The 144,179-nt window shown below is 39.7% G+C and overlaps 1 protein-coding gene across 1 annotated transcript; it reads left to right on the top strand.

Moving 5' to 3' along the window:
- The first annotated feature begins 86,819 nt into the window (after positions 1-86,819).
- On the top strand, positions 86,820-143,547 carry LOC126230430 (antho-RFamide neuropeptides-like). The gene is made up of 2 exons (XM_049942405.1): positions 86,820-87,425; positions 143,524-143,547. Exons 1-2 carry the CDS (start codon positions 86,820-86,822, stop codon positions 143,545-143,547), a joined length of 630 nt encoding a protein of 209 aa, XP_049798362.1.
- The last annotated feature ends 632 nt before the right edge of the window (positions 143,548-144,179 follow it).

Raw genomic sequence — 144,179 nt, 5'->3', positions numbered from 1 at the left:
GCGTTGATCTGGTGTCCAGAAACAGAAGAGAAAACTTTGAAGAACGTCATGAAAACCGGTGCCAACGGCCTGCTGCAGTGGTAACACCGGTTCCCGTCAGATCGCCGAAGTTAAGCACTGTCGGACTGGGCTAGCACTTGGATAGGTGACCATCCGGTCTGCCGAGCGCTGTTGGCAAGGGGGGTGCAGTCAGCCCTTGTGAGGCAAACTGAGTAGCTACTTGATTGAGAAATAGCTGCTCCGGTCTCGGAAACCGACATACGGCAGGGAGAGCGATGTGCTGACCACATGCTCTTACATGTCCGCCACCAGTGACGCATGTGGGCTGAGGATGACACGGCGGCCGGTCGGTACCGTTGGGCCTTCCAAGGCCTGGTCGGACGGATTTGATGAATACCAGCAAGAGCTGCCGATAAAATGTCTTTTTTTAACATCTAGTTTCGGTCCACAGACCAGTAGTTTCATAAAAGCATTAAAAGATCATATTAGGCGTTATAAAATCATTAGCGTCGGATAATGAAAGTCATGAAGTCGTCAAATAAAACACATCATCCCACTAGTGTGGAAACCACATTGTCAGTCTGGTTGTCTTGTGGTTCCAGCACTGGTGGGATTCAGCAACAGTATGTGTTCTGACAACTTTAAGGATTTCGTTGGATGTGAGGTCCGCCAGTTGTGCAAAACACCGTTTTTTCTCAGTACCCAAACATATTTCGGCACCACTGTGCCATCATCAGTGGGTTTTCGTTTTTATTTACTCTGTAATGTGAACATTTTTGTTAAATTATTATAAAATTGTGTGCACCTTTCTTTCAAACAATAGATCGTTTCTTTTTGTAAATACCTTTATATTTGGTATGCATGAATTTTCTGGATCACTTGTGTGCTAATTACTAGAGGTAGCTTGTCATCTGCAACCAAACGACGCTGATGAGAAAGTTTTTTGCTGGGAGTTAACCTATCTTCTAGAATGTAATTTAGTTTTTCGCAATTTTTTCGCGCCTATAATCGTTTTTACTTACGTTTTCGTGTGGCAAGCACTTCCATTCTCCGCTTCATGCTGAAGTGTTGTGATGCACACGTAACTATAACAAGTACAAGTATTTTCCACAAATAACGTAGTAAAACACTTTTCACTTCACCAAAAGACAGTGTGATTGTGGTTCGTTGTGTGCCCCAGCCCAGTCAGTTTTCATTTGTTCACCAGAGAGTTCGGCGCCAAATTTGAATTTTTTTTCCATTTTATCTTTGTGTGTGTGTGTGTGTGTGTGTGTGTGTGTGTGTGTGTGGTGTATGCAAACACGCCAACACAAGGATCTGCAAATCAAAATAATGAATATTTCACGGATTTCATTATCTGGAGCCAAATTTTTTATAAGCCTAATATGATGTAAATGCTTTTAAGACCCTGGCCTCGGTCTGTGATCCGGAACTAGTCGTTCAATGAAGAAATTCTATCAGTAGCTCCTGGTAGTAATCATGACATTCTTCAACTATATAAGAGCTATGGGTGTGAAAATACAGGGTGATTCAAAAAGAATACCACAACTTTAGGAATTTAAAACTTTGCAACGACAAAAGGCAGAGCTAAGCACTATCTGTCGGCGAATTAAGGGAGCTATAAAGTTTCATTTAGTTGTACATTTGTTCGCTTGAGGCGCTGTTGACTAGGCGTCAGCGTCAGTTGATGCTAAGATGGCGACCGCTCAACAGAAAGCTTTTTGTGTTATTGAGTACGGCAGAAGTGAATCGACGACAGTTGTTCAGCGTGCATTTCGAACGAAGTATGGTGTTAAACCTCCTGATAGGTGGTGTATTAAACGTTGATATAAACAGTTTACAGAGAATGGGTGTTTGTGCAAAGGGAAAAGTTCTGGACGGCCGAGAACGAGTGATGAAAATGTAGCACGCATCCAGCAAGCATTTGTTCGCAGCCCAGGAAAATCGACTCGCAGAGCTAGCAGAGAGCTGCAAATTCCACAATCAACTGTATGGAGAGTCCTACGAAAAAGGTTAGTTATGAAACCTTATCGTCTGAAATTGGTTCAAGCACTGTCTGCAGCTGATAAGATTAAAAGAATCGATTTCTGTGATTTTATCCTACTCAAATGGAAACAGATGAATCTTTCGTTTCAAAGATTGTGTTTAGTGATGAAGCAACTTTCCACACTAACGGCAAAGTCAACCGTCACAATGTCTGTATGTGGGGCACTGAGAATCCGCGGGAAACAACTCAGTATGAACGTGACTCGCCTAAGGTGAACGTTTTCTGTGCCACTTCAGCCAAGAAAGTTTTTGGTCCCTTTTTCTTCGAAGGTGCTACTGTAACTGGACTACAGTATCTGGAGATGTTAGAGAATTGGCTGTTCCCTCAGCTCGAACAAGAAGCACAACAATTCATATTTCAGCAGGATGGAGCGCCACCACATTGGCACTTATCTGTCCGTAACGAACGTCAACTACCCGAGGCGATGGATCGGCCGCCAGGCAGCCCGTGACAGAGCACTTCATCACTGGCCTCCAAGAAGCCCTGATCTTACCCCCTGCGATTTTTTCTTATGGGGGTATGTTAAGGATATGGTGTTTCGGCCACCTCTCCCAGCCACCATTGATGATTTGAAACGAGAAATAACAGCAGCTATCCAAACTGTTACGCCTGATATGCTACGGAGAGTGTGGAACGAGTTGGAGTATCGGATTGATATTGCTCGAGTGTCTGGAGGGGGCCATATTGAACATCTCTTAACTTGTTTTTGAGTGAAAAAAAAAACCTTTTTAAATACTCTTTGTAATGATGTATAACAGAAGGTTATATAGTATGTTTCTTTCATTAAATACACATTTTTAAAGTTGTGGTATTCTTTTTGAATCACCCTGTATATTGGGAGAGAAGCTCTTCACTGAACTTCATTGAATGCCACTCAACATTTCCCTTGACTCTGGCCCTACGCTATGTTAGTTGTACTACGGTGTCAGCGGTAAACGATGAATATCAACTCGAGACCTCAACTCAGCTGCCAGTAATCTGTTACCGCCGGTTCGTCATTACACACTACCTGTAAACTCTGCCCGGACTTCAACTATTGTCATCTGCCTATTCATCACAGATATTTGAACGACCGTCTGATCTAGTCGTGGTGTTGACTTTGTGCAGGGACCCGTGCCTGTTCTCCTTGCCACCCAATCACCAGTCGCGCCGCAGCCCCTCCACAACTGCCCGTGCGATGTGTCGACATGATTTTCCCGTGTCCCTGTTGTCAAATATTTTGCGATAAGTGCAAGTATACGTCCTCTGGGCAATCCGTGTTGCGGTCTCCACCTCCAAACGATCCACAAACGATAGACACACCCAGTACACAACATGTACTCGCGCTATTCTTTATGTTTAGGAATAGGTTTTCTCTTTACTGAAAATGAACCCGCATAAGGATAAACGTTTAATGAAAACATCCTAAAGGCATGGAAGTACTGGAGTATAAGTTTGGTAGCATTCGCCAAGGTGATCACATTCCATTTCCGTTAGTGTATTTCTATTTGTATTTGTGGAAACTTGAAGAAACGAGAGTATCATTCCACGTATCGGAATATCACCAGTGACTGTCGGTGACTTCCGGTGGCCGAGCAGCTCTACACGCTTCAGTTCGGAACTGCGCGACTGCTACGGTCGCAGGTTCGAATCCTGCCTTGGGCATGGATGTGTGTGATGTCCTCGGGTTTGTTAAGTTTAAGTAGTTCTAAGTTCTAGGGGACTGATGACCTCAGATTTTAAGTCCCATAGTGCTCAGAGCCATGTGAACCATGTGTGTGTCGGTGAATTCCTCAATGGTCTGCAGAATTTAAGGACGAAAGTAATTATCGCATGATGTTTCTGTAGTGTCGGCAGACTTGCCAACACTACGCACACTAATTGAAAGAGGCGGCCAAGATGCACGCGCTAACTCACGAAGGATGGAGTGAGGTCTGAAACAGGATAAGTAATGAATGCTAAAAAGAAAAGTACGTAGCTCCTTGAATACTTAACTTTTAATCCATCCTTGTATACATCGTTCTTGATGAGACATCTGGAGATTGTGGCGATACAAGTGAGACTCTTTAAATACAAGCTATCTAAGGCTAATGGCGCCTTGCTAGGTCGTAGACATGGGCTTAGCTGAAGGCTATTCTAACTGTCTCTCGGCAAATGAGAGAAAGGCTTCGTCAGTGTAGTCGCTAGCAAAGTCGTCGTACAACTGGGGCGAGTGCTAGTCCGTCTCTCGAGACCTGCCGTGTGGTGGCGCTCGGTCTGCGATCCTGACAGTGGCGACACGCGGGTCCGACATGTACTAATGGACCGCGGCCGATTTAAGCTACCACCTAGCAAGTGTGGTGTCTGGCGGTGACACCACAGTTTCACTGTCAAGTAACGTATCTCCCTGGAACTTGGAACACACGGAGAAAAAACTGCTGAAGTACAGTAAAGAAGGTAACTGAAATGACACTTTCCTTCAAACCCAATAATCACACTGAAGTCAGCGCGATTCATGATAGTCTCCTGGACATTACGAAAGGCGCGACATGGTTTTTAATAGGGTGTGTGATCACTACGGACGATAATAGATGCTCTGCAACGTGCAGCCATGTTGCCCACAAGGTTGGCTAGGAGTTCTCGTGGTAGCGCGTTATATTCCTCCACCAGCGCGGTTCACAACTTACTGGTGGATGGTCGTTGGTACATGTGGACGTGCCGCAGTACGTCTCCCTACGCATTCTGCACGTGATGAAAGGGATTTAAGTCGGGGGAACGGGCAGGCAGTTTATTCATTGAATATTCTCTCTTTCCAACAGCTCCTCCACTTGAGGAGTTCGATGAGGTCGGACACTGGCGTCCATAAAAATGAAGTCAGGGCCGGACTGTCCCCTGAAAAGACGGATATGGGGAAGGAGAACAGTATAACGTTGTCCGATGAGTGTACTCTGTTCAAATTTTCAGAGGTGAGACGCCGTCGCAACGTTATGCTTCCCCACACCATAATACATAGATCACGTTCATGGATGCATTACGTGTTCCCACCTCTAGGCATATGAGAGTCATCATCATTGTCGAACATGATCGTTTTGGTGGTCCTGGTGTCATGTTGTGTGCAGGCACAATACTGCAAAGGCGTACAGTCCTCCATATATCTGAAAACGGAACACTCACTAGTCAACGTCATTGTGACACTGTACCCGTTTCCCACGTGCGTCTTTTCAGGGGTATATTCTACTTCATTTTTATGGGTGCCAATGCGCGACTGCATCGAAACTCGCAAGTAGAGGAGCTCCCGGAACGAGAGTATATTTGACGAATGGACTGCTCTGCCCGTTCCCCGAGCACGCATTGCAACACATCCACATGCATCAAAGGCCATTCAACAGTTTTCAACTGCCTTGCTGGAGGAATGGAGAGCCCTACCATAAGAACTCCTTACCAACCTTGTGGCCAACATGGGAGTACGTTACAGAGCATCCACTGCCGTCCATGCTGGTCACACACCATATTAAGAACAAACAGCTGGAGACAGCGTCTGCCGAAAAATATCTAGGCGTAACTATCCAGAGCGACCTTAAGTGGAATGACCAGATAAAACAGATAGTGGGAAAAGCAGACAAAATCTCAAATTTATCGGAAGAATCTTAAGGTAATGTAACTCATCCACGAAAGAAGTGGCTTATTAGGGGCTTGTTCGTCCGATTCTTGAGTACTGGTCAACTATCTGGGATCCTTATACGGAAGGCCTGATGGAGGAGGTAGAGAAGATCCAAAGAAGAGCGGCGCGTTCCGTCACGGGATCGTTTAGCTGGCGAGACAGCGTCACCGAGACGCTACACAAACTCCACTGGCAGATGTTACAAGAGAGGCGTTCTGCATCAAGGAGGTATTTACACTACTGGCCATTAAAATTACTACCCGAAAAAAAAATGCAGATGATAAAGGGGTACTCATTGGACAAATATATTATACTAGAACTGACATGTGATTACATTTTCACTCAATTTGAGTGCATAGATCCTGAGAAATCAGTACCTAGAACAACCACCTCTGGCCGTAATAACGGCCTTGATACGCCTGGGCATTGAATGAAACAGAGCTTGGATGGAGTGCACAGGTATAGCTGCCCATGCAGCTTCAACTCGATACCACAGTTCATCAAGAGTAGTAACTGGCGTACTGTGACCACCCAGTTGCACGGCCGCCATTGACCAGACGTTTTCAATTGGTGAGAGATCTGGAGAATGTGCTGGTCAGGGTAGCAGTTCAGAAAGGCACGTACAGGCCCTGCAACATGTGGTCGTGCATTATCCTGCTGAAATGTAGGGTTTCGCAGGGATCGAATGAAGGGTAGAGCCACGGGTCGTAACACATCTGAAATGTAACGTCCACTGTTCAAAGTGCCGTCGGTGCGAACAAGAGGTGACCCAGACGTGTAACCAATGGCACCCCATACCATCACGCCGGGTGATACGCCAGTATGGCGATGACGAATACACGCTTCCAATGTGCGTTCACCGCGATGTCGCCAAACACGGATGCGACCATCACGATGCTGTAAGCAGAACCTGGATTCATCCGAAAAAATGACGTTTTGCCATTCGTGCACCCAGGTTCGTCGTTGAGTACACCATCGCAGGCGCTCCTATCTGTTTTGCAGCGTCAAGGGTAACCGCAGCCATGGTCTCAGAGCTGATAGTCCATGCTGCTGCAAACGTCGTCAAACTGTTCGTGAAGATGGTTGTCGTCTTACAAATGTCCCCATCTGTTGACTCAGCGATCGGGACGTGGCTGCACGATCCCTTACAGCCATGCGGATAAAGATGCCTGTCATTCGACTGCTAGTGATACGAGGCCGTTGGGATCCAGCACTGCGTTCCGTATTACCCTCCTGAACCCACCGATTTCATATTCTGCTAACAGTCAGTGGATCTCGACCAACGCGAGCAGCAATGTTGCGATACGATAAACCGCAATCGCGATAGGCTAGAATCCGACCTTTATTAAAGTCGGAAACGTGATGGTACGCATTTCTCCTCCTTACACGAGACATCACAACAACGTTTCACCAGGCAACGCCGGTCAACTGCTGTTTGTGAATGAGGAATCGGTTGGAAACTTTCCTCATGCCAGCACGTTGTAGGTGTCGCCACCGGCGCCATCCTTGTGTGAATGCTCTGAAAAGCTAATCATTTGCATGTCACAGCACCATGTTCCCGTTCCTTAAATTTCCCGTCTGTAGCACGTCATCTTCGTGGTGTAGTAATTTTAATGGCCAGTAGTGTACTATTGAAATTTCGGGATAACATTTTTCAAGAGGAGTCGGACAACATATTACTTCCTTCCACATACATCTCGCGTATTGACCACGAGGAGAAAATGCGAGAATTAAGAGCCAATACAGAGGCTTAACGACAATCATTCTTTCCACGCGCTATTCGCGAGTGGAACGGGGTTGGAGGGATCAGATAGTGGTACCTAAAGTATCTGCCGCTACACACCATTAGGTGGCTTGCGGAGTATGACGTAGATGTAGATATCCCATTTGAAATGGACTGGGGACCATCATAAATAGCGATGACCTTGGTGAATTTGTTGTCTTTGGGTTAAAGTGTCATTTCTGTTTGTGTCATTGCGTTTTTCTTTCAGTTGCCTTTGGTGCTATACTGTAGCAGATCTCAGAACGTTTGGTCTAAGTTTCATCGTGCTATGGTACTTGGCACTGACAGATCATGCGAACGTTACGTTCGTCCTTAAGGTTTACACACCAATGTGTATTGTATCTTATTGTCCTAATACGACTCAATGACTGACCAGCAAGAGAAGTAACCAAGCGAAAATTACTCGATTCTTAGTCTCGCTTCGCTTTACTTGTAAATGAATTAAAATTTTCAGCATTCATTTCAGTGTGTTTCTGAGAGTCATAAGTAATTTAAATTACCACGCAATTTACAAAATAAGATAAAAGATAACGATATAAATCATAATTGTCTTTATTTTATGTGAAAAAGGTACCTCCTAAAACATTTCTAATAAAGAACATCCATTGTCGGGATACTTGTCGTAGGGTGAAAACAGTTTTCTGCATACTCGCAACAGAAATTTGCTGTCCATTTTGATACTGCAGAAGAATGTCCCCGAAAGTTATCCAATTTGCAGCCTTGCAAGATCTAGAGACAGTTGTGTTCGGTAACAGACATCCAAAGTCTATTTAGATTTTACAAAATCAATCACTTGATTGTGATACATATAGTAATAAAAGTTCTCGACATGGCCCCTGTGGATTCACCTTCAGACCTGTAATGTTGTTACTTTAATTTTCTATGTAAGCAGTGGTGATAGACAATAAAAACGGGTTAAAAGCTGTGAGCTGTCTGGGGAAGTTAACCTTGCATTATTGAGCAACTGTTTCACCAGGTATCCAGTCTAGCTTACGAAATTCCCAACCAGACTAACATTAATTATAATCTTTTAATAGTCATACGACAACCGGTGATATATATATATATATATATATATATATATATATATATATATATATATATATATAAAAGAATTTAAATAAAAAGAAATAAATCAGTTTATATTTGGAAATTTATTTTAACATTGATCATTGAAATTTCAGCATATTAAACTTGATTCCTAACTAAACTGGTGGCTTATTTAGGATTGTGAAAATGTGAGATTGTAATCTTACGGAACACATCAAATATGGAGCCAAGATTGGGAGACTGCATACAACACAGCATTCATAAAACAACACACAAAGAACGTTGAAACATATGCAACAGAAAATTAACCACTACCAACCGATTCAATTTTCACCCAAAGAAGTTACGTTCGTAGCACAATCATGTCCGTCATATAATTACCACACACTGGTATACTAAATTCATACTAACTCTCTGTGAAATCTTCCCAAAAAGAATAGCTGAGGGCTACTTTGATGATTACACCACATGCTTCACGTGGTCAACTTGGTTTACACAAAGCGTGTAACTCCACAATAATTTTGATAATTAAAATAAATTAGATAGAAAAGCAATTTACAAAAGAAAAACCTCGAACTGGTTACTAACGTCTTACTATTAACCTGATGGGTCAAACAATTATATAAGCATGTGGTAGTGGTCTCACAAAGTACACCCCACATGGGTAGAACATAAAGAAAAGTTGCTATATTGAAAAATACTGTCAAGACGAGACGTTATAATCTCACGCACATTCGCATTTAAGATTGATGATCTTAGTTAGAGTTACTGATCAACACGTGGTTCCACTTTATTCACAAAGTAGTGACAAAGCAACTACCGGAATATATTCTGAACTTCACACGAGAATTACACTGAGCTGCAATTTAAGATAACATTAGATATTTTAGAGCTAAACCTGAAATAAAGGTGATTAAATTTTCAGTTAGGCTGAACTTAAGAAATCCATTGTCCTACGGACTTAGCAGACACGCGCTTAGCCGGAGATTTTACCACTTCAGACGCTCGCCACGGACAGACTGACCTGCGCTCCTACCGACCGTGCTTCCTGAGGGTGGCTCACAAATACAAACGGAAGTGGCCAGAGGGGCAGCTTCCTATACCAACATGACAAGGGACGGCCAGGACCATACTAAGAATAGAAACCTCTCTGCTTTTAGAAAGCGTAGCTACCTGTTCCGACGTTGGTCCTACTGTTCTCTAGCAGACAGGCTTGTCTGCTACCCTCAAGCATACAACTACAAATACATTTGCTCATTCATCCTCTCACACAGAAGGGAAGGGGGATGACAGTATCTTATCATACACCGTATATAAAAGAAAGCGGATGTAGGTTCCGTATGAGACTGTGTGACATGAATTACATATAAACTGTGTTTTAAAGTGTAGTAGTGTGACAAATCGTTCTTGTTTATGTGTGAAAGTAACACGTTTCACTGCTCAGTCTCCTCCCAGATAGAAATACCACAGTAAATTTAGAAGAGGAATTTATGCCGTAAATGACAACAGATTTAAGAAATTAACATGAAAGGAATCCAACAGAGACCTTTCAGACCGTAATCCTGTCAATGGTGAGTCACGAAGAGCAGCTCTGCAAGCAAACACGAAAGAACACAAACTGGAAACGATTTCCTCGTTGTACAGGATGAATATTAAATGACGGAAAAAAAACGAATGAGTTCATATCATCATGTGGCCAAAAATGGCGGGTGACTCTGCAACGAAGAAATGGGAATGAGAATTTGGCGTCATTGGCCGGGAGGCCCTTTGCGGGGCAAGTCCGACCGCCTTTGTGAACGTGCTATTACATTCGACGCCACACTGGGCGACCTGCGCGCCGGATGGGTTTGAAATTATGATGGAGACAGCACAACACCCAGTCTCTGTGCGGAGAAAATTCCCAACCCAGCGAAATTCGAACCCGGACCCGTAGGACGGCAATCCGTCAGGCTGACCACTCAGCTATCGGGGCGCACAACGAAGAAATGCTGATACACGATGGTAGCTTATTATTTGATACGTTTATTTATTTATCAGGTTACGTTGGACCATGTGAGCCAAAGCTACTCGGGCATGTAACGAGTCAGGTCGTACTTTACAGAATGTTGATGAGAAGCTTGATGAAGAAACAACTAAAGGATTAATAAAGCAGGAAAAAACCATCTTACCCTATACGGCTAAATAACACATTACAAAATAAATTTCTCAAATACTGCAAAGAACTCTTGTACAGAATAGTAAGTGTGAGCCACAAGAAAACCTTTCACCTTAGATTTTAAGAATTGGGGTTTTCAATATACATTTCTTTCTGCTGTGCTACGGGCTCATTGAAAGTGGAGGCTGCTGAATATTTGCCTCCGTAGATGGCGTTGATGAACAACAATATCCTCCTTGTTGCAGATAGTGTGATATCAGTCATGTAAGCAGAAGCACAGTGATGAGTTATTCATTCCAGGAGCAAACTGCAATGATTTTTGTACACGGTCAAGCACGAGGAAACAGTACAAGGTCTGATCACTTACCGTGATATTCAGCTCTAACCAACGCACAAAACCTTTGCGTATGTTTTGCAGTATCTGTGTGAGAGAGATGAAGAATCTAGGCGATCACGGGATGTTCGCATACCAGGCAGAGAGCAATAGGTTCTACACGATACTGGACCCAACCACAGTGATTGCTCCAAACACGTGGTTGTCCAGCATGGAATAAAGACGACTTTGCGTATGCTACATGCAAGTCGGTTCTGTTCCTACCACCTGCAACGTGTGCAAGAACTATATGCAGGACAGTTTGCTTCACGAGAAACGTTCTGATGCCAGTCACTGCAACTGACTAGCAGTATTATTGGACTATTGTCATCGGCACTCTTCACTGATGAAGGGACCTTTTGTAGAGGTGGCATCATAAAACCACATAATCGACATATGTGACCTAAGAAAATCCTCACGCAATGGTCGCATCGCCACATCAGCAGCAGTGTAGTATCAATGTTTGCGCAGCAATTATTGGCAATCACCGAGATGGATAATTTGTAACGTCACAAAGCCTTAATGGAGAAAAGTTTGTTGAATTATTGCAGCTGCTTGTGAATGTTCCTTTAGCAGTACGACAGGCAATGCGGCTAGCGCATATTTGGGGCACCAGCTCACTTGCGAATCAGCATCTTCTCCAGGAGAAAAATAGCACGAGGAAGTCCATGTGCCTGGCCACCTCGATCACCAGACTAAAGCCGCTTTGATTTTTTTTATTTGCTGAGGACCTCTGAAAAGCGTTGTACGTGCCACTGACACGTACACTCATGAACGGCATGTCCAGAAGGCCTATGACGCTATTGCGCTGCAGTCTGGAGGATTAGAATTCATCTGTGAATCTCATGTCTGTCACTATGATCATCTTTGGTAATATGGAAGTAATTAATACTGTGTTATCTACGCTTAATAACACCATTCATGGGCAGAGGAAAGCTATTTCTGAAGACTATCCACGAGTTTTCACCGCTGAGAAACAATTATTGACAGTCAAGTTTCTCGGCGTGCGTAATACATCATCCAACTCCAATTGATACCCGTATAACATTCTCAGATTTGTACCGTGTAACATATTTACGTAGTATGATATTTATTTCCTACCCTAAGCTGTAAATACAGCACCCACGGTTCTGCCTTCAGGAGATTGCTACGTCAACATACGTCTTAGCGATCTAATCTCCCACCAACAACAATTAATTATGGTTCGCTTAATAATATGTGATTAATCATTTCAGAAGCCAAACAAGCGGACGGCTAAGGTTTCGGAAGGCCGAGTTCGCCGTGGTGGTGAACACAAAAATGTCCTCAGAAACATCCATCTCAGAAATTATTTATTATGCGGGGCCATTAGTTACTGCTGGCGCTCGCAGTGCCCCAGTCGGCGTTCATCGTGTGTGTGCAGATTGTGGCTGCGGAGTAGGGGGCAAGTTCTCCTCGCGTTGCTACAGGGGCGGAGGCACTATGTTTTCTTCCGCTTATCTCATTCATAAGCAAGAATTTTATACTAATTTTCAGCCAGGCTTGGTTTATACATGTTGACGTAGCACCAGTATGGGAACAGATAATGTAAGTCAAAGGCCGGCCGGGGTGACCGAGCGGTTCTAGTCTGGAACCGCGCGACCGCTACGGTCGCAGGTTCGAATCCTTCCTCGGGCATGGATGTGTGTGATGTCCTTAGGTTAGTTAGGTTTAAGTAGTTCTAAGTTCTAGGGGACTGATGACCTCCGAAGTTAAGTCCCATAGTGCTCAGAGCCATTTGAACCATTTGAAGGTCAAAATTACCGCCCACACCTCTATGGCAATTGCGTGTGTTAAATTCTAGCTCGTGATGGAGCCTTATACCTGCCATGTGTCAAGGTAACCGCTTCGTTCCGCTGCTATAGGCCAATTGTACAACATAAAAGTGGCGGAGAATGAAGATCACCCATCCACTGTGGGCTTACAGGAATCAAAATCAAGTTCACCCTCCGCCCGTTGATCTAGGCCAATAGGATGACTTAAAACTGGCGGTAAAATCCCTTTCTCTCCTCCTTCTCTCTCTATTGCAGATGTGCGAGTCTTATTTGAGCTTTGTGCACTGTAGTGAGAGGATCATCATGAAGCATCTTCAGAGATTTGCCATCGCCCCCAGGCAGAAAAAAAAAAAAATTACAGTCAGAGACGATGACAAAAAAAATGGCTCTGAGCACTATGGGACTTAACATCTATGGTCATCAGTCAAATGGCTCAAGCACTATGGGACTTAACTTCTGTGGTCATCAGTCCCCTAGAACTTAGAACTACTTAAACCTAACGAACCTAAGGACATCACACAACACCCAGTCATCACGAGGAAGGGCCACGATGACACGTGGGACTCAGTGAAAGCAGGAAAAGGTGTGGATGGGGCCTAATCAGTTACCGTTGGTTGCACAGTAAACACATACACTTTATTGAAGGAAATAACTTTTTTAAAACAATCATTTAAAAAAAACTGACTGCAACACGAGCTACACTGACGGCTGAAGGCCACGAGCAATACTTCAGAACAATTAATGGCTGAAGGCCTGAATTGCAAGTGAGGAAGACAATTACAAGTTAAAAACACCAAAATAATTTTTAAAACAATCATTTAAAAAAATTAACTGTAACACAAGCTACACTGGCAGCTGAAAACTTTATTAAGAGAGAATTCAAATTATTTGTCAGCTGAAGGCCACAAGCAATAGGAAAAATTGAAACAAATATTATTTTTAAACAATTGACACAATCAGACCAAACAAAAAAGGGGAGTGATCCACAGACAGTGCTCCAAGGATCGACCTGAGAAAAGTCCCTACAGCTGCATAAGCAGTGAGACAGGCAGCCAAGAGTTACGCTCAACTAACAGGACGGCAACTCGAACTAGGTACAGTTTAAACGCCGATCAATCCTCTTACCAGATCCACCTAACGTGTGATAACCAATACAAGATGGAATAATTCAAGTGAGGGTGAAGTGACAGACAGAACTCCGTCTTCAGGATCCGGTGTTTAAAACATTGAAATGCGGAAGGAACCACGACAACCAAGGTAGACAAAAAAACCACAATCCACACTGCAGTCAAGCAGTCTGTCGAACTACATGTCATGCCTGACAGCATCGGCAAGACGAGGAAAAGTACAATGCCGCAAAAATACGCTAAACTCCAGGGCAGGTAACGGGGGCGTTAGCGCCCACTAGGCAGTAAAATACCGTTCGGTTACACTTCACGAATAATAACACAAAATTCAAAAACTAATAACAGTCAGTAGGAGCGGCTAATAGATTCTGCCAACTCAACACGCTCCTCTTGCTGCTGTTCGTCTCACAGTGATCCTCGAGCAGCAACGCACGCACAAACGGCGTGATCACAAAAATGGAGTTTCACTACTGGATTAATGTTCACTCAACTCAACGTGCTCGGTCCGGTGGACAACGAGGTTGTGGCCCTCACAACTACAGCCCCTCGATCTGGCAGTGCCTGCGTGCCGCCAGCGGTCCTGGCATGTCTACGCACTACTGGATCTCTCTGCTGCTCCGTCTCAACCGAACTACCGACACACCCGACCCGGAAAACACTTCACATCCTTTCAAAGATAGTACAGGTACTAGATATCGATAAACGCTGCTGCTGCCACTCGCGGACAGACAACGCTAGCAAATGTAGTGGCGCCAGTAAACAGACGAAGAAAACGAGACGCCACTATCCCTATTACACGATGCCAACCTACCAACGGCGCCAACGCGAGCCGCACACAGCTCACACGAATGTAAGTATTAGTCCATCCATCTTCTCAGTATTATCCATTTATTAATATTCTGTTGCGACATAGGATTTTAACAGCACGTAAAGCAGCCTGAAACCACCACCAGGCCACACTCGCAGCCTGCCCTCCAGACATCAGCCTCCGCTGATGCTACAGTTCTGCATCCACATGCCAATTACCTGGGAGTGAATGGCCCTCAGGAAGTTTCTGCAGCTTGACCGACTGCTGCATAACAACTGGAGCCCAGTTATTGTCTTCTGTTCCAGAAATTTCCAAGCAACACAGAAAACTTTGGAACAGGATACACAGGTGTTCAACACAAGAGCAGCACATACCTGTATTATGGGATCAGAAAATGCAATTGGTGTACCGTATACACCCCAGCAGCAGCAGCACAGCAATGAGCTACTAGAGCAGTGTCGGAGTTTCTTCAACCCAGCGAACTGCAGTTAATGGCTCCAGAATACTGCTCATTGCCAATACTAAACACGTGACTGGGGGAACAACGCAAATATGGGAGAAATGCAAATATGGAAGAAATGCAAATATGGGAGAAATGCAAATATGGGAGAAACGCAAATACGGCAAAAACGCAAATACGGCAAAAACGCAAATACGGAGAAAACGCAAATACGGAGAAAACGCAAATACGGCAAAAACGCAAATACGGCAAAAACGCAAATACGGCAAAAACGCAAATAAGGCAAAAACGCAAATAAGGCAAAAACGCAAATACGGCAAAACCGCAAATTTGGCAAAACCGCAAATTTGGCAAAACCGCAAATATGGGAAACCCGCAAATATGGGAAACCCGCAAATATGGCAAAAACGCAATATGGCAAAAACGCAAATATGGGAAAAACGCAAATATGGGAAAAACGCAAATGTGGGAAAAATGCAAATGTGGGAAAAACGCAAATGTGGGAAAAACGCATATGTCGGAAAAACGCAAATATGGGAAAAACGCAAATATGTGAAAAACGCAAATATGGGAAAAAAGCAAATATGGGAAAAACGCAAATATGGGAAAAACGCAAATATGGGAAAAACGCAAATATGGGAAAAACGCAAACATGAGAAAAACGCAAATATGGGAAAAACGCAAACATGGGAAAAACGCAAACATGGGAAAAACGCAAACATGGGAAAAAGGCAAACATGGGAAAAAAGCAAACATGGGAAAAACGCAAACATGGGAAAAACGCAAACATGGGAAAAACGCAATTATGGAGCTAAAGGAAATATGGGACAATCGCAAATATGCAGAAGACAATTTTGAGGCACAACTTAACTAGAAGAAGGAATCGGATGGAAGGATGGGTTCGAGAGTAATGGGAAAAACGCAACTATGGGAAAAGCACAAATATGGGAAAAGCACAAATATGGGAAAAGCACAAATATAGGAAAAACGCACATGTGGGAAATTCTCGAATATGCAGAAGAGAATTTTGTGCCACAACTTGACTAGAAGAAGGAAACGGTTGGAAGGATGGGTTCGTGAGTAATGGGATAAACGCAAATATGGGAAAAACGCAAATATGGGAAAAACGCTAATATGGGAAAAACGCCAATATGGGAAAAACGCAAATACGGGAAAAACGCAAATAGGGGAAAAACGCAAATACGGGAAAAACGCAAATATGGGAAAATCGCAAATACGGGAAAAACGCAAATACGGGAAAAACGCAAATACGGGAAAAAAGCAAATATGGGATAAACGCATACATTGGAAAAACGTAAATATGGGAAAAAGGCAAATATGGGAAAATCGCAAATATGGGAAAATCGCAAATATGGGAAAATCGCAAATATGGGAAAATAGTCAATATGCAGAAGAGAATTTTGTGGCACAACTTGACTAGAAGGAGGAATCGGTTGGAAGGATGGGTTCGTGAGTAATGGGAAAAACGCAAATATGGGTAAAACGCAAATATGGGTAAAACGCAAATATGGGTAAAACGCAAATATGGGTAAAACGCAAATATGGGTAAAACGCAAATATGGGTAAAACGCAAACATGGGTAAAACGCAAACATGGGTAAAACGCAAACATGGGGAAAACGCAAACATGGGGAAAACGCAAACATGGCAAAAACGCAAACATGGCGAAAACGCGAACATGGCGAAAAAGCAAACAAGGCGAAAACGCAAACATGGCGAAAACGCAAACATGGCGAAAACGCAAACATGGCGAAAATGCAAACATGGCGAAAATGCAAACATGGCAAAAACGCAAACATGGCAAAAATGCAAACATGGCAAAAACGCAAACATGGCAAAAACGCAAACATGGCAAAAACGCAAACATGGCAAAAACGCAAATATGGCAAAAACGCAAACATGGCAAAAACGCAAACATGGCAAAACGCAAACATGGCAAAAACGCAAACAAGGAAAACGCAAACAAGGCAAATACGCAAATATGGGAAATACGCAAATAAGGGAAAAACGCAAATATGGGAAAAACGCAAATATGGGAAAAACGTAAATATGGGAAAAACGCAAATATGGGAAAAACGCAAATATGGGAAAAACGCAAATATGGGAAAAACGGAAATATGGGAAAAACGCAAAAATGGGAAAAACGCAAATATGGGAAAACGCAAATATGGGAAAAACGCTAATATGGGAAAAACGCTAATATGGGAAAAACGCAAATATGGGAAAAACGCAAATATGGGAAAAATGTAAATATGGGAAAAACGCAAATATGGGAAAAACGCAATTATGGAAAAAACGCAATTATGGGAAAAACGCAAATATGGGAAAAACGCAATTATTGGAAAAACGCAATTATGGGAAAAACGCAATTATGGGAAAAACGCAATTATGGGAAAAACGCAATTATGGGAAAAACGCAATTATGAGAAAAACGAAATTATGGGAAAAACGCAATTACGGGAAAAACGCAATTACGGGAAAAACGCAATTACGGGAAAAACGCAATTACGGGAAAAACGCAATTACGGGAAAAACGCAACTATGGAAAAAACGCAATTAAGGGAAAAACGCAATTACGGGAAAAACGCAATTACGGGAAAAACGCAATTACGGGAAAAAAGCAAATATGGGGAAAACGCAAATATGGGAAAAACGCAAATATGGGAAAAACGCAAATATGGGAAAAACGCAAATATGGGAAAAACGCAAATATGGGAAAAACGCAAATATGGGAAAAACGAAATATGAAGAAGAGATTGTGGTGGCACAACTTGACTAGAAGAAGGAATCGGTTGGAAGGATGGGTTAGTGAGTAGAGGGAAAAATCCAAATATGGGAAAAATCCAAATATGGGAAAAACGCTTAACGCAAATATGGGAAAAACGCAAATATGGGAAAAGCACAAATAATGGAAAACGCAAATATGGGAAAAACGCAAATATGGGAAAAATGCAAATATGGGAAAAACGCAAATATGGGAAAAACGCAAATATGGGAAAAACGCAAATATGGGAAAAACGCAAATATGGGAAAAACGCAAATATGGGAAATTTGCGAATACGCAGAAGAGATTTTTGTGGCACAACTTGACTAGAAGGAGGAATCGGTTGGAAGGATGGGTTCGTGAGAAATGGGAAAAACGCAAATATGGGAAAACCGCAAATATGGGAAAACTGCAAATATGGGAAAACCGCAAATATGGGAAAAACGCAAATATGGGAAAAACGCAAATATGGGGAAAATGCAATCATGGGAAAATCGGGGATATGGGAAAATCGGAGATATGGGAAAAAAGGAGATATGGGAAAATCGGAAATATGGGAAAATCGGAAATATGGGTAAAAAGGAGATATGGGAAAAAAGGAAATATGAGAAAAAAGGAAATATGGGAAAATCGCAAATATGCAGAAGAGATTGTTGTGGCACAACTTGACTAGAAGAAGTTATCGGTTGGAAGGATGGGTTCGTGAGATATGGGATAAACGCGAATATGGGAAAAATGCGAATATGGGAAAATGCGCAAATATGGGAAAATGCGCAAATATGGGAAAATGCGCAAATATGTGAAAATGCGCAAATATGGGAAAATGCGCAAATATGGGAAAATGCGCAAATATGGGAAAAACGCAAATATGGGAAAAACGCAAATATGGGAAAAACGCAAATATGGGAAAAACGCAAATATGGGAAAAACGCAAATATGGGAAAAAAGCAAGTATGGGAAAAACGCAAATATGGGAAAAACGCAATTATGGGAAAAACGCAATTATGGGAAAAACGCAATTATGGGAAAAACGCAATTATGGGAAAAACGCAATTATGGAAAAAACGCAATTATGGGAAAAACGCAAATATGGGAAAAACGCAAATATGGGAAAAACGCAAATATGGGAAAACGCAAATATGGGAAAAACGCAAATATGGGGAAAACGCAATTATGGGAAAAACGTAATATGGGGAAAACGCAATGGGAAAAACGCAATTAAGGGAAAAACGCAATTATGGGAAAAACGCAATTATGGGAAAAACGCAATTATGGGAAAAACGCAGTTATGGGAAAAACTCAAATATGGGAAAAACGCAAATATGGAAAAAACGCAAATATGGGAAAAACGCAAATATGGGAAAAACGCAAATATGGGAAAAACGCAAATATGGGAAAAACGCAAATATGGGAAAAACGCAAATACTGGAAAAACGCAAATACTGGAAAAACGCAAATATGGGAAAAACGCAAATATGGGAAAAACGCAAAAATGGGAAAAACGCAAAAATGGGGAAAACGCAAATATGGGAAAAACGCAAACATGGGAAAAACGCAAATATGGGAAAAACGCAAATATGCAGAAGAGAATTTTGTGGCACAACTTAACTAGAAGAAGGATTCGGTTGGAAGAATGGGTTCGTGAGTAATGGGGAAAACGCAACTATGGGAAAAACGTAAATATGGGAAAAGCACAAATATGGGAAAAGCACAAATATCGGAAAAGCACAAATATGGGAAAAGCACAAATATAGGAAAAGCACAAATATAGGAAAAACGCACATATGGGAAATTCGTGAATATGCAGAAGAGAATTTTGTGCCACAACTTGACTAGAAGAAGGAAACGGTTGGAAGGATGGGTTCGTGAGTAATGGGAAAAACTCAAATATGGGAAAAACGCAAATATGGGAAAAACGAAAATATGGAGAAAAAGGTAACATGGGAAAATCGCAAATATGCAGAAGAGAATTTTTTGGCACAACTTGACTAGAAGAAGGAATCGGAAGGATGGGTTCGTGAGTAAGGGGAAAAACGCAAATATGGGAAAAACGCACATATGGGAAAAACGCACATATGGGAAAAACGCACATATGGGAAAAACGCACATATGGGAAAAACGCACATATGGGCAAAACGCAAATATGGGAAAAACGCAAATATGGGAAAAACGCAAATATGGGAAATTCGCGAATATGCAGAAGAGATTTTTGTGGCACAACTTGACTAGAAGGAGGAATCGGTTGGAAGGATGGGTTCGTGAGAAATGGGAAAAACGCAAATATGGGAAAACCGCAAAAATGGGAAAAACGCAAATATGGGGAAAATGCAAACATGGGAAAATCGGAGATATGGGAAAATCGGAGGTATGGGAAGAAAGGAGATATGGGAAAATCGGAAATATGGGAAAATCGGAAATATGGGAAAATCGGAAATATGGGAGAAAAGCAAATATGGGAAAAAAGGAAATATGGGAAAAAAGGAAATATGGGAAAATCGCAAATATGCAGAACAGATTGTTGTGGCACAACTTGACTAGAAGAAGTTATCGGTTGCAAGGATGGGTTCGTGAGATATGGGATAAACGCGAATATGGGAAAAACGCGAATTTGGGAAAAACGCAAATTTGGGAAAAACGCAAATTTGGGAAAAACGCAAATTAGGGAAAAACGCAAATATGCGAAAAACGCAAATATGGGAAAAACGCAAATATGGGAAAAACGCAAATATGGGAAAAACGCAAATATGGGAAAAACGCAAATATGGGAAAAACGCAAATATGGGAAAAACGCAAATATGGGAAAAACGCAAATATGGGAAAAACGCAAATATGGGAAAAACGCAAATATGGGAAAAACGCAAATATGGGAAAAACCCAATTATTGGAAAAACGCAATTATGGGAAAAACGCAATTATGGGAAAAACGCAATAATGTGAAAAACGCAATTATGGGAAAAACGCAGTAATGGGAAAAACGCAATTATGGGAAAAACGCAATTATGGGAAAAACGCAAATATGGGAAAAACGCAAATACGGGAAAAACGCAAATATGGGAAAAACGCAATTATAGGAAAAACGCAATTATGGGAAAAACGCACTTATGGGAAAATCGCACTTATGGGAAAAACGCAAATATGGGAAAAACGCAAATATGGGAAAAACGCAAATATGGGAAAAACGCAATTATGGGAAAAACGCAAATACGGGAAAAACGCAAATACGGGAAAAACGCAAATACGGGAAAAACGCAAACACGGGAAAAACGCAAACACGGGAAAAACGCAAATACGGGAAAAACGCAAACTCGGGAAAAACGCAAATACGGGAAAAACGCAAATATGGGAAAAACGCAAATATGGGAAAAACGCAAATATGGGAAAAACGCAAATATGGGAAAAACGCAATTATGGGAAAAACGCAATTATGGGAAAAACGCAATGATGGGAAAATCGCAAATATGGGAAAAACGCAAATATGGGAAAAACGCAAATATGGGAAAAACGCAAATATGGGAAAAACGCAATTATGGGAAAAACGCAATTATGGGATAAACGCAATTATGGGATAAACGCAATTATGGGAAAAACGCAATTATGGGAAAAACGCAATTATGGGAAAAACGCAATTATGGGAAAAACGCAATTATGGGAAAAACGCAAATATGGGAAAAACGCAAATATGGGAAAAACGCAAATATGGGAAAAACGCAAATATGGGAAAAACCCAAAAATGGGAGAAACGCAAATATGGAGAAAAAGGAAATATGGGACAATCGCAAATATGCAGAAGGCAATTTTGTAGCACAACTTGAGTAGAAGAAAGAATCGGTTGGAAGGATGGGTTTGAGAGTAATTGGAAAAACGCAAATATGGGAAAAACGCAAATATGGGAAAAACGCAAATATGGGAAAAACCCAATTATTGGAAAAACGCAATTATGGGAAAAACGCAATAATGGGAAAAACGCAATTATGGGAAAAACGCAATTATGGGAAAAACGCAATTATGGAAAAAACGCAAATATGGGAAAAACGCAAATATGGGAAAAACGCAATTATGGGGAAAACGCAATTATGGGAAAAACGCAATTATGGGAAAAACGCAATTATGGGAAAAACGCAATTATGGGAAAAACGCACTTATGGGAAAAACGCAAATATGGGAAAAACGCAAATATGGGAAAAACGCAAATATGGGAAAAACGCAAATATGGGAAAAACGCAAATATGGGAAAAACGCAATTATGGGAAAAACGCAATTATGGGAAAAACGCAATTATGGAAAAAACGCAATTATGGGAAAATCGCAAATATGGGAAAATCGCAAATATGGGAAAAACGCAAATATGGGAAAAACGCAAATATGGGAAAAACGCAAATATGGGAAAAACGCAATTATGGGAAAAACGCAATTATGGGGATAAACGCAATTATGGGAAAAACGAAATTATGGGAAAAACGCAATGATGGGAAAAACGCAATTATGGGAAAAACGCAATTATGGGAAAAACGCAATTATGGGAAAAACGCAAATATGGGAAAAACGCAAATATGGGAAAAACGCAAATATGGGAAAAACGCAAATATGGGAAAAACGCAAATATGGGAAAAACGCAAATACGGGAAAAACGCAAATACGGGAAAAACGCAAACACGGGAAAAACGCAAACATGGGAAAAACGCAAATATGGAGAAAAAGGAAACATGGGAAAATCGCAAATATGCAGAAGAGAATTTTGTGGCACAACTTGACTAGAAGAAGGAATCGGTTGGAAGGATGGGTTCGTGAGTAAGGGGAAAAACGCAAATATGGGAAAAACGCAAATATGGGAAAAACGCAAATATGGGAAAAACGCAAATATGGGAAAAATGCAAATGTAATGAAAAACGCAAATATAGGGAAAAAAGCAAATATGGAAAAACGCAAATATGGAAAAAACGCAAATATGGGAAAAACGCAAGTATGGGAAAAACGCAAATATGGGTAAAACGTAAATATGGGAAAAAGGTAAATATGGGAAAAACGCAAATATGGATAAACCGCAAATATGCAGAAGAGATTGTTGTGGCACAACTTGACTTGAAGAAGGAATCGGTTGGAAGGATGGGTTTGTGAGTAAAGGGAAAAACCCAAATATGGGAAATATCCAAATATTGGAAAAACCCAAATATGGGAAAAACGCAAACATGGGAAAAACGCAAACATGGGAAAAACGCAAACATGGGAAAAACGCAAACATGGGAAAAACGCAAACATGGGAAAAACGCAAACATGGGAAAAACGCAAACATGGGAAAAACGCAAACATGGAGAAAAAGGAAATATGGGAAAAACGCAAATATGGGAAAACCGCAAATATGGGAAAAACGCAAAAATGGGAGAAACGCAAATATGGAGAAAAAGGAAATATGGGACAATCGCAAATATGCAGAAGACAATTTTGTGGCACAACTTGAGTAGAAGAAAGAATCGGTTGGAAGGATGGGTTTGAGAGTAATGGGAAAAACGCAAAAATGGGAAAAACGCAAATATGGAGAAAAAGGAAATATGGGAAAATCGCAAATATGCAGAAGACAATTTTGTGGCACAACTTGACTAGAAGAAGGAATCGGTTGGAAGGATGGGTTCGTGAGTAAGGGGAAAAACGCAAATATGGGAAAAACGCAAATATGGGAAAAACGCAAATATGGGAAAAATGCAAATGTAATGAAAAACGCAAATATAGGGAAAAAAGCAAATATGGAAAAACGCAAATATGGAAAAAACGCAAATATGGGAAAAACGCAAGTATGGGAAAAACGCAAATATGGGTAAAACGTAAATATGGGAAAAAGGTAAATATGGGAAAAACGCAAATATGGATAAACCGCAAATATGCAGAAGAGAATGTTGTGGCACAACTTGACTTGAAGAAGGAATCGGTTGGAAGGATGGGTTTGTGAGTAAAGGGAAAAACCCAAATATGGGAAATATCCAAATATTGGAAAAACGCAAATATGGGAAAAACGCAAACATGGGAAAAACGCAAACATGGGAAAAACGCAAACATGGGAAAAACGCAAACATGGGAAAAACGCAAACATGGGAAAAACGCAAACATGGGAAAAACGCAAACATGGGAAAAACGCAAACATGGGAAAAACGCAAACATGGGAAAAACGCAAACATGGAGAAAAAGGAAATATGGGAAAAACGCAAATATGGGAAAACCGCAAATATGGGAAAAACGCAAAAATGGGAGAAACGCAAATATGGAGAAAAAGGAAATATGGGACAATCGCAAATATGCAGAAGACAATTTTGTGGCACAACTTGAGTAGAAGAAAGAATCGGTTGGAAGGATGGGTTTGAGAGTAATGGGAAAAACGCAAAAATGGGAAAAACGCAAATATGGAGAAAAAGGAAATATGGGAAAATCGCAAATATGCAGAAGACAATTTTGTGGCACAACTTGACTAGAAGAAGGAATCGGTTGGAAGGATGGGTCCGAGAGTAATGGGAAAAACGCAAATATGGGAAAAACGCAAATATGGGAAAAACGCAAATATGGGAAAAACGCAAATATGCAGAAGAGAATTTTGTGGCACAACTTAACTAGAAGAGGGAATCGGTTGCAAGAATGGGTTCGTGAGTAATGGGGAAAACGCAACTATCGGAAAAACGCAAATATGGGAAAAGCACAAATATGGGAAAAGCACAAATATGGGAAAAGCACAAATATAGGAAAAGCACAAATATAGGAAAAACGCACATATGGAAAATTCGCGAATATGCAGAAGAGTATTTTGTGCCACAACTTGACTAGAAGAAGGAAACGGTTGGAAGGATGGGTTCGTGAGTAATGGGAAAAACGCAAATATGGGAAAAACGCAAATATGGGAAAAACGCAAATATGGAGAAAAAGGAAACATGGGAAAATCGCAAATATGCAGAAGAGAATTTTGTGGCACAACTTGACTAGAAGAAGGAATCGGTTGGAAGGATGGGTTCGTGAGTAAGGGGAAAAACGCAAATATGGGAAAAACGCAAATATGGGAAAAACGCAAATATGGGAAAAACGCAAATGTAATGAGAAACGCAAATATAGGGTAAAAAGCAAATATGGGAAAAACGCAAGTATGGGAAAAACGCAAATATGGGAAAAACGCAAATATGGGAAAAACGTAAATATGGGAAAAACGCAAATATGGGAAAAACGCAAATGTAATGAGAAACGCAAATATAGGGAAAAACGCAAACATGGGAAAAACGCAAACATGGGAAAAACGCAAACATGGGAAAAACGCAAACATGGGAAAAACGCAAACATGGGAAAAACGCAAACATGGGAAAAACGCAAATATGGGAAAAACTCAAATATGGGAAAAACGCAAATATGGGAAAAACGCAAACATGGGAAAAACGCAAATATGGGAAAAACGCAAATACTGGAAAAACGCAAATATGGGAAAAAAGGAAATATGGGAAAAAAGGAAATATGGGAAAATCGCAAATATGCAGAAGACAATTTTGTGGCACAACTTGACTGGAAGAAGGAATCGGTTGGAAGAATGGGTTCGAGAGTAATGGGAAAAACGCAAATATGGGAAAAACGCGAATATCCGAAAAACCAAAATATGCGAAAAACCTAAATAAGCGAAACGCAAATATGGGAAAATCGCAAATATGCAGAAGAGACTTTTGTGGCACAACTTGACTAGAAGAACGAATCGGTTGGAAGGATGGGTTCGTGAGTAATGGGAAAAACCCAAATATGGGAAAAATGCAAATATGAGAATAACGCAAATAAATATGGGAAGAACGCAAATATGGGAAAAACGCAAATATGGGGAAAACGCAAATATGGGAAAAACGCAAATATGGGAAAAACGCAAATATGGGAAAAACGCAAATATGCGAAAAACGCAAATGTGCGAAAAACGCAAATGTGCGAAAAACGCAAATGTGCGAAAAACGCAAATGTGCGAAAAACGCAAATATGCGAAAAACGGAAATATGCGAAAAACGGAAATATGCGAAAAACGCAAATATGCGAAAAACGCAAATATGCGAAAAACGAAATATGCAGAAGAGATTGTTAGGGCACAACTTGACTAGAAGAAGGAATCGGTTGGAAGGATGGGTTTGTGATTAAAGGGAAAAATCCAAATATGGGAAAAATCCAAATATGGGAAAAACGCTTACCGCAAATATGGGAAAAACGCAAATATGGGAAAAGCACAAATAATGGAAAACGCAAATATGGGAAAAACTCAAATATGCGGAAAAACGCAAATGTGGGAAAAACGCAAATATGGGAAAAACGCAAATATGGGAAAAACGCAAATATGGGAAAAACGCAAATATGGGAAAAACGCAAATATGGGAAAAACGCAAATATGGGAAAAACGCAAATATGGGAAAAACGCAAATATGGGAAAAACGCAAATATGGGAAATTCGCGAATATGCAGAAGAGATTTTTGTGGCACAACTTGACTAGAAGGAGGAATCGGTTGGAAGGATGGGTTCATGAGAAATGGGAAAAACGCAACTATCGGAAAAACGCAAATATGGGAAAAGCACAAATATGGGAAAAGCACAAATATGGGAAAAGCACAAATATAGGAAAAGCACAAATATAGGAAAAACGCACATATGGAAAATTCGCGAATATGCAGAAGAGAATTTTGTGCCACAACTTGACTAGAAGAAGGAAACGGTTGGAAGGATGGGTTCGTGAGTAATGGGGAAAACGCAACTATCGGAAAAACGCAAATATGGGAAAAGCACAAATATGGGAAAAGCACAAATATAGGAAAAGCACAAATATAGGAAAAACGCACATATGGAAAATTCGCGTATATGCAGAAGAGTATTTTGTGCCACAACTTGACTAGAAGAAGGAAACGGTTGGAAGGATGGGTTCGTGAGTAATGGGAAAAACGCAAATATGGGAAAAACGCAAATATGGGAAAAACGCAAATATGGAGAAAAAGGAAACATGGGAAAATCGCAAATATGCAGAAGAGATTTTTGTGCCACAACTTGACTAGAAGAAGGAAACGGTTGGAAGGATGGGTTCGTGAGTAATGGGAAAAACGCAAATATGGGAAAAACGCAAATATGGGAAAAACGCAAATGTAATGAGAAACGCAAATATAGGGAAAAAAGCAAATATGGGAAAAACGCAAATATGGGAAAAACGCAAGTATGGGAAAAACGCAAACATGGGAAAAACGCAAACATGGGAAAAACGCAAACATGGGAAAAACGCAAACATGGGAAAAACGCAAACATGGGAAAAACGCAAATATGGGAAAAACTCAAATATGGGAAAAACGCAAATATGGGAAAAACGCAAACATGGGAAAAACGCAAATATGGGAAAAACGCAAATACTGGAAAAACGCAAATATGGGAAAAAAGGAAGTATGGGAAAAAAGGAAATATGGGAAAATCGCAAATATGCAGAAGAGATTGTTAGGGCACAACTTGACTAGAAGAAGGAATCGGTTGGAAGGATGGGTTTGTGATTAAAGGGAAAAATCCAAATATGGGAAAAATCCAAATATGGGAAAAACGCTTACCGCAAATATGGGAAAAACGCAAATATGGGAAAAGCACAAATAATGGAAAACGCAAATATGGGAAAAACTCAAATATGCGGAAAAACGCAAATGTGGGAAAAACGCAAATATGGGAAAAACGCAAATATGGGAAAAACGCAAATATGGGAAAAACGCAAATATGGGAAAAACGCAAATATGGGAAAAACGCAAATATGGGAAAAACGCAAATATGGGAAAAACGCAAATATGGGAAATTCGCGAATATGCAGAAGAGATTTTTGTGGCACAACTTGACTAGAAGGAGGAATCGGTTGGAAGGATGGGTTCATGAGAATTGGGAAAAACGCAACTATCGGAAAAACGCAAATATGGGAAAAGCACAAATATGGGAAAAGCACAAATATGGGAAAAGCACAAATATAGGAAAAGCACAAATATAGGAAAAACGCACATATGGAAAATTCGCGAATATGCAGAAGAGAATTTTGTGCCACAACTTGACTAGAAGAAGGAAACGGTTGGAAGGATGGGTTCGTGAGTAATGGGAAAAACGCAAATATGGGAAAAACGCAAATATGGGAAAAACGCAAATATGGAGAAAAAGGAAACATGGGAAAATCGCAAATATGCAGAAGAGAATTTTGTGGCACAACTTGACTAGAAGAAGGAATCGGTTGGAAGGATGGGTTTGTGATTAAAGGGAAAAATCCAAATATGGGAAAAATCCAAATATGGGAAAAACGCTTACCGCAAATATGGGAAAAACGCAAATATGGGAAAAGCACAAATAATGGAAAACGCAAATATGGGAAAAACTCAAATATGCGGAAAAACGCAAATGTGGGAAAAACGCAAATATGGGAAAAACGCAAATATGGGAAAAACGCAAATATGGGAAAAAAGGAAATATGGGAAAAAAGGAAATATGGGAAAATCGCAAATATGCAGAAGAGATTGTTAGGGCACAACTTGACTAGAAGAAGGAATCGGTTGGAAGGATGGGTTTGTGATTAAAGGGAAAAATCCAAATATGGGAAAAATCCAAATATGGGAAAAACGCTTACCGCAAATATGGGAAAAACGCAAATATGGGAAAAGCACAAATAATGGAAAACGCAAATATGGGAAAAACTCAAATATGCGGAAAAACGCAAATGTGGGAAAAACGCAAATATGGGAAAAACGCAAATATGGGAAAAACGCAAATATGGGAAAAACGCAAATATGGGAAAAACGCAAATATGGGAAAAACGCAAATATGGGAAAAACGCAAATATGGGAAAAACGCAAATATGGGAAAAACGCAAATATGGGAAATTCGCGAATATGCAGAAGAGATTTTTGTGGCACAACTTGACTAGAAGGAGGAATCGGTTGGAAGGATGGGTTCATGAGAAATGGGAAAAACGCAAATATGGAAAACCGCAAATATGGGAAAATCGCAAATACGGGAAAAATGCTATCATGGGAAAATCGCAAAACGGGAAAAATGCTATCATGGGAAAAACGCAAATATGGAAAAATCGGAGATATGGGAAAATCGGATATATGGGAAAAAAGGAGATATGTGAAAATCGGAAATATGGGAAAAAAGGAAATATGGGAAAAAAGGAAATATGGGAAAATCGCAAATATGCAGAAGAGATTGTTGTGGCACAACTTGACTAGAAGAAGTTATCGGTTGGAAGGATGGGTTCGTGAGAAACGCAAACATGGGTAAAACGCAAACATGGGAAAAACGCAAATATTGTGTAAGTAGGCTGTTTAGGTTTTTTTATTGTTAACGCCACCTCTGTTTGAAAATCACTGGCTGTGCTGTGCTTTGCATTGTTGTAATACTCGCCATTGTAGTGTTAGGCAGCTGGCTGTGAACAGCGCATAGCGTTGCGCAGTTGGAGGTGAGCCGCCAGCAGTGGTGGATGTGGGGAGAGAGATGGCGGAGTTTTGTAATTTGTCATGAACTGCTATATATATGATGACATCAAGGTAAATACATTCTTTGTTCTCTATTAATATCTTTCATTTGCTAACTATCCCTATCAGTAGTTAGTGCCTTCCATAGTTTGAATCTCAAATGTTTCAAATGGCTCTGAGCACTATGGGACTCAACTGCTGAGGTCATTAGTCCCCTAGAACTTAGAACTAGTTAAACCTAACTAACCTAAGGACATCACAAACATCCATGCCCAAGGCAGGATTCGAACCTGCGACCGGAGCGGTCTTGCGGTTCCAGACTGCAGCGCCTTTAACCGCATGGCCACTTCGGCCGGCAGTTTGAATCTTTTATTTAGCTGGCAGTAGTGGCGCTCGCTGTATTGCAGTAGCTTGAGCAGCGAAGTTTTTTGTGAGGTAAGTGATTTGTGAAAGGTATAGTTTAATGTTAGTCAGGGCCATTCTTTTGTAGGGAATTTTGGAAGTCAGATTGCGTTGCGCTAAAAATATTGTGTGTCAGGTTAAGCACAGTCGTGTACCATTATTGAAAGGGGACGTTTCATATGTCGACCCTTAGCCGAGGATACCTCACTGGAATCTTCTGATTTTTTTTCTTGTAGTTTGTGTAATTAGTGTAGTTTTTGTTTATTGACAGCGCGTAATTATAGAGAGAATTTCCATTGTAGTTGTAGTTTTTCATTGTTGTACAGTAAAACAGTTGTGGCATGCATGTAGATTTGCACCAAGTATTTCGCAGCTGCAATTAACTAGATATTATTTTCAGTGCTATGTTATTGTGTTCCCCTATTTTTGCTCTTCAAATTGTGTTTTTCTGTGTTGTCGTGTGAAATATTGTGACAATAATGGCGTGTGAAAAACGTAACACTAGGCTCCAAAGTAAATTGAGAAATGACAGCGAAGACGAAAGCAGTGTGTTAGCGCCACCGTGTAATGAATTAACTAATATTCAAAGTAGTAATTTGGTAACTGTGCATAGGGAAATGGAGCGGGCGGCAAACAATGGCGTGGACAGTGAAACAATTAGTGAAGAGGGAAGCATTATCGATCGATCGGTCGGCAACAGCTCGCCTCAGGAATTCGAAATGACAGGACACAATTTTGCAAATACTGTAGATTCAGGTTTTGGGTCCTCACCGTTTTCTCAAATAAGTCAAGACACATTTTCTGCTTGTCAAAATGTGAATGTTGCCGGTGCAACTTCACTGCCGAAAAGCACTGAGGAACATGTTTCAGACACCAGTGCACTGTTATTACAATTAATGCAACAAATGGGACAAAAGCTTCAAAAGTTAGACACAGTGGAACAAAATCTTAAAAAGTTAGACACAACGCTTGAACAAAATCAGAAACAAATGGAACAAAATCAGAGTCAAACACAGCAACAGTTAGACGCAATGGAACAAAAGCTTCAAAAGTTAGACTCAGTGGAAAATAAGCTTGAACAAACACGTGAAGATTTAACTACCGAGTTACATAATATTGAATCGAAATGTCAAAAAGTCTGTAATGATGTAAAAACACAAAATTGTGAGCATTTTCAACCTATTTTTTCGCGGCATGAAAATGCATTACAGAATCACGAAGCAGCCATAAAAGAACTGCAAACCATTGTTCATGAAAATCATGAGACCTTGTCGGCTAAAATTGACTCAGTTGCAGCTACCGATTTGGTTACGCAACTTGCAAAAACTCAAGAAAACTTAAAGGACACAGTAGATACTCTGCAACTTGGTTCAGAAAAATACACTGAGGAAATAAGTACACTATCGGAGAAAGTAGCCGAACTTTCGGATCAGTTCACTAATTTAGGTAGATGATAATCTGAACGACACAAAACCGGTAGTCTTTAATGACACAGAAGAGTGCGAACAAATTAGGAAACTGAAACAAAATCTGAATCAACACCAAAGAGAAATCCGGGAAGTACAAGATCAGCTGACACAGGTAATACAAGAATTACGTATTTCAGAGGACACTCGCGCTCCAACACGGGAAGAGGGAAATAGAAATACGGAACAACCACAAAATAATAACACAGGGCACTTCGGAAATTATGAAAGAAATTGGCAATGTGCACCGAATTTTGAGATGGAACCGCCGACACGACGTAACAATGACCGATATGCTACTCGCCGACACGATGATTTTGACTATAAGCTGTTCATTACTACACGTAAATTCAAAACGTTTAAGAATTCTGCCAACGACATTCATCCACACGCGTGGCTCCATCAATTCTCTCATTGTTTTCCTCCCAACTGGTCATTAGAACACAGATTCGAATTTATGTGTGGCTACTTAGAGAATGAACCAGCTGTAAGAATGCGATCGGTCATTGACGACTGCCACAGTGAAGGAGAATTTTACCATGCCTTCCTCTCAGCATATTGGTCTCAAGCCACACAAGACCGAGTAAAACATGGCATCACAATGATGAAACATTTCGAACAATCTGAATTCTCCAGTCTTGTGAAATATTTTGAAGACATGTTGCACAAGAATCAGTACCTGTCAAACCCATACAGCCCCTCAGAACTCATCCGCATTTGCTTAATGAAATTGCCTGAACATTTAAGAAATATTATTTTGGCAGGACGTTGCAAAGACGACATTGAGACTTTCCAGGGACTCCTACAAGAACTGGAAATTGACACTGACAATCGCGGAACGCACGAGCACAACAATTACAGATCACATCCGTCGCAATTCCGCGATGAAAGAAATAATAACTGGACGCGACAAGGCTATTCTCACAACACAAATCGTGACCGAAACAGACACCACCCGTATGACAACCATTGGCAGAGTAGTAATAATTACAGGGAAAGATCACCTCTCCGCGGTAATGACTATCACAGAGACAATCAGAGAAACAGACAATATGGGAACCAAAACAATTATTATTACGGGAGACAGAATAACTTTAGACGCAACGGTCCACCGTGCAGTGATAATTCAGGGAGAAATTCTCCACCACTTAACCGAGAAGAAAGAAACTACAGGAACTACCGACATGACGACAGACGATATGATCGTAACGACAGACCTGAATTGCATCAGAACTGGCGGGATTCAAATAGAGCTGGGCCCTCTCGGCAAGGCGAATTTGTAGAAGTTAGGTCTCCTAATCCCAATAACGGCGCGCGCCAACAAAGAGACAGATAATGACTCGCACAGCAGGCAGCTGCGTGCGCCCGCTGGCTCCGAGAAAAATAACATAACACGCTAGCCTTGAGAAAACTTTTAGCATTCTTTACCGATGTATAAAACATGACAATTGCTTTTCAGTTGAAAGTCTGAGTACTATGAAGAGTAAAGGTTTACACCACATTTCACATGTAAAACCGTTTATTGAAAAATAATCTGCTTTTTAACTTTGTCTTTGCCATATAACTTTTCACTTTACATTACTAGTATGCTTTGTAAGACTTAAGAAACTGTTAACATGCAACAATGTTTGAAGTTAAATATCCAGTCAAGAACCAAGAGAACTTATTTAAACAGAAATTACGAATGCATTGTTATTGTGAACAGACGACACAGTGTTATTGTGTGTGTGCATTCTTGCTTGTTTGTTGCACGATTACGTAACGACTATAAGGCTCACATACTTAGAACATTTACCAGTACTGTTAATGAGATTTTAATGCAACATTTTGGTTTATTTGAAAATACATTCTGAAATTAAAGTGTTTTCTGAGAGATACCAGATGACACAGAGGTTAGTTTATGTGACAGCTACACGATTTTATCACGACGCTACTAATGAGTGACAATTTACAATGTTGCTTTTGTGGTGTATCTGTTTTATATCTGTACAGTTTTTCTGAATTCTTCTGGACAGTAAAACAGGTTTTAGTAGTAACTTAGGTTCTAGTAGTAACTTTTGTGGTATAGCTACAAGGAGACAGCTTTTCTGTAGCACAACAATACGTTACAGCACAGTACTTTCCTCATCACAACAATAAGCGTAGCAACTACGATATCTATACGCAAAGCATTTCACTTTTGTGTATCATGAGGTAAGTACATTGACTTCTGCAGAACTTAGCTTTCGGAGGACGATAACTACGACACTTCCACAGAATTATCTTACAGCAAGACGCACATTTAGCGCTACAGGACACGCATTTGAGTGATCAATTTTGTACTTAAACCATTTATTTTTCAAGATTTTTGAATTACAAAGAAAGTTTTCCGTGATACATTTCATTCCATTGCTGTAATCTGTAGCACCTGAGGGTATAATTACATTAATCCTCAGGGGGGTACACGCTTACTTTGTGTACCATGTGTGTGGCAACCACAAGGAACCCTAGCTAATATGGTATTTGCTTATACAACTTTACACATCGGTACAATATTTCTCCAACACATAAATTACACAGCTATCTGATTATTTGACAGAGAAATAAACATTCTTTTTACTACGTCAGTGACAGATGTTTACGCAATTACACAGTTGGATAACTTCACACTTACGAAATTGTATGTTTGTACTTTGTGAACTGTTCATATTTTTTCAGAACCATTGTGATACTATGAGAGCTTTGAATGATATATTTGGTAAGGGAGCATGATTTTAAAGTACGTTTGAGGTAGATGACACTTTTGACATGAGCAGAGAATTTTTTTTAAGTTTTGATATTATTGGAGGAAGCTACGACGATTTTGAGAGTTGACTGAGGTGTTATGATGTTATTTTTACGACGACTATGTGTATTATGTTGTTGCGGTATGTTTATGATCAATAAGCTGATGCTATATAAGGAATGTGATTACATGTTTATATGTATATGAATAATGAATAGAAGTTAGGGACTATGGTTTGTGAAAAAGGTTGTTGGAAACTAAAAATCGTACTTTAAGAGTTATGAAATGTGTGTATATGCATGAATGTATCACAATGCTGGCGAAAATTTTTTGGACGCTGTTATATTTATAGGATTTTGTTTCTACAGATTTGTAACCCAGATTCTTGACCTGTGAAATATTTTTATATGAGACTGTCACTGTAGCGGAAACTGGTGTCGTAAATATTTCCATACGAAAGTTAATTGACCACCTGCACGTAATGCGTCGTGGGCACCCAGGTGAGCGGCCAGGTGTGTCAGACGCCTGGAGAAAAAGCCATTATTGCGAGCAGCGGCACAGGCAGAAAAAAAAGGGAGGCCATTATCCTCGCTATTGACGTTCCTTTGTAGAAAGCATCAAGCATCGTAAATACGACACGCTAATAATAACTTGGAAACATTTTTACATCTGCACACCTGATTCTGACAAGCGTCTTTCTACGAGAGTTGTAAGAATTTCTACTAACTTATGAAATGTCACATGACTATTGAATGATATTTTATGCTTTGCCTTTCATAGTTGCTTATTTCATTTGATATCTAGTTTCCAGCTGTGTTGCAGCATGGGTTTTATAAAAAAAAAAAAATCATTTGCTAATGTGAACACTTTCTGTCAACAGATCTATTAAATAATTATTTTATGACCCACATTCTTCGAAAAAGGAGCTCTTGGAATGGAAAGAACAATAAGAAGGGACTAATAACAGGAACTGCATACATAATTTTCTTTTCAACTACTTGGTAATTTTTTTTCGTAGAATAAGTTTTTGTGATGCATCACTCTAGTGTTAAGATGTGACGTAAGTTTTAAACATGGCCATTTTTACTGTAATATTTTTTCTGCTTGAGCTATGTCATGTTTAGGTATAAGTTGCTGCTGTTTGCCAGGCATAGTGTTATTGAATTGGACTTTGTATTATTCTGTTAAGCCAGTTTTACTAATGATTTATTTTTATTGTTTGCTGCACATTGCCTTAGATTAGTTGTAGTATTACAATTGCTTTGCTAATTTCTTAATGCTGCTTGCTTCGCAAATCTGCGTTTTTTTTCATTGCTGTTTATATTAATTGTTTTATGTGATGCTGCATTGCCTCGTCCCTTGGTACATATATCTGAGCTCAGTAGATTTAAGTTAGCTTAAGAGGGGGTAGACTATATAAGAAACTAACTATGATGAATTGGAAGAAATGCATTGAGAAGATATAAGAAACAGATATGGCAAAAATGAGTATTGTACAATAAGCCATATTTATTTTTGAAGGAAATATGGTTAGAATACAGAAAAGAGGTACAGATAGGACTTTTTGGGAATAATGATGAACGAAGGGAGATCTCCAAGAACAAAAAAGGTTTTGTTCGCAAAATACTGCAGTACCAAAAGTTACACTGAAAACGAACCCTGTCCTTTCCATTGTGTTATCCCCCTATGTGTTTGTGTACCCTTGTGTATTTGTTTTCTTCCTGTCTCTGTGTAGTTTCATAGAATTTTTTTTCTAATACTATTCACTATGATGAGGAATACTGTTATCCTCAAATATAATTGGTATTAATAATATCTTATTTAACTTGTAAATATGCTTAGATATTATTTATTCCGTTTTGTTTTAATGCTCATGTGTGAAGTTGATGTTTCGAAAGTTCTTCTGAACTTTTATGTATCTACTTATCTCATAATTCCTGTAACACTGATGTATATGTTTATTTCTATTCTTTTGTAAAGCCCCTATTACTACAAATGTTATCTGTATTGTTATGTTCTTGAATGATGTGTTTTGTACCTTTGTTATTGTGTTCTTATGTTATAAAATTGTACTTGTCACCAGTTCATCATATTATTAACTTGTAAGTTATATTTCACTGCACACGTTTCTGTTGGTCATAGTATATGGACAATATGTGAGAAGTAGGGACTGTTAGTGTTTGCACGTGTGTTAATAATTCAGCAGGGGACTGGATAACAGCATTGCTGGTTCTGAGGACAATTCCAAAAACTTTGTGAGTGCACAAGTGGTGGTTATGGACTTGCTATATTTTCCGCAAGACTCTTCGATGGTGATTGTGCACCTGCACAGTCACAACAGATGGCTGCTGGCCGTCTCTACAAGGACTACAGTGGGTCTGCATCTTTGCTGACTCACTAGTACCATTATTTCTACAAGGACTGCAGTGGGTCTGCACCTCTGGTGGCCCACCAATACCGTAATCTCTACCAGGACTACAGTGGGTCTGCTCTGTGATGACCTAACTACCAATATTCTTCAACACGTCGACTGACTCTGCTGTGGGTTTACTCTGTTGTGGCCCATTACCTGTCTGCATGTCGAGTCAGCACTGTCTTTCCGTTGGAAGGACAACACTACTTCTTCAAGACTGCATGGAAATCCACTACGTCTGTGTGCATTGTCTTTTACTGCTCAGACTTTGAGAAAAACACGGCAATTTTACTGTGATGATCAGGACTATCTTTACAAACTGTGAGAAAATTTTAGCTTTTGACCAACATTGTATCAATAAGTGTGGGCATTTGATTTCTTTGCTATTGTAATTATGAAAATTTTTTTTCAAATCTGTATTGGGCACTGCCCAAACCAATTTGTAAAATTTTTTGTGGGTAGCAAGGGGGCTATGTAAGTAGGCTGTTTAGGTTTTTTTATTGTTAACGCCACCTCTGTTTGAAAATCACTGGCTGTGCTGTGCTTTGCATTGTTGTAATACTCGCCATTGTAGTGTTAGGCAGCTGGCTGTGAACAGCGCAAAGCGTTGCACAGTTGGAGGTGAGCCGCCAGCAGTGGTGGATGTGGGGAGAGAGATGGCGGAGTTTTGTAATTTGTCATGAACTGCTATATATATGATGATATCAAGGTAAATACATTCTTTGTTCTCTATTAATATCTTTCATTTGCTAACTATCCCTATCAGTAGTTAGTGCCTTCCATAATTTGAATCTTTTATTTAGCTGGCAGTAGTGGCGCTCGCTGTATTGCAGTAGCTTGAGCAGCGAAGATTTTTGTGAGGTAAGTGATTTGTGAAAGGTATAGTTTAATGTGAGTCAGGGCCATTCTTTTGTAGGGAATTTTGGAAGTCAGATTGCGTTGCGCTAAAAAATAGTGTGTGTCAGGTTAAGCACAGTCGTGTACTATTATTAAAAGGGGACGTTTCAATGGGAAAAACGCAAATATGGGAAAAACACAAATATGGGAAAAACACAAATATGGGAAAAACGCAAATATGGGAAAAACAAAAATATGGGAAAAACGCAAATATGGGAAAAACGCAAATATGGGAAAAACGCAAATATGGGAAAAACGCAAATATGGGGAAAAAGGAAATATGGGGAAAAAGGAAATATGGGACAGTCGCAAATATGCAGAAGACAATTTTGTGGCACAACTTGACTAGAAGAAGGAATCGGTTGGAAGGATGGGTTTGAGAGTAATGGGAAAAACGCAAATATGGGAAAAACGCAAATATGGGAAAAATGCAAATATGGGAAAAATGCAAATATGGGAAAAATGCAAATATGGGAAAAATGCAAATATGGGAAAAATGCAAATATGGGAAAAATGCAAATATGGGAAAAATGCAAATATGGGAAAAACGCAAATATGGGAAAAACGCAAATATGGGAAAAACGCAAATATGGGAAAAGCACAAATATGGGAAAAGCACAAATATGGGAAAAGCACAAATATGGGAAAAGCACAAATATGGGAAAAGCACAAATATGGGAAAAGCACAAATATGGGAAAAGCACAAATATGGGAAAAGCACAAATATGGGAAAAGCACAAATATGGGAAAAGCACAAATATGGGAAAAGCACAAATATGGGAAAAGCACAAATATGGGAAAAGCACAAATATGGGAAAAGCACAAATATGGGAAAAGCGCAAATATGGGAAAAGCGCAAATATGGGAAAAGCGCAAATATGGGAAAAGCGCAAATATGGGAAAAGCGCAAATATGGGAAAAACGCAAATATGGGAAAAACGCAAATATGGGAAAAACGCAAATATGGGAAAAACGCAAATATGGGAAAAACGCAAATATGGCAAAAACGCAAATATGGCAAAAACGCAAATATGGCAAAAACGCAAATATGGCAAAAACGCAAATATGGCAAAAACGCAAATATGGCAAAAACGCAAATATGGCAAAAACGCAAATATGGCAAAAACGCAAATATGGCAAAAACGCAAATATGGCAAAAACGCAAATATGGCAAAAACGCAAATATGGCAAAAACGCAAATATGGCAAAAACGCAAATATGGCAAAAACGCAAATATGGCAAAACCGCAAATATGGCAAAAACGCAAATATGGCAAAAACGCAAATATGGGAAAAACGCAAATATGGGAAAAACGCAAGTATGGGAAAAACGCAAGTATGGGAAAAACGCAAGTATGGGAAAAACGCAAGTATGGGAAAAACGCAAATATGGGAAAAACGCAAATATGGGAAAAACGCAAATATGGGAAAAACGCAAATATGGGAAAAACGCAAATATGGGAAAAACGCAAATATGGGAAAAACGCAAATATGGGAAAATCGCAATTATGGGAAAATCGCAAATATGGGAAAATCGCAAATATGGGAAAATCGCAAATATGGGAAAAACGCAAATATGGGAAAAACGCAAATATGGGAAAATCGCAAATATGGGAAAATCGCAAATATGGGAAAATCGCAAATATGGGAAAATCGCAAATATGGGAAAATCGCAAATATGGGAAAAACGCAAATATGGGAAAAACGCAAACATGGGAAAAACGCAAACATGGGAAAAACGGAAACATGGGAAAAACGCAAACATGGGAAAAACGCAAACATGGGAAAAACGCAAACATGGGAAAAACGCAAACATGGGAAAAACGCAAACATGGGAAAAACGCAAACATGGGAAAAACGCAAATATGGGAAAAACGCAAACATGGGAAAAACGCAAACATGGGAAAAACGCAAACATGGGAAAAACGCAAACATGGGAAAAACGCAAACATGGGAAAAACGCAAACATGGGAAAAACGCAAATACAGGAAAAACGCAAACACTGGAAAAACGCAAATACTGGATAAACGCAAATACTGGAAAAACGCAAATATGGGAAAAACGCAAATATGGAGAAAAAGGAAATATGGGAAAAACGCAAATATGGAGAAAAAGGAAATATGGGAAAAACGCAAATATGGAGAAAAAGGAAATATGGGAAAATTGCAAATATGCAGAAGACAATTTTGTGGCACAACTTGACTAGAAGAAGGAATCGGTTGGAAGGATGGGTTCGAGAGTAATGGGAAAAACGCCAATATGTGAAAAACGCAAATATGTGAAAAACGCAAATATGTGAAAAACGCAAATATGTGAAAAACGCAAATATGTGAAAAACGCAAATATGTGAAAAACGCAAATATGTGAAAAACGCAAATATGTGAAAAACGCAAATTTGGGAAAAACGCAAATTTGGGAAAAACGCAAACATGGGAAAAACGCAAACATGGGAAAAACGCAAATATGGGAAAAACGCAAATATGGAAAAAACGCAAATATACAGAAGAGAATTTTGTGGCACAACTTGACTAGAAGAACGAATTGGTTGGAAGGATGGGTTCGTGAGTAATGGGAAAAACCCAAAAATGAGAAAAATCCAAATATGGGAAAAACGCAAATATAGGGTAAAACGCAAATATAGGGAAAAACGCAAATATAGGGAAAAACGCAAATATAGGGAAAAACGCAAATATAGGGAAAAACGCAAATATAGGGAAAAACGCAAATATAGGGAAAAACGCAAATATAGGGTAAAACGCAAATATAGGGAAAAACGCAAATATAGGGAAAAACGCAAATATAGGGAAAAACCCAAAATTGAGAAAAATCCAAATATGAGAAAAATCCAAATATGGGAAAAACGCAAATATGGAAAAAACGCAAATATGGCAAAAACGCAAATATGGCAAAAACGCAAATATGGCAAAAACGCAAATATGGCAAAAACGCAAATATGGGAAAAACGCAAATATGGGAAAAACGCAAATATAGCAAAAACGCAAATACGGAAAAACGCAAATACGGGAAAAACGCAAATATGGCAAAAACGCAAATATGGGAAAAACGCAAATATGGGAAAAACGAAAATATTCGAAAAACGCAAATATAGGGAAAAACACAAATATAGGAAAAAACGCAAATTTAGGGAAAAACGCAAATATAGGGAAAAACGAAAATATAGGGAAAAACGCAAATATAGGGAAAAACGCAAATATAGGGAAAAACGCAAATATAGGGAAAAACGCAAATATAGGGAAAAACGCAAATATAGGGAAAAACGCAAATATAGGGAAAAACGCAAATATGGGAAAAACGCAAATATGGGAAAAACGCAAATATAGGGAAAAACGCAAATATAGGGAAAAACGCAAATATAGGGAAAAAAGGAAATATGGGAAAAACGCAAATATGCAGAAGAGATTGTTGTGGCACAACTTGACTTGAAGGAATCAGTTGGAAGGATGGGTTTGTGAGTAAAGGGAAAAACGCAAATATGGGAAAAACGCAAATATGGGAAAAACGCAAATATGGCAAAAACGCAAATATGGCAAAAACGCAAATATGGCAAAAACGCAAATATGGCAAAAACGCAAATATGGCAAAAACGCAAATATGGCAAAAACGCAAATATGGCAAAAACGCAAATATGGCAAAAACGCAAATATGGCAAAAACGCAAATATGGCAAAAACGCAAATATGGCAAAAACGCAAATATGGCAAAAACGCAAATATGGCAAAAACGCAAATATGGCAAAAACGCAAATATGGCAAAAACGCAAATATGGCAAAAACGCAAATATGGCAAAAACGCAAATATGGCAAAAACGCAAATATGGCAAAAACGCAAATATGGCAAAAACGCAAATATGGCAAAACCGCAAATATGGCAAAAACGCAAATATGGCAAAAACGCAAATATGGGAAAAACGCAAATATGGGAAAAACGCAAGTATGGGAAAAACGCAAGTATGGGAAAAACGCAAGTATGGGAAAAACGCAAATATGGGAAAAACGCAAATATGGGAAAAACGCAAATATGGGAAAAACGCAAATATGGGAAAAACGCAAATATGGGAAAAACGCAAATATGGGAAAATCGCAATTATGGGAAAATCGCAAATATGGGAAAATCGCAAATATGGGAAAATCGCAAATATGGGAAAAACGCAAATATGGGAAAAACGCAAATATGGGAAAATCGCAAATATGGGAAAATCGCAAATATGGGAAAATCGCAAATATGGGAAAATCGCAAATATGGGAAAATCGCAAATATGGGAAAATCGCAAATATGGGAAAAACGCAAATATGGGAAAAACGCAAACATGGGAAAAACGCAAACATGGGAAAAACGGAAACATGGGAAAAACGCAAACATGGGAAAAACGCAAACATGGGAAAAACGCAAACATGGGAAAAACGCAAACATGGGAAAAACGCAAACATGGGAAAAACGCAAACATGGGAAAAACGCAAATATGGGAAAAACGCAAACATGGGAAAAACGCAAACATGGGAAAAACGCAAACATGGGAAAAACGCAAACATGGGAAAAACGCAAACATGGGAAAAACGCAAATACAGGAAAAACGCAAACACTGGAAAAACGCAAATACTGGATAAACGCAAATACTGGAAAAACGCAAATATGGGAAAAACGCAAATATGGAGAAAAAGGAAATATGGGAAAAACGCAAATATGGAGAAAAAGGAAATATGGGAAAAACGCAAATATGGAGAAAAAGGAAATATGGGAAAATTGCAAATATGCAGAAGACAATTTTGTGGCACAACTTGACTAGAAGAAGGAATCGGTTGGAAGGATGGGTTCGAGAGTAATGGGAAAAACGCCAATATGTGAAAAACGCAAATATGTGAAAAACGCAAATATGTGAAAAACGCAAATATGTGAAAAACGCAAATATGTGAAAAACGCAAATATGTGAAAAACGCAAATATGTGAAAAACGCAAATTTGGGAAAAACGCAAATTTGGGAAAAACGCAAACATGGGAAAAACGCAAACATGGGAAAAACGCAAATATGGGAAAAACGCAAATATGGAAAAAACGCAAATATACAGAAGAGAATTTTGTGGCACAACTTGACTAGAAGAACGAATTGGTTGGAAGGATGGGTTCGTGAGTAATGGGAAAAACCCAAAAATGAGAAAAATCCAAATATGGGAAAAACGCAAATATAGGGTAAAACGCAAATATAGGGAAAAACGCAAATATAGGGAAAAACGCAAATATAGGGAAAAACGCAAATATAGGGAAAAACGCAAATATAGGGAAAAACGCAAATATAGGGTAAAACGCAAATATAGGGAAAAACGCAAATATAGGGAAAAACGCAAATATAGGGAAAAACCCAAAATTGAGAAAAATCCAAATATGAGAAAAATCCAAATATGGGAAAAACGCAAATATGGAAAAAACGCAAATATGGCAAAAACGCAAATATGGCAAAAACGCAAATATGGCAAAAACGCAAATATGGGAAAAACGCAAATATAGCAAAAACGCAAATACGGAAAAACGCAAATACGGGAAAAACGCAAATATGGCAAAAACGCAAATATGGGAAAAATGCAAATATGGGAAAAACGAAAATATTCGAAAAACGCAAATATAGGGAAAAACACAAATATAGGAAAAAACGCAAATTTAGGGAAAAACGCAAATATAGGGAAAAACGAAAATATAGGGAAAAACGCAAATATAGGGAAAAACGCAAATATAGGGAAAAACGCAAATATAGGGAAAAACGCAAATATAGGGAAAAACGCAAATATAGGGAAAAACGCAAATATAGGGAAAAACGCAAATATGGGAAAAACGCAAATATGGGAAAAACGCAAATATAGGGAAAAACGCAAATATAGGGAAAAACGCAAATATAGGGAAAAAAGGAAATATGGGAAAAACGCAAATATGCAGAAGACATTGTTGTGGCACAACTTGACTTGAAGGAATCAGTTGGAAGGATGGGTTTGTGAGTAAAGGGAAAAACGCAAATATGGGAAAAACGCAAATATGGGAAAAACGCAAATATGGGAAAAACGCAAATATGGGAAAAACGCAAATGTGGGAAAAACGCAAATGTGGGAAAAACGCAAATGTGGGAAAAACGCAAATGTGGGAAAAACGCAAATGTGGGAAAAACGCAAATGTGGGAAAAACGCAAATGTGGGAAAAACGCAAATGTGGGAAAAACGCAAATGTGAGTATAACGCAAATGTGGGAAAAACGCAAATGTGGGAAAAACGCAAATGTGGGAAAAACGCAAATGTGCGAAAAACGCAAATGTGCGAAAAACGCAAATGTGCGAAAAACGCAAATGTGCGAAAAACGCAAATGTGCGTAAAACGCAAATGTGCGAAAAACGCAAATGTGCGAAAAACGCAAATATGCGAAAAACGAAATATGCAGTAGCGATTGTTGTGGCACAACTTGACTAGAAGAAGGAATCAGTTGGAAGGATGGGTTTTTTGAGTAAAGGGAAAAACTCAAATATGGGAAAAATCCAAATATTGGAAAACGCTTAATGCAAATATGGGAAAATCGCAAATATTGGAAAAGCACAAATAATGGAAAAACGCAAACATGGGAAAAACGCAAACATGGGAAAAACGCAAACATGGGAAAAACGCAAACATGGGAAAAACGCAAACATGGGAAAAACGCAAACATGGGAAAAACGCAAACATGGGAAAAACGCAAACATGGGAAAAACGCAAACATGGGAAAGACGCAAACATGGGAAAGACGCAAACATGGGAAAAACGCAAATACTGGAAAAACGCAAATACTGGAAAAACGCAAATATGGGAAAAACGCAAATATGGGAAAAACGGAAATATGGAGAAAAAGGAAATATGGGAAAATCGCAAATATGCAGAAGACAATTTTGTGGCACAACTTGACTAGAAGAAGGAATCGGTTGGAAGGATGGGTTCGAGAGTAATGGGAAAAACGCAAATATGTGAAAAACGCAAATATGGGAAAAACGCAAATATGGGAAAAACGCAAATATGGGAAAAACGCAAATATGGGAAAAACGCAAATATGGGAAAAACGCAAATATGGGAAAAACGCAAATATGGGAAAAACGCAAATATACAGAAGAGAATTTTGTGGCTCAACTTGACTAGAAGAACGAATTGGTTGGAAGGATGGGTTCGTGAGTAATGGGAAAAACCCAAATATGGGAAAAATCCAAATATGGGAAAAACGCAAATATGAGAATAACACAAATATGGGAAAAACACAAATATGGGAAAAACGCAAATATGGGAAAAACGCAAATATGGGAAAAACGCAAATATGGGAAAAACGCAAATATGGGAAAAACGCAAATATGGGAAAAACGCAAATATGGGAAAAACGCAAATATGGGATAAACGCAAATATGGGATAAACGCAAATATGGGAGAAACGCAAATATGGGATAAACGCAAATATGGGATAAACGCAAATATGGGAGAAACGCAAATATGGGAGAAACGCAAATATGGGAGAAACGCAAATATGGGAGAAACGCAAATATGGGAGAAACGCAAATATGGGAAAAACGCAAATATGGGAAAAACGCAAATATGGGAAAAACGCAAATATGGGAAAAACGCAAATATGGGAAAAACGCAAATATGGGAAAAACGCAAATATGGGAAAAACGCAAATATGGGAAAAACGCAAATATGGGAAAAACGCAAATATGGGAAAAACGCAAATATGGGAAAAACGCAAATATGGGAAAAACGCAAATATGGGAAAAACGCAAATATGGGAAAAACGCAAATATGGGAAAAACGCAAATATACAGAAGAGAATTTTGTGGCTCAACTTCACTAGAAGAACGAATTGGTTGGAAGGATGGGTTCGTGAGTAATGGGAAAAACGCAAATATGGGAAAAACGCAAATATGGGAAAAACGCAAATATGGGAAAAACGCAAATATGGGAAAAACGCAAATATGGGAAAAACGCAAATATGGGAAAAACGCAAATATGGGAAAAACGCAAATATGGGAAAAACGCAAATATGGGAAAAACGCAAATATAGGAAAAACGCAAATATGCAGAAGAGAATTTTGTGGCACATCCTAACTAGAAGAAGGAAACGGTTGGAAGGATGGGTTCGTGAGTAATGGGAAAAAAGCAAATATGGGAAAAGGGCAAATATGGGAAAATGGCCAATATGGGAAAAACGCAAATATGCGATAAAGGCAAATATGGGAAAAACGAAAATATGCGAAAAACCTAAATAAGCGAAAAACGCAAATAAGCGAAAAACGCAAATATGCAGAAGAGACTTTTGTGGCACAACTTGACTAGAAGAATGAATCGGTTGGAAGGATGGGTTCGTGAGTAATGGGAAAAACCCAAATATGGGAAAAATCCAAAAATGGGAAAAACGCAAATATGGGAAAAACGCAAATATGGGAAAAACGCAAATATGGGAAAAACGCAAATATGGGAAAAACGCAAATATGGGAAAAACGCAAATATGGGAAAAACGCAAATATGGGAAAAACGCAAATATGGGAAAAACGCAAATATGGGAAAAACGCAAATATGGGAAAAACGCAAATATGGGAAAAACGCAAATATGGGAAAAACGCAAATATACAGAAGAGAATTTTGTGGCACAACTTGACTAGAACAACGAATTGGTTGGAAGGATCGGTTCGTGAGTAATGGGAAAAATCATAATATGGGAAAAACGCAAATATGGGAAAAACGCAAATATGGCAAAAACGCAAATATGGCAAAAACGCAAATATGGCAAAAACGCAAATATGGCAAAAACGCAAATATGGCAAAAACGCAAATATGGCAAAAACGCAAATATGGCAAAAACGCAAATATGGCAAATATGGCAAAAACGCAAATATGGCAAAAACGCAAATATGGCAAAAACGCAAATACGGCAAAAACGCAAATACGGCAAAAACGCAAATACGGCAAAAACGCAAATACGGCAAAAACGCAAATACGGCAAAAACGCAAATACGCCAAAAACGCAAATACGGCAAAAACGCAAATACGGCAAAAACGCAAATATGGCAAAAACGCAAATATGGCAAAAACGCAAATATGGAAAAACGCAAATATGGCAAAAACGCTAATATGGCAAAAACGCAAATAGGGCAAAAACGCAAATACGGCAAAAACGCAAATACGGCAAAAACGCAAATACGGCAAAAACGCAAATACGGAAAAAAAGCAAATACGGCAAAAACGCAAATACGGCAAAAACGCAAATACGGCAAAAACGCAAATACGGCAAAAACGCAAATACGGCAAAAACGCAAATACGGCAAAAACGCAAATACGGGAAAAACGCAAATACGGGAAAAACGCAAATACGGGAAAAACGCAAATACGGGAAAAACGCAAACATGGGAAAAACGCAAACATGGGAAAAACGCAAACATGGGAAAAACGCAAACATGGGAAAAACGCAAACATGGGAAAAACGCAAACATGGGAAAAACGCAAACATGGGAAAAAACGCAAATAATGGAAAAAACGCAAATAATGGGAAAAACGCAAATATGGGAAAAACGCAAATATGGGAAAAATGCAAATATGCGATAAGGGCAAATATGGGAAAAACCAAAATATGCGAAAAACCAAAATATGCGAAAAACCAAAATATGCGAAAAACCTATATAAGCGAAAAACGCAAATATGGGAAAATCGCAAATATGGGAAAATCGCAAATATGCAGAAGAGACTTTTGTGGCACAACTTGACTAGAAGAACGAATCGGTTGGAAGGATGGGTTCGTGAGTAATGGGAAAAACCCAAATATGGCAAAAACGCAAATATGGCAAAAACGCAAATATGGCAAAAACGCAAATATGGCAAAAACGCAAATATGGCAAAAACGCAAATATGGCAAAAACGCAAATATGGCAAAAACGCAAATATGGCAAAAACGCAAATATGGCAAAAACGCAAATATGGCAAAAACGCAAATATGGCAAAAACGCAAATATGGCAAAAACGCAAATATGGCAAAAACGCAAATATGGCAAAAACGCAAATATGGCAAAAACGCAAATATGGCAAAAACGCAAATATGGCAAAAACGCAAATATGGCAAAAACGCAAATATGGCAAAAACGCAAATATGGCAAAAACGCAAATATGGCAAAAACGCAAATATGGCAAAAACGCAAATATGGCAAAAACGCAAATATGGCAAAAACGCAAATATGGCAAAAACGCAAATATGGCAAAAACGCAAATATGGCAAAAACGCAAATAGGGCAAAAACGCAAATAGGGCAAAAACGCAAATAGGGCAAAAACGCAAATAGGGCAAAAACGCAAATAGGGCAAAAACGCAAATAGGGCAAGAACGCAAATAGGGCAAGAACGCAAATACGGCAAAAACGCAAATACGGCAAAAACGCAAATACGGCAAAAACGCAAATACGGCAAAAACGCAAATACGGCAAAAACGCAAATACGGCAAAAACGCACATACGGCAAAAACGCAAATACGGGAAAAACGCAAATACGGGAAAAACGCAAATACGGGAAAAACGCAAATACGGCAAAAACGCAAATACGGGAAAAACGCAAATACGGGAAAAACGCAAATACGGGAAAAACGCAAATACGGGAAAAACGCAAATACGGGAAAAACGCAAATACGGGAAAAACGCAAATACGGGAAAAACGCAAATACGGGAAAAACGCAAATATGGGAAAAACGCAAACATGGGAAAAACGCAAACATGGGAAAAACGCAAACATGGGAAAAACGCAAACATGGGAAAAACGCAAACATGGGAAAAAACGCAAATAATGGAAAAACGCAAATAATGGGAAAAACGCAAATATGGGAAAAACGCAAATATGGGAAAAACGCAAATATGGGAAAAACGCAAATATGGGAAAAACGCAAATATGGGAAAAACGCAAACATGGGAAAAACGCAAACATGGGAAAAACGCAAACATGGGAAAAACGCAAACATGGGAAAAACGCAAACATGGGAAAAACGCAAATACTGGAAAAACGCAAATATGGGAAAAACGCAAATAATGGAAAAAACGCAAATATGGGAAAAACGCAAATATGGGAAAAACGCAAATATGGGAAAAACGCAAATATGGGAAAAACGCAAACATGGGAAAAACGCAAACATGGGAAAAACGCAAACATGGGAAAAACGCAAACATGGGAAAAACGCAAACATGGGAAAAACGCAAACATGGGAAAAACGCAAACATGGGAAAAACGCAAACATGGGAAAAACGCAAACATGGGAAAAACGCAAACATGGGAAAGACGCAAACATGGGAAAAACGCAAATACTGGAAAAACGCAAATACTGGAAAAACGCAAATATGGGAAAAACGCAAATATGGGAAAAACGGAAATATGGAGAAAAAGGAAATATGGGAAAATCGCAAATATGCAGAAGACAATTTTGTGGCACAACTTGACTAGAAGAAGGAATCGGTTGGAAGGATGGGTTCGAGAGTAATGGGAAAAACGCAAATATGTGAAAAACGCAATTTTTGTGAAAAACGCAAATATGTGAAAAACGCAAATATGTGAAAAACGCAAATATGTGAAAAACGCAAATATGGGAAAAACGCAAATATGGGAAAAACGCAAATATGGGAAAAACGCAAATATGGGAAAAACGCAAATATGGGAAAAACGCAAATATGGGAAAAACGCAAATATGGGAAAAACGCAAATATACAGAAGAGAATTTTGTGGCTCAACTTGACTAGAAGAACGAATTGGTTGGAAGGATGGGTTCGTGAGTAATGGGAAAAACCCAAATATGGGAAAAATCCAAATATGGGAAAAACGCAAATATGAGAATAACGCAAATATGAGAATAACGCAAATATGGGAAAAACACAAATATGGGAAAAACGCAAATATGGGAAAAACGCAAATATGGGAAAAACGCAAACATGGGAAAAACGCAAACATGGGAAAAACGCAAACATGGGAAAAACGCAAACATGGGAAAAACGCAAACATGGGAAAAACGCAAACATGGGAAAAACGCAAACATGGGAAAAACGCAAACATGGGAAAAACGCAAACATGGGAAAAACGCAAACATGGGAAAGACGCAAACATGGGAAAAACGCAAATACTGGAAAAACGCAAATACTGGAAAAACGCAAATATGGGAAAAACGCAAATATGGGAAAAACGGAAATATGGAGAAAAAGGAAATATGGGAAAATCGCAAATATGCAGAAGACAATTTTGTGGCACAACTTGACTAGAAGAAGGAATCGGTTGGAAGGATGGGTTCGAGAGTAATGGGAAAAACGCAAATATGTGAAAAACGCAAATATGTGAAAAACGCAAATATGTGAAAAACGCAAATATGTGAAAAACGCAAATATGGGAAAAACGCAAATATGGGAAAAACGCAAATATGGGAAAAACGCAAATATGGGAAAAACGCAAATATGGGAAAAACGCAAATATGGGAAAAACGCAAATATGGGAAAAACGCAAATATGGGAAAAACGCAAATTTGGGAAAAACGCAAATATGGGAAAAACGCAAATATGGGAAAAACGCAAATATGGGAAAAACGCAAATATGGGAAAAACGCAAATATGGGAAAAACGCAAATATGGGAAAAACGCAAATATGGGAAAAACGCAAATATGGGAAAAACGCAAATATGGGAAAAACGCAAATATGGGAAAAACGCAAATATGGGAAAAACGCAAATATGGGAAAAACGCAAATATGGGAAAAACGCAAATATACAGAAGAGAATTTTGTGGCTCAACTTCACTAGAAGAACGAATTGGTTGGAAGGATGGGTTCGTGAGTAATGGGAAAAACGCAAATATGGGAAAAACGCAAATATGGGAAAAACGCAAATATGGGAAAAACGCAAATATGGGAAAAACGCAAATATGGGAAAAACGCAAATATGGGAAAAACGCAAATATGGGAAAAACGCAAATATGGGAAAAACGTAAATATGGGAAAAACGTAAATATGGGAAAAACGCAAATATGGGAAAAACGCAAATATGGGAAAAACGCAAATATGGGAAAAACGCAAATATGGGAAAAACGCAAATATGGGAAAAACGCAAATATGCAGAAGAGAATTTTGTGGCACATCCTAACTAGAAGAAGGAATCGGTTGGAAGGATGGGTTCGTGAGTAATGGGAAAAAAGCAAATATGGGAAAAGGGCAAATATGGGAAAATGGCCAATATGGGAAAAACGCAAATATGCGATAAAGGCAAATATGGGAAAAACGAAAATATGCGAAAAACCTAAATAAGCGAAAAACGCAAATAAGCGAAAAACGCAAATAAGCGAAAAACGCAAATATGCAGAAGAGACTTTTGTGGCACAACTTGACTAGAAGAATGAATCGGTTGGAAGGATGGGTTCGTGAGTAATGGGAAAAACCCAAATATGGGAAAAATCCAAATATGGGAAAAACGCAAATATGGGAAAAACGCAAATATGGGAAAAACGCAAATATGGGAAAAACGCAAATATGGGAAAAACGCAAATATGGGAAAAACGCAAATATGGGAAAAACGCAAATATGGGAAAAACGCAAATATACAGAAGAGAATTTTGTGGCACAACTTTACTAGAAGAACGAATTGGTTGGAAGGATCGGTTCGTGAGTAATGGGAAAAATCATAATATGGGAAAAACGCAAATATGGGAAAAACGCAAATATGGCAAAAACGCAAATATGGCAAAAACGCAAATATGGCAAAAACGCAAATATGGCAAAAACGCAAATATGGCAAAAACGCAAATATGGCAAAAACGCAAATATGGCAAAAACGCAAATATGGCAAAAACGCAAATATGGCAAAAACGCAAATATGGCAAAAACGCAAATATGGCAAAAACGCAAATATGGCAAAAACGCAAATATGGCAAAAACGCAAATATGGCAAAAACGCAAATATGGCAAAAACGCAAATACGGCAAAAACGCAAATACGGCAAAAACGCAAATACGGCAAAAACGCAAATACGGCAAAAACGCAAATACGGCAAAAACGCAAATACGGCAAAAACGCAAATACGGCAAAAACGCAAATAGGGCAAAAACGCAAATAGGGCAAAAACGCAAATACGGCAAAAACGCAAATACGGCAAAAACGCAAATACGGCAAAAAGGCAAATACGGAAAAACGCAAATACGGCAAAAACGCAAATACGGCAAAAACGCAAATACGGCAAAAACGCAAATACGGGAAAAACGCAAATACGGGAAAAACGCAAATACGGGAAAAACGCAAATACGGGAAAAACGCAAATACGGGAAAAACGCAAATACGGGAAAAACGCAAATACGGGAAAAACGCAAACATGGGAAAAACGCAAATATGGGAAAAATGCAAATATGCGATAAGGGCAAATATGGGAAAAACCAAAATATGCGAAAAACCAAAATATGCGAAAAACCAAAATATGCGAAAAACCTATATAAGCGAAAAACGCAAATATGGGAAAATCGCAAATATGCAGAAGAGACTTTTGTGGCACAACTTGACTAGAAGAACGAATCGGTTGGAAGGATGGGTTCGTGAGTAATGGGAAAAACCCAAATATGGGAAAAACGCAAATGTGGCAAAAACGCAATTATGGCAAAAACGCAATTATGGCAAAAACGCAATTATGGCAAAAACGCAATTATGGCAAAAACGCAATTATGGCAAAAACGCAATTATGGCAAAAACGCAATTATGGCAAAAACGCAATTATGGCAAAAACGCAATTATGGCAAAAACGCAAATATGGCAAAAACGCAAATATGGCAAAAACGCAAATATGGCAAAAACGCAAATATGGCAAAAACGCAAATATGGCATATGGCAAAAACGCAAATATGGCATATGGCAAAAACGCAAATATGGCATATGGCAAAAACGCAAATATGGCAAAAACGCAAATATGGCAAAAACGCAAATATGGCAAAAACGCAAATATGGCAAAAACGCAAATATGGCAAAAACGCAAATATGGCAAAAACGCAAATATGGCAAAAACGCAAATATGGCAAAAACGCAAATATGGCAAAAACGCAAATATGGCAAAAACGCAAATATGGCAAAAACGCAAATAGGGCAAAAACGCAAATACGGCAAAAACGCAAATACGGCAAAAACGCAAATACGGCAAAAACGCAAATACGGCAAAAACGCAAATACGGCAAAAACGCAAATACGGCAAAAACGCAAATACGGGAAAAACGCAAATACGGGAAAAACGCAAATACGGGAAAAACGCAAATACGGCAAAAACGCAAATACGGGAAAAACGCAAATACGGGAAAAACGCAAATACGGGAAAAACGCAAATACGGCAAAAACGCAAATACGGGAAAAACGCAAACATGGGAAAAACGCAAACATGGGAAAAACGCAAACATGGGAAAACGCAAACATGGGAAAACGCAAACATGGGAAAAACGCAAACATGGGAAAAACGCAAACATGGGAAAAACGCAAACATGGGAAAAACGCAAACATGGGAAAAACGCAAACATGGGAAAAACGCAAACATGGGAAAAACGCAAACATGGGAAAAACGCAAACATGGGAAAAACGCAAACATGGGAAAAACGCAAACATGGGAAAAAACGCAAATAATGGAAAAACGCAAATAATGGGAAAAACGCAAATATGGGAAAAACGCAAATATGGGAAAAACGCAAATATGGGAAAAACGCAAATATGGGAAAAACGCAAATATGGGAAAAACGCAAATATGGGAAAAACGCAAACATGGGAAAAACGCAAACATGGGAAAAACGCAAACAGGGGAAAAACGCAAACATGGGAGAAACGCAAACATGGGAAAAACGCAAACATGGGAAAAACGCAAACATGGGAAAAACGCAAATACTGGAAAAACACAAATATGGGAAAAACGGAAATATGGAGAAAAAGGAAATATGGAGAAAAAGGAAGTATGCAGAAGACAATTTTGTGGCACAACTTGACTAGAAGAAGGAATCGGTTGGAAGGATGGGTTCGAGAGTAATGGGAAAAACGCAAATATGGGAAAAACGCAAATATGGGAAAAACGCAAATATGGGAAAAACGCAAATATGGGAAAAACGCAAATATGGGAAAAACGCAAATATGGGAAAAACGCAAATATGGGAAAAACGCAAATATGGGAAAAACGCAAATATGAGAAAAACGCAAATATGGGAAAAACGCAAATATGCGAAAAACGCAAATATGGGAAAAACGCAAATATGGGAAAAACGCAAATATGGGAAAAACGCAAATATACAGAAGAGAATTTTGTGGCTCAACTTGACTAGAAGAACGAATTGGTTGGAAGGATGGGTTCGTGAGTAATGGGAAAAATCCAAATATGGGAAAAACGCAAATATGGGAAAAACGCAAATATGGGAAAAACGCAAATATGGGAAAAACGCAAATATGGGAAAAACGCAAATATGGGAAAAACGCAAATATGGGAAAAACGCAAATATGGGAAAAACGCAAATATGGGAAAAACGCAAATATGGGAAAAACGCAAATATGGGAAAAACGCAAATATGGGAAAAACGCAAATATGGGAAAAACGCAAATATGGGAAAAACGCAAATATGGGAAAAACGCAAATATGGGAAAAACGCAAATATGGAAAAACGCAAATATGGGAAAAACGCAAATATGGGAAAAACGCAAATATGGGAAAAACGCAAATATGGGAAAAACGCAAATATGGGAAAAACGCAAATATGGGAAAAACGCAAATATGGGAAAAACGCAATTATGGGAAAAACGCAATTATGGGAAAAACGCAAATACGGGAAAAACGCAAATACGGGAAAAACGCAAATACGGGAAAAACGCAAATACGGGAAAAACGCAAATATGGGAAAAACGCAAATATGCGATAAAGGCAAATATGGGAAAAACCAAAATATGCGAAAAACCTAAATAAGCGAAAAACGCAAATAAGCGAAAAACGCAAATATGGGAAAATCGCAAATATGCAGAAGAGACTTTTGTGGCACAACTTGACTAGAGGAACGAATCGGTTGGAAGGATGGGTTCGTGAGTAATGGGAAAAACCCAAATATGGGAAAAATCCAAATATGAGAATAACGCAAATAAATATGGGAAAATCTCAAATATGGGAAAAACGCAAATATGGCAAAAACGCAAATATGACAAAAACGCAAATATGGCAAAAACGCAAATATGGCAAAAACGCAAATATGGCAAAAACGCAGATATGGCAAAAACGCAAATACGGCAAAAACGCAAATACGGCAAAAACGCAAATACGGCAAAAACGCAAATACGGCAAAAACGCAAATACGGCAAAAACGCAAATACGGCAAAAACGCAAATACGGCAAAAACGCAAATACGGCAAAAACGCAAATACGGCAAAAACGCAAATACGGCAAAAACGCAGATACGGCAAAAACGCAGATACGGCAAAAACGCAAATACGGCAAAAACGCAGATACGGCAAGAACGCAGATACGGCAAAAACGCAGATACGGCAAAAACGCAGATACGGCAAAAACGCAGATACGGCAAAAACGCAGATACGGCAAAAACGCAGATACGGCAAAAACGCAGATACGGCAAAAACGCAGATACGGGAATAACGCAGATACGGGAAAAACGCAGATACGGGAAAAACGACGATAGGGGAAAAACGCAGATACGGCAAAAACTCAGATACGGCAAAAACGCAAATACGGCAAAAACGCAAATACGGCAAAAACGCAAATACGGCAAAAACGCAAATACGGCAAAAACGCAAATACGGCAAAAACGCAAATACGGCATAAACGCAAATACGGCAAAAACGCAAATACGGCAAAAACGCAAATACGGCAAAAACGCAAATACGGCAAAAACGCAAATACGGCAAAAACGCAAATACGGGAAAAACGCAAATACGGGAAAAACGCAAATACGGGAAAAACGCAAATACGGGAAAAACGCAAATACGGGAAAAACGCAAATACGGGAAAAACGCAAATACGGGAAAAACGCAAATATGGGAAAAACGCAAATATGGGAAAAACGCAAATATGGAAAAAACGCAAATATGGGAATAACGCAAATATGGGAAAAACGCAAATAATGGAAAAAACGCAAATATGGGAAAAACGCAAATATGGGAAAAACGCAAATATGGGAAAAACGCAAATATGGGAAAAACGCAAACATGGGAAAAACGCAAACATGGGAAAAACGCAAACATGGGAAAAACGCAAACATGGGAAAGACGCAAGCATGGGAAAGACGCAAACATGGGAAAAACGCAAACATGGGAAAGACGCAAACATGGGAAAAACGCAAATACTGGAAAAACGCAAATACTGGAAAAACGCAAATATGGGAAAAACGCAAATATGGGAAAAACGCAAATATGGGAAAAACGGAAATATGGAGAAAAAGGAAATATGGGAAAATCGCAAATATGCAGAAGACAATTTTGTGGCACAACTTGACTAGAAGAAGGAATCGGTTGGAAGGATGGGTTCGAGAGTAATGGGAAAAACGCAAATATGTGAAAAACGCAAATATGGGAAAAACGCAAATATGGGAAAAACGCAAATATGGGAAAAACGCAAATATGGGAAAAACGCAAATATGGGAAAAACGCAAATATGGGAAAAACGCAAATATGGGAAAAACGCAAATATGGGAAAAACGCAAATATACAGAAGAGAATTTTGTGGCTCAACTTGACTAGAAGAACGAATTGGTTGGAAGGATGGGTTCGTGAGTAATGGGAAAAACCCAAATATGGGAAAAATCCAAATATGGGAAAAACGCAAATATGAGAATAACGCAAATATGGGAAAAACGCAAATATGGGAAAAACGCAAATATGGGAAAAACGCAAATATGGGAAAAACGCAAATATGGGAAAAACGCAAATATGGGAAAAACGCAAATATGGGAAAAACGCAAATATGGGAAAAACGCAAATATGGGAAAAACGCAAATATGGGAAAAACGCAAATATGGGAAAAACGCAAATATGGGAAAAACGCAAATATGGGAAAAACGCAAATATGGGAAAAACGCAAATATGGGAAAAACGCAAATATGGGAAAAACGCAAATATGGGAAAAACGCAAATATGGGAAAAACGGAAATATGGGAAAAACGGAAATATGGGAAAAACGCAAATATGGGAAAAACGCAAATATGGGAAAAACGCAAATATGGGAAAAACGCAAATATGGGAAAAACGCAAATATGGGAAAAACGCAAATATGGGAAAAACGCAAATATGGGAAAAACGCAAATATGGGAAAAACGCAAATATGGGAAAAACGCAAATATGGGAAAAACGCAAATATGGCAAAAACGCAAATATGGCAAAAACGCAAATATGGCAAAAACGCAAATACGGCAAAAACGCAAATACGGCAAAAACGCAAATACGGCAAAAACGCAAATACGGCAAAAACGCAAATACGGCAAAAACGCAAATACGGCAAAAACGCAAATACGGCAAAAACGCAAATAGGGCAAAAACGCAAATAGGGCAAAAACGCAAATACGGCAAAAACGCAAATACGGCAAAAACGCAAATACGGCAAAAAGGCAAATACGGAAAAACGCAAATACGGCAAAAACGCAAATACGGCAAAAACGCAAATACGGCAAAAACGCAAATACGGGAAAAACGCAAATACGGGAAAAACGCAAATACGGGAAAAACGCAAATACGGGAAAAACGCAAATACGGGAAAAACGCAAATACGGGAAAAACGCAAATACGGGAAAAACGCAAACATGGGAAAAACGCAAATATGGGAAAAATGCAAATATGCGATAAGGGCAAATATGGGAAAAACCAAAATATGCGAAAAACCAAAATATGCGAAAAACCAAAATATGCGAAAAACCTATATAAGCGAAAAACGCAAATATGGGAAAATCGCAAATATGCAGAAGAGACTTTTGTGGCACAACTTGACTAGAAGAACGAATCGGTTGGAAGGATGGGTTCGTGAGTAATGGGAAAAACCCAAATATGGGAAAAACGCAAATGTGGCAAAAACGCAATTATGGCAAAAACGCAATTATGGCAAAAACGCAATTATGGCAAAAACGCAATTATGGCAAAAACGCAATTATGGCAAAAACGCAATTATGGCAAAAACGCAATTATGGCAAAAACGCAATTATGGCAAAAACGCAATTATGGCAAAAACGCAAATATGGCAAAAACGCAAATATGGCAAAAACGCAAATATGGCAAAAACGCAAATATGGCAAAAACGCAAATATGGCATATGGCAAAAACGCAAATATGGCATATGGCAAAAACGCAAATATGGCATATGGCAAAAACGCAAATATGGCAAAAACGCAAATATGGCAAAAACGCAAATATGGCAAAAACGCAAATATGGCAAAAACGCAAATATGGCAAAAACGCAAATATGGCAAAAACGCAAATATGGCAAAAACGCAAATATGGCAAAAACGCAAATATGGCAAAAACGCAAATATGGCAAAAACGCAAATATGGCAAAAACGCAAATAGGGCAAAAACGCAAATACGGCAAAAACGCAAATACGGCAAAAACGCAAATACGGCAAAAACGCAAATACGGCAAAAACGCAAATACGGCAAAAACGCAAATACGGCAAAAACGCAAATACGGGAAAAACGCAAATACGGGAAAAACGCAAATACGGGAAAAACGCAAATACGGCAAAAACGCAAATACGGGAAAAACGCAAATACGGGAAAAACGCAAATACGGGAAAAACGCAAATACGGCAAAAACGCAAATACGGGAAAAACGCAAACATGGGAAAAACGCAAACATGGGAAAAACGCAAACATGGGAAAACGCAAACATGGGAAAACGCAAACATGGGAAAAACGCAAACATGGGAAAAACGCAAACATGGGAAAAACGCAAACATGGGAAAAACGCAAACATGGGAAAAACGCAAACATGGGAAAAACGCAAACATGGGAAAAACGCAAACATGGGAAAAACGCAAACATGGGAAAAACGCAAACATGGGAAAAACGCAAACATGGGAAAAAACGCAAATAATGGAAAAACGCAAATAATGGGAAAAACGCAAATATGGGAAAAACGCAAATATGGGAAAAACGCAAATATGGGAAAAACGCAAATATGGGAAAAACGCAAATATGGGAAAAACGCAAATATGGGAAAAACGCAAACATGGGAAAAACGCAAACATGGGAAAAACGCAAACAGGGGAAAAACGCAAACATGGGAGAAACGCAAACATGGGAAAAACGCAAACATGGGAAAAACGCAAACATGGGAAAAACGCAAATACTGGAAAAACACAAATATGGGAAAAACGGAAATATGGAGAAAAAGGAAATATGGAGAAAAAGGAAGTATGCAGAAGACAATTTTGTGGCACAACTTGACTAGAAGAAGGAATCGGTTGGAAGGATGGGTTCGAGAGTAATGGGAAAAACGCAAATATGGGAAAAACGCAAATATGGGAAAAACGCAAATATGGGAAAAACGCAAATATGGGAAAAACGCAAATATGGGAAAAACGCAAATATGGGAAAAACGCAAATATGGGAAAAACGCAAATATGGGAAAAACGCAAATATGAGAAAAACGCAAATATGGGAAAAACGCAAATATGCGAAAAACGCAAATATGGGAAAAACGCAAATATGGGAAAAACGCAAATATGGGAAAAACGCAAATATACAGAAGAGAATTTTGTGGCTCAACTTGACTAGAAGAACGAATTGGTTGGAAGGATGGGTTCGTGAGTAATGGGAAAAATCCAAATATGGGAAAAACGCAAATATGGGAAAAACGCAAATATGGGAAAAACGCAAATATGGGAAAAACGCAAATATGGGAAAAACGCAAATATGGGAAAAACGCAAATATGGGAAAAACGCAAATATGGGAAAAACGCAAATATGGGAAAAACGCAAATATGGGAAAAACGCAAATATGGGAAAAACGCAAATATGGGAAAAACGCAAATATGGGAAAAACGCAAATATGGGAAAAACGCAAATATGGGAAAAACGCAAATATGGGAAAAACGCAAATATGGAAAAACGCAAATATGGGAAAAACGCAAATATGGGAAAAACGCAAATATGGGAAAAACGCAAATATGGGAAAAACGCAAATATGGGAAAAACGCAAATATGGGAAAAACGCAAATATGGGAAAAACGCAATTATGGGAAAAACGCAATTATGGGAAAAACGCAAATACGGGAAAAACGCAAATACGGGAAAAACGCAAATACGGGAAAAACGCAAATACGGGAAAAACGCAAATATGGGAAAAACGCAAATATGCGATAAAGGCAAATATGGGAAAAACCAAAATATGCGAAAAACCTAAATAAGCGAAAAACGCAAATAAGCGAAAAACGCAAATATGGGAAAATCGCAAATATGCAGAAGAGACTTTTGTGGCACAACTTGACTAGAGGAACGAATCGGTTGGAAGGATGGGTTCGTGAGTAATGGGAAAAACCCAAATATGGGAAAAATCCAAATATGAGAATAACGCAAATAAATATGGGAAAATCTCAAATATGGGAAAAACGCAAATATGGCAAAAACGCAAATATGACAAAAACGCAAATATGGCAAAAACGCAAATATGGCAAAAACGCAAATATGGCAAAAACGCAGATATGGCAAAAACGCAAATACGGCAAAAACGCAAATACGGCAAAAACGCAAATACGGCAAAAACGCAAATACGGCAAAAACGCAAATACGGCAAAAACGCAAATACGGCAAAAACGCAAATACGGCAAAAACGCAAATACGGCAAAAACGCAAATACGGCAAAAACGCAAATACGGCAAAAACGCAGATACGGCAAAAACGCAGATACGGCAAAAACGCAAATACGGCAAAAACGCAGATACGGCAAGAACGCAGATACGGCAAAAACGCAGATACGGCAAAAACGCAGATACGGCAAAAACGCAGATACGGCAAAAACGCAGATACGGCAAAAACGCAGATACGGCAAAAACGCAGATACGGCAAAAACGCAGATACGGGAATAACGCAGATACGGGAAAAACGCAGATACGGGAAAAACGACGATAGGGGAAAAACGCAGATACGGCAAAAACTCAGATACGGCAAAAACGCAAATACGGCAAAAACGCAAATACGGCAAAAACGCAAATACGGCAAAAACGCAAATACGGCAAAAACGCAAATACGGCAAAAACGCAAATACGGCATAAACGCAAATACGGCAAAAACGCAAATACGGCAAAAACGCAAATACGGCAAAAACGCAAATACGGCAAAAACGCAAATACGGCAAAAACGCAAATACGGGAAAAACGCAAATACGGGAAAAACGCAAATACGGGAAAAACGCAAATACGGGAAAAACGCAAATACGGGAAAAACGCAAATACGGGAAAAACGCAAATACGGGAAAAACGCAAATATGGGAAAAACGCAAATATGGGAAAAACGCAAATATGGAAAAAACGCAAATATGGGAATAACGCAAATATGGGAAAAACGCAAATAATGGAAAAAACGCAAATATGGGAAAAACGCAAATATGGGAAAAACGCAAATATGGGAAAAACGCAAATATGGGAAAAACGCAAACATGGGAAAAACGCAAACATGGGAAAAACGCAAACATGGGAAAAACGCAAACATGGGAAAGACGCAAGCATGGGAAAGACGCAAACATGGGAAAAACGCAAACATGGGAAAGACGCAAACATGGGAAAAACGCAAATACTGGAAAAACGCAAATACTGGAAAAACGCAAATATGGGAAAAACGCAAATATGGGAAAAACGCAAATATGGGAAAAACGGAAATATGGAGAAAAAGGAAATATGGGAAAATCGCAAATATGCAGAAGACAATTTTGTGGCACAACTTGACTAGAAGAAGGAATCGGTTGGAAGGATGGGTTCGAGAGTAATGGGAAAAACGCAAATATGTGAAAAACGCAAATATGGGAAAAACGCAAATATGGGAAAAACGCAAATATGGGAAAAACGCAAATATGGGAAAAACGCAAATATGGGAAAAACGCAAATATGGGAAAAACGCAAATATGGGAAAAACGCAAATATGGGAAAAACGCAAATATACAGAAGAGAATTTTGTGGCTCAACTTGACTAGAAGAACGAATTGGTTGGAAGGATGGGTTCGTGAGTAATGGGAAAAACCCAAATATGGGAAAAATCCAAATATGGGAAAAACGCAAATATGAGAATAACGCAAATATGGGAAAAACGCAAATATGGGAAAAACGCAAATATGGGAAAAACGCAAATATGGGAAAAACGCAAATATGGGAAAAACGCAAATATGGGAAAAACGCAAATATGGGAAAAACGCAAATATGGGAAAAACGCAAATATGGGAAAAACGCAAATATGGGAAAAACGCAAATATGGGAAAAACGCAAATATGGGAAAAACGCAAATATGGGAAAAACGCAAATATGGGAAAAACGCAAATATGGGAAAAACGCAAATATGGGAAAAACGCAAATATGGGAAAAACGCAAATATGGGAAAAACGGAAATATGGGAAAAACGGAAATATGGGAAAAACGCAAATATGGGAAAAACGCAAATATGGGAAAAACGCAAATATGGGAAAAACGCAAATATGGGAAAAACGCAAATATGGGAAAAACGCAAATATGGGAAAAACGCAAATATGGGAAAAACGCAAATATGGGAAAAACGCAAATATGGGAAAAACGCAAATATGGGAAAAACGCAAATATGGGAAAAACGCAAATATGGGAAAAACGCAAATATGGGAAAAACGCAAATATGGGAAAAACGCAAATATGGGAAAAACGCAAATATGGGAAAAACGCAAAAATGGGAAAAACGCAAATATGCAGAAGAGAATTTTGTGGCACATCCTAACTAGAAGAAGGAATCGGTTGGAAGGATGGGTTCGTGAGTGATGGGAAAAACCCAAATATGGGAAAAATCCAAATATGGGAAAAACGCAAATATGGGAAAAACGCAAATATGGCAAAACACAAATATGGGAAAAACGCAAATATGGGAAAAACGCAAATATGGGAAAAACGCAAATATGGGAAAAACGCAAATATGGGAAAAACGCAAATATGGGAAAAACGCAAATATGGGAAAAACGCAAATATGGGAAAAACGCAAATATACAGAAGAGAATTTTGTGGCACAACTTGACTAGAAGAACGAATTGGTTGGAAGGATCGGTTCGTGAGTAATGGGAAAAACGCAAATATGGGAAAAACGCAAATATGGCAAAAACGCAAATATGGCAAAAACGCAAATATGGCAAAAACGCAAATATGGCAAAAACGCAAATATGGCAAAAACGCAAATATGGCAAAAACGCAAATATGGCAAAAACGCAAATATGGCAAAAACGCAAATATGGCAAAAACGCAAATATGGCAAAAACGCAAATACGGGAAAAACGCAAATACGGGAAAAACGCAAATACGGGAAAAACGCAAATACGGGAAAAACGCAAATACGGGAAAAACGCAAATACGGGAAAAACGCAAATACGGGAAAAACGCAAATACGGGAAAAACGCAAATTCGGGAAAAACGCAAACATGGGAAAAACGCAAACATGGGAAAAACGCAAACATGGGAAAAACGCAAACATGGGAAAAACGCAAACATGGGAAAAACGCAAACATGGGAAAAACGCAAACATGGGAAAAACGCAAACATGGGAAAAACGCAAACATGGGAAAAACGCAAACATGGGAAAAACGCAAACATGGGAAAAACGCAAACATGGGAAAAAACGCAAATAATGGAAAAAACGCAAATAATGGGAAAAACGCAAATATGGGAAAAACCCAAATATGGGAAAAACGCAAACATGGGAAAAACGCAAACATGGGAGGGAAAAACGCAAACATGGGAAAAACGCAAACATGGGAAAAACTCAAACATGGGAAAAACGCAAATACTGGAAAAACACAAATATGGGAAAAACGGAAATATGGAGAAAAAGGAAATATGGGAAAATCGCAAATATGCAGAAGACAATTTTGTGGCACAACTTGACTAGAAGAAGGAATCGGTTGGAAGGATGGGTTCGAGAGTAATGGGAAAAACGCAAATATGGGAAAAACGCAAATATGGGAAAAACGCAAATATGGGAAAAACGCAAATATGGGAAAAACGCAAATATGGGAAAAACGCAAATATGGGAAAAACGCAAATATGGGAAAAACGCAAATATGGGAAAAACGCAAATATGGGAAAAACGCAAATATGGGAAAAACGCAAATATGGGAAAAACGCAAATATGGGAAAAACGCAAATATGGGAAAAACGCAAATATGCGAAAAACGCAAATATGCGAAAAACGCAAATATGCGAAAAACGCAAATATGGGAAAAACGCAAATATGGGAAAAACGCAAATATACAGAAGAGAATTTTGTGGCTCAACTTGACTAGAAGAACGAATTGGTTGGAAGGATGGGTTCGTGAGTAATGGGAAAAATCCAAATATGGGAAAAACGCAAAAATGGGAAAAACGCAAAAATGGGAAAAACGCAAAAATGGGAAAAACGCAAATATGGGAAAAACGCAAATATGGGAAAAACGCAAATATGGGAAAAACGCAAATATGGGAAAAACGCAAATATGGGAAAAACGCAAATATGGGAAAAACGCAAATATGGGAAAAACGCAAATATGGGAAAAACGCAAATATCGGAAAAACGCAAATATGGGAAAAACGCAAATATGGGAAAAACGCAAATATCGGAAAAACGCAAATATGGGAAAAACGCAAATATGGGAAAAACGCAAATATGGGAAAAACGCAAATATGGGAAAAACGCAATTATGGGAAAAACGCAAATATGGGAAAAACGCAATTATGGGAAAAACGCAATTATGGGAAAAACGCAATTATGGGAAAAACGCAATTATGGGAAAAACGCAATTATGGGAAAAACGCAAATACGGGAAAAACGCAAATATGGGAAAAACGCAAATATACGATAAAGGCAAATATGGGAAAAACCAAAATATGCGAAAAACCTAAATAAGCGAAAAACGCAAATAAGCGAAAAACGCAAATATGGGAAAATCGCAAATATGCAGAAGAGACTTTTGTGGCACAACTTGACTAGAAGAACGAATCGGTTGGAAGGATGGGTTCGTGAGTAATGGGAAAAACCCAAATATGGGAAAAATCCAAATATGAGAATAACGCAAATAAATATGGGAAAAACTCAAATATGGGAAAAACGCAAATATGGCAAAAACGCAAATATGGGAAAAACGCAAATATGGGAAAAACGCAAATATGGGAAAAACGCAAATATGGGAAAAACGCAAATATGGGAAAAACGCAAATATGGGAAAAACGCAAATATGGGAAAAACGCAAATATGGGAAAAACGCAAATATGGGAAAAACGCAAATATGGGAAAAACGCAAATATGGGAAAAACGCAAATATGGGAAAAACGCAAATATGGGAAAAACGCAAATATGGGAAAAACGCAAATATGGGAAAAACGCAAATATGGGGAAAACGCAAATATGGGAAAAACGCAAATATGGGAAAAACGCAAATATGGGAAAAACGCAAATATACAGAAGAGAATTTTGTGGCTCAACTTCACTAGAAGAACGAATTGGTTGGAAGGATGGGTTCGTGAGTAATGGGAAAAACGCAATTATGGGAAAAACGCAAATATGGGAAAAACGCAAATATGGGAAAAACGCAAATATGGGAAAAACGCAAATATGGGAAAAACGCTAATATGGGAAAAACGCTAATATGGGAAAAACGCTAATATGGGAAAAACGCTAATATGGGAAAAACGCAAATATGGGAAAAACGCAAATATGGGAAAAACGCAAATATGGGAAAAACGCAAATATGGGAAAAACGCAAGTATGGGAAAAACGCAAATATGGGAAAAACGCAAATATGGGAAAAACGCAAATATGCAGAAGAGAATTTTGTGGCACATCCTAACTAGAAGAAGGAATCGGTTGGGAGGATGGGTTCGTGAGTAATGGGAAAAACGCAAATATGGGAAAAGGGCAAATATGTTAAAATGGCCAATATGGGAAAAACGCAAATATGCGATAAAGGCAAATATGGGAAAAACCAAAATATGCGAAAAACCTAAATAAGCGAAAAACGCAAATAAGCGAAAAACGCAAATAAGCGAAAAACGCAAATATGCAGAAGAGACTTTTGTGGCACAACTTGACTAGAAGAATGAATCGGTTGGAAGGATGGGTTCGTGAGTAATGGGAAAAACCCAAATATGGGAAAAATCCAAATATGGGAAAAACACAAATATGGGATAAACGCAAATATGGGAAAAACGCAAATATGGGAAAAACGTAAATATGGGAAAAACGCAAATATGGGAAAAACGCAAATATGGGAAAAACGCAAATATGGGAAAAACGCAAATATGGGAAAAACGCAAATATGGGAAAAACGCAAATATGGGAAAAACGCAAATATACAGAAGAGAATTTTGTGGCACAACTTGACTAGAAGAACGAATTGGTTGGAGGGATCGGTTCGTGAGTAATGGGAAAAATCATAATATGGCAAAAACGCAAATATGGCAAAAACGCAAATATGGCAAAAACGCAAATGTGGCAAAAACGCAAATATGGCAAAAACGCAAATATGGCAAAAACGCAAATATGGCAAAAACGCAAATATGGCAAAAACGCAAATATGGCAAAAACGCAAATATGGCAAAAACGCAAATATGGCAAAAACGCAAATATGGCAAAAACGCAATTATGGCAAAAACGCAAATATGGCAAAAACGCAATTATGGCAAAAACGCAAATATGGCAAAAACGCAAATATGGCAAAAACGCAAATATGGCAAAAACGCAAATATGGCAAAAACGCAAATATGGCAAAAACGCAAATATGGCAAAAACGCAAATATGGCAAAAACGCAAATATGGCAAAAACGCAAATATGGCAAAAACGCAAATATGGCAAAAACGCAAATATGGCAAAAACGCAAATATGGCAAAAACGCAAATATGGCAAAAACGCAAATATGGCAAAAACGCAAATATGGCAAAAACGCAAATATGGCAAAAACGCAAATATGGCAAAAACGCAAATATGGCAAAAACGCAAATATGGCAAAAACGCAAATATGGCAAAAACGCAAATATGGCAAAAACGCAAATATGGCAAAAACGCAAATATGGCAAAAACGCAAATATGGCAAAAACGCAAATATGGGAAACACGCAAATATGGGAAACACGCAAATATGGGAAACACGCAAATATGGGAAACACGCAAATATGGGAAACACGCAAATATGGGAAACACGCAAATATGGGAAACACGCAAATATGGGAAACACGCAAATATGGGAAACACGCAAATATGGGAAACACGCAAATATGGGAAACACGCAAATATGGGAAACACGCAAATATGGGAAACACGCAAATATGGGAAACACGCAAATATGGGAAACACGCAAATATGGGAAACACGCAAATATGGGAAACACGCAAATATGGGAAACACGCAAATATGGGAAAAACGCAAATATGGGAAAAACGCAAATATGGGAAAAACGCAAATATGGGAAAAACGCAAATATAGGAAAAACGCAAATATGGGAAAAACGAAAATATGGGAAAAACGAAAATATGGGAAAAACGAAAATATGTGAAAAACGAAAATATGGGAAAAACGAAAATATGGGAAAAACGCAAATATGGGAAAAACGCAAATATGGGAAAAACGCAAACATGGGAAAAACGCAAACATGGGAAAAACGCAAACATGGGAAAAACGCAAACATGGGAAAAACGCAAACATGGGAAAAACGCAAACATGGGAAAAACGCAAACATGGGAAAAACGCAAACATGGGAAAAACGCAAACATGGGAAAAACGCAAACATGGGAAAAACGCAAATATCGCAAAAACGCAAATATGGGAAAAACGCAAATATGGGAAAAACGCAAATATGGGAAAAACGCAAATATGAGAAAAACGCAAAATGAGAAAAACGCAAATATGGGAAAAACGCAAATATGGGGAAAACGCAAATATGGGGAAAACGCAAATATGGGGAAAACGCAAATATAGGGAAAAACTCAAATATGGGAAAAACGCAAATATAGGGAAAAACGCAAATATAGGGAAAAACGCAAATATAGGGAAAAACGCAAATATGGGAATAACGCAAATATAGGGAAAAACGCAAATATGGGAAAAACGCAAATATAGGGAAAAACGCAAATATAGGGAAAAACGCAAATATAGGGAAAAACGCAAATATAGGGAAAAAAGCAAATATAGGGAAAAACGCAAATATAGGGAAAAAAGGAAATATGGGAAAAACGCAAATATAGGGAAAAAAGGAAATATGGGAAAAACGCAAATATGCAGAAGAGATTGTTGTGGCACAACTTGACTTGCAGGAATCGGTTGGAAGGATGGGATTGTGAGTAAAGGGAAAAACCCAAATATGGGAAAAACGCAAATATGGGAAAAACGCAAATATGGGAAAAACGCAAATATGGGAAAAACGCAAATATGGGAAAAACGCAAATATGGGAAAAACGCAAATATGGGAAAAACGCAAATATGGGAAAAACGCAAATATGGGAAAAACGCAAATGTGCGAAAAACGCATATGTGCGAAAAACGCATATGTGCGAAAAACGCATATGTGCGAAAAACGCAGATGTGCGAAAAACGCATATGTGCGAAAAACGCATATGTGCGAAAAACGCAGATGTGCGAAAAACGCAGATGTGCGAAAAACGCAGATGTGCGAAAAACGCAGATGTGCGAAAAACGCAGATGTGCGAGAAACGCATATGTGCGAAAAACGCAAATATACGAAAAACGCAAATGTGCGAAAGACGCAAATATGCGAAAAACGCAAATATGCGAAAAACGAAATATGCAGTAGCGATTGTTGTGGCACAACTTGACTAGAAGGAGGAATCGGTTGGAAGGATGGGTTCGTGAGTAATGGGAAAAACGCAAATATGGGAAAAACGCAAATATGGGAGAAACGCAAATATGGGAGAAACGCAAATATGGGAGAAACGCAAATATGGGAGAAACGCAAATATGGGAAAAACGCAAATATGGGAAAAACGCAAATATGGGAAAAACGCAAATATGCAGAAGAGAATTTTGTGGCACATCCTAACTAGAAGAAGGAATCGGTTGGAAGGATGGGTTCGTGAGTAATGGGAAAAAAGCAAATATGGGAAAAGGGCAAATATGGGAAAATGGCCAATATGGGAAAAACGCAAATATGCGATAAAGGCAAATATGGGAAAAACCAAAATATGCGAAAAACCTAAATAAGCGAAAAACGCAAATAAGCGAAGAACGCAAATAAGCGAAAAACGCAAATATGCAGAAGAGACTTTTGTGGCACAACTTGACTAGAAGAATGAATCGGTTGGAAGGATGGGTTCGTGAGTAATGGGAAAAACCCAAATATGGGAAAAATCCAAATATGGGAAAAACGCAAATATGGGAAAAACGCAAATATGGGAAAAACGCAAATATGGGAAAAACGCAAATATGGGAAAAACGCAAATATGGGAAAAACGCAAATATGGGAAAAACGCAAATATGGGAAAAACGCAAATATGGGAAACGCAAATATGGGAAAAACGCAAATATGGGAAAAACGCAAATATGGGAAAAACGCAAATATGGGAAAAACGCAAATATGGCAAAAACGCAAATATGGCAAAAACGCAAATATGGCAAAAACGCAAATATGGCAAAAACGCAAATATGGCAAAAACGCAAATATGGCAAAAACGCAAATATGGCAAAAACGCAAATATGGCAAAAACGCAAATATGGCAAAAACGCAAATATGGCAAAAACGCAAATATGGCAAAAACGCAAATATGGCAAAAACGCAAATATGGGAAAAACGCAAATATACAGAAGAGAATTTTGTGGCACAACTTGACTAGAAGAACGAATTGGTTGGAGGGATCGGTTCGTGAGTAATGGCAAAAACGCAAATATGGCAAAAACGCAAATATGGCAAAAACGCAAATATGGCAAAAACGCAAATATGGCAAAAACGCAAATATGGCAAAAACGCAAATATGGCAAAAACGCAAATATGGCAAAAACGCAAATATGGCAAAAACGCAAATATGGCAAAAACGCAAATATGGCAAAAACGCAAATATGGCAAAAACGCAAATATGGCAAAAACGCAAATATGGCAAAAACGCAAATATGGCAAAAACGCAAATATGGCAAAAACGCAAATATGGCAAAAACGCAAATATGGCAAAAACGCAAATATGGCAAAAACGCAAATATGGCAAAAACGCAAATATGGCAAAAACGCAAATATGGCAAAAACGCAAATATGGCAAAAACGCAAATATGGCAAAAACGCAAATATGGCAAAAACGCAAATATGGCAAAAACGCAAATATGGCAAAAACGCAAATATGGCAAAAACGCAAATATGGCAAAAACGCAAATATGGCAAAAACGCAAATATGGCAAAAACGCAAATATGGCAAAAACGCAAATATGGCAAAAACGCAAATATGGCAAACACGCAAATATGGCAAACACGCAAATATGGGAAACACGCAAATATGGGAAACACGCAAATATGGGAAACACGCAAATATGGGAAACACGCAAATATGGGAAACACGCAAATATGGGAAACACGCAAATATGGGAAACACGCAAATATGGGAAACACGCAAATATGGGAAACACGCAAATATGGGAAACACGCAAATATGGGAAACACGCAAATATGGGAAACACGCAAATATGGGAAACACGCAAATACGGGAAAAACGCAAATACAGGAAAAACGCAAATACGGGAAAAACGCAAATACGGGAAAAACGCAAATATGGGAAAAACGCAAATATGGGAAAAACGCAAATATGGGAAAAACGCAAATATGGGAAAAACGCAAATATGGGAAAAACGAAAATATGGGAAAAACGAAAATATGGGAAAAACGAAAATATGGGAAAAACGCAAACATGGGAAAAACGCAAACATGGGAAAAACGCAAACATGGGAAAAACGCAAACATGGGAAAAACGCAAACATGGGAAAAACGCAAACATGGGAAAAACCCAAACATGGGAAAAACGCAAACATGGGAAAAACGCAAACATGGGAAAAACGCAAACATGGGAAAAACGCAAACATGGGAAAAACGCAAACATGGGAAAAACGCAAACATGGGAAAAACGCAAATATCGCAAAAACGCAAATATGGGAAAAACGCAAATATGGGAAAAACGCAAATATGGGAAAAACGCAAATATGAGAAAAACGCAAAATGAGAAAAACGCAAATATGGGAAAAACGCAAATATGGGGAAAACGCAAATATGGGGAAAACGCAAATATAGGGAAAAAAGCAAATATAGGGAAAAACGCAAATATAGGGAAAAAAGGAAATATGGGAAAAACGCAAATATGCAGAAGAGATTGTTGTGGCACAACTTGACTTGCAGGAATCGGTTGAAAGGATGGGATTGTGAGTAAAGGGAAAAACCCAAATATGGGAAAAACGCAAATATGGGAAAAACGCAAATATGGGAAAAACGCAAATATGGGAAAAACGCAAATATGGGAAAAACGCAAATGTGCGAAAAACGCATATGTGCGAAAAACGCATATGTGCGAAAAACGCATATGTGCGAAAAACGCAGATGTGCGAAAAACGCAGATGTGCGAAAAACGCAGATGTGCGAAAAACGCAGATGTGCGAAAAACGCAGATGTGCGAAAAACGCAGATGTGCGAAAAACGCAGATGTGCGAAAAACGCAGATGTGCGAAAAACGCAGATGTGCGAAAAACGCATATGTGCGAAAAACGCAAATATACGAAAAACGCAAATGTGCGAAAGACGCAAACATGCGAAAAACGCAAATATGCGAAAAACGAAATATGCAGTAGCGATTGTTGTGGCACAACTTGACTAGAAGGAGGAATCGGTTGGAAGGATGGGTTCGTGAGTAATGGGAAAAACGCAAATATGGGAGAAACGCAAATATGGGAGAAACGCAAATATGGGAGAAACGCAAATATGGGAGAAACGCAAATATGGGAGAAACGCAAATATGGGAAAAACGCAAATATGGGAAAAACGCAAATATGGGAAAAACGCAAATATGCAGAAGAGAATTTTGTAGCACATCCTAACTAGAAGAAGGAATCGGTTGGAAGGATGGGTTCGTGAGTAATGGGAAAAAAGCAAATATGGGAAAAGGGCAAATATGGGAAAATGGCCAATATGGGAAAAACGCAAATATGCGGTAAAGGCAAATATGGGAAAAACCAAAATATGCGAAAAACCTAAATAAGCGAAAAACGCAAATAAGCGAAAAACGCAAATAAGCGAAAAACGCAAATAAGCGAAAAACGCAAATAAGCGAAAAACGCAAATATGCAGAAGAGACTTTTGTGGCACAACTTGACTAGAAGAATGAATCGGTTGGAAGGATGGGTTCGTGAGTAATGGGAAAAACCCAAATATGGGAAAAATCCAAATATGGGAAAAACGCAAATATGGGAAAAACGCAAATATGGGAAAAACGCAAATATGGGAAAAACGCAAATATGGGAAAAACGCAAATATGAGAAAAACGCAAATATGGGAAACACGCAAATATGGGAAAAACGCAAATATGGGAAAAACGCAAATATGGGAAAAACGCAAATATGGGAAAAACGCAAATATGGGAAAAACACAAATATGGGAAAAACGCAAATATGGGAAAAACGCAAATATGGGAAAAACGCAAATATGGGAAAAACGCAAATATGGGAAAAACGCAAATATGGGAAAAACGCAAATATGGGAAAAACGCAAATATACAGAAGAGAATTTTGTGGCACAACTTGACTAGAAGAACGAATTGGTTGGAGGGATCGGTTCGTGAGTAATGGGAAAAATCATAATATGGCAAAAACGCAAATATGGCAAAAACGCAAATATGGCAAAAACGCAAATATGGCAAAAACGCAAATATGGCAAAAACGCAAATATGGCAAAAACGCAAATATGGCAAAAACGCAAATATGGCAAAAACGCAAATATGGCAAAAACGCAAATATGGCAAAAACGCAAATATGGCAAAAACGCAAATATGGCAAAAACGCAAATATGGCAAAAACGCAAATATGGCAAAAACGCAAATATGGCAAAAACGCAAATATGGCAAAAACGCAAATATGGCAAAAACGCAAATATGGCAAAAACGCAAATATGGCAAAAACGCAAATATGGCAAAAACGCAAATATGGCAAAAACGCAAATATGGCAAAAACGCAAATATGGCAAAAACGCAAATATGGCAAAAACGCAAATATGGCAAAAACGCAAATATGGGAAACACGCAAATATGGGAAACACGCAAATATGGGAAACACGCAAATATGGGAAACACGCAAATATGGGAAACACGCAAATATGGGAAACACGCAAATATGGGAAACACGCAAGTATGGGAAACACGCAAGTATGGGAAACACGCAAGTATGGGAAACACGCAAGTATGGGAAACACGCAAGTATGGGAAACACGCAAGTATGGGAAACACGCAAGTATGGGAAACACGCAAGTATGGGAAACACGCAAATATGGGAAAAACGCAAATATGGGAAAAACGCAAATATGGGAAAAACGCAAATATGGGAAAAACGAAAATATGGGAAAAACGAAAATATGGGAAAAACGAAAATATGGGAAAAACGCAAATATGGGAAAAACGCAAATATGGGAAAAACGCAAACATGGGAAAAACGCAAACATGGGAAAAACGCAAACATGGGAAAAACGCAAACATGGGAAAAACGCAAACATGGGAAAAACGCAAACATGGGAAAAACGCAAACATGGGAAAAACGCAAACATGGGAAAAACGCAAACATGGGAAAAACGCAAACATGGGAAAAACGCAAACATGGGAAAAACGCAAATATGGGAAAAACGCAAATATGGGAAAAACGCAAATATGGGAAAAACGCAAATATGGGAAAAACGCAAATATGGGAAAAACGCAAATATGGGAAAAACGCAAATATGGGGAAAACGCAAATATGGGGAAAACGCAAATATGGGGAAAACGCAAATATAGGGAAAAACTCAAATATGGGGAAAACGCAAATATAGGGAAAAACGCAAATATAGGGAAAAACGCAAATATAGGGAAAAACGCAAATATAGGGAAAAACGCAAATATAGGGAAAAACGCAAATATAGGGAAAAACGCAAATATAGGGAAAAACGCAAATATAGGGAAAAACGCAAATATGGGAATAACGCAAATATAGGGAAAAACGCAAATATGGGAAAAACGCAAATATAGGGAAAAACGCAAATATAGGGAAAAAAGCAAATATAGGGAAAAACGCAAATGTGCGAAAAACGCAAATGTGCGAAAAACGCAAATGTGCGAAAAACGCAGATGTGCGAAAAACGCAGATGTGCGAAAAACGCAGATGTGCGAAAAACGCAGATGTGCGAAAAACGCATATGTGCGAAAAACGCATATGTGCGAAAAACGCAAATATACGAAAAACGCAAATGTGCGAAAGACGCAAATATGCGAAAAACGCAAATAGGCGAAAAACGAAATATGCAGTAGCGATTGTTGTGGCACAACTTGACTAGAAGGAGGAATCGGTTGGAATGATGGGTTCGTGAGTAATGGGAAAAACGCAAATATGGGAAAAACGCAAATATGGGAGAAACGCAAATATGGGAGAAACGCAAATATGGGAGAAACGCAAATATGGGAGAAACGCAAATATGGGAGAAACGCAAATATGGGAGAAACGCAAATATGGGAAAAACGCAAATATGGGAAAAACGCAAATATGGGAAAAACGCAAATATGGGAAAAACGCAAACATGGGAAAAACGCAAACATGGGAAAAACGCAAACATGGGAAAAACGCAAACATGGGAAAAACGCAAACATGGGAAAAACGCAAACATGGGAAAAACGCAAACATGGGAAAAACGCAAACATGGGAAAAACGCAAACATGGGAAAAACGCAAACATGGGAAAAACGCAAACATGGGAAAAACGCAAACATGGGAAAAACGCAAACATGGAAAAACGCAAACATGGGAAAAACGCAAACATGGGAAAAACGCAAACATGGGAAAAACGCAAACATGGGAAAAACGCACACATGGGAAAAACGCAAACATGGGAAAAACGCAAACATGGGAAAAACGCAAACATGGGAAAAACGCAAACATGGGAAAAACGCAAACATGGGAAAAACGCAAACATGGGAAAAACGCAAATAATGGACAAACGCAAATAATGGAAAAACGCAAATAATGGAGAAACGCAAATAATGGAAAAACGCAAATAATGGAAAAACGTAAATAAGGGGTAAACGCAAACATGGGAAAAACGCAAACATGGGAAAAACGCAAACATGGGAAAAACGCAAATATGGGAAAAACGCAAATATGGGAAAAACGGAAATATGGAGAAAAAGGAAATATGGGAAATTCGCAAATATGCAGAAGACAATTTTGTGGCACAACTTGACTAGAAGAAGGAATCGGTTGGAAGGATGGGTTCGAGAGTAATGGGAAAAACGCAAATATGGCAAAAACGCAAATATGGCAAAAACGCAAATATGGCAAAAACGCAAATATGGCAAAAACGCAAATATGGCAAAAACGCAAATATGGCAAAAACTCAAATATGGCAAAAACGCAAATATGGCAAAAACGCAAATATGGCAAAAACGCAAATATGGCAAAAACGCAAATATGGCAAAAACGCAAATATGGCAAAAACGCAAATATGGCAAAAACGCAAATATGGCAAAAACGCAAATATGGCAAAAACGCAAATATGGCAAAAACGCAAATATGGCAAACACGCAAATATGGCAAACACGCAAATATGGCAAACACGCAAATATGGCAAACACGCAAATATGGGAAACACGCAAATATGGGAAACACGCAAATATGGGAAACACGCAAATATGGGAAACACGCAAATATGGGAAACACGCAAATATGGGAAACACGCAAATATGGGAAACACGCAAATATGGGAAACACGCAAGTATGGGAAACACGCAAGTATGGGAAACACGCAAGTATGGGAAACACGCAAGTATGGGAAACACGCAAGTATGGGAAACACGCAAGTATGGGAAACACGCAAGTATGGGAAACACGCAAGTATGGGAAACACGCAAGTATGGGAAACACGCAAGTATGGGAAACACGCAAGTATGGGAAACACGCAAATATGGGAAAAACGCAAATATGGGAAAAACGCAAATATGGGAAAAACGCAAATATGGGAAAAACGCAAATATGGGAAAAACGCAAATATGGGAAAAACGAAAATATGGGAAAAACGAAAATATGGGAAAAACGAAAATATGGGAAAAACGAAAATATGGGAAAAACGCAAATATAGGAAAAACGCAAATATGGGAAAAACGCAAATATGGGAAAAACGCAAACATGTGAAAAACGCAAACATGGGAAAAACGCAAACATGGGTAAAACGCAAACATGGGAAAAACGCAAACATGGGAAAAACGCAAACATGGGAAAAACGCAAATATCGCAAAAACGCAAATATGGGAAAAACGCAAATATGGGAAAAACGCAAATATGGGAAAAACGCAAATATGGGAAAAACGCAAATATGGGAAAAACGCAAATATGGGGAAAACGCAAATATGGGGAAAACGCAAATATGGGGAAAACGCAAATATGGGGAAAACGCAAATATAGGGAAAAACTCAAATATGGGAAAAACGCAAATATAGGGAAAAACGCAAATATAGGGAAAAACGCAAATATAGGGAAAAACGCAAATATAGGGAAAAACGCAAATATAGGGAAAGACGCAAATATAGGGAAAAACGCAAATATAGGGAAAAACGCAAATATGGGAATAACGCAATTATAGGGAAAAACGCAAATATGGGAAAAACGCAAATATAGGGAAAAACGCAAATATAGGGAAAAACGCAAATATAGGGAAAAAAGCAAATATAGGGAAAAACGAAAATGTGCGAAAAACGCAAATGTGCGAAAAACGCAAATGTGCGAAAAACGCATATGTGCGAAAAACGCAGATGTGCGAAAAACGCAGATGTGCGAAAAACGCAGATGTGCGAAAAACGCAGATGTGCGAAAAACGCATATGTGCGAAAAACGCAAATATACGAAAAACGCAAATGTGCGAAAGACGCAAATAGGCGAAAAACGAAATATGCAGTAGCGATTGTTGTGGCACAACTTGACTAGAAGGAGGAATCGGTTGGAAGGATGGGTTCGTGAGTAATGGGAAAAACGCAAATATGGGAAAAACGCAAATATGGGAGAAACGCAAATATGGGAGAAACGCAAATATGGGAGAAACGCAAATATGGGAGAAACGCAAATATGGGAGAAACGCAAATATGGGAGAAACGCAAATATGGGAGAAACGCAAATATGGGAGAAACGCAAATATGGGAGAAACGCAAATATGGGAGAAATGCAAATATGGGCAAAACGCAAATATGGGCAAAACGCAAATATGGGCAAAACGCAAATATGGGCAAAACGCAAATATGGGCAAAACGCAAATATGGGAAAAACGCAAACATGGGAAAAACGCGAACATGGGAAAAACGCAAACATGGGAAAAACGCAAACATGGGAAAAACGCAAACATGGGAAAAACGCAAACATGGGAAAAACGCAAACATGGGAAAAACGCAAACATGGGAAAAACGCAAACATGGGAAAAACGCAAACATGGGAAAAACGCAAACATGGAAAAACGCAAACATGGGAAAAACGCAAACATGGGAAAAACGCAAACATGGGAAAAACGCAAACATGGGAAAAACGCACACATGGGAAAAACGCAAACATGGGAAAAACGCAAACATGGGAAAAACGCAAACATGGGAAAAACGCAAACATGGGAAAAACGCAAACATGGGAAAAACGCAAACATGGGAAAAACGCAAATAATGGACAAACGCAAATAATGGAAAAACGCAAATAATGGAGAAACGCAAATAATGGAAAAACGCAAATAATGGAAAAACGTAAATAAGGGGGAAACGCAAACATGGGAAAAACGCAAACATGGGAAAAACGCAAACATGGGAAAAACGCAAATATGGGAAAAACGCAAATATGGGAAAAATGCAAATATGGGAAAAACGGAAATATGGAGAAAAAGGAAATATGGGAAATTCGCAAATATGCAGAAGACAATTTTGTGGCACAACTTGACTAGAAGAAGGAATCGGTTGGAAGAATGGGTTCGAGAGTAATGGGAAAAACGCAAATATGGCAAAAACGCAAATATGGCAAAAACGCAAATATGGCAAAAACGCAAATATGGCAAAAACGCAAATATGGCAAAAACGCAAATATGGCAAAAACGCAAATATGGCAAAAACGCAAATATGGCAAAAACGCAAATATGGCAAAAACGCAAATATGGCAAAAACGCAAATATGGCAAAAACGCAAATATGGCAAAAACGCAAATATGGCAAAAACGCAAATATGGCAAAAACGCAAATATGGCAAAAACGCAAATATGGCAAAAACGCAAATATGGCAAAAACGCAAATATGGCAAAAACGCAAATATGGCAAAATCGCAAATATGGCAAAATCGCAAATATGGCAAAATCGCAAAAATGGCAAAAACGCAAATATGGCCAAAACGCAAATATGGCAAAAATGCAAATATGCAAAAACGCAAATATGGCAAAAACGCAAATATGGCAAAAACGCAAATATGGCAAAAACGCAAATATGGCAAAAACGCAAATATGGCAAAAACGCAAATATGGCAAAAAACGCAAATATGACAAAAACGCAAATATGGCAAAAAACGCAAATATGGCAAAAAACGCAAATATGGCAAAAAACGCAAATATGGCAAAAAACGCAAATATGGCAAAAAATGCAAATATGGGAAAAAATGCAAATATGGGAAAAACGAAAATATGGGAAAAAGGAAAATATGGGTAAAACGAAAATATGGGAAAAACGAAAATATGGGAAAAACGAAAATATGGGAAAAACGAAAATATGGGAAAAACGCAAACATGGGAAAAACGGAAATATGGAGAAAAAGGAAATATCGGAAAATCGCAAATATGCAGAAGACAATTTTATGGCACAACTTGAATAGAAGAAGGAATCGGTTGGAAGGATGGGTTCGTGAGTAATGGGAAAAACGCAAATATGGGAAAAACGCAAATATGGGAAAAACGCAAACATGGGAAAAACGCAAACATGGGAAAAACGCAAATATGGGAAAAACGCAAACATGGGAAAAACGCAAACATGGGAAAAACGCAAACATGGGAAAAACGCAAACATGGGAAAAACGCAAACATGGGAAAAACGCAAACATGGGAAAAACGCAAACATGGGAAAAACGCAAACATGGGAAAAACGCAAACATGGGAAAAACGCAAACATGGGAAAAACGCAAACATGGGAAAAACGCAAACATGGGAAAAACGCAAACATGGGAAAAACGCAAACATGGGAAAAACGCAAACATGGGAAAAACGCAAACATGGGAAAAACGCAAATAATGGACAAACGCAAATAATGGAAAAACGCAAATAATGGAAAAACGCAAATAATGGAAAAACGTAAATAAGGGGAAACGCAAACATGGGAGAAAAGCAAACATGGGAAAAACGCAAACATGGGAAAAACGCAAACATGGGAAAAACGCAAACATGGGAAAAACGCAAATATTGGAAAAACGCAAATACTGGAAAAACGCAAATATGGGAAAAACGGAAATATGGAGAAAAAGGAAATGTGGGAAATTCGCAAATATGCAGAAGACAATTTTGTGGCACAACTTGACTAGAAGAAGGAATCGGTTGGAAGGATGGGTTTGAGAGTAATGGGAAAAACGCAAATATGGCAAAAGCGCAAATATGGCAAAAGCGCAAATATGGCAAAAGCGCAAATATGGCAAAAACGCAAATATGGCAAAAACGCAAATATGGCAAAAACGCAAATATGGCAAAAACGCAAATATGGCAAAAACGCAAATATGGCAAAAACGCAAATATGGCAAAATCGCAAATATGGCAAAATCGCAAATATGGCAAAAACGCAAATATGGCAAAAACGCAAATATGGCAAAAACGCAAATATGGCAAAAACGCAAATATGGCAAAAACGCAAATATGGCAAAAACGCAAATATGGCAAAAACGCAAATATGGCAAAAACGCAAATATGGCAAAAACGCAAATATGGCAAAAACGCAAATATGGCAAAAAACGCAAATATGGCAAAAAATGCAAATATGGGAAAAAATGCAAATATGGGAAAAACGAAAATATGGGAAAAAGGAAAATATGGGAAAAACGAAAATATGGGAAAAACGAAAATATGGGAAAAACGAAAATATGGGAAAAACGAAAATATGGGAAAAACGAAAATATGGGAAAAACGCAAATATGGGAAAAACGCAAATATGGGAAAAACGCAAATATGGGTAAAACGCAAATATGGGAAAAACGGAAATATGGGGAAAACGCAAATATGGGAAAAACGCAAAAATGGGAAAAACGCAAAAATGGGAAAAACGCAAAAATGGGAAAAAGGCAAATATGGGAAAAAGGCAAATTTGGGAAAAAGGCAAATTTGGGAAAAAGGCAAATTTGGGAAAAAGGCAAATATGGGAAAATGGCAAATATGGGAAAAAGGCAAATTTGGGAAAAAGGCAAATTTGGGAAAAAGGCAAATATGGGAAAAAGGCAAATATGGGAAAAAGGCAAATATGGGAAAATGGCAAATATGGGAAAAAGGCAAATATGGGGAAAAAGGCAAATATGGGAAAAAGGCAAACATGGGAAAAACGCAAACATGGGAAATACGCAAACATGGGAAATACGCAAACATGGGAAAAACGCAAACATGGGAAAAATGCAAACATGGGAAAAACGCAAATATTGGAAAAACGCAAATATTGGAAAAACGCAAATACTGGGAAAACGCAAATATGGGAAAAACGGAAATATGGAGAAAAAGGAAATATGGGAAATTCGCAAATATGCAGAAGACAATTTTGTGGCACTACTTGACTAGAAGAAGGTATCGGTTGGAAGGATGGGTTCGAGAGTAATGGGAAAAACGCAAATATGGCAAAAAAGCAAATATGGCAAAAACGCAAATATGGCAAAAACGCAAATATGGCAAAAACGCAAATATGGCAAAAACGCAAATATGGCAAAAACGCAAATATGGCAAAAACGCAAATATGGCAAAAACGCAAATATGGCAAAAACCCAAATATGGCAAAAACCCAAATATGGCAAAAACCCAAATATGGCAAAAACCCAAATATGGCAAAAACGCAAATATGGCAAAAACGCAAATATGGGGAAAACGCAAATATGGGGAAAACGCAAATATGGGGAAAACGCAAATATGGGGAAAACGCAAATATGGGGAAAACGCAAATATGGGGAAAACGCAAATATGGGGAAAACGCAAATATGGGGAAAACGCAAATATGGGGAAAACGCAAATATGGGGAAAACGCAAATATGGGGAAAACCCAAATATGGGGAAAACGCAAATATGGGGAAAACGCAAACATGGGAAAAACGCAAACATGGGAAAAACGCAAACATGGGAAAAACGCAAACATGGGAAAAACGCAAACATGGGAAAAACGCAAACATGGGAAAAACGCAAACATGGGAAAAACGCAAACATGGGAAAAACGCAAACATGGGAAAAACGCAAATAATGGACAAACGCAAATAATGGAAAAACGCAAATAATGGAAAAACGCAAATAATGGAAAAACGTAAATAAGGGGAAACGCAAACATGGGAAAAAAGCAAACATGGGAAAAACGAAAATATGGCAAAAACGCAAATATGGCAAAAACGCAAATATGGCAAAAACGCAAATATGGCAAAAACGCAAATATGGCAAAAACGCAAATATGGCAAAAAACGCAAATATGGCAAAAAACGCAAATATGGCAAAAAACGCAAATATGGAAAAAACGCAAATATGGCAAAAAACGCAAATATGGCAAAAAACGCAAATATGGCAAAAAACGCAAATATGGCAAAAAACGCAAATATGGCAAAAAACGCAAATATGGCAAAAAACGCAAATATGGCAAAAAATGCAAATATGGGAAAAAATGCAAACATGGGAAAAACGCAAATATGGGAAAAACGCAAATATGGGTAAAACGCAAATATGGGTAAAACGCAAATATGGGAAAAACGCAAATATGGGAAAAACGCAAATATGGGAAAAACGCAAATATGGCAAAAACGCAAATATGGCAAAAACGCAAATATGGCAAAAACGCAAATATGGCAAAAACGCAAATATGGGGAAAACGCAAATATGGGGAAAACGCAAATATGGGGAAAACGCAAATATGGGGAAAACGCAAATATGGGGAAAACGCAAATATGGGGAAAACGCAAATATGGGGAAAACGCAAATATGGGGAAAACGCAAATATGGGGAAAACGCAAACATGGGAATAACGCAAACATGGGAATAACGCAAACATGGGAAAAACGCAAACATGGGAAAAACGCAAACATGGGAAAAACGCAAACATGGGAAAAACGCAAACATGGGAAAAACGCAAACATGGGAAAAACGCAAACATGGGAAAAACGCAAACATGGGAAAAACGCAAACATGGGAAAAACGCAAACATGGGAAAAACGCAAATAATGGAGAAACGCAAATAATGGAAAAACGCAAATAATGGAAAAACGCAAATAATGGAAAAACGTAAATAAGGGGAAACGCAAACTTGGGAAAAAAGCAAACATGGGAAAAACGCAAATATGGCAAAAACGCAAATATGGCAAAAACGCAAATATGGCAAAAACGCAAATATGGCAAAAACGCAAATATGGCAAAAACGCAAATATGGCAAAAACGCAAATATGGCAAAAACGCAAATATGGCAAAAACGCAAATATGGCAAAAACGCAAATATGGCAAAAACGCAAATATGGCAAAAACCCAAATATGGCAAAAACCCAAATATGGCAAAAACCCAAATATGGCGAAAACGCAAATATGGCAAAAACGCAAATATGGGGAAAACGCAAATATGGGGAAAACGCAAATATGGGGAAAACGCAAATATGGGGAAAACGCAAATATGGGGAAAACGCAAATATGGGGAAAACGCAAATATGGGGAAAACGCAAATATGGGGAAAACGCAAATATGGGGAAAACGCAAATATGGGGAAAACGCAAATATGGGAAAAACGGAAATATGGGGAAAAACGAAGTATCGGAAAATCGCAAATATGCAGAAGACAATTTTATGGCACAACTTGAATAGAAGAAGGTATCGGTTGGAAGGATGGGTCCGAGAGTAATGGGAAAAACGCAAATATGTGAAAAATGCAAATATGTGAAAAATGCAAATATGCGAAAAATGCAAATATGCGAAAAATGCAAATATGCGAAAAACGCAAATATGCGAAAAACGCAAATATGCGAAAAACGCAAATATGCGAAAAACGCAAATATGCGAAAAACGCAAATATGCGAAAAACGCAAATATGCGAAAAACGCAAATATGCGAAAAATGCAAATATGCGAAAAACGCAAATATGCGAAAATCGCAAATGTGGGAAAAACGCAAATGTGGAAAAAAGGCCAATGTGGGAAAAACGCAAATATGGGAAAAACGCAAATATGGGATAAACGCAAATATGGGATAAACGCAAATATGGGAAAATCGCAAATATGGGAAAATCGCAAATATGGGAAAATCGCAAATATGGGAAAATCGCAAATATGGGAAAAACGCAAATATGGGAAAATCGCAAATATGGGAAAATCGCAAATATGGGAAAATCGCAAATATGGGAAAAACGCAAATATGGGAAAAACGCAAATATGGGAAAAACGCAAATGTGGGAAAAACGCAAATGTGGGAAAAACGCAAATGTGGGAAAAACGCAAATGTGCGAAAAACGCAGATGTGCGAAAAACGCAGATGTGCGAAAAACGCAGATGTGCGAAAAACGCATATGTGCGAAAAACGCAAATGTACGAAAAACGCAAATGTGCGAAAGACGCAAATGTGCGAAAGACGCAAATATGCGAAAAACGCAAATATGCGAAAAACGAAAAATGCAGTAGCGATTGTTGTGGCACAACTTGACTAGAAGGAGGAATCGGTTGGAAGGATGGGTTCGTGAGTAATGGGAAAAACGCAAATATGGGAGAAACGCAAATATGGGAGAAACGCAAATATGGGAAAAACGCAAATATGGGAAAAACGCAAATATGGGAAAAACGCAAATATGGGAAAAACGCAAATATGGGAAAAACGCAAATATGGGAAAAACGCAAATATGGGAAAAACGCAAATATGGGAAAAACGCAAATATGGGAAAAACGCAAATATGGGAAAAACGCAAATATGGGAAAAACGCAAATAATGGACAAACGCAAATAATGGAAAAACGCAAATAATGGAAAAACGCAAATAATGGAAAAACGTAAATAAGGGGAAACGCAAACATGGGAAAAAAGCAAACATGGGAAAAACGAAAATATGGCAAAAACGCAAATATGGCAAAAACGCAAATATGGCAAAAACGCAAATATGGCAAAAACGCAAATATGGCAAAAACGCAAATATGGCAAAAAACGCAAATATGGCAAAAAACGCAAATATGGCAAAAAACGCAAATATGGAAAAAACGCAAATATGGCAAAAAACGCAAATATGGCAAAAAACGCAAATATGGCAAAAAACGCAAATATGGCAAAAAACGCAAATATGGCAAAAAACGCAAATATGGCAAAAAACGCAAATATGGCAAAAAATGCAAATATGGGAAAAAATGCAAACATGGGAAAAACGCAAATATGGGAAAAACGCAAATATGGGTAAAACGCAAATATGGGTAAAACGCAAATATGGGAAAAACGCAAATATGGGAAAAACGCAAATATGGGAAAAACGCAAATATGGGAAAAACGCAAATATGGCAAAAACGCAAATATGGCAAAAACGCAAATATGGCAAAAACGCAAATATGGCAAAAACGCAAATATGGCAAAAACGCAAATATGGGGAAAACGCAAATATGGGGAAAACGCAAATATGGGGAAAACGCAAATATGGGGAAAACGCAAATATGGGGAAAACGCAAATATGGGGAAAACGCAAATATGGGGAAAACGCAAATATGGGGAAAACGCAAATATGGGGAAAACGCAAACATGGGAATAACGCAAACATGGGAATAACGCAAACATGGGAAAAACGCAAACATGGGAAAAACGCAAACATGGGAAAAACGCAAACATGGGAAAAACGCAAACATGGGAAAAACGCAAACATGGGAAAAACGCAAACATGGGAAAAACGCAAACATGGGAAAAACGCAAACATGGGAAAAACGCAAACATGGGAAAAACGCAAATAATGGACAAACGCAAATAATGGAAAAACGCAAATAATGGAAAAACGCAAATAATGGAAAAACGTAAATAAGGGGAAACGCAAACTTGGGAAAAAAGCAAACATGGGAAAAACGCAAATATGGCAAAAACGCAAATATGGCAAAAACGCAAATATGGCAAAAACGCAAATATGGCAAAAACGCAAATATGGCAAAAACGCAAATATGGCAAAAACGCAAATATGGCAAAAACGCAAATATGGCAAAAACGCAAATATGGCAAAAACGCAAATATGGCAAAAACGCAAATATGGCAAAAACCCAAATATGGCAAAAACCCAAATATGGCAAAAACCCAAATATGGCGAAAACGCAAATATGGCAAAAACGCAAATATGGGGAAAACGCAAATATGGGGAAAACGCAAATATGGGGAAAACGCAAATATGGGGAAAACGCAAATATGGGGAAAACGCAAATATGGGGAAAACGCAAATATGGGGAAAACGCAAATATGGGGAAAACGCAAATATGGGGAAAACGCAAATATGGGGAAAACGCAAATATGGGAAAAACGGAAATATGGGGAAAAACGAAGTATCGGAAAATCGCAAATATGCAGAAGACAATTTTATGGCACAACTTGAATAGAAGAAGGTATCGGTTGGAAGGATGGGTCCGAGAGTAATGGGAAAAACGCAAATATGTGAAAAATGCAAATATGTGAAAAATGCAAATATGCGAAAAATGCAAATATGCGAAAAATGCAAATATGCGAAAAACGCAAATATGCGAAAAACGCAAATATGCGAAAAACGCAAATATGCGAAAAACGCAAATATGCGAAAAACGCAAATATGCGAAAAACGCAAATATGCGAAAAACGCAAATATGCGAAAAATGCAAATATGCGAAAAACGCAAATATGCGAAAATCGCAAATGTGGGAAAAACGCAAATGTGGAAAAAAGGCCAATGTGGGAAAAACGCAAATATGGGAAAAACGCAAATATGGGATAAACGCAAATATGGGATAAACGCAAATATGGGAAAATCGCAAATATGGGAAAATCGCAAATATGGGAAAATCGCAAATATGGGAAAATCGCAAATATGGGAAAAACGCAAATATGGGAAAATCGCAAATATGGGAAAATCGCAAATATGGGAAAATCGCAAATATGGGAAAAACGCAAATATGGGAAAAACGCAAATATGGGAAAAACGCAAATGTGGGAAAAACGCAAATGTGGGAAAAACGCAAATGTGGGAAAAACGCAAATGTGCGAAAAACGCAGATGTGCGAAAAACGCAGATGTGCGAAAAACGCAGATGTGCGAAAAACGCATATGTGCGAAAAACGCAAATGTACGAAAAACGCAAATGTGCGAAAGACGCAAATGTGCGAAAGACGCAAATATGCGAAAAACGCAAATATGCGAAAAACGAAAAATGCAGTAGCGATTGTTGTGGCACAACTTGACTAGAAGGAGGAATCGGTTGGAAGGATGGGTTCGTGAGTAATGGGAAAAACGCAAATATGGGAGAAACGCAAATATGGGAGAAACGCAAATATGGGAAAAACGCAAATATGGGAAAAACGCAAATATGGGAAAAACGCAAATATGGGAAAAACGCAAATATGGGAAAAACGCAAATATGGGAAAAACGCAAATATGGGAAAAACGCAAATATGGGAAAAACGCAAATATGGGAAAAACGCAAATATGGGAAAAACGCAAATATGGGAAAAACGCAAATATGGGAAAAACGCAAATATGGGAAAAACGCAAATATGGGAAAAACGCAAATATGGGAAAAACGCAAATATGGGAAAAACGCAAATATGGGAAAAACGCAAATATGGGAAAAACGCAAATATGGGAAAAACGCAAATATGGCAAAGCGGCAAGTATGGCAAAGCGGCAAGTATGGCAAAGCGGCAAGTATGGCAAAGCGGCAAGTATGGCAAAGCGGCAAGTATGGCAAAGCGGCAAGTATGGCAAAGCGGCAAGTATGGCAAAGCGGCAAGTATGGCAAAGCGGCAAGTATGGCAAAGCGGCAAGTATGGCAAAGCGGCAAGTATGGCAATGCGGCAAGTATGGCAAAGCGGCAAGTATGGGAACGCGGCAAGTATGGGAAAGCGGCAAGTATGGGAAAGCGGCAAGTATGGGAAAGCGGCAAGTATGGGAAAGCGGCAAGTATGGGAAAGCGGCAAGTATGGGAAAGCGGCAAGTATGGGAAAGCGGCAAGTATGGGAAAGCGGCAAGTATGGGAAAGCGGCAAGTATGGGAAAGCGGCAAGTATGGGAAAGCGGCAAGTATGGGAAAGCGGCAAGTATGGGAAAGCGGCAAGTATGGGAAAGCGGCAAGTATGGGAAAGCGGCAAGTATGGGAAAGCGGCAAGTATGGGAAAGCGGCAAGTATGGGAAAGCGGCAAGTATGGGAAAGTGGCAAGTGTGGCAAAAAGGCAAGTGTGGCAAAAAGACAAGTGTGGCAAAAAGGCAAGTGTGGCAAAAAGGCAAATGTGGCAAAAAGGCAAATGTGGCAAAAAGGCAAATGTGGCAAAAAGGCAAATGTGGCAAAAAGGCAAATGTGGCAAAAAGGCAAATGTGGCAAAAAGGCAAATGTGGCAAAAAGGCAAATGTGGCAAAAAGGCAAATGTGGCAAAAAGGCAAATGTGGCGAAAAGGCAAATGTGGCAAAAAGGCAAATGTGGCAAAAAGGCAAATGTGGCAAAAAGGCAAATGTGGCAAAAAGGCAAATGTGGCAAAAAGGCAAATGTGGCAAAAAGGCAAATGTGGCAAAAAGGCAAATGTGGCAAAAAGGCAAATGTGGCAAAAAGGCAAATGTGGCAAAAAGGCAAATGTGGCAAAAAGGCAAATGTGGCAAAAAGGCAAATGTGGCAAAAATGCAAATGTGGCAAAAAGGCAAATGTGGCAAAAAGGCAAATGTGGCAAAAAGGCAAATGTGGCAAAAAGGCAAATGTGGCAAAAAGGCAAATGTGGCAAAAAGGCAAATGTGGCAAAAAGGCAAATGTGGCAAAAAGGCAAATGTGGCAAAAAGGCAAATGTGGCAAAGAGAAAATGTGGCAAAGAGGCAAATGTGGCAAAAAGGCAAATGTGGCAAAAAGGCAAATGTGGCAAAAACGCAAATGTGGCAAAAAGGCAAATGTGGCAAAAAGGCAAATGTGGCAAAAAGGCAAATGTGGCAAAAAGGCAAATGTGGCAAAAAGGCAAATGTTGCAAAAAGGCAAATGTGGGAAAAATGCAAATGTGTGAAAAATGCAAATATGGGAAAAACGCAAATATGGGAAAAACGCAAATATGGGAAAAACGCAAATATGGGAAAAACGCAAATATGGGAAAAACGCAAATATGGGAAAAACGCAAATATGGGAAAAACGCAAATATGGGAAAAACGCAAATATGGGAAAAACGCAAATATGGGAAAAACGCAAATATGGGAAAAACGCAAATATGGGAAAAACGCAAATATGGGAAAAACGCAAATATGGGAAAAACGCAAATATGGGAAAAACGCAAATATGGGAAAAACGCAAATATGGGAAAAACGCAAATATGGGAAAAACGCAAATATGGGAAAAACGCAAATATACAGAAGAGAATTTTGTGGCACAACTTGACTAGAAGAACGTATTGGTTGGAGGGATCGGTTCGTGAGTAATGGGAAAAATCATAATATGGGAAAAACGCAAATATGGGAAAAACGCAAATATGGCAAAAACGCAAATATGGCAAAAACGCAAATATGGCAAAAACGCAAATATGGCAAAAACGCAAATATGGCAAAAACGCAAATATGGCAAAAACGCAAATATGGCAAAAACGCAAATATGGCAAAAACGCAAATATGGCAAAAACGCAAATATGGCAAAAACGCAAATATGGCAAAAACGCTAATATGGCAAAAACGCAAATATGGCAAAAACGCAAATATGGCAAAAACGCAAATATGGCAAAAACGCAAATATGGCAAAAACGCAAATATGGCAAAAACGCAAATATGGGAAACACGCAAATATGGGAAACACGCAAATATGGGAAACACGCAAATATGCGAAACACGCAAATATGGGAAACACGCAAATATGGGAAACACGCAAATATGGGAAACACGCAAATATGGGAAACACGCAAATATGGGAAACACGCAAATATGGGAAACACGCAAATATGGGAAACACGCAAATATGGGAAACACGCAAATATGGGAAACACGCAAATATGGGAAAAACGCAAATATGGGAAAAACGCAAATATGGGAAAAACGCAAATATGGGAAAAACGCAAATATGGGAAAAACGCAAATATGGGAAAAACGAAAATATGGGAAAAACGCAAACATGGGAAAAACGCAAACATGGGAAAAACGCAAACATGGGAAAAACGCAAATATCGCAAAAACGCAAATATGAGAAAAACGCAAATATGGGAAAAACGCAAATATGGAGAAAACGCAAATATGGGGAAAACGCAAATATGGGGAAAACGCAAATATAGGGAAAAACTCAAATATGGGAAAAACGCAAATATAGGCAAAAACGCAAATATAGGGAAAAACGCAAATATAGGGAAAAACGCAAATATAGGGAAAAACGCAAATATAGGGAAAAACGCAAATATAGGGAAAAACGCAAATACAGGGAAAAACGCAAATATAGGGAAAAACGCAAATATAGGGAATAACGCAAATATAGGGAAAAACGCAAATATAGGGAAAAACGCAAATATAGGGAAAAACGCAAACATGGGAAAAACGCAAACATGGGAAAAACGCAAACATGGGAAAAACGCAAACATGGGAAAAACGCAAACATGGGAAAAACGCAAACATGGGAAAAACGCAAATAATGGACAAACGCAAATAATGGAAAAACGCAAATAATGGAAAAACGCAAATAATGGAAAAACGTAAATAAGGGGGAAACGCAAACATGGGAAAAAAGCAAACATGGGAAAAACGCAAACATGGGAAAAACGCAAACATGGGAAAAACGCAAACATGGGAAAAACGCAAATATTGGAAAAACGCAAATACTGGAAAAACGCAAATATGGGAAAAACGGAAATATGGAGAAAAAGGAAATATGGGAAATTCGCAAATATGCAGAAGACAATTTTGTGGCACAACTTGACTAGAAGAAGGAATCGGTTGGAAGGATGGGTTCGAGAGTAATGGGAAAAACGCAAATATGGCAAAAACGCAAATATGGCAAAAAACGCAAATATGGCAAAAACGCAAATATGGCAAAAACGCAAATATGGCAAAAACGCAAATATGGCAAAAACGCAAATATGGCAAAAACGCAAATATGGCAAAAACGCAAATATGGCAAAAACGCAAATATGGCAAAAACGCAAATATGGCAAAAACGCAAATATGGCAAAAACGCAAATATGGCAAAAACGCAAATATGGCAAAAAACGCAAATATGGCAAAAAACGCAAATATGGCAAAAAACGCAAATATGACAAAAAACGCAAATATGGCAAAAAACGCAAATATGGCAAAAAACGCAAATATGGCAAAAAACGCAAATATGGCAAAAAACGCAAATATGGCAAAAAACGCAAATATGGCAAAAAATGCAAATATGGGAAAAACGAAAATATGGGAAAAAGGAAAATATGGGAAAAACGAAAATATGGGAAAAACGAAAATATGGGAAAAACGAAAATATGGGAAAAACGAAAATATGGGAAAAACGAAAATATGGGAAAAACGCAAACATGGGAAAAACGGAAATATGGAGAAAAAGGAAATATCGGAAAATCGCAAATATGCAGAAGACAATTTTATGGCACAACTTGAATAGAAGAAGGAATCGGTTGGAAGGATGGGTTCGTGAGTAATGGGAAAAACGCAAATATGGGAAAAACGCAAACATGGGAAAAACGCAAACATGGGAAAAACGCAAACATGGGAAAAACGCAAACATGGGAAAAACGCAAACATGGGAAAAACGCAAACATGGGAAAAACGCAAACTTGGGAAAAACGCAAACATGGGAAAAACGCAAACTTGGGAAAAACGCAAACATGGGAAAAACGCAAACATGGGAAAAACGCAAACATGGGAAAAACGCAAACATGGGAAAAACGCAAACATGGGAAAAACGCAAACATGGGAAAAACGCAAACATGGGAAAAACGCAAACATGGGAAAAACGCAAACATGGGAAAAACGCAAACATGGGAAAAACGCAAACATGGGAAAAACGCAAACATGGGAAAAACGCAAACATGGGAAAAACGCAAATAATGGACAAACGCAAATAATGGAAAAACGCAAATAATGGAAAAACGCAAATAATGGAAAAACGCAAATAATGGAGAAACATAAATAAGGGGGAAACGCAAACATGGGAAAAAAGCAAACATGGGAAAAACGCAAACATGGGAAAAACGCAAACATGGGAAAAACGCAAACATGGGAAAAACGCAAACATGGGAAAAACGCAAATATTGGAAAAACGCAAATACTGGAAAAACGCAAATATGGGAAAAACGGAAATATGGAGAAAAAGGAAATATGGGAAATTCGCAAATATGCAGAAGACAATTTTGTGGCACAACTTGACTAGAAGAAGGAATCGGTTGGAAGGATGGGTTCGAGAGTAATGGGAAAAACGCAAATATGGCAAACGCGCAAATATGGGAAAAACGCAAATATGGCAAAAGCGCAAATATGGCAAAAGCGCAAATATAGCAAAAGCGCAAATATGGCAAAAACGCAAATATGGCAAAAACGCAAATATGGCAAAAACGCAAATATGGCAAAAACGCAAATATGGCAAAAACGCAAATATGGCAAAAACGCAAATATGGCAAAAACGCAAATATGGCAAAAACGCAAATATGGCAAAAACGCAAATATGGCAAAAACGCAAATATGGCAAAAACGCAAATATGGCAAAAACGCAAATATGGCAAAATCGCAAATATGGCAAAAACGCAAATATGGCAAAATCGCAAATATGGCAAAAACGCAAATATGGCAAAAACGCAAATATGGCAAAAACGCAAATATGGCAAAAACGCAAATATGGCAATAACGCAAATATGGCAAAATCGCAAATATGGCAAAAAACGCAAATATGGCAAAAAACGCAAATATGGCAAAAAACGCACATATGGCAAAAAACGCAAATATGGCAAAAAACGCAAATATGGCAAAAAACGCAAATATGGCAAAAAACGCAAATATGGCAAAAAACGCAAATATGGCAAAAAACGCAAATATGGCAAAAAACGCAAATATGGCAAAAAACGCAAATATGGCAAAAAACGCAAATATGGCAAAAAACGCAAATATGGCAAAAAACGCAAATATGGCAAAAAACGCAAATATGGGAAAAAATGCAAATATGGGAAAAAATGCAAATATGGGAAAAACGAAAATATGGGAAAAACGAAAATATGGGAAAAACGAAAAAATGGGAAAAACGCAAATATGGGAAAAACGCAAATATGGGAAAAACGCAAATATGGGAAAAACGCAAATATGGGTAAAACGCAAATATGGGAAAAACGCAAGTATGGGAAAAACGCAAATATGGGAAAAACGCAAATATGGGAAAAACGCAAATATGGGAAAAAGGCAAATATGGGAAAAAGGCAAATATGGGAAAAAGGCAAATATGGGAAAAAGGCAAATATGGGAAAAAGGCAAACATGGGAAAAAGGCAAATTTGGGAAAAAGGCAAATTTGGGAAAAAGGCAAATTTGGGAAAAAGGCAAATATGGGAAAAAGGCAAATATGGGAAAATGGCAAATATGGGAAAAAGGCAAATATGGGGAAAAAGGCAAATATGGGGAAAAAGGCAAATATGGGAGAAAGGCAAATATGGGGAAAAGGCAAATATGGGAAAAAGGCAAAAATGGGAAAAACGCAAATATGGGAAATTCGCGAATATGCAGAAGAGATTTTTGTGGCACAACTTGACTAGAAGGAGGAATCGGTTGGAAGGATGGGTTCGTGAGAAATAGGAAAAACGCAAATATGCGAAAAACGCAAATATGCGAAAAACGCAAATATGCGAAAAACGCAAATATGCGAAAAACGCAAATATGCGAAAAACGCAAATATGCGAAAAACGCAAATATGCGAAAATCGCAAATATGCGAAAAACGCAAATATGGTTAAAACGCAAATGTGGGAAAAAGGCAAATGTGGGAAAAACGCAAATGTGGGAAAATCGCAAATATGGGAAAATCGCAAATATGGGAAAAACGCTAATATGGGAAAAACGCAAATATGGGAAAAACGCAAATATGGGAAAAACGCAAATATGGGAAAAACGCAAATATGGGGAAAACGCAAATATGGGAAAAACGCAAATATGGGGAAAACGCAAATATGGGAAAAACGCAAATATGGGGAAAACGCAAATATGGGGAAAACGCAAATATGGGGAAAACGCAAATATGGGGAAAACGCAAATATGGGGAAAACGCAAATATGGGGAAAACGCAAATATGGGAAAACGCAAATATGGGAAAAACGCAATTGTGGGAAAAACGCAAATGTGGGAAAAACGCAAATGTGGGAAAAACGCAAATGTGGGAAAAACGCAAATGTGGGAAAAACGCAAATGTGGGAAAAACGCAAACGTGGCAAAAACGCAAACGTGGCAAAAACGCAAACGTGGCAAAAACGCAAACGTGGCAAAAACGCAAATGTGGGAAAAACGCAAATGTGGGAAAAACGCAAATGTGGGAAAAACGCAAATGTGGGAAAAACGCAAATGTGGGAAAAACGCAAATATGGGAAAAACGCAAATATGGGAAAAACGCAAATATGGGAAAAACGCAAATATGGGAAAAACGCAATTATGGGAAAAACGCAAATATGGGAAATACGGAAATATGGGAAAAACGCAAATATGGGAAAAACGCAAATATGCAGAAGAGAATTTTGTGGCACAACTTAACTAGAAGAAGGAATCGGTTGGAAGGATAGGTTCGTGAGTAATGGGAAAAACGCAAATATGGGAAAAGGGCAAATATGGGAAAAGGGCAAATATGGGAAAAGGGCAAATACGGGAAAAGGGCAAATATGGGAAAAGGGCAAATATGGGAAAAGGGCAAATATGGGAAAAGGGCAAATATGGGAAAATCGCACATATGCAGAAGAGAAATTTTTGGCACAACTTGACTAGAAGAATCAATCGGTTGGAAGGATGGGTTCGTGAGTAATGGCAAAAACGCAAACGTGGCAAAAACGCAAACGTGGCAAAAACGCAAACGTGGCAAAAACGCAAACGTGGCAAAAACGCAAACGTGGCAAAAACGCAAACGTGGCAAAAACGCAAACGTGGCAAAAACGCAAACGTGGCAAAAACGCAAACGTGGCAAAAACGCAAACGTGGCAAAAACGCAAACGTGGCAAAAACGCAAACGTGGCAAAAACGCAAACGTGGCAAAAACGCAAACTTGGCAAAAACGCAAACATGGCAAAAACGCAAACATGGCAAAAACGCAAACATGGCAAAAACGCAAACATGGCAAAAACGCAAACATGGCAAAGACGCAAACATGGCAAAGACGCAAACATGGCAAAGACGCAAACATGGCAAAGACGCAAACATGGCAAAGACGCAAACATGGCAAAAACGCAAACATGGCAAAAACGCAAACATGGCAAAAACGCAAACATGGAAAAAACGCAAACATGGCAAAAACGCAAACATGGCAAAAACGCAAACATGGCAAAAACGCAAACATGGCAAAAACGCAAACATGGCAAAAACGCAAACATGGCAAAAACGCAAACATGGCAAAAACGCAAACATGGCAAAAACGCAAACATGGCAAAAACGCAAATATGGCAAAAACGCAAATATGGCAAAAACGCAAATATGGCAAAAACGCAAATATGGCAAAAACGCAAATATGGCAAAAACGCAAATATGGGAAAAACGCAAATATGGGAAAAAGGCAAATATGGGAAAAAGGCAAATATGGGAAAAAGGGAAATATGGGAAAAAGGGAAATATGGGAAAAACGCAAATATGCAGAAGAGAAATTTTTGGCACAACTTGACTAGAAGAATGAATCGGTTGGAAGGATGGGTTCGTGAGTAAAGCGAAAAACCCAAATTCGGGTTAAATCCAAATATGGGAAAAACGCAAATATGGGAAAAACGCAAATATGGGAAAAACGCAAATATGGGAAAAACGCAAATATGGGAAAAACGCAAATATGGGAAAAACGCAAATATGGGAAAAACGCAAATATGGGAAAAACGCAAATATGGGAAAAACGCAAATATGGGAAAAACGCAAATATGGGAAAGACGCAAATATGGGAAAGACGCAAATGTGGGAAAGACGCAAATGTGGGAAAGACGCAAATGTGGGAAAGACGCAAATGTGGGAAAGACGCAAATGTGGGAAAGACGCAAATGTGGGAAAAACGCAAATGTGGGAAAAACGCAAATGTGGGAAAAACGCAAATGTGGGAAAAACGCAAATGTGGGAAAAACGCAAATGTGGGAAAAACGCAAATGTGGGAAAAACGCAAATGTGGGAAAAACGCAAATGTGGGAAAAACGCAAATGTGGGAAAAACGCAAATGTGGGAAAAACGCAAATGTGGGAAAAACGCAAATGTGGGAAAAACGCAAATATGGGAAAAACGCAAATATGGGAAAAACGCAAATATGGGAAAAACGCAAATATGGGAAAAACGCAAATATGGGAAAAACGCAAATATGGGAAAAACGCAAATATGGGAAAAACGCAAATATGCAGAAGAGAATTTTGTGGCACAACTTAACTAGAAGAAGGAATCGGTTGGAAGGATAGGTTCGTGAGTAATGGGAAAAACGCAAATATGGGAAAAGGGCAAATATGGGAAAAGGGCAAATATGGGAAAAGGGCAAATATGGGAAAAGGGCAAATATGGGAAGAGGGCAAATATGGGAAGAGGGCAAATATGGGAAGAGGGCAAATATGGGAAGAGGGCAAATATGGGAAGAGGGCAAATATGGGAAGAGGGCAAATATGGGAAAAGGGCAAATATGGGAAAAGGGCAAATATGGGAAAAGGGCAAATATGGGAAAAGGGCAAACATGGGAACAGGGCAAACATGGGAACAGGGCAAACATGGGAACAGGGCAAACATGGGAACAGGGCAAACATGGGAACAGGGCAAACATGGGAACAGGGCAAACATGGGAAAAACGCAAACATGGGAAAAACGGAAATATGGGATAAACGCAAATATGGGAAAAACGCAATTATGGGAAAAACGCAATTATGGGAAAAACGCAATTATGGCAAAAACGCAATTATGGGAAAAACGCAATTATGGGAAAAACGCAAATATGGAGAAAAAGGAAATATGGGAAAATCGCAAATATGCAGAAGAGAAATTTTTGGCACAACTTGACTAGAAGAATCAATCGGTTGGAAAGATGGGTTCGTGAGTAATGGCAAAAACGCAAACGTGGCAAAAAAGCAAACGTGGCAAAAACGCAAACGTGGCAAAAACGCAAACGTGGCAAAAACGCAAACGTGGCAAAAACGCAAACGTGGCAAAAACGCAAACGTGGCAAAAACGCAAACGTGGCAAAAACGCAAACGTGGCAAAAACGCAAACGTGGCAAAAACGCAAACGTGGCAAAAACGCAAACGTGGCAAAAACGCAAACGTGGCAAAAACGCAAACGTGGCAAAAACGCAAACGTGGCAAAAACGCAAACGTGGCAAAAACGCAAACGTGGCAAAAACGCAAACGTGGCAAAAACGCAAACGTGGCAAAAACGCAAAAGTGGCAAAAACGCAAACGTGGCAAAAACGCAAACGTGGCAAAAACGCAAACGTGGCAAAAACGCAAACGTGGCAAAAACGCAAACGTGGCAAAAACGCAAACGTGGCAAAAACGCAAACGTGGCAAAAACGCAAACGTGGCAAAAACGCAAACGTGGCAAAAACGCAAACGTGGCAAAAACGCAAACGTGGCAAAAACGCAAACGTGGCAAAAACGCAAACGTGGCAAAAACGCAAACGTGGCAAAAACGCAAACGTGGCAAAAACGCAAACGTGGCAAAAACGCAAACGAGGCAAAAACGCAAACGTGGCAAAAACGCAAACGTGGCAAAAACGCAAACGTGGCAAAAACGCAAACGTGGCAAAAACGCAAACGTGGCAAAAACGCAAACGTGGCAAAAACGCAAACGTGGCAAAAACGCAAACGTGGCAAAAACGCAAACGTGGCAAAAACGCAAACGTGGCAAAAATGCAAACGTGGCAAAAACGCAAACGTGGCAAAAACGCAAACCTGGCAAAAACGCAAACATGGCAAAAACGCAAACATGGCAAAAACGCAAACATGGCAAAAACGCAAACATGGCAAAAACGCAAACATGGCAAAAACGCAAATATGGCAAAAACGCAAACATGGCAAAACTGCAAACATGGCAAAACTGCAAACATGGCAAAAACGCAAACGTGGCAAAAACGCAAACATGGCAAAAACGCAAACATGGCAAAAACGCAAATATGGCAAAAACGCAAATATGGCAAAAACGCAAATATGGCAAAAACGCAAATATGGCTAAAACGCAAATATGGCAAAAACGCAAATATGGCTAAAACGCAAATATGGCAAAAACGCAAATATGGCAAAAACGCAAATATGGCAAATCGCAAATATGGCAAAAACGCAAATATGGGAAAAACGCAAATATGGGAAAAACGCAAATATGGGAAAAACGCAAATATGGGAAAAACGCAAATATGGGAAAAACGCAAATATGGGAAAAACGCAAATATGCAGAAGAGATTGTTGTGGCACAACTTGACTAGAAGAAGGAATCGGTTGGAAGGATGGGTTCGTGAGTAAAGCGAAAAACCCAAATTCGGGTTAAATCCAAATATGGCAAATACGCAAATATGGCAAATACGCAAATATGGCAAATACGCAAATATGGCAAATACGCAAATATGGCAAATACGCAAATATGGCAAAAAGGCAAATATGGCAAAAAGGCAAATATGGCAAAAAGGCAAATACGGCAAAAAGGCAAATACGGCAAAAAGGCAAATACGGCAAAAAGGCAAATACGGCAAAAAGGCAAATACGGCAAAAAGGCAAATACGGCAAAAAGGCAAATACGGCAAAAAGGCAAATATGGAAAAAGGCAAATATGGCAAAAAGGCAAATATGGCAAAAAGGCAAATATGGCAAAAAGGCAAATATGGCAAAAAGGCAAATATGGCAAAAAGGCAAATATGGCAAAAAGGCAAATATGGCAAACAGGCAAATATGGCAAACAGGCAAATATGGCAAACCGGCAAATATGGCAAACAGGCAAATATGGGAAAAAGGCAAATATGGGAAAAAGGCAAATATGGGAAAAAGGCAAATATGGGAAAAAGGCAAATATGGGAAAAAGGCAAATATGGGAAAAAGGCAAATATGGGAAAAAGGCAAATATGGGAAAAAGGCAAATATGGGAAAAAGGCAACATGGGAAAAAGGCAAATATGGGATAATGGCAAATATGGAAAAAACGCAAATATGGGAAAAAGGCAATTATGGGAAAAACGCAAATATGGGAAAAACGCAAATATGGGAAAAACGCAAATATGGGAAAAACGCAAATATGGGAAAAACGCAAATATGGGAAAAACGCAAATATGGGAAAAACGCAAATATGGGAAAAACTCAAATATGGGAAATTCGCAAATATGCAGAAGAGATTTTTGTGGCACAACTTGACTAGAAGGAGGAATCGGTTGGAAGGATGGGTTCGTGAGAAATGGGAAAAACACAAATATGGGAAAACCGCAATCATGGGAAAACCGCAATCATGGGAAAACCGCAATCATGGGAAAACCGCAATCATGGGAAAACCGCAATCATGGGAAAACCGCAATCATGGGAAAACCGCAATCATGGGAAAACCGCAATCATGGGAAAACCGCAATCATGGGAAAACCACAATCATGGGAAAACCGCAATCATGGGAAAACCGCAATCATGGGAAAAACGCAATCATGGGAAAAACGCAATCATGGGAAAAACGCAATCATGGGAAAAACGCAATCATGGGAAAAACGCAATCATGGGAAAAACGCAATCATGGGAAAAACGCAATCATGGGAAAAACGCAATCATGGGAAAAACGCAATCATGGGAAAAACGCAATCATGGGAAAACCGCAATCATGGGAAAACCGCAATCATGGGAAAACCGCAATCATGGGAAAACCGCAATCATGGGAAAAACGCAATCATGGGAAAAACGCAATCATGGGAAAAACGCAATCATGGGAAAAACGCAAATATGGGAAAAACGCAAATATGGGAAAAACGCAAATATGGGAAAAACGCAAATATGGGAAAAACGCAAATATGGGAAAAACGCAAATATGGGAAAAACGCAAATATGGGAAAAACGCAAATATGGGAAAAACGCAAATATGGGAAAAACGCAAATATGGGAAAAACGCAAATATGGGAAAAACGCAAATATGGGAAAAACGCAAATATGGGAAAACCGCAAATATGGGAAAACCGCAAACATGGGAAAACCGCAAATATGGGAAAACCGCAAATATGGGAAAAAGGCAAATATGGGAAAAAGGCAAATATGGGAAAAAGGCAAATATGGGAAAAAGGCAAATATGGGAAAAAGGCAAATATGGGAAAAAGGCAAATATGGGAAAAAGGCAAATATGGGAAAAAGGCAAATATGGGAAAAAGGCAAATATGGGAAAAAGGCAAATATGGGAAAAAGGCAAATATGGGAAAAAGGCAAATATGGGAAAAAGGCAAATATGGGAAAAAGGCAAATATGGGAAAAAGGCAAATATGGGAAAAAGCAAATATGGGGAAAAGCAAATATGGGGAAAAAGCAAATATGGGAAAAAGGCAAATATGGGAAAAAGGCAAATATGGGAAAAAGGAAAATATGGGAAAAACGCAAATATGCAGAAGAGAAATTTTTGGCACAACTTGACTAGAAGAATGAATCGGTTGGAAGGATGGGTTCGTGAGTAAAGCGAAAAACCCAAATTCGGGTTAAATCCAAATATGGGAAAAACGCAAATATGGGAAAAACGCAAATATGGGAAAAACGCAAATATGGGAAAAACGCAAATATGGGAAAAACGCAAATATGGGAAAAACGCAAATATGGGAAAAACGCAAATATGGGAAAAACGCAAATATGGGAAAAACGCAAATATGGGAAAAACGCAAATATGGGAAAAACGCAAATATGGGAAAAACGCAAATATGGGAAAAACGCAAATATGGGAAAAACGCAAATATGGGAAAAACGCAAATATGGGAAAAACGCAAATGTGGGAAAAACGCAAATGTGGAAAAAACGCAAATGTGGAAAAAACGCAAATGTGGGAAAAACGCAAATGTGGGAAAAACGCAAATGTGGGAAAAACGCAAATGTGGGAAAAACGCAAATGTGGGAAAAACGCAAATGTGGGAAAAACGCAAATGTGGGAAAAACGCAAATGTGGGAAAAACGCAAATGTGGCAAAAACGCAAATGTGGGAAAAACGCAAATGTGGGAAAAACGCAAATGTGGGAAAAACGCAAATGTGGGAAAAACGCAAATGTGGGAAAAACGCAAATGTGGGAAAAACGCAAATGTGGGAAAAACGCAAATGTGGGAAAAACGCAAATGTGGGAAAAACGCAAATGTGGGAAAAACGCAAATGTGGGAAAAACGCAAATGTGGGAAAAACGCAAATGTGGGAAAAACGCAAATGTGGGAAAAACGCAAATGTGGGAAAAACGCAAATGTGGGAAAAACGCAAATGTGGGATAAACGCAAATGTGGGAAAAACGCAAATGTGGGAAAAACGCAAATGTGGGAAAAACGCAAACATGGCAAAAACGCAAACATGGCAAAAACGCAAACATGGCAAAAACGCAAACATGGCAAAAACGCAAACATGGCAAAAACGCAAACATGGCAAAAACGCAAACATGGCAAAAACGCAAACATGGCAAAAACGCAAACATGGCAAAAACGCAAACATGGCAAAAACGCAAACATGGCAAAAACGCAAACATGGCAAAAACGCAAACATGGCAAAAACGCAAACATGGCAAAAACGCAAACATGGCAAAAACGCAAATATGGCAAAAACGCAAATATGGCAAAAACGCAAATATGGCAAAAACGCAAATATGGGAAAAACGCAAATATGGGAAAAACGCAAATATGGGAAAAACGCAAATATGGGAAAAACGCAAATATGGGAAAAACGCAAATATGGGAAGAACGCAAATATGGGAAGAACGCAAATATGGGAAAAACGCAAATATGGGAAAAACGCAAATATGGGAAAACCGCAAATATGGGAAAACCGCAAATATGGGAAAACCGCAAATATGGGAAAACCGCAAATATGGGAAAAACGCAAATATGGCAAAAAGGCAAATATGGCAAAAAGGCAAATATGGCAAAAAGGCAAATATGGGAATAAAGCAAATATGGGAAAAAGGCAAATATGGGAAAAAGGCAAATATGGGAAAAAGGCAAATATGGGAAAAAGGCAAATATGGGAAAAAGGCAAATATGGGAAAAAGGCAAATATGGGAAAAAGGCAAATATGGGAAAAAGGCAAATATGGGAAAAAGGCAAATATGGGAAAAAGGCAAATATGGGAAAAAGGCAAATATGGGAAAAAGGCAAACATGGGAAAAAGGCAAACATGGGAAAAAGGCAAATATGGGATAATGGCAAATATGGGAAAAACGCAAATATGGGAAAAACGCAAATATGGGAAAAAGGCAAATATGGGAAAAACGCAAATATGGGAAAAAGGCAAATATGGGAAAAACGCAAATATGGGAAAAACGCAAATATGGGAAAAACGCAAATATGGGAAAAACTCAAATATGGGAAATTCGCGAATATGCAGAAGAGATTTTTGTGGCACAACTTGACTAGAAGGAGGAATCGGTTGGAAGGATGGGTTCGTGAGAAATGGGAAAAACACAAATATGGGAAAACCGCAATCATGGGAAAACCGCAATCATCGGAAAACCGCAATCATGGGAAAACCGCAATCATGGGAAAACCGCAATCATGGGAAAACCGCAATCATGGGAAAACCGCAATCATGGGAAAACCGCAATCATGGGAAAACCGCAATCATGGGAAAAACGCAATCATGGGAAAAACGCAATCATGGGAAAAACGCAATCATGGGAAAAACGCAATCATGGGAAAAACGCAATCATGGGAAAAACGCAATCATGGGAAAAACGCAATCATGGGAAAAACGCAATCATGGGAAAAACGCAATCATGGGAAAAACGCAATCATGGGAAAAACGCAATCATGCGAAAAACGCAATCATGGGAAAAACGCAATCATGGGAAAAACGCAATCATGGGAAAAACGCAATAATGGGAAAAACGCAATCATGGGAAAAACGCAATCATGGGAAAACCGCAATCATGGGAAAAACGCAATCATGGGAAAAACGCAATCATGGGAAAAACGCAAATATGGGAAAAACGCAAATATGGGAAAAACGCAAATATGGGAAAAACGCAAATATGGGAAAAACGCAAATATGGGAAAAACGCAAATATGGGAAAAACGCAAATATGGGAAAAACGCAAATATGGGAAAAACGCAAATATGGGAAAAACGCAAATATGGGAAAAACGCATATATGGGAAAAACGCAAATATGGGAAAAACGCATATATGGGAAAACCGCAAATATGGGAAAAACGCAAATATGAAAAAACCGCAAATATAGGAAAACCGCAAATATGGGAAAAAGGCAAATATGGGAAAAAGGCAAATATGGGAAAAAGGCAAATATGGGAAAAAGGCAAATATGGGAAAAAGGCAAATATGGGAAAAAGGCAAATATGGGAAAAAGGCAAATATGGGAAAAAGGCAAATATGGGAAAAAGGCAAATATGGGGAAAAGGCAAATATGGGAATAAAGCAAATGTGGGAAAAAGGCAAATATAGGAAAAAGGCAAATAGGGGAAAAAGGCAAATATGGGAAAAAAGCAAATATGGGAAAAAGGCAAACATGGGAAAAAGGCAAACATGGGAAAAAGGCAAATATGGGATAATGGCAAATATGGGAAAAACGCAAATATGGGAAAAACGCAAATATGGGAAAAAGGCAAATATGGGAAAAACGCAAATATGGGAAAAACGCAAATATGGGAAAAACGCAAATATGGGAAAAACTCAAATATGGGAAATTCGCGAATATGCAGAAGAGATTTTTGTGGCACAACTTGACTAGAAGGAGGAATCGGTTGGAAGGATGGGTTCGTGAGAAATGGGAAAAACACAAATATGGGAAAACCGCAATCATGGGAAAACCGCAATCATGGGAAAACCGCAATCATGGGAAAACCGCAATCATGGGAAAACCGCAATCATGGGAAAACCGCAATCATGGGAAAACCTCAATCATGGGAAAACCGCAATCATGGGAAAACCGCAATCATGGGAAAAACGCAATCATGGGAAAAACGCAATCATGGGAAAAACGCAATCATGGGAAAAACGCAATCATGGGAAAAACGCAATCATGGGAAAAACGCAATCATGGGAAAAACGCAATCATGGGAAAAACGCAATCATGGGAAAAACGCAATCATGGGAAAAACGCAATCATGGGAAAAACGCAATCATGGGAAAAACGCAAATATGGGGAAAACGCAAATATGGGGAAAACGCAAATATGGGGAAAACGCAAATATGGGAAAAACGCAAATATGGGAAAAACGCAAATATGGGAAAAACGCAAATATGGGAAAAACGCAAATATGGGAAAGACGCAAATGTGGGAAAGACGCAAATGTGGGAAAGACGCAAATGTGGGAAAGACGCAAATGTGGGAAAAACGCAAATGTGGGAAAAACGCAAATGTGGGAAAAACGCAAATGTGGGAAAAACGCAAATGTGGGAAAAACGCAAATGTGGGAAAAACGCAAATGTGGGAATAACGCAAATGTGGGAAAAACGCAAATGTGGGAAAAACGCAAATGTGGGAAAAACGCAAATGTGGGAAAAACGCAAATGTGGGAAAAACGCAAATGTGGGAAAAACGCAAATGTGGGAAAAACGCAAATGGAGGGAAAAACGCAAATGTGGGAAAAACGCAAATGTGGGAAAAACGCAAATGTGGGAAAAACGCAAATGTGGGAAAAACGCAAATGTGGGAAAAACGCAAATATGGGAAAAACGCAAATATGGGAAAAACGCAAATATGGGAAAAACGCAAATATGGGAAAAACGCAAATATGGGAAAAACGCAAATATGGGAAAAACGCAAATATGCAGAAGAGAATTTTGTGGCACAACTTAACTAGAAGAAGGAATCGGTTGGAAGGATAGGTTCGTGAGTAATGGGAAAAACGCAAATATGGGAAAAGGGCAAATATGGGAAAAGGGCAAATATGGGAAAAGGGCAAATATGGGAAGAGGGCAAATATGGGAAGAGGGCAAATATGGGAAGAGGGCAAATATGGGAAGAGGGCAAATATGGGAAGAGGGCAAATATGGGAAGAGGGCAAATATGGGAAGAGGGCAAATATGGGAAAAGGGCAAACATGGGAAAAGGGCAAATATGGGAAAAGGGCAAACATGGGAACAGGGCAAACATGGGAACAGGGCAAACATGGGAACAGGGCAAACATGGGAACAGGGCAAACATGGGAACAGGGCAAACATGGGAACAGGGCAAACATGGGAAAAACGCAAACATGGGAAAAACGGAAATATGGGATAAACGCAAATATGGGAAAAACGCAATTATGGGAAAAACGCAATTATGGGAAAAACGCAATTATGGGAAAAACGCAATTATGGGAAAAACGCAATTATGGGAAAAACGCAAATATGGAGAAAAAGGAAATATGGGAAAATCGCAAATATGCAGAAGAGAAATTTTTGGCACAACTTGACTAGAAGAATCAATCGGTTGGAAAGATGGGTTCGTGAGTAATGGCAAAAACGCAAACGTGGCAAAAAAGCAAACGTGGCAAAAACGCAAACGTGGCAAAAACGCAAACGTGGCAAAAACGCAAACGTGGCAAAAACGCAAACGTGGCAAAAACGCAAACGTGGCAAAAACGCAAACGTGGCAAAAACGCAAACGTGGCAAAAACGCAAACGTGGCAAAAACGCAAACGTGGCAAAAACGCAAACGTGGCAAAAACGCAAACGTGGCAAAAACGCAAACGTGGCAAAAACGCAAACGTGGCAAAAACGCAAACGTGGCAAAAACGCAAACGTGGCAAAAACGCAAACGTGGCAAAAACGCAAACGTGGCAAAAACGCAAACGTGGCAAAAACGCAAACGTGGCAAAAACGCAAACGTGGCAAAAACGCAAACGTGGCAAAAACGCAAACGTGGCAAAAACGCAAACGTGGCAAAAACGCAAACGTGGCAAAAACGCAAACGTGGCAAAAACGCAAACGTGGCAAAAACGAAAACGTGGCAAAAACGCAAACGTGGCAAAAACGCAAACGTGGCAAAAACGCAAACGTGGCAAAAACGCAAACGTGGCAAAAACGCAAACGTGGCAAAAACGCAAACGTGGCAAAAACGCAAACGTGGCAAAAACGCAAACGAGGCAAAAACGCAAACGTGGCAAAAACGCAAACGTGGCAAAAACGCAAACGTGGCAAAAACGCAAACGTGGCAAAAACGCAAACGTGGCAAAAACGCAAACGTGGCAAAAACGCAAACGTGGCAAAAACGCAAACGTGGCAAAAACGCAAACGTGGCAAAAACGCAAACGTGGCAAAAACGCAAACGTGGCAAAAACGCAAACGTGGCAAAAACGCAAACGTGGCAAAAACGCAAACGTGGCAAAAACGCAAACGTGGCAAAAACGCAAACCTGGCAAAAACGCAAACATGGCAAAAACGCAAACATGGCAAAAACGCAAACATGGCAAAAACGCAAACATGGCAAAAACGCAAACATGGCAAAAACGCAAATATGGCAAAAACGCAAACATGGCAAAACTGCAAACATGGCAAAACTGCAAACATGGCAAAAACGCAAACGTGGCAAAAACGCAAACGTGGCAAAAACGCAAACATGGCAAAAACGCAAATATGGCAAAAACGCAAATATGGCAAAAACGCAAATATGGCAAAAACGCAAATATGGCAAAAACGCAAATATGGCAAAAACGCAAATATGGCTAAAACGCAAATATGGCAAAAACGCAAATATGGCTAAAACGCAAATATGGCAAAAACGCAAATATGGCAAAAACGCAAATATGGCAAATCGCAAATATGGCAAAAACGCAAATATGGGAAAAACGCAAATATGGGAAAAACGCAAATATGGGAAAAACGCAAATATGGGAAAAACGCAAATATGCAGAAGAGATTGTTGTGGCACAACTTGACTAGAAGAAGGAATCGGTTGGAAGGATGGGTTCGTGAGTAAAGCGAAAAACCCAAATTCGGGTTAAATCCAAATATGGCAAATACGCAAATATGGCAAATACGCAAATATGGCAAATACGCAAATATGGCAAATACGCAAATATGGCAAATACGCAAATATGGCAAAAAGGCAAATATGGCAAAAAGGCAAATATGGCAAAAAGGCAAATATGGCAAAAAGGCAAATATGGCAAAAAGGCAAATACGGCAAAAAGGCAAATACGGCAAAAAGGCAAATACGGCAAAAAGGCAAATACGGCAAAAAGGCAAATACGGCAAAAAGGCAAATACGGCAAAAAGGCAAATACGGCAAAAAGGCAAATATGGAAAAAGGCAAATATGGCAAAAAGGCAAATATGGCAAAAAGGCAAATATGGCAAAAAGGCAAATATGGCAAAAAGGCAAATATGGCAAAAAGGCAAATATGGCAAAAAGGCAAATATGGCAAACAGGCAAATATGGCAAACAGGCAAATATGGCAAACCGGCAAATATGGCAAACAGGCAAATATGGGAAAAAGGCAAATATGGGAAAAAGGCAAATATGGGAAAAAGGCAAATATGGGAAAAAGGCAAATATGGGAAAAAGGCAAATATGGGAAAAAGGCAAATATGGGAAAAAGGCAACATGGGAAAAAGGCAAATATGGGATAATGGCAAATATGGAAAAAACGCAAATATGGGAAAAAGGCAATTATGGGAAAAACGCAAATATGGGAAAAACGCAAATATGGGAAAAACGCAAATATGGGAAAAACGCAAATATGGGAAAAACGCAAATATGGGAAAAACGCAAATATGGGAAAAACGCAAATATGGGAAAAACGCAAATATGGGAAAAACGCAAATATGGGAAAAACTCAAATATGGGAAATTCGCAAATATGCAGAAGAGATTTTTGTGGCACAACTTGACTAGAAGGAGGAATCGGTTGGAAGGATGGGTTCGTGAGAAATGGGAAAAACACAAATATGGGAAAACCGCAATCATGGGAAAACCGCAATCATGGGAAAACCGCAATCATGGGAAAACCGCAATCATGGGAAAACCGCAATCATGGGAAAACCGCAATCATGGGAAAACCGCAATCATGGGAAAACCGCAATCATGGGAAAACCGCAATCATGGGAAAACCGCAATCATGGGAAAACCGCAATCATGGGAAAACCGCAATCATGGGAAAACCGCAATCATGGGAAAACCGCAATCATGGGAAAACCGCAATCATGGGAAAACCGCAATCATGGGAAAAACGCAATCATGGGAAAAACGCAATCATGGGAAAAACGCAATCATGGGAAAAACGCAATCATGGGAAAAACGCAATCATGGGAAAAACGCAATCATGGGAAAAACGCAATCATGGGAAAAACGCAATCATGGGAAAAACGCAATCATGGGAAAAACGCAATCATGGGAAAAACGCAAACATGGGAAAAACGCAATCATGGGAAAAACGCAATCATGGGAAAACCGCAATCATGGGAAAACCGCAATCATGGGAAAACCGCAATCATGGGAAAAACGCAATCATGGGAAAAACGCAATCATGGGAAAAACGCAATCATGGGAAAAACGCAATCATGGGAAAAACGCAAATATGGGAAAAACGCAAATATGGGGAAAACGCAAATATGGGGAAAACGCAAATATGGGGAAAACGCAAATATGGGAAAAACGCAAATATGGGAAAAACGCAAATATGGGAAAAACGCAAATATGGGAAAAACGCAAATATGGGAAAAACGCAAATATGGGAAAAACGCAAATATGGGAAAAACGCAAATATGGGAAAAACGCAAATATGGGAAAAACGCAAATATGGGAAAAACGCAAATATGGGAAAAACGCAAATATGGGAAAACCGCAAATATGGCAAAAACGCAAACATGGGAAAACCGCAAATATGGGAAAACCGCAAATATGGGAAAAAGGCAAATATGGGAAAAAGGCAAATATGGGAAAAAGGCAAATATGGGAAAAAGGCAAATATGGGAAAAAGGCAAATATGGGAAAAAGGCAAATATGGGAAAAAGGCAAATATGGGAAAAAGGGAAATATGGGAAAAAGGCAAATATGGGAAAAAGGCAAATATGGGAAAAAGGCAAATATGGGAAAAAGGCAAATATGGGAAAAAGGCAAATATGGGAAAAAGGCAAATATGGGAAAAAGGCAAATATGGGAAAAAGGCAAATATGGGAAAAAGGCAAATATGGGAAAAAGCAAATATGGGGAAAAGCAAATATGGGGAAAAAGCAAATATGGGAAAAAGGCAAATATGGGAAAAAGGCAAATATGGGAAAAAGGAAAATATGGGAAAAACGCAAATATGCAGAAGAGAAATTTTTGGCACAACTTGACTAGAAGAATGAATCGGTTGGAAGGATGGGTTCGTGAGTAAAGCGAAAAACCCAAATTCGGGTTAAATCCAAATATGGGAAAAACGCAAATATGGGAAAAACGCAAATATGGGAAAAACGCAAATATGGGAAAAACGCAAATATGGGAAAAACGCAAATATGGGAAAAACGCAAATATGGGAAAAACGCAAATATGGGAAAAACGCAAATATGGGAAAAACGCAAATATGGGAAAAACGCAAATATGGGAAAAACGCAAATATGGGAAAAACGCAAATATGGGAAAAACGCAAATATGGGAAAAACGCAAATATGGGAAAAAAATGTGGGAAAAACGCAAATGTGGGAAAAACGCAAATGTGGGAAAAACGCAAATGTGGGAAAAACGCAAATGTGGGAAAAACGCAAATGTGGGAAAAACGCAAATGTGGGAAAAACGCAAATGTGGGAAAAACGCAAATGTGGGAAAAACGCAAATGTGGGAAAAACGCAAATGTGGGAAAAACGCAAATGTGGGAAAAACGCAAATGTGGGAAAAACGCAAATGTGGGAAAAACGCAAATGTGGGATAAACGCAAATGTGGGAAAAACGCAAATGTGGGAAAAACGCAAATGTGGGAAAAACGCAAACATGGCAAAAACGCAAACATGGCAAAAACGCAAACATGGCAAAAACGCAAACATGGCAAAAACGCAAACATGGCAAAAACGCAAACATGGCAAAAACGCAAACATGGCAAAAACGCAAACATGGCAAAAACGCAAACATGGCAAAAACGCAAACATGGCAAAAACGCAAACATGGCAAAAACGCAAATATGGCAAAAACGCAAATATGGCAAAAACGCAAATATGGCAAAAACGCAAATATGGGAAAAACGCAAATATGGGAAAAACGCAAATATGGGAAAAACGCAAATATGGGAAAAACGCAAATATGGGAAGAACGCAAATATGGGAAGAACGCAAATATGGGAAAAACGCAAATATGGGAAAAACGCAAATATGGGAAAACCGCAAATATGGGAAAACCGCAAATATGGGAAAACCGCAAATATGGGAAAACCGCAAATATGGGAAAAACGCAAATATGGCAAAAAGGCAAATATGGCAAAAAGGCAAATATGGCAAAAAGGCAAATATGGGAAAAAGGCAAATATGGGAAAAAGGCAAATATGGGAAAAAGGCAAATATGGGAAAAAGGCAAATATGGGAAAAAGGCAAATATGGGAAAAAGGCAAATATGGGAAAAAGGCAAATATGGGAAAAAGGCAAATATGGGAAAAAGGCAAACATGGGAAAAAGGCAAACATGGGAAAAAGGCAAACATGGGAAAAAGGCAAACATGGGAAAAAGGCAAATATGGGATAATGGCAAATATGGGAAAAACGCAAATATGGGAAAAACGCAAATATGGGAAAAAGGCAAATATGGGAAAAACGCAAATATGGGAAAAACGCAAATATGGGAAAAACGCAAATATGGGAAAAACTCAAATATGGGAAATTCGCGAATATGCAGAAGAGATTTTTGTGGCACAACTTGACTAGAAGGAGGAATCGGTTGGAAGGATGGGTTCGTGAGAAATGGGAAAAACACAAATATGGGAAAACCGCAATCATGGGAAAACCGCAATCATGGGAAAACCGCAATCATGGGAAAACCGCAATCATGGGAAAACCGCAATCATGGGAAAAACGCAATCATGGGAAAAACGCAATCATGGGAAAAACGCAATCATGGGAAAAACGCAATCATGGGAAAAACGCAATCATGCGAAAAACGCAATCATGGGAAAAACGCAATCATGGGAAAAACGCAATCATGGGAAAAACGCAATCATGGGAAAAACGCAATCATGGGAAAAACGCAATCATGGGAAAAACGCAATCATGGGAAAAACGCAATCATGGGAAAAACGCAATCATGGGAAAAACGCAATCATGGGAAAAACGCAATCATGGGAAAAACGCAATCATGGGAAAACCGCAATCATGGGAAAACCGCAATCATGGGAAAAACGCAATCATGGGAAAAACGCAATCATGGGAAAAACGCAAATATGGGAAAAACGCAAATATGGGAAAAACGCAAATATGGGAAAAACGCAAATATGGGAAAAACGCAAATATGGGAAAAACGCAAATATGGGAAAAACGCAAATATGGGAAAAACGCAAATATGGGAAAAACGCATATATGGGAAAACCGCAAATATGGGAAAAACGCAAATATGAAAAAACCGCAAATATAGATAAACCGCAAATATGGGAAAAAGGCAAATATGGGAAAAAGGCAAATATGGGAAAAAGGCAAATATGGGAAAAAGGCAAATATGGGAAAAAGGCAAATATGGGAAAAAGGCAAATATGGGAAAAAGGCAAATATGGGAAAAAGGCAAATATGGGAAAAAGGCAAATATGGGGAAAAGGCAAATATGGGAATAAAGCAAATGTGGGAAAAAGGCAAATATAGGAAAAAGGCAAATATGGGAAAAAGGCAAATATGGGAAAAAAGCAAATATGGGAAAAAGGCAAACATGGGAAAAAGGCAAACATGGGAAAAAGGCAAATATGGGATAATGGCAAATATGGGAAAAACGCAAATATGGGAAAAACGCAAATATGGGAAAAAGGCAAATATGGGAAAAACGCAAATATGGGAAAAACGCAAATATGGGAAAAACGCAAATATGGGAAAAACGCAAATATGGGAAAAACTCAAATATGGGAAATTCGCGAATATGCAGAAGAGATTTTTGTGGCACAACTTGACTAGAAGGAGGAATCGGTTGGAAGGATGGGTTCGTGAGAAATGGGAAAAACACAAATATGGGAAAACCGCAATCATGGGAAAACCGCAATCATGGGAAAACCGCAATCATGGGAAAACCGCAATCATGGGAAAACCGCAATCATGGGAAAACCGCAATCATGGGAAAACCGCAATCATGGGAAAAACGCAATCATGGGAAAAACGCAATCATGGGAAAAACGCAATCATGGGAAAAACGCAATCATGGGAAAAACGCAATCATGGGAAAAACGCAATCATGGGAAAAACGCAATCATGGGAAAAACGCAATCATGGGAAAAACGCAATCATGGGAAAAACGCAATCATGGGAAAAACGCAATCATGGGAAAAACGCAATCATGGGAAAACCGCAATCATGGGAAAACCGCAATCATGGGAAAACCGCAATCATGGGAAAAACGCAATCATGGGAAAAACGCAAATATGGGAAAAACGCAAATATGGGGAAAACGCAAATATGGGGAAAACGCAAATATGGGGAAAACGCAAATATGGGAAAAACGCAAATATGGGAAAAACGCAAATATGGGAAAAACGCAAATATGGGAAAAACGCAAATATGGGAAAAACGCAAATATGGGAAAACCGCAAATATGGGAAAAAGGCAAATATGGGAAAAAGGCAAATATGGGAAAAAGGCAAATATGGGAAAAAGGCAAATATGGGGAAAAGGCAAATATGGGAATATAGCAACTGTGGGAAAAAGGCAAATATAGGAAAAAGGCAAATATGGGAAAAAGGCAAATATGGGAAAAAAGCAAATATGGGAAAAAGGCAAACATGGGAAAAAGGCAAACATGGGAAAAAGGCAAATATGGGATAATGGCAAATATGGGAAAAACGCAAATATGGGAAAAACGCAAATATTGGAAAAAGGCAAATATGGGAAAAACGCAAATATGGGAAAAACGCAAATATGGGAAAAACGCAAATATGGGAAAAACGCAAATATGGGAAAAACTCAAATATGGGAAATTCGCGAATATGCAGAAGAGATTTTTGTGGCACAACTTGACTAGAAGGAGGAATCGGTTGGAAGGATGGGTTCGTGAGAAATGGGAAAAACACAAATATGGGAAAACCGCAATCATGGGAAAACTGCAATCATGGGAAAACCGCAATCATGGGAAAACCGCAATCATGGGAAAACCGCAATCATGGGAAAACCGCAATCATGGGAAAAACGCAATCATGGGAAAACCGCAATCATGGGAAAAACGCAATCATGGGAAAAACGCAATCATGGGAAAAACGCAATCATGGGAAAAACGCAATCATGGGAAAAACGCAATCATGGGAAAAACGCAATCATGGGAAAAACGCAATCATGGGAAAAACGCAATCATGGGAAAACCGCAATCATGGGAAAACCGCAATCATGGGAAAAACGCAATCATGGGAAAAACGCAATCATGGGAAAAACGCAAATATGGGGAAAACGCAAATATGGGGAAAACGCAAATATGGGAAAAACGCAAATATGGGAAAAACGCAAATATGGGAAAAACGCAAATATGGGAAAAACGCAAATATGGGAAAAACGCAAATATGGGAAAAACGCAAATATGGGAAAAACGCAAATATGGGAAAAACGCAAATATGGGAAAACCGCAAATATGGGAAAAAGGCAAATATGGGAAAAAGGCAAATATGGGAAAAAGGCAAATATGGGAAAAAGGCAAATATGGGAAAAAGGCAAATATGGGAAAAAGGCAAATATGGGAAAAAGGCAAATATGGGAAAAAGGCAAATATGGGAAAAAGGCAAATATGGGAAAAAGGCAAATATGGGAAAAAGGCAAATATGGGAAAAAGGCAAATATGGGAAAAAGGCAAATATGGGAAAAAGGCAAATATGGGAAAAAGGCAAATATGGGAAAAAGGCAAATATGGGAAAAAGGCAAATATGGGGAAAAGGCAAATATGGGGAAAAGGCAAATATGGGGAAAAAGCAAATATGGGGAAAAAGCAAATATGGGAAAAAGGCAAATATGGGAAAAAGGCAAATATGGGAAAAAGGAAAATATGGGAAAAACGCAAATATGCAGAAGAGAAATTTTTGGCACAACTTGACTAGAAGAATGAATCGGTTGGAAGGATGGGTTCGTGAGTAAAGCGAAAAACCCAAATTCGGGTTAAATCCAAATATGGGAAAAACGCAAATATGGGAAAAACGCAAATGTGGGAAAAACGCAAATGTGGGAAAAACGCAAATGTGGGAAAAACGCAAATGTGGGAAAAACGCAAATGTGGGAAAAACGCAAATGTGGGAAAAACGCAAATGTGGGAAAAACGCAAATGTGGGAAAAACGCAAATGTGGGAAAAACGCAAATGTGGGAAAAACGCAAATGTGGGAAAAACGCAAATGTGGGAAAAACGCAAATGTGGGAAAAACGCAAATGTGGGAAAAACGCAAATGTGGGAAAAACGCAAATGTGGGAAAAACGCAAATGTGGGAAAAACGCAAATGTGGGAAAAACGCAAATGTGGGAAAAACGCAAATGTGGGAAAAACGCAAATGTGGGAAAAACGCAAATGTGGGAAAAACGCAAATGTGGGAAAAACGCAAATGTGGGAAAAACGCAAATGTGGGAAAAACGCAAATGTGGGAAAAACGCAAATGTGGGAAAAAAGCAAATGTGGGAAAAACGCAAATGTGGGAAAAACGCAAATGTGGGAAAAACGCAAATGTGGGAAAAACGCAAATGTGGGAAAAACGCAAATGTGGGAAAAACGCAAACATGGCAAAAACGCAAACATGGCAAAAACGCAAACATGGCAAAAACGCAAACATGGCAAAAACGCAAACATGGCAAAAACGCAAACATGGCAAAAACGCAAACATGGCAAAAACGCAAACATGGCAAAAACGCAAATATGGCAAAAACGCAAATATGGCAAAAACGCAAATATGGCAAAAACGCAAATATGGGAAAAACGCAAATATGGGAAAAACGCAAATATGGGAAAAACGCAAATATGGGAAAAACGCAAATATGGGAAAAACGCAAATATGGGAAAAACGCAAATATGGGAAAACCGCAAATATGGGAAAACCGCAAATATGGGAAAACCGCAAATATGGGAAAACCGCAAATATGGGAAAACCGCAAATATGGGAAAACCGCAAATATGGGAAAACCGCAAATATGGGAAAAACGCAAATATGGCAAAAAGGCAAATATGGCAAAAAGGCAAATATGGCAAAAAGGCAAATATGGCAAAAAGGCAAATATGGCAAAAAGGCAAATATGGGAATAAAGCAAATATGGGAAAAAGGCAAATATGGGAAAAAGGCAAATATGGGAAAAAGGCAAATATGGGAAAAAGGCAAATATGGGAAAAAGGCAAATATGGGAAAAAGGCAAATATGGGAAAAAGGCAAATATGGGAAAAAGGCAAATATGGGAAAAAGGCAAATATGGGAAAAAGGCAAATATGGGAAAAAGGCAAATATGGGAAAAAGGCAAACATGGGAAAAAGGCAAACATGGGAAAAAGGCAAATATGGGATAATGGCAAATATGGGAAAAACGCAAATATGGGAAAAACGCAAATATGGGAAAAAGGCAAATATGGGAAAAACGCAAATATGGGAAAAACGCAAATATGGGAAAAACGCAAATATGGGAAAAACTCAAATAGGGGAAATTCGCGAATATGCAGAAGAGATTTTTGTGGCACAACTTGACTAGAAGGAGGAATCGGTTGGAAGGATGGGTTCGTGAGAAATGGGAAAAACACAAATATGGGAAAACCGCAATCATGGGAAAACCGCAATCATGGGAAAACCGCAATCATGGGAAAACCGCAATCATGGGAAAACCGCAATCATGGGAAAACCGCAATCATGGGAAAACCGCAATCATGGGAAAAACGCAATCATGGGAAAAACGCAATCATGGGAAAAACGCAATCATGGGAAAAACGCAATCATGGGAAAAACGCAATCATGGGAAAAACGCAATCATGGGAAAAACGCAATCATGGGAAAAACGCAATCATGGGAAAAACGCAATCATGGGAAAAACGCAATCATGGGAAAAACGCAATCATGGGAAAAACGCAATCATGGGAAAAACGCAAATATGGGAAAAACGCAAATATGGGAAAAACGCAAATATGGGAAAAACGCAAATATGGGAAAAACGCAAATATGGGAAAAACGCAAATATGGGAAAAACGCAAATATGGGAAAAACGCAAATATGGGAAAAACGCATATATGGGAAAAACGCATATATGGGAAAACCGCAAATATGGGAAAAACGCAAATATGAAAAAACCGCAAATATAGGAAAACCGCAAATATGGGAAAAAGGCAAATATGGGAAAAAGGCAAATATGGGAAAAAGGCAAATATGGGAAAAAGGCAAATATGGGAAAAAGGCAAATATGGGAAAAAGGCAAATATGGGAAAAAGGCAAATATGGGAAAAAGGCAAATATGGGAATAAAGCAAATATGGGAAAAAGGCAAATATAGGAAAAAGGCAAATATGGGAAAAAGGCAAATATGGGAAAAAAGCAAATATGGGAAAAAGGCAAACATGGGAAAAAGGCAAACATGGGAAAAAGGCAAATATGGGATAATGGCAAATATGGGAAAAACGCAAATATGGGAAAAACGCAAATATGGGAAAAAGGCAAATATGGGAAAAAGGCAAATATGGGAAAAACGCAAATATGGGAAAAACGCAAATATGGGAAAAACGCAAATATGGGAAAAACGCAAATATGGGAAAAACTCAAATATGGGAAATTCGCGAATATGCAGAAGAGATTTTTGTGGCACAACTTGACTAGAAGGAGGAATCGGTTGGAAGGATGGGTTCGTGAGAAATGGGAAAAACACAAATATGGGAAAACCGCAATCATGGGAAAACCGCAATCATGGGAAAACCGCAATCATGGGAAAACCGCAATCATGGGAAAACCGCAATCATGGGAAAACCGCAATCATGGGAAAAACGCAATCATGGGAAAACCGCAATCATGGGAAAAACGCAATCATGGGAAAAACGCCATCATGGGAAAAACGCAATCATGGGAAAAACGCAATCATGGGAAAAACGCAATCATGGGAAAAACGCAATCATGGGAAAAACGCAATCATGGGAAAACCGCAATCATGGGAAAACCGCAATCATGGGAAAAACGCAATCATGGGAAAAACGCAATCATGGGAAAAACGCAAATATGGGAAAAACGCAAATATGGGAAAAACGCAAATATGGGGAAAACGCAAATATGGGAAAAACGCAAATATGGGAAAAACGCAAATATGGGAAAAACGCAAATATGGGAAAAACGCAAATATGGGAAAAACGCAAATATGGGAAAAACGCAAATATGGGAAAAACGCAAATATGGGAAAAACGCAAATATGGGAAACCCGCAAATATGGGAAAAACGCAAATATGGGAAAAACGCAAATATGGGAAAAACGCAAATATGGGAAAAACGCAAATATGGGAAAAACGCAAATATGGGAAAAACGCAAATATGGGAAAAACGCAAATATGGGAAAAAGGCAAATATGGGAAAAAGGCAAATATGGGAAAAAGGCAAATATGGGAAAAAGGCAAATATGGGAAAAAGGCAAATATGGGAAAAAGGCAAATATGGGAAAAAGGCAAATATGGGAAAAAGGCAAATATGGGAAAAAGGCAAATATGGGAAAAAGGCAAATATGGGAAAAAGGCAAATATGGGAAAAAGGCAAATATGGGAAAAAGGCAAATATGGGAAAAAGGCAAATATGGGAAAAAGGCAAATATGGGAAAAAGGCAAATATGGGAAAAAGGCAAATATGGGGAAAAGGCAAATATGGGGAAAAGGCAAATATGGGGAAAAGGCAAATATGGGGAAAAAGCAAATATGGGAAAAAGGCAAATATGGGAAAAAGGCAAATATGGGAAAAAGGCAAATATGGGAAAAAGGAAAATATGGGAAAAACGCAAATATGCAGAAGAGAAATTTTTGGCACAACTTGACTAGAAGAATGAATCGGTTGGAAGGATGGGTTCGTGAGTAAAGCGAAAAACCCAAAAACGCAAATGTGGGAAAAACGCAAATGTGGGAAAAACGCAACTGTGGGAAAAACGCAACTGTGGGAAAAACGCAAATGTGGGAAAAACGCAAATGTGGGAAAAACGCAAATGTGGGAAAAACGCAAATGTGGGAAAAACGCAATTGTGGGAAAAACGCAAATGTGGGAAAATCGCAAATGTGGGAAAAACGCAAATGTGGGAAAAACGCAAATGTGGGAAAAACGCAAATGTGGGAAAAACGCAAATGTGGGAAAAACGCAAATGTGGGAAAAACGCAAATGTGGGAAAAACGCAAATGTGGGAAAAACGCAAATGTGGGAAAAACGCAAATGTGGGAAAAACGCAAATGTGGGAAAAACGCAAATGTGGGAAAAACGCAAATGTGGGAAAAACGCAAATGTGGGAAAAACGCAAATGTGGGAAAAACGCAAATGTGGGACAAACGCAAATGTGGGAAAAACGCAAATATGGGAAAAACGCAAATATGGGAAAAACGAAAATATGGGAAAAACGCAAATATGGGAAAAACGCAAATATGGGAAAAACGCAATTATGGGAAAAACGCAATTATGGGAAAAACGCAAATATGGAGAAAAAGGAAATATGGGAAAATCGCAAACATGCAGAAGAGAAATTTTTGGCACAACTTGACGAGAAGAATCAATCGGTTGGAAGGATGGGTTCGTGAGTAATGGCAAAAACGCAAACGTGGCAAAAACGCAAACGCGGCAAAAACGCAAACGTGGCAAAAACGCAAACGCGGCAAAAACGCAAACGCGGCAAAAACGCAAACGCGGCAAAAACGCAAACGCGGCAGAAACGCAAACGCGGCAAAAACGCAAACGCGGCAAAAACGCAAACGCGGCAAAAACGCAAACGCGGCAAAAACGCAAACGCGGCAAAAACGCTAACGCGGCAAAAACGCAAACGCGGCAAAAACGCAAACGCGGCAAAAACGCAAACGTGGCAAAAACGCAAACGTGGCAAAAACGCAAACGTGGCAAAAACGCAAACGTGGCAAAAACGCAAACATGGCAAAAACGCAAACATGGCAAAAACGCAAACATGGCAAAAACGCAAACATGGCAAAAACGCAAACATGGCAAAAACGCAAACATGGCAAAAACGCAAACATGGCAAAAACGCAAACATGGCAAAAACGCAAATATGGCAAAAACGCAAACATGGGAAAAACGCAAACATGGCAAAAACGCAAACATGGCAAAAACGCAAACATGGCAAAAACGCAAATATGGCAAAAACGCAAATATGGCAAAAACGCAAATATGGCAAAAACGCAAATATGGCAAAAACGCAAATATGGGAAAAACGCAAATATGGGAAAAACGCAAATATGGGAAAAACGCAAATATGGGAAATACGCAAATATGGGAAAAACGCAAATATGGGAAATACGAAAATATGGGAAAAACGCAAATATGGGAAAAACGCAAATATGCAGAAGAGATTGTTGTGGCACAACTTGACTAGAAGAAGGAATCGGTTGGAAGGATGGGTTCGTGAGTAAAGCAAAAAACCCAAATTCGGGTTAAATCCAAATATGGCAAAAACGCAAATGTGGCAAAAAGGCAAATGTGGCAAAAAGGCAAATGTGGCAAAAAGGCAAATGTGGCAAAAAGGCAAATGTGGCAAAAAGGCAAATGTGGCAAAAAGGCAAATGTGGCAAAAAGGCAAATGTGGCAAAAAGGCAAATGTGGCAAAAAGGCAAATGTGGCAAAAAGGCAAATGTGGCAAAAAGGCAAATGTGGCAAAAAGGCAAATGTGGCAAAAAGGCAAATGTGGCAAAAAGGCAAATGTGGCAAAAAGGCAAATGTGGCAAAAAGGCAAATGTGGGAAAAAGGCAAATGTGGGAAAAAGGCAAATGTGGGAAAAAGGCAAATGTGGGAAAAAGGCAAATGTGGGAAAAAGGCAAATGTGGGAAAAAGGCAAATGTGGGAAAAAGGCAAATGTGGGAAAAAGGCAAATGTGGGAAAAAGGCAAATGTGGGAAAAAGGCAAATGTGGGAAAAAGGCAAATGTGGGAAAAACGCAAATGTGGGAAAAACGCAAATGTGGGAAAAACGCAAATATGGGAAAAACGCAAATATGGGAAAAACGCAAAAAAACGCAAATATGGGAAAAACGCAAATATGGGAAAACCGCAAATATGGGAAAATCGCAAATATGGGATAAATGCAAATACGGGAAAAATGCAATCATGAGAAAAACGCAAATATGGGAAAATCGGAGATATGGGAAAATCGGAGATATGGGAAAATCGGAGATATGGGAAAATCGGAGATATGGGAAATTCGGAGATATGGGAAAATCGGAGATATGGGAAAATCGGAGATTTGGGAAAATCGGAGATTTGGGAAAAAAGGAGATATGGGAAAATCGGAAATATGGGAAAAACGCAAATATGGGAAAAACGCAAATATGGGAAAAACGCAAATATGGGAAAAACGCAAATATGGGAAAAACGCAAATATGGGAAAAACGCAAATATGGGAAAAACGCAAATATGGGAAAAACGCAAATATGGGAAAAACGCAAATATGGGAAAAACGCAAATATGGGAAAAACGCAAATATGGGAAAAACGCAAATATGGGAAAAACGCAAATATGAGAAAAACGCAAATATGGGAAAAACGCAAATATGGGAAAAACGCAAATATGGGAAAAACGCAAATATGGGAAAAACGCAAATATAGGGAAAAACGCAAATATAGGGAAAAACGCAAATATAGGGAAAAACGCAAATATAGGGAAAAACGCAAATATAGGGAAAAACGCAAATATAGGGAAAAAGCAAGTATGGGAAAAACGCAAATATGGGAAAAACGCAAATATGGGAAAAACGCAAATATGGGAAAAACGCAAATATGGGAAAAACGCAAATATGGGAAAAACGCAAATATGGGAAAAACGCAAATATGGGAAAAACGCAAATATGGGAAAAACGCAAATATGGGAAAAACGCAAATATGGGAAAAACGCAAATATGGATAAAACGCAAATATGGAGAAAAAGGAAATATGGGAAAATCGCAAATATGCAGAAGACAATTTTGTGGCACAACTTGACTAGAAGAACGAATCGGTTGGAAGGACGGGTTCGTGAGTAATGGGAAAAACCCAGATATGAAAAAATCCAAATATGAGAATAACGCAAATAAATATGGGAAAAACGCAAATATGGGAAGACGCAAATATGGGAAAGACGCAAATATGGGAAAGACGCAAATATGGGAAAGACGCAAATATGGGAAAGACGCAAATATGGGAAAGACGCAAATATGGGAAAGACGCAAATATGGGAAAGACGCAAATGTGGGAAAGACGCAAATGTGGGAAAGACGCAAATGTGGGAAAGACGCAAATGTGGGAAAGACGCAAATGTGGGAAAGACGCAAATGTGGGAAAGACGCAAATGTGGGAAAGACGCAAATGTGGGAAAGACGCAAATGTGGGAAAGACGCAAATGTGGGAAAGACGCAAATGTGGGAAAGACGCAAATGTGGGAAAAACGCAAATGTGGGAAAAACGCAAATGTGGGAAAAACGCAAATGTGGGAAAAACGCAAATGTGGGAAAAACGCAAATATGGGAAAAACGCAAATATGGGAAAAACGCAAATATGGGAAAAACGCAAATATAGGCAAAAACGCAAATATAGGCAAAAACGCAAATATTGGGAAAAACGCAAATATAGGCAAAAACGCAAATATGGGAAAAACGCAAATATGGGAAAAACGCAAATATGGGAAAAACGCAAATATGGGAAAAACGCAAATATGGGAAAAACGCAAATATGGGAAAAACGCAAATATGGGAAAAACGCAAATATGGGAAAAACGCAAATATGGGAAAAACGCAAATATGGGAAAAACGCAAATATGGGAAAAACGCAAATGTGGGAAAAACGCAAATGTGGGAAAAACGCAAATGTGGGAAAAACGCAAATGTGGGAAAAACGCAAATATGGGAAAAACGCAAATATGGGAAAAACGCAAATATGGGAAAAACGCAAATATGGGAAAAACGCAAATATGGGAAAAACGCAAATATGGGAAAAACGCAAATATGGGAAAAACGCAAATATGGGAAAAACGCAAATAGGGGAAAAACGCAAATAGGGGAAAAACGCAAATAGGGGAAAAACGCAAATAGGGGAAAAACGCAAATAGGGGAAAAACGCAAATAGGGGAAAAACGCAAATAGGGGAAAAACGCAAATAGGGGAAAAACGCAAATAGGGGAAAAACGCAAATAGGGGAAAAACGCAAATAGGGGAAAAACGCAAATAGGGGAAAAACGCAAATATGGGAAAAACGCAAATATGGGAAAAACGCAAATATGGGAAAAACGCAAATATGGGAAAAACGCAAATATGGGAAAAACGCAAATATGGGAAAAACGCAAATATGGGAAAAACGCAAATATGGGAAAAACGCAAATATGGGAAAAACGCACATATGGGAAAAACGCACATATGGGAAAAACGCACATATGGGAAAAACGCACATATGGGAAAAACGCACATATGGGAAAAACGCAAATATGGGAAAAACGCAAATATGGGAAAAAAGCAATTATGGGAAAAACGCAATTATGGGAAAAACGCAAATATGGGAAAAACGCAATTATTGGAAAAACGCAATTATGGGAAAAACGCAATTATGAGAAAAACGCAAATATCGGAAAAACGCAAATATCGGAAAAACGCAAATATCGGAAAAACGCAAATATGGGAAAAACGCAAATATCGGAAATACGCAAATATGGGAAAAACGGCCCGCATCTCGTGGTCGTGCGGTAGCGTTCTCGCTTCCCACGCCCGGGTTCCCGGGTTCGATTCCCGGCGGGGTCAGGTATTTTCTCTGCCTCGTGATGGCTGGGTGTTGTGTGCTGTCCTTAGGTTAGTTAGGTTTGAGTAGTTCTAAGTTCTAGGGGACTTATGACCACAGCAGTTGAGTCCCATAGTGCTCAGAGCCATTTGAACCATTTGGGAAAAACCCAAATATGCAGAAGACATTTTTGTGGCACAACTAGAGTACAAGAAGTAATCGGTTGGAAGGATGTGTTCGTGAGTAATGGGAAAAACGCAAACGTGGAAAGGAGGCAAACGTGGAAAGGAGGCAAACGTGGAAAGGAGGCAAACGTGGAAAGGAGGCAAACGTGGAAAGGAGGCAAACGTGGAAAGGAGGCAAACGTGGAAAGGAGGCAAACGTGGAAAGGAGGCAAACGTGGAAAGGAGGCAAACGTGGAAAGGAGGCAAACGTGGAAAGGAGGCAAACGTGGAAAGGAGGCAAACGTGGAAAGGAGGCAAACGTGGAAAGGAGGCAAACGTGGAAAGGAGGCAAACGTGGAAAGGAGGCAAACGTGGAAAGGAGGCAAACGTGGAAAGGAGGCAAACGTGGAAAGGAGGCAAACGTGGAAAGGAGGCAAACGTGGAAAGGAGGCAAACGTGGAAAGGAGGCAAACGTGGAAAGGAGGCAAACGTGGAAAGGAGGCAAACGTGGAAAGGAGGCAAACGTGGAAAGGAGGCAAACGTGGAAAGGAGGCAAACGTGGAAAGGAGGCAAACGTGGAAAGGAGGCAAACGTGGAAAGGAGGCAAACGTGGAAAGGAGGCAAACGTGGAAAGGAGGCAAACGTGGAAAGGAGGCAAACGTGGAAAGGAGGCAAACGTGGAAAGGAGGCAAACGTGGAAAGGAGGCAAACGTGGAAAGGAGGCAAACGTGGAAAGGAGGCAAACGTGGAAAGGAGGCAAACGTGGAAAGGAGGCAAACGTGGAAAGGAGGCAAACGTGGAAAGGAGGCAAACGTGGAAAGGAGGCAAACGTGGAAAGGAGGCAAACGTGGAAAGGAGGCAAACGTGGAAAGGAGGCAAACGTGGAAAGGAGGCAAACGTGGAAAGGAGGCAAACGTGGAAAGGAGGCAAACGTGGAAAGGAGGCAAACGTGGAAAGGAGGCAAACGTGGAAAGGAGGCAAACGTGGAAAGGAGGCAAACGTGGAAAGGAGGCAAACGTGGAAAGGAGGCAAACGTGGAAAGGAGGCAAACGTGGAAAGGAGGCAAACGTGGAAAGGAGGCAAACGTGGAAAGGAGGCAAACGTGGAAAGGAGGCAAACGTGGAAAGGAGGCAAACGTGGAAAGGAGGCAAACGTGGAAAGGAGGCAAACGTGGAAAGGAGGCAAACGTGGAAAGGAGGCAAACGTGGAAAGGAGGCAAACGTGGAAAGGAGGCAAACGTGGAAAGGAGGCAAACGTGGAAAGGAGGCAAACGTGGAAAGGAGGCAAACGTGGAAAGGAGGCAAACGTGGAAAGGAGGCAAACGTGGAAAGGAGGCAAACGTGGAAAGGAGGCAAACGTGGAAAGGAGGCAAACGTGGAAAGGAGGCAAACGTGGAAAGGAGGCAAACGTGGAAAGGAGGCAAACGTGGAAAGGAGGCAAACGTGGAAAGGAGGCAAACGTGGAAAGGAGGCAAACGTGGAAAGGAGGCAAACGTGGAAAGGAGGCAAACGTGGAAAGGAGGCAAACGTGGAAAGGAGGCAAACGTGGAAAGGAGGCAAACGTGGAAAGGAGGCAAACGTGGAAAGGAGGCAAACGTGGAAAGGAGGCAAACGTGGAAAGGAGGCAAACGTGGAAAGGAGGCAAACGTGGAAAGGAGGCAAACGTGGAAAGGAGGCAAACGTGGAAAGGAGGCAAACGTGGAAAGGAGGCAAACGTGGAAAGGAGGCAAACGTGGAAAGGAGGCAAACGTGGAAAGGAGGCAAACGTGGAAAGGAGGCAAACGTGGAAAGGAGGCAAACGTGGAAAGGAGGCAAACGTGGAAAGGAGGCAAACGTGGAAAGGAGGCAAACGTGGAAAGGAGGCAAACGTGGAAAGGAGGCAAACGTGGAAAGGAGGCAAACGTGGAAAGGAGGCAAACGTGGAAAGGAGGCAAACGTGGAAAGGAGGCAAACGTGGAAAGGAGGCAAACGTGGAAAGGAGGCAAACGTGGAAAGGAGGCAAACGTGGAAAGGAGGCAAACGTGGAAAGGAGGCAAACGTGGAAAGGAGGCAAACGTGGAAAGGAGGCAAACGTGGAAAGGAGGCAAACGTGGAAAGGAGGCAAACGTGGAAAGGAGGCAAACGTGGAAAGGAGGCAAACGTGGAAAGGAGGCAAACGTGGAAAGGAGGCAAACGTGGAAAGGAGGCAAACGTGGAAAGGAGGCAAACGTGGAAAGGAGGCAAACGTGGAAAGGAGGCAAACGTGGAAAGGAGGCAAACGTGGAAAGGAGGCAAACGTGGAAAGGAGGCAAACGTGGAAAGGAGGCAAACGTGGAAAGGAGGCAAACGTGGAAAGGAGGCAAACGTGGAAAGGAGGCAAACGTGGAAAGGAGGCAAACGTGGAAAGGAGGCAAACGTGGAAAGGAGGCAAACGTGGAAAGGAGGCAAACGTGGAAAGGAGGCAAACGTGGAAAGGAGGCAAACGTGGAAAGGAGGCAAACGTGGAAAGGAGGCAAACGTGGAAAGGAGGCAAACGTGGAAAGGAGGCAAACGTGGAAAGGAGGCAAACGTGGAAAGGAGGCAAACGTGGAAAGGAGGCAAACGTGGAAAGGAGGCAAACGTGGAAAGGAGGCAAACGTGGAAAGGAGGCAAACGTGGAAAGGAGGCAAACGTGGAAAGGAGGCAAACGTGGAAAGGAGGCAAACGTGGAAAGGAGGCAAACGTGGAAAGGAGGCAAACGTGGAAAGGAGGCAAACGTGGAAAGGAGGCAAACGTGGAAAGGAGGCAAACGTGGAAAGGAGGCAAACGTGGAAAGGAGGCAAACGTGGAAAGGAGGCAAACGTGGAAAGGAGGCAAACGTGGAAAGGAGGCAAACGTGGAAAGGAGGCAAACGTGGAAAGGAGGCAAACGTGGAAAGGAGGCAAACGTGGAAAGGAGGCAAACGTGGAAAGGAGGCAAACGTGGAAAGGAGGCAAACGTGGAAAGGAGGCAAACGTGGAAAGGAGGCAAACGTGGAAAGGACGCAAACGTGGAAAGGACGCAAACGTGGAAAGGACGCAAACGTGGGAAAAAGGCAAACGTGGGAAAAAGGCAAACGTGGGAAAAAGGCAAACGTGGGAAAAAGGCAAACGTGGGAAAAAGGCAAACGTGGGAAAAAGGCAAACGTGGGAAAAAGGCAAACGTGGGAAAAAGGCAAACGTGGGAAAAAGGCAAACGTGGGAAAAAGGCAAACGTGGGAAAAAGGCAAACGTGGGAAAAAGGCAAACGTGGGGAAAAAGGCAAACGTGGGGAAAAAGGCAAACGTGGGAAAAAGGCAAACGTGGGAAAAAGGCAAACGTGGGAAAAAGGCAAACGTGGGAAAAAGGCAAACGTGGGAAAAAGGCAAACGTGGGAAAAAGGCAAACGTGGGAAAAAGGCAAATATGGGAAAAAGGCAAATATGGGAAAAAGGCAAATATGGGAAAAAGGCAAATATGGTAAAAAGGCAAATATGGGAAAAAGGCAAATATGGTAAAAAGGCAAATATGGGAAAAAGGCAAATATGGGAAAATGGCAAATATGGGAAAATGGCAAATATGGGAAAATGGCAAATATGGGAAAATGGCAAATATGGGAAAATGGCAAATATGGGAAAATGGCAAATATGGGAAAATGGCAAATATGGGAAAATGGCAAATATGGGAAAATGGCAAATATGGGTAAATGGCAAATATGGGAAAATGGCAAATATGGGAAAATGGCAAATATGGGAAAATGGCAAATATGGGAAAATGGCAAATATGGGAAAAAGGCAAATATGGGAAAAAGGCTAATATGGGAAAAAGGCAAATATGGGAAAAAGGCAAATATGGGAAAAAGGCAAATATGGGAAAAAGGCAAATATGGGAAAAAGGCAAATATGGGAAAAAGGCAAATATGGGAAAAAGGCATATATGGGAAAAAGGCAAATATGGGAAAAAGGCAAATATGGGAAAAAGGCAAATATGGGAAAAAGGCAAATATGGGAAAAAGGCAAATATGGGAAAAAGGCAAATACGGGAAAAAGGCAAATACGGGAAGAACGCAAATACGGGAAAAAGGCAAATACGGGAAGAACGCAAATATGGGAAAAAGGCAAATATGGGAAAAACGCAACTATGGGAAAAACGCAACTATGGGAAAAACGCAACTATGGGAAAAACGCAACTATGGGAAATACGCAACTATGGGAAATACGCAACTATGGGAAAAACGCAAATATGGGAAAAACGCAAATATGCAGAAGAGATTTTTGTCGCACAACTTGAGTAGAAGAAGGAATCGGTTGGATGGATGTGTTTGTGAGTAATGCGAAAAGCCCAAATATGGGAAAAAACCAAATATGGGAAAAATCGAAATATGGGAAAAATCGAAATATGAAAAAAATCCAAATATGGGAAAAATCGAAATATGGGAAAAATCCAAATATGGGAAAAATCCAAATATGGGAAAAATCCAAATATGGGAAAAATCCAAATATGGGAAAAATCCAAATATGGGAAAAATCCAAATATGGGAAAAATCCAAATATGGGAAAAATCCAAATATGGGAAAAATCCAAATATGGGAAAAATCCAAATATGGGAAAAATCCAAATATGGGAAAAATCCAAATATGGGAAAAACGCAAACATGGGAAAAACGCAAACATGGGAAAAACGCAATCATGGGAAAAACGCAAACATGGGAAAAACGCAAATATGCAGAAGGGAATTTTGCGGCACAACTTGACTAGAAGAAGGAATCGGTTGGAAGGATGGGTTCGAGAGTAATGGGAAAAACGCAAATATTTAAAAAACGCATATATGGCAAAAACGCATATACGGCAAAAACGCATGTACGGCAAAAACGCATGTACGGCAAAAACGCATGTACGGCAAAAACGCATGTACGGCAAAAACGCATGTACGGCAAAAACGCATGTACGGCAAAAACGCATGTACGGCAAAAACGCATGTACGGCAAAAACGCATGTACGGCAAAAACGCATGTACGGCAAAAACGCATGTACGGCATAAACGCATGTACGGCAAAAACGCATGTACGGCAAAAACGCATGTACGGCAAAAACGCATGTACGGCAAAAACGCATGTACGGCAAAAACGCGTGTACGGCAAAAACGCGTGTACGGCAAAAACGCATGTACGGCAAAAACGCATGTATGGCAAAAACGCATATGGGAAAAACGCAAATAAGAGAAAAACGCAAATATGGGAAAATCGAAAATATGCCGAAGAGAATTTTTTGGCGCAACTTGACTAGAAGAAGGAATCGGTTGGAAGGATGGGTTCGAGAGTTGTGGGAAAAACGCTAATACAGGAAAAACGCTACTACGGGAAAAACGCTAATGAGCAAAAATCGCAAATATGGCGAAATCGCAAATATGGCGAGAAGGCAAATATGGCGAGAAGGCAAATATGGCGAGAAGGCAAATATTGGAAAAAAGCATATAGTGGAAAAAAGCATATAGGGGAAAAAAGCATATAGGGGAAAAAAGCATATAGGGGAAAAAAGCATATAGGGGAAAAAAGCAAATAGGGGAAAAAATCAAATATGGGGAAAAAAGCAAATACGGGAAAAAAGCAAATACGGGAAAAAAAGCAAATACGGGAAAAAAAGCAAATACGGGAAAAAAAGCAAATACGGGAACAACGCAAACATGGGAACAACGCAAACATGGGAACAACGCAAACATGGGAACAACGCAAACATGGGAACAACGCAAACATGGGAACAACGCAAACATGGGAACAACGCAAACATGGGAACAACGCAAACATGGGAACAACGCAAACATGGGAACAACGCAAACATGGGAACAACGCAAACATGGGAACAACGCAAACATGGGAACAACGCAAACATGGGAACAACGCAAACATGGGAACAACGCAAACATGGGAACAACGCAAACATGGGAACAACGCAAACATGGGAACAACGCAAACATGGGAACAACGCAAACATGGGAACAACGCAAACATGGGAACAACGCAAACATGGGAACAACGCAAACATGGGAACAACGCAAATATGGGAACAACGCAAATATGGGGAAAATGCAATTATGGGAAAAACGCAAATATGGGAAAAACGCAAATATGCAGAAGAGAATTTTGTGGCACAACTTGACTAGAAGAAGGAATCGGTTGGTAGGATGGGTTCATGAGTAATGGCAAAAACGCAAATATGGGAAAATCGCAAAAATGGGAAAAACGCAAATATGGGGAAAAACGCAAATATGGGGAAAAACGCAAATATGGGGAAAAACGCAAATATGGGGAAAAACGCAAATATGGGGAAAAACGCAAATATGGGGAAAAACGCAAATATGGGGAAAAACGCAAATATGGGGAAAAACGCAAATATGGGGAAAAACGCAAATATGGGAAAACACGCAAATACGGGGAAAAACGCAAATACGGGGAAAAACGCAAATACGGGGAAAAACGCAAATACGGGGAAAAACGCAAATACGGGGAAAAACGCAAATACGGGGAAAACGCAAATATGGGGAAAACGCAAATATGGGGAAAACGCAAATATGGGGAAAACGCAAATATGGGGAAAACGCAAATATGGGGAAAACGCAAATATGGGGAAAACGCAAATATGGGGAAAACGCAAATATGGGGAAAACGCAAATATGGGGAAAACGCAAATATGGGGAAAACGCAAATATGGGGAAAACGCAAATATGGGGAAAACGCAAATATGGGGAAAACGCAAATATGGGGAAACGCAAATATGGGAAATTCGCAAATATGGGAAATTCGCAAATATGGGAAATTGGCAAATATGGGAGATTCGCGAAAAGGGAAATTCGCAAATATGGGAAATTCGCAAATATGGGAAAATCCCAAATAACGGAAAATCACAAAAATCGGAAAAACACAAAAACCGGAAAATCGCAAAAATTGGAAAATCGTAAATATGGCAGAAGAGAATTTTGTGGCACAACTTGACTAGAAGAAGGAGTCGGTTGGTAGGATGGGTTCATGAATAATGGCAAAAACGCAAATATGGCAAATACGCAAATATGGCAAATACGCAAATATGGCAAATACGCAAATATGGCATGTAGTGTCGGCAGACTTGCCAACACTACGCACACTAATTGTAAGAGGCGGCCAAGATGCACGCGCTAACTCACGAAGGATGGAGTGAGGTCTGATACAGGATACGTAATAATTGCTATAAAGAAAAGTACGTAGCTTCTGGACTACTTAACTTTAATCCATCCTTTGTATACATCGTTCTTGATGAGACATCTGGAGATTGTGGCGATACAAGTGAGACTCTTTAGATACAAGCTATCTAAGGCTAATGGCGCCTTGCTAGGTCGTAGACATGGACTTAGCTGAAGGCTATTCTAACTGTCTCTCGGCAAATGAGAGAAAGGCTTCGTCAGTGTAGTCGCTAGCAAAGTCGTCGTACAACTGGGGCGAGTGCTAGTCAGTCTCTCGAGACCTGCCGTGTGGTGGCGCTCGGTCTGCGATCACTGCCAGTGGCGACACGCGGGTCCGACATGTACTAATGGACCGCGGCCGATTTAAGCTACCACCTAGCAAGTGTGGTGTCTGGCGGTGACACCACATGGCAAATAAGCAAATATGGCAAAAACGCAAATATAGCAAAAACGCAAACATGGGAAAAACGCAAATATGGGAAAAATGCAAATATGGCAGAAGAGAATTTTGTGACACAACTTGACTAGAAGAAGGAATCGGTTGGTAGGATGGGTTCATGAGTAATGGCAAAAACGCAAATATGGCAAATACGCAAATATGGCAAATACGCAAATATGGCAAAAACGCAAATGTGGGAAAAACGCTAATGTGGGAAAAACGCAAATGTGGGAAAAACGCAAATGTGGGAAAAACGCAAATGTGGGAAAAACGCAAATATGGGGAAATCGATTACGTACAAACACTCTGTCCCTCACTCTTTCAGTGTAACAGAAGAAAATAACGAGGTCAAACCCTGAAAATAATAACTACTGTTTGAAAATTAAGTACATTACGTGACTTATGTTGGTAACAACAAAATATTGTGTAATATAAAGCAGAATCTCAAGCAGTTAGAGTAATGTAGATTAAACGTTTCTTCTGCTGCTATGGTTTCCAGAGATCACACTACACGCAAGATGGTAAGGAGTGCAACTATAACAGTAATGCCTCTGCTTTTACGTAATGTGAAGTCGTTTAAAGAACATTCCCTCTTGCATCTGATAATATTTTAAGCTGCATGATTTTATCTTTCATCTTATTGCTCCGTCAGAATATTATTACTCCACAAATATCACTAACAGAAATTTTCAGTTCTCGTGAGTACTACTTGTCAAAGATGTCACATTTTCTTTATTACACGTCTATGGTCATAAATCTTTTCTCATTGGACTACCGTTTTCGGTCTATAATGACCACCTTCAGATCTGTTGTAATATACTGGATCCATTAGCACATGTTTCTATAAAACAGATCTGAACATGGTCATTATAGGCCGAAACCGGCAGTCTGATGACAAAAAATTTGTGACCATAGACACGTAGTAAAGCACATTTATTCTACATTCGGGTCACTGTTCAATTCGCGACCATGGTGCAACTTGTGAAAGATGTCACACGTCGTGGTTATTTCCTGTAGTAAGACTATCACTCAGTCCTTTACTTTACATCCCCTTGTTTTAGATGGACTGGTTTATACTTTCTCAGTCCGACTATTTGAAAAAAAAAATCCGCGACTAAGGTATATATTTACAATAACAATTCCATCACGATGTTTTATCTCAGAATAGTAGTGTACTCTTACACATGACCACTTATTATGGATTCTTCCGTCGCTTCTTGATAGAACAATTCCATATTGAGGGTTGAATAACAGTTAGGCGATTTTTTGTTCTACTGAATTTTATTTGTATCAACTAGTTTTCGGTTTATTAAGCCATCTTCAGATAACTACTCGCTATTGTTTGCAAGGAGCTTGTGTTCTTACGAACCAAACATTCTGGACTAAGATACAGAGCACTTATATCCGATCTTTAGTTGTGGTATTGCTTTGAAATTGTCAAACGGGTCGTTTGACGTTTTGTTCCGTAAAACTGTTCTTTAACATAATAAATCACATTTTATAATTTGTCAGTACCATGTACGACAACAATTAGAATTATTTAGAATATATATTACTACAAAATTACAATTTTTTTGGTATTTGTTGTGAACAGTTGCAAAGACGGATACAATGCAAACAGTGATGTTAAAAAATTTTAATTCAGCACTTCTTTTAGATCGGAGACAGCTTCTGTATATTTTGTGTTGCCCGGGGAAATACTGAAACACTGCGTGGCAGCTCGTAAGCTCGCATGCAAGAGATCAGTGAGTGAGATGATAATCACTTGCATCACTTATTCCAATCACTCAGAATACAGTTTTAATTCATCAATCTAGCGTTAATGCTTTAAAATGAAAGAAAAAAGAAGCAATATGCAAGGCGGATATAGTCGTACCATTACAGTGTGTACCGAGTTCAACGCTTTTTGTACATCAAGAAATACTGTGTTCAGCTGACTGCCTTGATCCATGGTTTTGGAGATGCCATGCGAGGAAAGCAACAGTTCGGAACTTCGCACGACCGGTATTTTGGGGATCGGTGCGGCTGTTGTCCACGTGGGCACCTGGTGCGCACCGATTCGCACTGTGAGAGGGGAGCTGTCAACGCGATATCTCCGGTCTGTCACTCGCAGCCGGCGTGGAGCGCGTCACGCGCCACTTGTTGCTGGCCTGTGCTCTGTGGCCCCGGCGGGCCACGACGCTCGCAGCCAACGGCGGTCCCTTCCTATAGCATTGGGAGCTGCCAGGTGGTTGTAATGAATATTCAATTACTCCAGTATGGGCGGTAATTATCGCATGGCAGTGAAACTTATAGATATTCTAGTTCGTTAAAGCCGATCCGATTATCGCTGGAAAAAAGTAGTTACAATTTTCGCCACCAGATGCAAATCTGGCGCTATGAATGAAAGACGTACAGAAATGTTCCCCTATGTAATGGATTAGGGACGGGACGTCGCAGAGAAGGTCAAACAAGTGCGAAACGCATAATATTGGTGTTTTATTAACTGCCGCTTACACAGTTTGTATAATGTGAGCACCGGAGACGTCAACGAGAGGCTCTACAACTGCGCCTGGTGAACAAAATTGGAAGTAATTTTTTACAGCGCAAATCGGTTTCGCAACCTGACCTAACCTAACCAACGCATCAGAATATCTGCCAAGTTTCACTGCCATACGAAATTACAGCCCAGGCTGCACATTAATTATAACCTCCTGCTAGATATAAAACTTCCTGGCAGATTAAAACTGTGTGCCGGATCGAGACTCGAACTCGGGACCTTTGCCTTTCGCGGGCAAGCGCTCTACCGACTGAGTTACCCAAGCACGATTCACGCCCCGTCCTCACAGCTTGAATTCCGCCAGTACCTCGTCTCCTACCTTCCACACTTCACAGAAGCTCTCCTGCGAACCTTGCAGAACTAGCACTCCTGGAAGAAAGGATATTACGGAGACATTGCTTAGCCACAGCCTTGGGGTTGTTTCCAGAATGAAATTTTCACTCTACAGCGGAGTGTGCGCTGATATGAAACTTCTTGGCAGATTAAAACTGTGTGCCGGACCGAGACTCGAACTCGGGACCTTTGCCTTTCGCGGGAAAGTGCTCTATGACTCTTCATATTGCCCACCGTACACAGGCTGAGACGGCTGTGACACCGCAGATGTATCCACAATGAGTAAATACCGTATTTTTTAATATTGTGTTGTAATAAAAAAATAAAAAAATAAATATTACTAAATATTATTAAATATGCATATGAAAACACATTTTTGTAGGATATAATACGATTGTGTTATTAGAAATGTTCTGTGCTTAGATGAATTTTTAGGCTGTCGGACTTCGTTTCTTACTTCTTCAATTGTAGCTGCGGGCAGCGGAGTCCAAGTATATCGGCGCTTGTCAAAGTTAAGAAAATCCTCCTTACTTGGATTCACTTTGATGTGTTGGCAGAAGAGCCAACACCGTGTTGCTAGAGGGGCCGAAGGGTCGACCTCCATCGCGTCGGGGTACCCGACGGGCGAAGACGACATCTGGTCCGGAGCGGGCAAAAGTTCCATGTCGGAGGACAGCTGGTCACGGGAAGCGATCGGCGGCGCGTAACCCAGGGAGGCGCCCGGCGGCTGCAGCGACGCGTCCACTGCGGGCGGCGCCGGCGGGAGGACCGGCGGCGGTGGCGGCGCGTCGCCATGGGGCAAAATGGAAGGCATCGTCGGTAACACCTGGGGATGAGGCGAGCCAGTAGATGGGTCCCCAGGGCGCTGACCGGACGGCACCGTCGCCGAAAGCAGACGGGGAGCGGCAGAACCCGTGCGACGACAGAGGCGCGGCTGATTGAAATGCCGACGCACCTCACCAGAGGCCCCCAAAACCAAATACATAGTGCGGCCGAGGCAGCGAAGAATGCGCCCTGCGAGCCAACGCCGTGATTCTCGATAGTTGCGATAGAAGACAACGTCGCATGGAGCAAAAGCAGGAGTCTGCCGCTGCACAGGAACCTGATGCGGCGGATGTAGCAAAGACATCAAGGTTCGATGAGGACGACCGTGCAACAAGTCAGCCGGCGAGCGACCATCTCGGGGCTGAGAGCGATACGAGAAAAAGAAGAGCAATAACGCGTCCTCCCGAGAATGCGACTCTTTCAACTTCAACATCTGGGACTTGAAAGTCCGGACCAATCGTTCAGCGGCATCGTTTGACTGTGGAAAAAACGGCGCGGATGTCAGATGTTGAATTCCATTGGCCTTGCAGAATGACTGAAATTCTGCGGACATGAATTGTGGGCCATTGTCGGAAACAATAGTCTGTGGAAGACCTTCAATGCAAAAGATAGCGGATAACGCTTGGATGGTGGCAGATGACGTCGTGGAAGACATCCGGACAACAAAAGGAAAATTACTGAATGAATCTACCACAACCAACCATCGAGCATTCCAGAATGGACCAGCAAAATCGATGTGCAAGCGTTGCCAAGGGGAAGTGGCTTTCGGCCATGCAAAGAATTTCCGCGGTGATGCGGATTGTCGTTCGGCACACGCCATGCAAGAAGAGCACATATTCGTAATCGCGGCATCGATTCCGAACCAAGTACAGTGCTGACGAGCAAGTTGTTTCGTTCGCACTATACCCCAATGTCCTTGGTGGAGAAGCCGTAAGACAGAGGACTGTAACGAACGTGGGACCACGACCCTGGACTGATCATTATCGGAACGCAACAACAAAACACCACGTCGAACAAAAAGTCTCCTTGTGAGCAAAAAATCGGCGAACCAACGGATCCTCGATCCGTGACTTTGACAAGGGCCATTGTGTAGCAACAAAACGCAAAACGGTAGCAAGGACAGGGTCAGCAGCTGTGGCTGTAGCTACACGACGAAAATCAATCGGAAACGATTCGACCACGTCATCGGTTTCCGAATCAATGAACATGCAAGCAAGTTCGGAAGAATCGAATGCTTTATCCTCAGAAACAGGCAAACGGGACAACGCATCGGCGTTTCCGTGCTTAGCAGTGGACCGATACAAGATATCGTAGCGGTACTGCGAGAGGATAATAGACCAGCGAATGAATTTCTGTGCTGTACGTGGAGGTACAGGCTTGTTCGGATGAAAAGCTTCTTTCTCGATCTATGAATAATTTCTTTGCGCAGACGAGAGCAATTTGGACGCAAAGGCAATAGGGCGATCACGCGATCCAACTTTGTGCGCAAGCACAGCACCGATCCCGAAATCCGATGCATCTATCATCAACAAAAGGGGTTTCTGGGGATCGAATGGCGTAAGGCAAGTATTTGAAAGCAACGCCGACTTCAACTGGCGAAAGGCGCGTTCGCATTCCGTCGTCCAGACAAACGGAACACCTTTACAGCGTAAGCGATGAAGTGGAGCTGAAATGGAAGAGGCATGGGGAACATATTTATGATAATAGTTGATTTTTCCCAGCACACTCTGTAGCTGCTTCAAATTCTGCGGCGAAGGCAAGTCTTGTATGGCACGGAGGTGTTCTGTACTGGGATGTATGCCTTGGGCAGTGATTACATGTCCCAGATAGGGTAAGTCACAAGCAAAAAACACATTTGTCCTTCCGCAAGCGAAGACCATTTTGTCGCAAGACCTGAAATAATGTTCTGAGATGGGCTAAATGTTCTTCCGTCTTTCTGGAGATCATTATATCGTCCAGATAGTTTGCTGCAGTAGGGACCGACGCACAAACAGTTTGCAGATACTGCTGAAACAATGCAGGGGCGGATGCACACCCGAATGGCAGTCTTTTGAATCGGTACTAACCAAGATGCGTGTTAACCACCAAGACGCGCTGGGATTCGTCGTCCACTGGTATTTGCAAGTACGCATCTGCTAGGTCCAACTTCGAAAAATATTTACCCGGGCACAGTTTGTCAAAAAGATCTTCCGGGCGGGGTAAAGGATAAGTTTCAATCACTAGTTGTGGATTCACCGTTGCCTTGAAGTCCACACAGTCTCAATTTTCCGGAAGGTTTTGGCAAAATTACTAAGGGTGATGCCCAGAGAGAAGCCTGCACACGTTCAATCACACCTTGTGATTCCAAATCGTGTAACGTTCGTGCGACCTCATCACGCAATGCGTGGGGAACATTGCGCGCTCTGAAAAATTTCGGTTGCGCGTTTACTTTCAGTTCCAAATGTGCTTTATAGTTCTTAGCGCAACCAAGGCCCGGTGGAAAAATGTCTGCAAATTCTTCACATAGACGAGAAACACTGGCTGAAGGCACAGTCTGATTCACTGATAGTACCTGACTGACGATAGACAAGTTAAACAACTGAAATAAATCTAAACCAAACAAGTTCACTGCAGAAGAAGAACGAAGGACGTAAAATGACACAAGTTTTGTTTGGCCCTTGTATGTTGCAAGAAGGCTGCACTGTCCTAACACAGGGATATTCTGACCGGAATAGCTAGTTAGCTTAACATTTGCGGCACACAAGGGAGGTGTGCCCAGTTGTTTGTACGTGTTTTTATTGATCAATGAAACTGCAGCTCCGGTATCGAGCTGGAATGGTATCACGTGGCCATTAATGTCCAAGTCTACAAAAAGTTTATTGTCCTGACGACAAGAGCGACTGTCTCGTGCAACGGGAACTGACACTGGCACAGAATCACTTGCGATTTGACGTGATTTCCGTCGATGTCGACGCGCACTTTTTGTGGGACGAACACAGTCACTGTTAGAGTGGCACTGGGCGGAGTGGAATTAACTACATGAATTTCCATGGGCGAAGGTTCACGAGCCTGAGTATTCTTGGTTCGATTCCGGCGCGAAGCAAAGGGCCTGGAATGGTTTTGAGTGTCCGATCGAAGCTTTTTCTGGCAAACACTTTGAACATGTCCTTTTTTATTACAGAAAAAGCAAATAGCTTGGCGCGACGGGCAATTCTCACGCGAATGTGTAGTAGCACACTGCGGGCATGACTTTAGCACTGCATTTGCTCGCTGGCGCGGCAAACGTAGCGGAGAGCTTGGCGGCAGCTGCGCGGACGAGCGCGAGGGCTGTTTACTATTCCATGCAGCTCGCCTGGCTGGCCGGTTAACGTGACACCGCTGGCGAAGTTGCAAATGATTCATGAGCAAAGTCAAGTGTGTCTTGCCGATCCAATATGTCCATCACTTGTTGAAGGGAGGGATTGACTAGTTTCAAAATCTGTTCCCTGATACGAACATCAGAAACGTTCTGTGCAATTGCATCATGCACCATAGTATCTGATTAAGGGAGTCCACATTCACACTCAAAAGCACAATCCCTAGTAAGGCCTTGCAAAGTGGCAACCCACACCCGATTAGTCTGACCGGCCGTACGTTTGGTACGAAAGAAAGTATACCTTTTTGCAACTACATTGACAGATTCCTTGAAATATGCATCTAATGCAGACAAAATTTCGTCATAGGACAGAGTTGCTACGTCGCGTCGGGGAAACAATTTCACTATCACACGGTACGTGTGCACCCCGACGGATGCTAACAAAAAAGGCTGCCGCTCGTTACCTTGAATTCTGTAGGCGGCGAGATGGAATCCAAATTGGCGTGACCACTCCGTCCAGCTTTCCAGTGCCGCATCAAAAAAACGAAAAGGTGGTGCAACTGCGTGTTGTGGCTGCGGTAGCGGTGGAGCGGCGGCCGCCGCATCGTTTTGCAGTGCACGTTGACCCTGGACGAGCTGTCCAAGGGCATCCAATAAGGTCTGCGTCTGCTGATTCTGCAAGCGATAAAATTCGGACAGTACATCTGGAGATTGTGGCGAAGCCATGACACAAGTAATTTAAGCAAGTATATAGTTAGGAACGAAAAATCCTCGGCGCCATGTGATGTGTTGGCAGAAGAGCCAACACCATGTTGCTAGAGGAGGCCGAAATGCACGCGTTTAAATACACGCAGACTGGCGTGAGGTCTGGAACGGGACAATGTCTTGAGAATTGCAATAAAGTACGAAAATCTTGTAATACTTAACTTTAATCCACAATTGGTGAACATCTCTCTGGACTGTACATCATTTCCATATTAATATAAACTGGTAATGGCGCCTTGCTAGGTCGTAGCAAATGACGTAGCTGAAGGCTATGCTAACTATCGTCTCGGCAAATAAGAGCGTATTTGTCAAAGTAGCATCGCTAGCAAAGTCGGCTGCACAACTGGGGCGAGTGCCAGGACGTCTCTCTAGACCTGCCGTGTGGTGGCGCTCGGTCTGCTATCACTGACAGTGGCGACACGCGGGTCCGACGTATACTACCGGACCGCGGCCGATTTAAAGGCTACCACCTAGCAAGTGTGGTGTCTGGCGGTGACACCACACACTTCACTTGACCGAGTTAGGTGGCGCAGTGGTTAGCACACTGGACTCGCATTCGGGAGGACGACGGTTCAATCCCGGCATGGTAGCTCAGTGTGTTCGGCCAGAGGGTTTAGCTACCCTCTGTAATAAAAAACTAAGTGAACGGATCAACGAACAACCTGAACGAGTGTCATCGGACGCCCGCCACGAACAAAGTAAATGAACAATATAGAATAAGAAAAAGACAAAATGAGATTAAAAAATCCCGATTCAGGTCATCCTGATTTAGGTTTTCCGTGATTTAACTAAATTGCTCCAGGAAAATGCCGGAATGGCACGGCCGATTTCCGTCCCCATCCTTCCCTAATCCGATGAGACCGATGACCTCGCTGTCTGGTCTCCTCACCCAAAAAACAACCCAGCCCCACTTCACTTGAATAAGAAATAATTAATACTGGCATTAAGTTTCTTTCTTATTTCAAACATGTGCAATACAAAATACTCGCAGCCCGTCATTCTCCGCACTGCACTACTTAACAGAACTTCTACATACAAGAGACTGTGTAAAAAACAAAATCATGTACAAAAAATTGAATGAATGTTTTTTCTTTCATTTGTCTACACCTTACTGCGCATTGACAATTAACGTCTTTTCCAACGCTTACGATCGATCGGTGTCTCATTTTTTGTTTTTTAATAAATCTTAATTTTACGATGTTCTGGGGGTCTTTCACCATCTACTTATACAATTGCCTCCACACTGTACGATGACATGGTATGGACAAGTACAGTTTTTTGTATGTCTTTATTTACATTTGCCGATAGGGTCGCTGCCCTTTATTTGTCGGATTTTCTTTTATTTAATGGAATGGATATGTCAGTTTATCCTATGTATGTTAAATTTCTAGAAAAAATTAAAAGATTATATACATAATATGATAGTCCATTAAATATTTGAATTTAGCGCACTAACAATAACGTTCAGTTTGCTTCATTCTCGCTGCCGGTTTCTTGCTGGCGCACTGGCCGATTTGGCGGCTAAGATCTACACCCTAACGGTCAAGATGCTAGATGCAACCGTTGCACATGCGTGCACTCGCTTTCTTAGTATTGATTTCACATTGAGCGTCACACTTTTACCTGAGTGTCACATATCGAAGAATTGCCGTGGCGTTTGTCTTAATTCTGGGTGTAGCGGGTGTGCGCTTATTGTTCAAAACCTGACGCCGTGGCAGAAGATCTCCATTTTTACGGCCCGGGCGTCATTTTTATCCGTCGTACTCGCATTTTCAGCGGAGAGAATCCCGGCCAACAGCATCAGTTGATGAGGCAAGTACCTGCTCCAGGAGCTATAGTTCACTTGTTAAAGTATCAAGCGTTGTGAGCCACGATACTCAGAAATTACGAGGGTTGTCCAGAAAGTAAGTTCCGATCTGTCGCGAAATGTAAACCACTGGGAAAATCCGGTAAAGCTTTGCACAGATGTGTTGGGCAGTGTCTCCAGTATGCCCGTCGATCGTGTCGCGTCGCTCTTTTCAGTTTCGAGTGAACAGTGAGCACGTAAAGATGCGTAGGGAATAGCGTCTCCCGCCATGTATGAGGGCCTGGTTAGAGATTTCGCCTGTGTCAGGCAGCCCACATAACACAACTGTCGACCAGTTCCGTCTTCATGCCGATTCTCGGCCGGGCACTGCAGAGGTAATGGAGACGCTCCTGCAGCGTTTCCGATGAGAAGTGTTTGATCACCCGCAATACAGTCCGTAATTGATTCCCTCTGAGTCTTGTCCCAGCTCACAAGAACCGCTGGCTATGAAGACAAAATTTTTCGACAGACAACGAGCTTCAGAGCAGTGCAGATAACTGCCCGAAATCACAGGCGGGTGCTTTCTATGACAAGGATATTGGAAAGTTGATACAATACTACGACAGAACTCGAAGCTGGAGCGGCGACTATGTAGAGAAGTAGGTTGAAGGTGTACCTAACTGTTGCAAATAAAACGTTTCTGGTTTTCACTGTGGTTTCCATTTCGCGACCGGTCAGAACTTACTTTCTGGACAACCCTCGTATTTCGTTGCACACGCGTGTTCATGTCACCTCAGTTGACCCTCCACTTGTTGAAAGACACATATAGCCGGCCAAAACATAGTATTAATTGCTTGTAGTTAAAGTTCATTTTTTCATATGGAGTTTGGTTTCCAATAAAAATTCATTCAAGTATTGAGTTACAACAGTATACAAACATGATAGCTTATATCTATGGCTTACAGTCCATCCATCACTTATACTACGAACATAAATTTCTTAAGTTTTAAAACGTCATAAAATTTTCATCTCAATTTGTTTGTTAGTTTCAACTTCTCTTCGTTCACATCACATGTACAAATTAATTACATATCACATTATTATGAGAATTCAAGCATAAGATACATTTGTGTTTCATTTTACAGATCGACTTTTATCGCTTATGGTAGCTCATTTCTTACTTAGGTAGAGGAGGTTGAAAAACATTGGAAATAGGACTAAAAGATTGCGCACTGCTGGTGGCCTAACTACGCTTGGTGCCGCCTCCTTGTTTGCGAGCCGCGCGTGTTAGCCATGCGGTCTGAGGCGCCTTGTCAAGGTTCGCGCGGTTACCCCGTGGGAGGTTCGAGTCCTCCCTCGGGCATGGGTGTGCGTGTTGTCCTTAGCGTAAGTTTAAGTTAGTGTAATTAGCGTGTAAGCCTAGGGACCGATGACCTCAGCGGTTTGGTCCCATAGAACCTTACCACAAATTTCCAAAAAATTACTTGTTTGGGAGGGAAGAAAGGAAATACTCATCTACTGGTTCAAGGATTTATGAGGAAATGTTACTCGTACACTGATGGACTAGTTGCAAAGGAGCTTTTGTTCCATTGGAATAATGTGTACAGACTAATCATTCACGTAGTATCATGTTGTTTCTTCATGTGTTAGTGCTGTTTATTTCAATTCACGTGTAGCTTAGTGTGAAACATGGCGTTTTAACCATCGTAGACTTATTTTTCTCGATGAACTGGAAATGTCATTATTGGTTTTTATAAAATCACAGGCTTAAACGTTTGTGTATACTCTGCAACGAATAGATACTGATAATTGTCACGGATATATACTGCGACGATGCGTATTTCATTTTTCATTTGCGTTATGGCGTTTGTATAATTATCTTTATACTAACTTGTTTACTCGAGGTGCGGCCCGTTTCTTCATTTGGTACCTGCTACCCTCGACGTAATTCTCTTCTTCTGGGCCGTGACGAAGCACCGGTTGCTGAAAGAAAAAACTTAAAACTAACTTGAAACTAATTGCATTTCGTAGCTCGGTGGTCACTGTTACATTTGGTCATTGCATACGTCCGCAGATAATTCCATACGTTGTTCAAATTCATAGATATTCGTTTATTCTGTTACCCATTACGATAATTTACTCTGCAAAGAAAATTATTTTACATTTCTCACTGTATTTGGTCGTTAGTCCTTAGTTTACACGTCTCGTATAGTTTATCATAATACTTCCTTTTGCCTGTGAATACGTTGTATATTGCTTAATATTTAATTAACTCTCTGTGTACATATATCAATAGGTTCCTTAGTTCTTAGATATTAGATATAATTGTGTAGTATTTCCGATTACTTTGTATTTAAGTTAAGTACTTGTATATACTGCATTTCTATGTAGTTCGCCTTCTGTCAGCCTGTCGCGCATGCGCGCGGGTCAATGCCTCCTCCTCTACTACTGACGTCAGCGAGTATTGTTGAACGCGGACAGCTGAGAGATAAGCTAATTTCGTTCATACTTTCATTCGCATGAAGCGGTATGTACTTCTCATTGCTGTTAATTTTATGCCTACGTGCAAAAGTCAGAAGAATTACTTATGCCTATACACATTACTTTATCTTAAAATAACCTCCAGAAGAAAAATAAGTTTTATGTACACTATGTACAATTATCTTGTGATAGAAATAAAAAATCCTACCTAGCTTCATCATTCTATAAACGCTTTTATGTCTTTATGGGGGTGAAGACCCTTGTCTCTTCCTGTTTACTCATAAACTAACCTGTACGTCCCAGGGTATCGTATTTTGGAAATTACATATGGTCCTGGATAAAGTAATTGCTACTTCTTATTCAGTTTGACAATTTTTGTCGATTTAGGATGCGTCCATAAGAGGACTCATTGCCCTTCAAAAATTGTGTATCACGTTTCAGTTTTTATTATAAATTTTTCTTCTATACTCGGCCCTGATTTCTAGTGTAACCATAGCTTCTTTGATTTTGTCTTGTAGTGTCATTTCTGTAGTGTTCCTGTAGTGGGTATCTTTGATAGGGGCGACCACCACTCATTCCTTTGTTTTGTGCGGAACATCAGTTCATTAGGTGTGAAACCTGTTGAAGAACGTGGAAGGCTATTGACAACTTGCATGAAGGGTGTTACGTATTCTACCCTTTCAGGTCTGTTTGTGAGGGGTGTACGTCCTAATAAACCGGTTAAATTCTTTAAAGACTCGTTCTACTGGGCTTGCTTCCGGGTGATAAAGGCTTACTAATATATGCTTTATGCCCTGTCTTTATATATATATAATTCTACTGTACGTGTGTATGTCACTGAACTCCTCCTAAACGGCTGGACCGACTTGAATGAATTTTTTTGTATGCGTTTGGGTGGCGCCCTGGATGGCTTAGATTCACAAATCAGCCCGGCAGATGGCACTGCAGTCGGTATCTAGGTTATTTATCTACACTGCAACTAAACGTCTGGATCGACTTGAATAAATTTTTGTGTATGCATTCAAGTGGGGGCCTGGAAAATTTACATTCTTAACTCAACACGGTAGGTGACGTTGCATTTTTGTGTGCAATATTGAGCGTATTATATTCAGATATGCGTTGCGTGCATAGGACTTCGTTTATTTATCGACATTTTAATTTGAGTGTGTTATATTAAGTGTGTTCTGTTATTTTACATTTTAATTTTTTTGGTGTGTTTTGATATTTCAGGTGTCGCATTTCAGTGAATATTAAGCGTCTTATATTCACATATAAGTTACGTACATAAAACAATGCCACGTCTTCGTGGACGAGGAGGTAATATTGGTCGACAGACTCGGAATTCACAATTACTTCAGAACCGTCGGTTAAATAGATCGGCAGAAGATCAACTGACGGACAATGAAAATTTAAGAAACCACGCTGCAATCAGATGTGCTAATGAAAGTCAAGAGCAACGCAACAAACGCCTTCGAGCTCATGCATTGAGACAAAGACTGGACAATCAACGAGTCGCCGACACATTCAGAACATGTGAACAACAGCGTTAGCAAGTATATCGCGCATTGACACGTGCATCACTTCTTCGCCTTGCGTTTGAATATGAGTCGGGCAACCACTATTTGTCACATTCACAAATTGTAATCGGTGCTATGAACAAACAATGCCAACACTGCCATGCACTCAAATACAAAGGTGAATCGGCCGGTTTTGCTGCGCGTCTGTTGTATTGCCACCATTGAATTCGCCGCCAGAAACATTGAAAACACTATTGGCTGGAGCTATATCTCAGTCTAAATTGTTTTTGCGTAAAATTCGCAAATTCAATTCGTGCTTTCAAATGACATCATTTGGAGCAGCAAAAATCGTTCAGAATGAGGATGGTC

This window comes from Schistocerca nitens, chromosome 1, assembly GCF_023898315.1.
Source record: "Schistocerca nitens isolate TAMUIC-IGC-003100 chromosome 1, iqSchNite1.1, whole genome shotgun sequence".
NCBI classification, from domain to species: Eukaryota; Metazoa; Arthropoda; class Insecta; order Orthoptera; family Acrididae; genus Schistocerca; species Schistocerca nitens.
Note: the sequence above shows the minus strand (reverse complement) of the source record. Positions and strands in the feature narration are given on the sequence as shown.

Bases quoted from the DNA above. Each gene is read 5' to 3' on its own strand.
- LOC126230430 (XM_049942405.1), top strand. From the start codon at position 86,820: ATGGCAAAGCGGCAAGTATGGCAAAGCGGCAAGTATGGCAAAGCGGCA. The intron at 87,426-143,523 runs GCAAGTGTGGCA...TTGATATTTCAG, and splicing joins AAGACAAGTGTGGCAAAAAG to GTGTCGCATTTCAGTGAATA.